The sequence below is a fragment of the Lathamus discolor genome, chromosome 1 (genome assembly GCF_037157495.1).
Source record: "Lathamus discolor isolate bLatDis1 chromosome 1, bLatDis1.hap1, whole genome shotgun sequence".
NCBI lineage: Eukaryota > Metazoa > Chordata > Aves > Psittaciformes > Psittacidae > Lathamus > Lathamus discolor.
The window spans coordinates 27,416,620-27,538,515 of NC_088884.1; the positions used below are offsets into that span (position 1 = coordinate 27,416,620).

The 121,896-nt window shown below is 43.9% G+C and overlaps 2 protein-coding genes across 3 annotated transcripts; one reads left to right on the forward strand and one right to left on the reverse strand.

Moving 5' to 3' along the window:
• Positions 1-16,655: 16,655 nt before the first annotated feature.
• On the reverse strand, positions 16,656-94,057 carry GRAMD4 (GRAM domain containing 4). Of its 2 annotated transcripts, none has more exons than XM_065665370.1 (19): positions 93,894-94,057; positions 67,987-68,197; positions 59,334-59,454; positions 47,229-47,349; positions 40,628-40,689; positions 38,616-38,748; positions 38,111-38,136; positions 36,394-36,485; positions 34,759-34,850; positions 33,725-33,773; positions 31,164-31,235; positions 29,782-29,825; positions 29,566-29,675; positions 28,176-28,330; positions 24,435-24,582; positions 23,908-24,001; positions 22,067-22,151; positions 20,858-20,926; positions 16,656-20,579 (listed from the first exon to the last, which is right to left on the reverse strand). In XM_065665370.1, exons 1-19 carry the CDS (start codon positions 93,920-93,922, stop codon positions 20,478-20,480), a joined length of 1,815 nt encoding a protein of 604 aa, XP_065521442.1. In that variant the 5' UTR covers positions 93,923-94,057; the 3' UTR covers positions 16,656-20,477. The 2 variants fall into 2 exon arrangements, with proteins under 2 accessions (XP_065521442.1, XP_065521450.1); XM_065665378.1 differs by lacking the exon at positions 93,894-94,057 and adding an exon at positions 78,433-78,506.
• Positions 94,058-94,286: 229 nt separating this feature from the next.
• LOC136007536 (histone H2B 5-like) lies at positions 94,287-112,817 on the forward strand. The gene is made up of 2 exons (XM_065665390.1): positions 94,287-94,426; positions 107,804-112,817. Exon 2 carries the CDS (start codon positions 107,833-107,835, stop codon positions 108,211-108,213), a length of 381 nt encoding a protein of 126 aa, XP_065521462.1. The 5' UTR covers positions 94,287-94,426; positions 107,804-107,832; the 3' UTR covers positions 108,214-112,817.
• Positions 112,818-121,896: the final 9,079 nt, after the last annotated feature.

Consider the following 121,896-nt stretch of genomic DNA (forward strand, 5'->3'; position numbering starts at 1 on the left):
TGCTTCAACTAAACCTTAAAAAAAATCTTTTCCTCTTGATCATTGTTTCGAATTTTGTGTTTCTTGCAGAGTGGAGTTTCAGGGAGGTTCAATATAATTTACTTTGGGGTTTGACTGATTCCAAATCCATGTGGGTTTACGCCCTCCAAATGATTCAAACAGTGATGGCAGGGGAATGCAGATCTATCCTAATAACAAAAATTCCGTCCTGAAAACTTCCACCCTCACCTAACACAAAACACCCAAAACACAAAAACCTCAGACAGGTCTTTGCTGAGAACCTCTATAGGAGACCTGAACCCTGGGGAGCAAACTGTAGGTTTTTAATCCTCAGCAGAAAACAAAACAATTTATCACTGGATTTTATTTTATTTAAATTACCTCTTTCTATGGCTTTAGAAATATCACAGATACATAAAACAAATGGCTTGAGGTTTGCAATTTGTGGGGGTAGGAGGGAGGTATGCTATCGGTCTCTTTGTTTAAACAAAAGGTAGAGTCTGATCTTATGGCTGGTTCCACCAGCAGCTTTTCTACCCTCATAGGCCCATGTGTGCTTAAAGGATTCTCTTAAGCCTGGCCCCCAGATTGTCCTGAACGGAAGTATGATCCGAATGAGCTTTGATACTGCTCTGACCACAGCTCTAATTGGAAAACTGATTATTTATGCCTATTTAAAAATGTTAGAAAGAATATGTAACACGGTGAATGCTGAGATTGCAGCTGGACCACAGGAAATGGGTTTGCTTTTGAAGGGGCAGGGGAAAAGTGGATTTGGTTTTTTTCTCACAAGTGTGTGTAAAATTGGACAAAGAGAGATCCCTTTGCCTTTTCTGGTCAGTGATATCTTTACAAGACAGTTCGATATGCCTTCTTCCAAAGTTTCATCTAACCTGTTCCCAGATGCCTTCACTGCTGGTGTCTCAGCTCCCTGTTTCACCATGGCTTAGTCCTAGCTTTGTCACAGTATGCAGCCTGAATGTTTTCATGCTTAGCTGCTTCTCCTACAGTCTCTGAAGGATCCTTGACCTTATACGCCTGCTGACATGAAAGTATTTACAGGCTATGGGCTATCCCATTGATGTCCCTTCCTATACTGCATTGCACTGTGTTTCTTGAGGAGCCTCTCCTCACGCTACCCAGATTTTTAATTGTCTTTGGTTTGTGCTTTTCCTATACTTTTAGAAACTTGGTGAATCACATCAATTCCCCTCTCTGCATTTTTAATTTTGTTTCTGGATCTGAAATGATTGTTGGCAGGCAAACACGTGGTGGATGCTCCATAGCCTTGGCAGACCTGGGCATTAAAACAAGTGGAGGAAAGGAAAAGAAAACTTGCCTTGACTTTAACCATGAAGAACGTTTACCTTCTTCCTGTGTGATAATACCCAGAGATCTCTTTAGTCATTTCATGGTGCCTGATTAGACATGAATCCTGCCAAACCTAAAAATATTAATTAGGCCCTATGTAATGTAACAGCAATCTGGGAGCCAAGACAGCTCCTAAAGTTAACGGAGCGCAGGTAAATTCATCACACAGAAATGCAGTGGCTTGCATGAGTCTCCTTTTCCAAGCTGGGAATTCGGTGCCGTTACCAAACAAGTTGATAAAGCTCTCCAGGAGCTTCTATTAAAAGGATTTTTTGATTCAGCATGATCATAGGCAAGTGATGGGAAATGTCAGTTCACCAAGAGAGGAACCTCAAGCCCTCAGCCCTTCATATGTTCTCAGGAGGCTGACAAGGACCCACAGAGATAAATGAGAGAAAGCAAAGTAGGTTGCTGTCTGATTGGCATTCCTTCCCCAGGACTTTTGGCTATGAAGTAGCAAAGCCAGAAGACTAATGCCAAATGGGAAAATGGGAGCAAAGAGGATATAAACTCCTACCCCCATGGACTGCAGCTTTAGGACCACAGCTTGAAGCAAAAACATCACGTTTCCAAATAAGATGGTGGGATTTGGGCAGTTTGTTTAGATTTCTATGTGCGCTCACATGAATATTCCTGCCTGCATCAAGACTAAACCACAAATGTTGAAGAACTCATTTTTCCTCTGGGATGGAAAACCTAATTTCTACTTGGTTGCAGCAAATAAACAATCCATAGTAGCTTAGAGGCTTAATTAAAAGCAGACTATACCTGTGGTAAGAACTGGCAAACAGCGACTTTTTAATGGCTTCTGTGAGCAATCAAAAAACCCCAAACCTACTTGACTGTGCAGTGTAAGGAGAAAAGGAATTCTGAAGAGGAGGCGGGCTTTGGGACCCCAACTTTTGCTGACGCTATCCTTGGAGATAAACAAGCACTTGAGTGAGGCACAGGATGGAAAATACTACCTTAACGAGACGCATTTTACAAAGCTGCACGTTTCTAGTATCAGGGCACAATTAAGACCTAATGAAAAACAGAAAAAGAAGTGGTTTTGAGATGGTGGAAACAAAGTCTATTGCCACCACCTGCTGAACAGCAAAGGGATCTGAGCTGGTGTCCCGGCACTGGCTGCGCTGGAAGCAATGCAGCCAGCCACCTTGTGGAAAACACAGCAACACTCAGCAGAGACTGCGCCGGCTGGATTGCAAAGAAATTACTCTAAAAACTGCACAGTTTGATGTTATTTTAAAGGGCTGTTTACTCTGAACCTTCTCAGAAGGAGCCTCTCTTGCTCTAAGGGCTGGCTCACAAGTAAACACAAAGCCATCATCGCAGAGCTGAATAGGAGTCAGCTGTCCTTAATACACATTCCGATAAGGAGTAATTAATAGCCTTTAACAGGATAGCAGATGAACAGAAAACAGTTCCTATCAAACTCTCATCCTTGCTGCTACTCTAAAGTACACTCCAAGACTCATCCCATTTGTGTGAATGGTTTCTAAATGGCCCATTTGTTTGAAAGTCCCTTATTTTGCTGTGTTGAATCTCCCTCCTAGAAAGAGAGACACATTTCACATCAATGGTAGTGCCGCAGCTAGCAGACCCCCTGCAAGCAGAGCGCTCACTGCTGCTGCCTTCACTGGCTTGCGATGAAATTCGTTCCACATTGATTCATTATCAGGGAGAAGATGCAATAGCAAATTCTTTCCGTCTTGCTGTCTTGTTCATCAAATAAACAGAGGCGGAACCGGGTTAATCTGGTAACAAGAAGTCTTTCCTTATTGAAACATCGCGGGCAATAAATAACCATTCAGGGGGAGTTTGTTTGTTCTCTTGATTATTCCATGTCTGTAACAAAGAAAATTCATTTGTTGTTATGTTTAAATGAAGGAATATATATATATATATATATATAGTCATTTGTACCGAAGTCTTATGGGGGATATAGAAGGTGTTTGCAAAGAAAGATTATAATGGAAAATAAACCACACACAATTTACAACCGACTTTAATCCTTTTTCTTCTTTCTTTTAGACAAGCTCATTACAGAAGGAGAACTGAGTTTCTGCAGTAGCTCCTTTTGCTCACAGGCCTCTGATGAGCAATTGGCTCTGTGCACTGAAGCGTGAACTTGCTATGTGCACAGAAATTCACAGTTCAACAAATTCCCCAGATCAGCCTGGAGATGGAATAACAACAGAATTAGATGTGTTATTACAGATAGTGACCCAACACCTTCATCCTTCATCTTTCACTTACCTTTTCCTTCGCCTGCATCCAAAATGTCGAGCTGGATCTGCCTTTGCTCAGTCTCTTCTGTGATGAAGCATTTGATGCAATTTCTGCAGGCTCCTGTTTTATTTAATTTTTTTTTTCTTTTATTTACTTTCCTTATTTTTTTCTTTTTGATTTTAATGTTGTTTTTCTTCACATACAAACCACATATGGGTGGAAGAGATAAAGAAGATGTCACACTGTACAGGCTTTGAATTAAAATGAAGTTCCTGCATCCCAGTTTTTCTCACGTAGGAAAGCACGTGAAAGATCCTGCATTTCTTTCGCTTTTCCAAGGGGAATCTCCAGGTGTTTTATCTTTGCCACTGAAAGCAGCAGCAATTTCGGACTGCAACAGGTAGGATAACTTTAGCATCTCCTGTCTACGGTGCAAACTCCTCATCCAAACACACCTCCTCCCTGAAAGCCTGCCACCGTGTCCCTGGTCACTGTACTCTCCAAACAGCACCTCCAGCTCCTCTGTGTTGCACAAGCCACAGCAACGGGCATCTTGGTGACACCAATACGGAGCCAAAACACCAGTGTCCCTGGGCTGCCTCAGCACCTGCAGCCAGCACAGAAGACAGCAGACTGGTTTCTGTTGGGGTGGTCAGCACTCTGCTGGGGTAGGCAGATACTGGTATTAAATTAGAAGGATTTATTAGGTCCAGCACTTTTACTGTATCTTGGCTTCAAACTAGTCTGCAAGGCTTGAGGAGACATTAACTTCTTTCTGAGGCACACCAGTGCTTTTAGGGTTGTGGAAAGTGAACCTGAAATCCACAGAAGCCTTATTGACAAGATCCATTCATTTAATAGCATTTAATAGCAAAGTATACTTCACATACATATATATATGTATGTAAAGTATATAAGAAAGAATATATATTCTGAATATATATATTACACATATATAAATATATATATGAAAGCATATATATATTCTGAGGCAAAGTAAGGAGCAGGTGGCACTCTCGATTTTGGATTTACTAAAGCACTTCAAGCATCCCTGCTACAGAAGACGGACCAGGAACAAGCCTTGCATTAGCGCAGCATTGCTGGGCCACCATGATACCAGAGGGATTTTCAGGGCTGTGCTGCCCAGCGGCAGCCTTTCAGAGCCTGTTTTCTGGTGTGGGACATCCCACTACACATCACATGCTGCCAACCAGGCTGTCAGCAATATGTATCCATGAACAACTGACACATTTACGCACAGGTAAAGGGAGGGGAAAAAACATAAAACACACACAAAAATATCAATATCTAGCTTTTTTTTCCTCTTCACCCCATTTATTACAGCTGGAACCAGAGGTAGACAGACCCTAAAGCCGGGTGCTGGGACAAAAGCATTTCCAGTCGTGCTTCTTGCCATGCAGAGGCTGCTGCAGCAGATGTAAGCAGCAGCCTCTTGCCTCTGAAATTAGTTTCCTCACTTGTTGGGTGACTCAGAATAGAACAAAATCCCCATTTACAGAAGCAGGAAAGAATGTGGCCTGGAATAGCAGGTGATATTTTTACATTTCAGTTCAACCTTTTTTTCTTAACAGGCAATTGAGAGGGGCTTTTAGATTTCAGGCACTTCATAAAACCAGCCATAGTAACTTTAATATCCCCCATCTGTCATATCTGGGACTTCAGACTCCTCTCACCTCATACGATTCTTAAACCAAAGTAATATCAGTGACATCAGCAGCACAGTCTGCCACTTCATCTTTTTTATCTTGCTCTGTTACCTTAACTGTTCCCTTCCTCCCGACCCCCATTTAATCAACACTTTCAGGATTTTTGGTCGCTAAAACCTCTTTCATGTAATACATATTGCATTAAACAAGAGGGTTGGAGCCACATCTTTGATGTGTGAGCTTAGTCAGGATGAATTTGTAATGGACACAGTTTGTAGGGAGCTGGAACTGCAGGGTGCACCCGTCCCTGGGCAACACCTGCTCTCACATCCCACTTGCTGCTGCCTGTGTAAACCACATCTCACTGGTACAACATCCAGTATCATCCATCCCCATACAAGGCCTGTCAGCAGGGTGGGAGCATCCTTCCAAATGCTGGAGGGCATCACAGCACCTTCTGGCATCAATAACTGCCCTGTGCAATAATTCTTATTGTTAAGAAACACACGTACTTTACTCGCTACAGGGATAAACACATTGTCATACTTTGAAACAGTCCCCAAAAGGCTCAGAGAAGTGCAGGTGTGTCTGGACAGCACCAGCTTCCCCCTCTGGTGCTGCTCAAAGGCTCTTTTCCTGCTCCTGCCCCAGGCACCTGCCCAGTGGGTTATCCTCAGACATCAGCCCTGTGACACTCACCAGGCACTTCACACACCAGCATTAGTGATGCCTTTCATCCATTTAAAGTCCTCTAGCAAAGCCGCATGTCCTGACAGGCAAGAGGTGTCCTATGGTGAGTGCCGGGCTTTTCTCCGCATCTGTTCCCTTTCAATCCCTGCAGTTGAGTTCTCCTTCAGCCCTGCTTCAGGTTAGCTTTCTACTTCAAAGCTCCTGCCCACAAGCCCACAAGCACAGCACCAGTTCTTCAGTGCAAGTGCTGAGGGCAGTGAAACATGGAGTCCCACTGTCCAGCTTTATGGCTATGGGGACTTGATATTCCAAACAGTGCAGGAAGCAGGTTAACATCTTCAGACCTTTCCACTCCTTGGTACCACCACAGTGGGGACAGAATCCTCACAGAGTACATGCCAGTGATGGAGGATTTCCCTGGAGGCATTTTAGTTACTTCAAGCTAGCTTATTCTTCCATGGGGGATCACAGAGCTCTGAGCTGACACATTTGATAGCAGCCTGCAACAGATATGTTTGCCATTAAATAATTAGCAGTCCATAAACAATGAAAATAAATCAGGCTACTATTTACCAGACTTTGGCCATTTCCTAATCTCATGAAACACGAGAATAGCTATGCTAATGACACTGTTATGAATCCACTTTTCTTGCTCATCATTACCATTTTTAAAGTGGCTTAAATGAGCTAGTATCACCATAGCAACTGCACTGGGTTTGAGTAGCAAGGTTGTGGCTGCAGGGGTGGCTTCTGTGAGAAGCTGCTAGGGAAGCTTCCCCCATGTCCAACACAGCCAACGCCAGCAGCTCCAAGATGGACCTACCACCGGTCAAAGCTGAGCCCATCGGCAATGGTGGTAGCCCCTCTGCGATAACATGGTTAAGGGGGGAAAAATACTATGTAATAGCAGCTGGAGAGAGGAGTAAGAATATATGAGAGAAACACCCCTGCAGACACCCAGTCAGTGCAGAAGGAGGGCAGGAGGTGCTGCAGGCACCGGAGCAGAGATTCCCCTGCAGCCCGTGGTACAGCCCATGGTGAGGCAGCTGTGCCCCTGCAGCCCACGGAGGCCCATGGTGGAGCAGATTCCACCTGCAGTCTGTTCCTGAAGGGCTGCACCCCACGGAAGGGACCCCCGCTGGAGCAGTTCATGAAGAACTGCAGCCCATGGGAAGGACTCAGGTTGGAGTTCATGCAGGACTGCACCCTGCGGGAGGAACCCCACACTGGAGCAGGGGAAGAGCGTGAAGAGTCCTCCCCTGGAGAGGGAGAACTGACATCAACCCGCATTCCCCATCGCGCTGTGCCACTGTTGGGGAGGAGGTAGAGAAATCAGGAGTAAAGTTAAACCTGGGAAGAAGTGGGGGTGGCGAAAGGTGCTTTTAAGATTTGGTTTCATTACCCTGATTTGATTTGTAATAAACTCCTTTCCCCAAGTCAAGCCTGTTTTGACAGTGGCAGTGACTGGTGAGTGATCTCTCCCTGCCCTCATCTCAACCCACAAGCCTTTCATTATATTTTCTCTCTCCTGTCCAGCTGAGGAGAGTGATGGAGCAGCTTTGGTGGGCATCTGCTGTTCAGCCAGGGTCAATCCACCACAGCAACAAAGCAGTAGTCAGGAGGACTGTCAAGAGAACTTAGTGTCTTAAAAGGGAATGTGGCTTTTCATATCCTGTCAGTGAAACTTGGGTTTCTTCTGATTTTGAGCCTGTTAACAATGAAACAGGGAGGAAATAAGAACATTCTCATAAAAGCATAGAATATCCCTAAACCTACACTTTGTATTTGTTGATGCGAAGCTTAGAGGACATAAATAGAGAAGCAAGTAGGAATGGGTACATCAGGAAGGATCTAAGTATGCGTTGGGGTATATAATGTGTTCCAGTGATGAGAGTGAGTGATATCGGAGATGAGATATAAAAATTAAAACAAAAAGTGTGTGTTACTGCCTGCCTTACAAAGTTTAGATCTGTCTACAGAAAGTAATTACATTGAAACAGCTATCGCTGCCTTGTTCCTTCCTTCCCTGTTTCTGGAAGAGTTCATAGGTCTCAGGAAGCAGCAAATTGTGTCAAAGGGATGTAACAAAACCGTTTACAACCTTTTTTCATTATTTCATGTTGGCTTCTATCTGCACGTGTGCCCAACAGACTGTGCAGGAAGTCCTCCTGCGACAGCCGAGGCAGCCGCAGCTGAGGTCAGAGCGCTGCGGTGCTCCTCCGCCACGAGCCCTTCCGCAGCACAGGGCAGCAGGGCTGGTGGCTCTGCATCCCAGGCTGAGAAGCAGTAGGAGCCAGAAGCCAGTTTCGCACTGGCCAGGTCCTACCCCTTCTCACAGCAGAGCTCTGGGATTCCTTAGAAGGTAGCTTGCTCTTCCTCCCCAGAATGACAGCAGCTGCTCCATTTAGGTACTAAATAGGCAAAATAGACAGCAGACACAGCAAGGCACCTTCCTGCATGCAGCACCATTTAGCAGCCTTAGAGGACAGGGTTTTGCACTGCAGTCCCTTCCAGCCATATAAAAAGTCAGTGAGAGTGTTCTCTGCTCTGGAGGGGCTGCACCCCAGTGCATGGTACCACAGAGCACAGGGCCTGTGTCCTCACAGCCTAGGCATGAGGCAGGTGACCCTGTGGGGTTTGGAGCCAAGGAGGGAGCTACAGGCAGAGGATGGGCTGCAGGAGCAGTAGACAGCTAGCCCCAGCCACGCTGGCCAGCCCTGGGCTACTTAAGCTACTGATTAAACACAACAGACTTTGCACCCTCCAAGGCAAGAACCTCTTCCCAGCCAGTGACAGTCTGTTTGCCTTGCTGGAGCCCAAGGAAGCTGCGTACATCCTGCCGGAGATGAGCCCTCTGCATCCCTCCCCACTCCACCTACAGCTGCCAGGCTTCTGCATCAGGAGGTATGAGAAATTATATTGCTTCAGCCTTTAGCCTCCGCCTCGGCACAAAACCATTTCAGTACTACAGAGCACTTGGATTAACTGCATTGCTTCTCTTCTTGGAGCACACATCGTTTTCTTCTTATAAGGGCTTGGGTGCACATCAAGAACTTGCATCCCGGTGACACTGTAATCACCAGGTATGGAGACCTTTTCCAAGAACTGCACACTGAGCTGCAGCCAGATGCTATTTTCACCTCAGTGCAGATGAGCGTGTAGAAACTGCCAATGAGCAAATCTAAAGCAGTGCGCTTCTTCCTAGCTCCTTTCCTTCATTATTAAATACCAGCAGATGGACTCAGCTTCAGGTTGTTCCCAGCCATGCCCAGGGCTCGGGGGGGATGTGGAGCATCTTTAACTGTGAGCTGAATGCAGCAGGACCCACCACCCAAGAGCTCACAGAAAACACACTGATTAAAAAAGCCACTCAGAGGTGTCCAGCTGAGCAATGCTCGGGGTGATGGAGACTTCCACCTCCAGCGCAGTAATCCTTGTGCCTCATGGGGACGAGCAGCTCTTATTCACCCTTTGTGCAGGAGCACATCACCCTCACAGCTCAAGAGGCTCCTGCTCATCACCCACTGCAGCAGCCGATAGCCAAGCACTGGTGAGGAAGGTGCCAGCTGCTCATTAAAAACATATAAAACTAGATGGACTACAGTGTAGCTCTTCCTGAAGAGAGCATCAAAACCAACCTGTGGTAAATGCACTTCCACTTCATCCCCTGCCAGTGCTTCCCTTCCAATTTGTTAAAAACCCATCAACTGCATTTCAGCAACAAATTAACAGAGAGAAAGGGGTTTAGGTCACATCAGCCACATCAATAGAAAAACGAAATGGGGACCAAGGGTCCCTGAGCCCAGGCTGGCCTGACACCGCACAGTGTCCTCTGGCTCTGCTGGCAGCACTTCTGATCTGCAGGCTTACCCTCCAAAAAGGAAACACAGAGCAGTTCCTGCACTTCAGGAACTACACAACACAGTATGAAACCAGACAGAAACAGTTCCCCTAATAATAGAGGATAAACGAGACAGGACAGGCAAGACTCTATAACAGTGCCCCTTTCTGCTCATTACTTGGCACAAGGCACAGTGTGAGCGGCACAGTCATTCCCATGCAGAGCTAGCTGATTAAAAACACAATGGACAAGATAAAATGTGGAACAACAGGGTGGAAATGAGGGGAACGGCCTAAACAAGGACTCTGTTTTGCTAAGAGAACAGCGCAGGTTTGGCTTAACCCTGCCTGGCTGCAGCCGTGGGAGAGAAGGGCAGGACCCCTCCTGCCTCTGCCCCACAGCCAGTGCCTTGGGGACGGCGCTGGTCCAGCGTGGCAGTTGCCAGAGGTGCAGAGCCTGGGTGTTTCTGTCGCTTGTCCCAGACAGCCGATGCTCTCAAAAAGCAAGGGAGCAAAACTTTTAAGGCAGGTGAATGCACCGAGCATTGGAACTGCCGGCACCAGTGCAAGGATGTGGATCTGGGTGTGTTCAACAGCGAGACAGTGTTGTCTTCTCACCCTAAGGGCAGGAGAGCCCAACAGGAGCAGGACACATCCCACCCAGGAATGCCAGTTACTCCTATCTAGGTTTTAAAAGGATCAAGTGTTAGAACTGGGTATGCCTGAGGAACGTTCTCATGCAGCATGTGCCGGCGGGGATCTGGGAAGCCTGAGCTTTATCCCAGCAGCTGCTGCTGCTGTACAACCAGCAATGTATTTGCACACAGCTTGCAAGTCAAGGATGAGATATTTGCAAAGGTTCTGGACACCAGCACCACCAGCAGCTTCCTTTTCGCACAGGCTCACAGCCCAGCCCGGTATCTACCTCCATTTTATACCCACACATGTAGGATCCTCTGAAGCTGGGTCAAGCGTAGGTCTGCCCAAGCTGCTCCCTAAAACAATGATGAGTGTGACTCTTCGTCAGGGACTGTAGTGACAGGACAAGGGGTAAAGGGTTAAAACTTAAACAGGGGAAGTTTAGATTGGATGTAAGAAAGAAACTCTTCACTGTGAGGGTGGTGAGGCACTGGGATGGGTTGCCCAGGGAGGTTGTGAGTGCTCCATCCCTGGCAGTGTCAAGGCCACGTTGAACAAAGCCTGGGGTGGGATGGTTTAGTGTGAGGTGTCCCTGCCCATGGCAGGGGGGTTGGAACTGGATGATCTTAAGGTCCTTTCCAACCCAAACGGTTCCATGATTCCATGATGAGCGTTGGGCAGAGGGGAAAAATAGGGAGAGCACTGTGCTTCCCTGGGGAAGCTGCAAAAACCAAGATAAAACCATTTCTGTCAGTTTGGTTTGCTGCAGGAGACACCACAGCTTCCTTCTGACAGGAACTCATTCCAGCCCGATTTCCCAGATTTGACCAAAAGGAGCCAAAGGCTTGGAAAAATAAGGTCTAACATGCAAACCCATCTGCTGTGCACTGAAAGGTAAGTTTCTGGGCCATCTGTCCATGCAGACAGCTAGATGCCCAGGGGCACACATGCAGAAAGAAGGTAAAACCAAAGAGTTATACGGGTTAAAGAAAAAAAAAATTTTTATTTAACACCACCCAAGATCCTTATCCATGATTTTTAGGATGAGAATGCATTACCCCACAGATAACAAGTCTTCTGCTTCTTCTGCATGGGGGCTCTGAGACAGCCACCCTCAATTCCCTCTCCAGCATCCAATAGGGATGAGCTCACTCAGCGCAGCCCCTGCGATTGTAACGTACTCCAGTGGAAAGCCCCCAGCCTCTCCCGGCCATGCTTCCTGGCTTCCCTCCCATCCCTGCTCTGAGGGTGGTGGCCCCCAAAGACAGCTGAGCATCCTCCTTGCCTTCTGTTTGACAGCTCTTTTTAGAGAAGGAGCAGGGGAGAAGTCAGTGCTGGAAGGAAGCGGATTCTGAGATGACCTCTAGCAGCACACCAGCTCTTCAACGATTGGCATGACCAGGTTTCGTGAGTTAACTTGCACACACAGACACTGTTTTTAGCTCACTTTCTTTGCATTATTATTTAATATTGTAAACTCAGGACCAGCCTTTAACCTTTATCCAACTTCTATTCAACATTTACCTCTGAAACCTGGTGTGCGTTACAAAACTGAAAAGGGGGAACACGGAGGCAGTGGTGTATGTCAGCTCTGTTACTGTCCCCACAACCACACCTGGGGCTGCAGATCCAAGGGCAGCTAAGCCAGCCTGGGAAGGGAGACATACACTGCTCTTCCCACTCCCCTCATGTCCTCTGCTAGGTTCCTGCCACTTTAGGAAGGTCTGGTGAGCCCCAGTGCTGGCATAAGGTAAGGCAGCAGGAGGCAGGGAGCTGTTTGGCGTGGAACCACAGTCAGATTGAAATGCTTGCTTGCGTGGAGGCCAGAGTTCGGGGTTTTCAAGGTATTTACCCAGTTGGACCTGGAGCCTGGCACACCTGCAGAAGGAGGCTCCTGTCACGTACGAGTCAGGAGGAAGCTGTATGGTGCACACTAAGTCTTCACTTGGCAGTCTGCGTTGTCAGGAATATAAAAGAGTAAAACTACTTGAATAGCAGGAATAAATCTTAAGCGTGAGTCAATAGAGCAGTAAGCCCAGACTGCTTGCTGAGGCCATATATGATTTTTTGGTGTGTTTATTTTCCCCCAAAGTCAACAAATACAACTGGTGTTTGCCACACAGCGACCTCGCATGAAGGCTGTATTTGTAAATAGCTGTATCGGGGCAATCCAGTAAATCCACATTTTTCAAATAAACATTCTTCATACATTTTCTGGTATATCTAAAAGCAGAGTCTCAACATATTTACACATCTTTGAAGACAGCATCTCCCTTCCTTTTCCAAACGTCCTTCTGAGCTCTGCTCAGCTACAGATGGTGTGGGGAGCACCCACAGCCATCACAAGGCCAGTTTTGGACTCAAAACTGCCTGTCCCCCGCATCCCATCTGTCCTCCCTTCCAGCTGACACCATTTCAGTCCTGCACCACCTAGAACAAGGGCAGGGCTTAACTCCCCTCCACTGTGCTCTGCTTTCCTTGGAAAGTGCCTAGAGCCACTCACCCTGCAGAAGGATGGGAGTGCAGACACATCCACCACCGCTTTGTGAGCTTATTTTGGCAAGTCACAGTGCTAACGCACCATAAGAAACAACATGGAGCTACATCTATGAGCAAGAAGATGGCTTTCTAAGGCATCTCCTTGACAGGTGAGCACTGAGAGCAATAATGACAACCTGTGTAGCTTTGGAAGCTTTCCTAAAGCCTTTCCAGTAACCGACCCCATTCATACATTTCCTGCAAATATCCAAAACACAGGGTACTGCAGGGAAAACCCATCCGAACACAAGAAAGCCTTGAATTAATGTAACAACCCCCAACCCCTAAGAACAATGGCAGATGATACCATTATATATGTGTGTGTATACATATATATGTATACATGCTCCGTAACAAAATGTCCAGCGGAGGTTGCTGCTAGTTCACACTCCTGGACCCACCCCCAGATTTTCCACAAATAGCACCTAGATTTAATCCTTTTCACTGACCTTTTTATAGTCCCAAACGCTTCTCATGCAGAGCCCAGTTTTGCACATTTATAGCCTTTCATGGCGTTTTTAAGGACTGTTGGGTTTACAGAGAGCTCATTTGACTCTTATTCTTGTTGTGTGGGTGGCTGACATTAGTGAGTGGCTAATGGCATTTCTGGTTGGAGGAGATGACTGCTCAAAGCTGCTTCACAGACTTTCCACTAGGAGAGTCCTTCCCAAATAGCTACCTGACCTAAAGAAATGAAGGAGAGGATTTTCGGAAGTTCTTACTGACTTAGCTGTGAGAGGTTAAACCCTCACACCGTGTGCTCAAGAGACTAGCATAGAGATTCCTAAGCAACTACTAGCTTAGGTTCAGTCTTTTTCAAACACCGTTTTGCAGCAGGCACTTACTTCTACATTTATTCTCCTGCAGACATGTATTTTGCTTGACATAAGCTTGCACCAGTAATATTGGCTTTGTCAAGAAGAGATTTTCTGCTCTGAAGAGCTCGTTCAGCAGTTTCAAGAACCATCTTCTCCCTCAGTCATGCAGATTATCAGGAGCAAAGAATCACACATCAGCATGGGGAAATACAAGCCACTGGGTAATCCAAACCAGCAGAGAGAGTAATTTAGCTCCAATTTACACAGAATGAAAGATGTAACATGTGGAGGCAGCTTCAGTGAACCTGTGACATGTTCATGAGGACATGGTCAGTCAGTGTTTCTAAATAATCAGGACTGAAAGTATGAGGCTGTTCTTTACACAGAGGAAGAAAACTGGAACGCTGAACCATAAAAACCCAGGTAAGAGGAAACAGAGGAAAACCTCTCAGTTCAAAACTTGAGTACTCGGAGACAGCAAACCTGAAATGTGGGCAATATAGGAAAGAAAAAAGAACAACTTCTCTTTGACATAATACAGTCTGAAAAGTTCAAGCTGTAAGGTTGAAGACAGCCACAAATTACTAAATGAAGTGAGGATGAAGAGAAATTCCTGGTCTAGGCATGATTGTGCTAGTAGGATTTTATCCGTTCACACAAGACCATCCGGAGGTGAAATACAGAGCAGGGGATAAAGGGATGCAGTAGGCGAAATGGGCCAAGAGGTTTTGGAGGAAAGTTTGCATATCTACATGAGGAGAAGTGAGGTAAAAAAAGGAAAACATATCTAGAGAATTAGGGGAAAGTGAAACATGCTACAGAAGCTATAGAACAAACAAATTTCACATTTCATGAAATCTGAAATTTCCTTCATGACTAAGGAAGACAAGGAAATCATTCTCCACACACAACTATTTCCCATGGAAACTAGCAACAATGGAGCTTCAGTAGAGGATGCAAAAGCAGATTTTCCTTAATTCACATCTCAAATAGGTTGTGAAGCTCACAAGATGCAGAGAAGTGGCAGCTATTTAAACACAGAAACAGGTGTTTCTCTTCCCCTCATGTTTTTTCTCAGTCTCCCAACCAAATTCAACCTGGCCAAATACAGCATCAGTTCAGGCTAAATAACATGTCAAAGACACGTTCACAAATACATGCTTGAGGCACTGCATTAAGCCCACTTAACTTCTAGAGCACCCACAGCCCAGTGAGGTCACTACTGCTGAAAGGGATTGACCCCTTGCCCATGCCCCAGCTTCTCTAAGACAGAAAATTAAGCCCTCACATCTTCAGTATTTTTTATTCATGATGCAGGAAAAAAAACATTTCAAGGTCTGAGATGAGTCAGTAACTTGCGGGTAAAACATTCAGCTGTGTGGAAAACTGGCTGAACGGGAATTTAGTGAGTCCAGGGATCCAGAAGAGGAACTCAGATTTAACGTAAAGATTAGTTAAAGTAACAGCAAACAACCCTTTAGCTTCTCCAAGCTGAATGTTGCAGCTGTCCTTTACTGTTAATCCAGGTACTGCACAAGACCATGCTTTTATCTGCTCTTCTGCATTAAGAAAGCATGTGCTGGTGACACTGCAGACCACCGCCAGCACGTCTCCTTTCCTTGCATAAGTGCTGCAGTTGCATGGAGAGCAAGTAAAGAGCTCATTCAATTCAATTCTATTGCTAAAGCCAGCTAGAGAAACCAAGGGCCATTCTCAGGAAGCCTGTCCCTTCCTCCCAAGGGCCAAGCAGTCTATGGCCAAAATGAGACTTCTAGGCTTCACACTCACCTTCCGCTATCACCTTCCATTCAGGCTGGCGGGGCTGGATCCATCTCTGCGAGTACTGCTGCAGATGTAACTCATCTTGTACAAATATTTAAAGAAAAATGCATTATAGAACAAGAGGGAAGATAAGCATTCTCAAAAGAAGTCAAGATTTGTCAGAACACAGATAACACCAGCTAAAGAGCACCATTAAAGCACCAGATGCATTGCTGCCATCATGAGAAAACTAAATACCAAAATAAATGGCACAGCACACATTCACAACGGCAAGATCTGTCCCAAACTGATCTATTTCAGCTGAGCAAAACACAAAGGAGTATTGTACAGGCAAACAAACAGGTCTGTATTAGACGACCAGCAGCTCACTCCTCATATCACATTTCTAACTGCAGACAAAGGTTTGTGTCCCCATGTGGAAGCCAGTGCTGGGCAGTGAGCCTCCCTGGCATACACCATGGAGAAAGCAGCCCTGCCATTTATCCCCAGCAGGGTTACAGGTTACACAGCAGCAGAGCCAAAGGCTAAGCAATGCAGTGCATGTTGGTTTGACCAATGAGCTGAAGTGACTGCAGATTCTGCAGGAGAACAGCTGCCTCTGGATCTGGAATGATGCTGCTGAACATGTCAGCTGCAAACCCCTGGCACGGAAAAGGGCTTCTGGTGCTCACCTGCAACAGCCTGCAGCTATTTGTTTCAAGGAGGAGCTCCGGCAGGTGTGAGCCTGTACTCCTACAGCCTCATCCCACCCATACCCTCTTGCAGTGGCAGCGTCTTAGAAATTACTGGTTGCTTTTTCAGCCCTTAAATTAACCGTATGATTACAAAGAGACAGATGCACTTACAGACAAAGATCCAACCAAACATACACATCCATTCTCCAATACATTAACTGGATTATTTAGAATAAAAGCATGCTCTTCGGGCTTCAAAATTGGCAAGAAATAAAAGCCACCCACCTTCCCCCCAGTGAGGGACTTGTGGTGGTTTATGAATCTACCAAACCCCACTAACTCACCTCGTTCCAAGAGATCAGGTGTAGTTTAGATGGATAAATTACAGAACCTTGTAAAAAGCATTAGCACAAAGCATTTTTAGGTTTATTTAAATAAAAATTATAATTTATACAAGACTTTTTAAACAAACAAGATTTTCTTAAAAAATGTACAGGGCAAATAATTTCATTATTTCAATTCTTCATACAGTATAAGTCTTTTGTCAAACAAAAGTTACACTGATAATGAATTATTTACAACTTCAAAATATAGACTCGAACTTCAGACATAAAAATTTTAACATCCATTCTATTTCAATGATTAGTAGAAATTAAACATCTGCCAAAATGTACAGAATTCAATAAAAACTACCAGTGGTTTTAATACAAGTGTAAGTAGCTGAAAAAAAAAGTACATCCTTTCATCTCCTCATGATTGGGTAAAATCTCTTTTCTCTTTTTCTGCAGGAACAAGGGTAGGGTTTTCTGCTGGCATCCTGTGTGATGTTGCTACTAAATAAATAGCTTGTTTCATTCAATCTTGCCTCACAAAAGCTACAGCGTACAGAAAGGCATGATTTCATATTTCAGCTGTGTGTGACTTTTGAATTTAAGTGGTCACCCATAAAGAATTAAAGCAGTCAGTTTTCATCTCCCTTTTTTCTCCTCTTCTCTTTAAAAGGGACTCAAACTAACGCACTTCTAAATAAGTTAAATCCAATTAGGTGTGAATGATTCAGCAATGAACCACAGGCATCAACAGAACTGCAAATATAAACAGCAAACAGACAGACAGTGACAAGGACACCACTTTCTGCTATTAGAAGCACTTTACATTAAGTGGTAGGACCCAGCCTGTTACTGAAGTACACCAGGCTGGCTATACTGCAAAACTATGCAGGAAGATTGGAATTTGAGGTGACAGCTTCAGTGTAATTATACAAGTCAAGTAGATATTTACTCACTGCTCACTCCTGCCTGCCCTCCAAGCCTGGGAGGGCTTAGCAGGGAGAAAAGCATGAGTAAACACACTGAGGTTACCTTCTAGTCTCTGAATCATGTATGCCACAGGAGCGGTTACGGAGCAGGAAGCTGGACAGCCCAGTGTGAAATGAACATTGCAAAATATGTACATTGATGTTTGTCAGTTATATTACAACTTCCATTAAAAAACAAAAAATCCAGTCTCTTTTCTATAGATTAGAATGAAACAACGTTGCATTGCAGTTTGCACTACGTTTACTGCTTTGAGAATCACCAACTTTTAAGTTCACACTGCTGATGTGCGGATTAATTTCAAACATCAACACATCAGATTTCATCAGAAGTTCCTAATTACTTTGCCTAGGAAAAAAAAAAACCATTTAAGAGCATATTGTACACGAGGCATTCCAGTCTGGGAAAAGCATCATTATTTTTTCCCTCCCCCTCTGAAGCCTGGGTACGGTTGATTGTCCTGGCACCATCAGCACAGGACCTATAGCTCCTCCGGGAACCAGAATCTAGGACAACCCTGTACACTAGGGTCAACCAGTGAAGGGTGGGAGGGGGAGGAGGTAATAAGTGCAAGCCCACTGATTTCCTACTGAAACTACTGTTATGATCAGAGTGAAGGTAGAAATTACACTTGAAAAATGATATAAAAATAAGAAAAAGAGCATGCTCTCTGTAAAAAATATAGTTTTCTGTTTCTTCAAAAAAAAGGACAACCTTGAACACACCCAAGGGATTTTTTTCTTAAGACAAAATGAATGAATCTGATTAAGATTTATAAAACATTAAGCGATTTTAATGCCTATTTGTTAGCCACACCTACTATTCAAGGAAGCTTTTAGAAAGGAAAGTCAAATCGTAATACACAGCAATTATGAAAAGAGATTAACTGATTTTAAAGTAGGTTTGATAAGAAAAAAAATTAAGATCAAGAATTTTTACTTAAACATAAAATCTGAATGTGTAAAGTGAATAAACCATAAACTGTCATGCTACATCCATATTATATGGTGGCAAAATGGATTCCCCACCAGCTTCACTAATATTTTGTTTTCAAGCCCTAAGTTACACCATACCTGAGGAGGTGTTAGAAATGCACCCCTTTTTCAGGACATGTAAAGACATCTTCAAGTGCTACTCTAAAGGGAGAACTCAAAAATAGACATCATGGTGGATTCTCACCCATTCTTGTCCACGTTTCCACCCAGGGCAGTTTCACCCACCAGTGTTTCACTTTACCCAACCAAATCACAACATTCAACAATATTTATTCACATCAAGTTCATATTAAGTTCTTCATATCACACCTCTCCATGGCCAGACTGAAATAAGGTTTGTGCAGTTTGACTGCCACCTTCATTGCTGCTGCATTTGTTGAAAGACTTTAATTAGAAACTGTGCTAAGAGTTGAACACCCTTTGGTGTTTGCCTTCCCTCTCCCTCCTTCATTTGACCCCTTTCCCTATAAAGAAAGAAAATCCCCATTTGAAGGAAAAACAAAAAAGGAAAAAAAGAGAGAAAAAAAATCCATGAAAGTAAGTCCCATTTTTCACTTAAGAATTTGCATCTCCATTGCTTTTCTGGGGACATTCATATAATGCCTGAAGGCATCCATACCACTCAACTCAAACAACACAGCAAAGGAAAAGACATACGGGAAGGCTTGGCATAACTCCTACTGTGCTTTCGTGAAAATGCTAATAAAATTCTAAACCTCTCAGATGGGTGCTATTATATAGAGTATAAAAGCTTTCTAATATTAAAGACAAAGGTCAATGTGTGCTTTGCTGCTAGACAGGCCTGAGAGAGTTTGGAGAAGCACAGCCTTCGCGTTTTACCTTGCAGTTGGCTTTAATTGTTATGGAAATCTAATTCTGCAAGGGGAAAGATGGCAACATAGCAGTGCCCCTAAAATTACGCTTTGAAAAGGAATTAATGCTTTCAGCTGCTATATAATAGTGGGGGTTTTATTACAAGCTAACTCCAGAGAAAAGCTAAATTAAAAGTCATGTCTCTTAATTATTCCCACCTCCCCCACCACAAAAACTCTGCAAGTCTTCAATGCATTAACATACAAACACCTTGTACATACAACATGTACAATAGTTGAGCCCTTCTATGACAAGTATCTACAGAAATACAAATATACGATGCCTAACATTTTAGGAACAACATTTTGGTGCCCTCTTTTATAAAAAGTATCTGCCTGCCTTCCTTCCCCTTACTTTGGTTAACTAGGAAAGGAAGATATAGTCACAAACTTTCTCCTCCAATTCACTTTACAAGCAATTCAAACTTCTGTGTGTAGGAAAAACTGAACCTAACCAAATCAGTAAAATATCTGTGATGTGAGAATTAGCAAGAAGGGGTTATTTCAAACACAGTTATAAATACAGAAATACTAAGAAGCTAATACTTCCTTGGTGTTGCTCTCAGTTTTAGTATGTACTCAACTGAAAACTCTTGATTCGAAAAAGCAGACTTCAGGCTGCTGCAGTCATTATTCTCACATCTCAGGTTAAAAATAATTAGGATAAAGGGACAAATATTTCCCTAGGGATATGAGTGGAGTTAAAGGGATCAATCTGCTTCATTTTGTTATCTAGTCATTTCTCCATGCATTTTCCCAGCTTTTAATGTCAGTAAATAAACATTAAAAGTGCTTAATGTGCAAGGCTAATAGTGATGATAGCACTTCCACTGTTTTGTTTCATTTTGTTTTTTGTTCCTTTTTTTACAAAAACCTTAAAAACAAACATGAAGGCATATATAAAATACACTTGATTTATGTAACAGATAGAATATAAACGACCAGACAAGAAAAATTATTGCAAAATAGATGAGGATGTTCATTTTTTTCACTACGAAGTTGTAAAATAAGAAAGTTTCCTTTAAATCTTCTAAGATAAGATACTAGCTTTCGCTGCTTGATGATGCAGAGGTTATTTTCACATATTGGTTGAAAATTGTCTCAAATGCTTCATCTCTGTGTACCATGGCACCAAACACCAAAGGCTAAATGACAGAACAAAGAAAAGATTTTATCAGTCCAGAAAACAAAACTCTTCCTCTAGGTATAGCAACAGGAGATGAACTGTACTCGAAGTACATTAATAAGGACATAAGAATCCTTTTCTCTACTAGAATCTGGGATATATGGCAGGGTTTTTAACATTTTTCATTTGTCCATCTTCTTCCTAAACCAACCATGGCATAAAATGTGTCTGCACAGAGTTTATGAGCAAAGGACCATGAAGTCAAACACAGCAATAAAGATACAGCCAGCTACTTACTTTTTGTGTAGACGGTGTTGATACAGCAATACCCATCCCTGATCCCGGAAGAACAGAGAGAACTTTATACTAAAAATAAAAACAAAATAGGTGAAGATATCTTACATCCTGAATAACTGCATTACGCGCTGAGGAGGTTACACAACTCATCACCGCTATGTCCTCCCAGCCACAACCAACAGACCTCTATTAAAAACAAGAAGAGGACAGACGCTGCTCTCCGACCCCAGAGTCACTGGATACAGTGAGCACCTGCCTCTCCTCTTCCTCCTCCCATGTGCTGTGGCAGCACCCAGCCTGCCTGCCAGAACCAGTCCTGGCCCCAAACTGAGCACCCTGGTACCCCTTGCACTTGGGAGCTAGCCCAGCCACGATGCCAGGCACCACTTGTCTATGGAATTAATAATTGATACTGGTGGATTGTAAGCATCATTCTTGAAGTAATGCTGGCTCATTGTTTAGTAGTTCTTTACTGCCATGAAGTAGTTCTTTACTGCTTTTTCATCTGTATAGGTTTTTTAATGAAGATGAGACAGGGATCACGAAGCCAGGCATAAAAATGTACTGTGCCTGATTTCAGTTTGGGAGTAAGAAACAGGGGTTGAGAAGGCCAGGCTGGGTGGAGCCTTGAGCATCCTGGTTTAGCGGAAGGCATCCCTGCCCATGGCAAGGGGTTTAGACTAGATGATCTTTAAGGTCCCTTCAAACCCAAATCATTCTATCATTCTATGAAAATTTGGAGGTAATTCAGCAGTAGACACCGGGCTGCCCAGCATGATTTAATCTGTGGCACTCATGGCCACAGGATGCAGTAGTAGGGGTGTCTGTGTTTAAGAGTACGCCAGGTTCAGAGAAGGTAACAAAAAGTGACATTAAACACCATACAGATTGATGCAAGGCACCAATAAAGCCATCGGTGACTGCAGGCTGACAAAACTCAACCAGATGAAGAACAATAATGTACTTACTCTAATTCCAGCTATTCACTTCTTGCCTCTGTTAGTGTTGGGAACCCAACTATACAAAATTCCAGCCCAATCCGATCTGGCTATTCTAATGATTTAACTTTCCCCACTAACAATAATCCCTCTTCATTCCAAGGAACCTACTATTAAGATGGTGCATCTACGAATATCAACACCTCAAACTGAAGTTAGCATGACATAATTCCTGCTACCAATAGAACAGACATACACAAAACACACATACCTTCTGAATATCTGTTATATCCGTTAGCTTTATAACTTTATTTCTCTTAGATGAGCCAGATTTGGAGCTTTCAAAGCACAAGTAACTGAAGACAACGAAAGAAAATGTTCATTTTGATACAGTATTCTAAAATAAAGCTCCAAATATCCCTGCCATCACTTCCTGAAGTTTTTGTTCACAGCTACAGATTGGGCAGAGAAGAGATTCTGAGTGGCTCTGCAGAGAAGGACTTGGGGGTGCTGGTCGATGAGAAAATGAACATGAGCCAGCTTCAGTGTGCACTCGCAGCCCAGAAAGCCAACCGTATCCTGGGCTGTATCAAAAGCAGCGTGACCAGCAGGGCAAAAGAGGTGATCCTGCCCCTCTACTCTGCTCTTGTGAGACCTCACCTGGAGTATTGTGTGCAGTTCTGGTGTCCTCAACATAAAAAGGACATGGAACTGCTGGAACAAGTCCAGAGGAGGGCCACGAGGATGATCAGGGGACTGGAGCACCTCCCATATGAAGACAGGCTGAGGAAGTTGGGGCTGTTCAGCCTGGGGAAGAGAAGGCTGCGTGGAGACCTCATAGCAGCCTTCCAGTACCTGAAGGGGGCCTATAGGGATGCTGGGGAGGGACTCTTCATCAGGGACTGTAGTGACAGGACAAGGGGTAACAGGTTCAAACTTAAACAGGGGAAGTTTAGATTGGAGATAAGGAGGAAATTTCCTGTTAGGGTGGTGAGGCACTGGAATTGGTTGCCCAGGGAGGTTGTGAGTGCTCCATCCCTGGTGGTGTTCAAGGCCAGGCTGGATGAAGCCTTGGGTGGGATGGTTTAGTGTGAGGTGTCCCTGCCCATGGCAGGGGGTTTGGAACTAGACAATCTTAAGGTCCTTTCCAACCCTAACTATTCTATGATTCTAAATATCACAGGTTAAAATCAGCTTCAAAAAAAGAGAAAGAGGCACACAATATGCAATTCAGTCCTGGCTTCTAATTTAGAGCAAACATTTGTAAATTCTCGTAAGCTGTCTGAAAGCCCACAGCATACGGCAGGCACACAACACAGAAAAATCTTGTATTTGTATTACTGCCCTGAATGGTTAAACCTGACAAGTGTTTTAAAGACACCAGAAATGCATATATTCTTAAGCCATAGAAATACCAAATCTCAAAAGGCTTATAAGTCTTTTACCATCCCAAAAGAAGATTAATGAAAAACACTGTGTTAAGTTTCATGTTATTGTGATGCAGACAAAAGCTCAGATTTCTAAATGCTGGAGAGTGCTCTCCATCACTAGGTGACACTGCATACAGATGAGCCTTACTTCCATTCATTACACTCCAAAGGAATCTCAGTGCAACACCCAAAGAGTAGTGAACTAGTTTTAAAACCAAGGATTAAATTTCTATTTGCTTTTTGCTGCACATTGTTTCAAGGAAGCTAGGCACTGAATTTGCTTCAAAGACAGAAACTAAGAGTATTAGCCAAATTAAGTTGATCACAACTTATCAAAGTACACTTAGCTTTTAGGTTTCTTTTTTAGTGTGTATATACATATATATATATATATATATAGTTAGCATGTTACCCACATCAAGAACTGAGCTACTGACGACTAACTATTTAGAGCTACTCTCCATTCCTATGCAAGACTCTGCAAGGCAAAATCACATTTGTTAAGCATTACAACACCCCAGATTCAGCTCTCCCTCTCCTATGGTGCTTTCTTGAGGTCATGAAACACCATGAGAAGGCATTTTTGTTTCAAAACATTGTTAAAGGATTACTTTTGGATTCAAGTATTTTTAATGTCTGATGCATTTCCTTCCTAACAAATGTGTCAAGTGCAATGACTCACTTTTCTGTGACATAAAGAACTCCATTCCTGATGTAATCTGTAGGCATCTTCCTATCTCTGTTAATCAAGCAACAGCGCCAGCCGTTTTCACACACTGAAAAATTCATAATAAGAAATACTACTTTAAAAAAAAGACATGCATTATCCCCAACAATTTCCTTATAAGACATCAGAAGCCACTGACAATTAAACATTAGATACCTAAAACTAGAAGCATTTATAAAAGAAAAGCCTAAATAAGATGTTTTTAGACATCATAACACTGGTTTTAAAAAACCGAAACCAAAACCACCCACACAATTATTCCCTTTGTTGATGCCTTTTGCATTATCACAAAAGGCACACCAGGCTGTGCATTCTTCCACAGAACTGCAGGGATGTGGAAATTAAAGAAACCGTCTCATTCATCCTAATCTAGAGCAAGTCTTTTTAATCAAAAGCTTATACCTGTACAGTGCACAGCAAGGGAATTCAACTTGGCTTGTTAAAAAATGCTCTACTAATGTAGCCTTCCTGTTGTGTAATACCTGCCAAAGGACGCTCATTTTCCGACAGGTTAAAAACTTCATGGAAATTCCCCCTCTTGGTGGTATGGAAACGACTCGTGTCTTCATCTTTGCTTATTCCAGTTGGGGCACTTGAGCCCACATAACTTCTGGAAGCTGCTGTTTGAAGCTGCAGAAAAACAAACATGATTCCAAACTTTAAATAGCAACACTTAAGCTGTGCTCTTAAAAATAATCTGGCTAACTACCCTTCCTAAAATACACAGAGCAATTGATGTTGTAATGCAGTAATTTTCACTAACTACCTCAATAAATTAAACTTTGGACTATACTACTGCTATAGCACAAAACTCAAAACATACTATCTGAACATAGCCTTTTAAAGTGCTGCCCTTCAATGGATGCCTTTGCAGGGGTGAAAGCACATGGTTCTAAATGCACCTACCTTAAACTACCATTCTTCAACAGGAAGCGTATCTGATTACAGACAGCTAGGTCATTGCATACAGATCCAATTATTATACTAGTGGGACTACTGACAGTTAATATATCAGTACTTGGTCTGTCTTCAAGAGCCAGAACAAGCACAAAATATTATTGCACAAAGTAAGCTCAAAAAGAAAAAAAGAGCAAAGAAAGGGAAAGCCACATAAAACTGCGTAAGTTCATTATGAATACAAAAGCTGAAATTGATAGGAAGTTTTCCACACTACGATCCGTACCTTTTCATGCCCTGACAGCTAGCAGGAAAAGAAACAAACAACACAAATATGACAGTGAGAAAAGAAAAAAAAGTGAGTCTATTTAACAGCATAAACACACAGAATAAAACATGAACTGAGTGGCACTGCAAGATCTGGCTCACAAACCAAGAGACTACACACAGTGAATGCAATTAAAAAAAGAAGAGTTATCAGTGGTTAGAGCACACCAGTTCAATTTATTCAGGTTGTGCTAGAGCCATTGATCTTTCCTTTGCTTTGAAGTTGCACCGAACTTTTGAGAGTGTTGACATGTGAAATAAAATCAGAATGGTTGTCAGTGTCTTGGGGGGAAGGTAGCATGGAGTTTTCAAATCAAAGCACTTGAGTAAAGTCTACTTTTAAACAGAGCTCCTGAACCACTGGAGACTGCCCTAGCAAATAAGCCTTGCTTCTGGAAGGACGGCAGGCAGTTTCTTTTGAGAAGTTTGCCTGCGTTTGCTTTTTCATCTTGGTAGGGCACCACATGATTCCAAAGGCTGGCTTTTGTCACTGAAGCATTAACAGCTCCATTCTTAGTCCTACCATAACCATGCAGTTAAACAACTGGCAAACTGACAACATGCAAGCTTGCGACTAAGCCCTTCTTCTGTAAAGGCCTGATGCCATCGGAGGCCAACCAGCCTCTGCTCCTTTTCTTTTTTGCACATAAGCTGGCAGCACTCCATGCTTTGCAGGACTTTGTGCTCACAAAAGAAATGCAAAGCTGAGGAAAAAATGATCACTGCAATTGCTGACTAGAAACCAGGCTGACAAAACAGGCACAGCAGAGGTATTTACCATCCAGTTTTTAGGGTAACCATGATACAATGATGCCTTAATGGAAAAGAACAAAGAAAGTTGACACGGAAAGCAAATGGTTGCTGATTACTGTACTATTGCTTCAGTTTCTGCCCTTCTGCAGAGCCCTTAACAATGACTGAGCCCCTGGAACCAAGGAAAGTAATAATAGTCTGTGTGCTAGTAAAGATCAAGTAAATTTTTTTAAGGCTTTCTTGGACAAGTTACTTGGCTCAATGTGCATTTAACCAGGTGAAGCTCCATGGACCAAAACATAAAAAACATTAGGGCAAGAGGTCTAATGATTTTTGCACTGGAATGAAATTTATTTCTGCTCTCTGCTAAACTGCTTCCTACTTACCCATTATATAAAGATTAAAAAAGGTGTTTAAACTTCAGGACCATATCCCATTCAGTGGCTGAAAACATGAGAAAGTTCTGCCCTTGCTCTAGTCCTCCCTAACACAGGCAAATGTTTCCTCCACCCTTAAAGGAAGCAGCTAATTATCCATGACCACCCAGGCCTGAGACTACCTATGGCTGATTACTAAAAGAAAAACATTGCATCTGATTTTGATACGCCTTAAATCTAACTGGAAGTGTTTGGATTTGTAATGCTGGAAGCATCCTGACTGTCAAAAAAAGTCACCAACAACCTTGAAGTAGGAATACCTGGAAATATTCCTGTTTACTTGATCTGTCATCAGCTTCTGACATACAAACTTTCCCCATCAGATACTGCTGTCAGTATTGTTCTCTAAGGACAGGAGGTCAGAGTCACGGTATAGATAATGAATATTGCATTGTGTCGAGGTATATGATACCTTGTATGCTGTTTAATGACAAGAAACCAAAGCACATATGCTGGCACGACATGCTTTTGGGCTCTGCCTTTTCTATGAAAAACTGAAAAACCTATTTGGTTTTTAACTTTTTGTACTAAACTATTTTTTATACTACAAGGTCCCCTGAAATCTCTCAAGGGATAAGACAGTTTGTCTAAAATTACTGAAACCAAGTTAATGTTTTCAAAGACATCTGGAAACAGAAAACACAAGCAAGAGCAATATAGGCTATGGACAGCTCTGTCCAAGTGCTCATTCACCTTCCTCCTCCCTTGGAATATAGGAGCAAAAGATCCACTTTGCGTCACAGACTATCTTCCTCTTCTACTTCCTTCTGAAATACTCAGATTATGCTGCAGCTGTTTTACCACCAACTGCTCCATCACCCCCTGAACCCCATATTTCTTCTTTTCAACAGCTTAACAACCAAAGGATCATGTGTTTATTCCTTTTGCTCCTAGTTGTGTAGCCTGACTGAATTATTGCTAAGCGCTGCACATTTTAGTCAGAGAGCTTATGACAGTACTCAGATACCCCATGAATGGAATTAGATAATGTGATTACAGGCATTAAGGAAATGCTAAAATGGGATTAGACCAAAGTTTTACTACAACTATTTTTATTTTTAAACTAACAAACATTGACAAATTCAGGGATATGGAAAAGCATGACTTGCTTTTCAGTTAACGTGTCAGCTCCCAAAACAATTTACAAAGATACACAAGACAACACTTAGATTTAACCACGAGACTTGAACAAAAGAAAAATTCACTGTTGGAGTACCAACATGGTGAAAAGTCATTTACCACCACTACGCTAAAAGGTCACCTAATAGAAATAACCCTAAGACATAATGCCTAAATCTGTAAATTACTTTATTACCTCTTTTAACACTTACTCCTTTAAGTAAACCACATATTACAGTCAAGCCTTTTTAATCTATTTTTTTTTTTACCTAACTGTTCTTCCATCTACACAAATAGCTGGATTGCCACTGAAAAAGAAAGTCTGAGAGCAAAGAAGGGGAATACAGAAAGACTAAACTTTGACAGTAAAATCACACAGAATGTATGCTACAGAAATTGATATTATTATGGATGGTGGTGTATTTGTGTGTTCAGCTTGATACGATTTCCAGTATATATATATTTATATATACACTTTGAGAATAGATTCCTTTCATACAAGAAATAGAATCCATGTTATAACTCTGTGGATCTTGAAAACAATAAAAAAATAGAACTAACATTGCCTGTTGGAATTTAATTAGCCTTCCCTTTAATGTGCTCTAGTCACTGGGGAAAAGGTAAAGGGAGAAAGGAATCTGATTTTTCAGTTGTTGGGAACTGAGGGACAGAAAGACTTATTACCCTTACCCGTCTTGATACTGTAGCATTTGATCTTTCTTTGAGCTGAGGATCTGTTGGGAGACTTGTCCAGATGATATAAGGAGTATCATACTTTGCTCTTAGTCTGGGGCATCGTTTGAAGATAAAATCAATGAGGAAAAACTTGATTCCAGCATAGAGTCCTAAAAAAAAAAAAATCCAAAAAAGACACTTCAGTACACATGTTGAAGGGGCATTAAGAACATCACTGTTTTGATCAGGTTTTAACAAGTCCATGAGTGAAACAAAGTTCTGTATCTTCATTCATAGTGCTAAACCATTCTCTTGACTTTAATATTTCAATTCTTCTTCTAATCCTCAGTTATTTTAAAACACCTAGGTTGATTCTTATTACACAGAAGAACTTCAAAATACTTCAAACACGCATTCCTTATTACCAGAAGCCCTTCAAAACCACAATATATTTCCAAAACAGAAAACACACCAGAGCATCCATCTCTGCAGCTCCTTGCAAGAATTTAAATAGCAACAGAGGGCTCTCATGTACTACATTAAACTCTATCTTCCAGTCCTGTATAGACTCTTATCTTATTATACAAGTTATTTCCTTGATTCTGCCAGACTAAAAAGGGCTTGAAATACTCTCCCAAAGCTTTATGAATGCAATTCAGGTCTCCTTCTAAGAGTCAGAGTATAATAATAATACCTCATATATCTAATTCAACTGTCATGTCAAGCAGACCTATGTTTATGCTCAAGCTAACGCAATTTGAAATTCACTGCCATGAAAAGTAACAATCATTTAATTATATCATTAAGGGAAAAAAAATGAAAATTCTTAGTTCACAGGATATGCTTTTTATCTTAGAAAATAGATACTCTCATGCTGTAGTGAAAACCCCCTTTTCCCAATTCCCATTTCAGACTTTAAGTACACGCAACTTCACCCTCAGTAATCTGTTCATTTTTGTCAGGGCATCATCCAAATGCTGCAACTAGTCCCACCAAGTCTTTCTTTTTTTTCCCCCAACCCTGTAATCTTTGTGCCTTCTGTGTGGTCCCACATATTTCATTTGTGAGGATATAGGAGTGAAAAAAATTCCCAAAATATAGGACTTCCCAGAAGTCTTACAGCTGACAGACTGAAGAGCTCTGCTAACAACTCATCATGAACTTCCCCTCTTCAAGAAGCAAATGCATTATCCAGTCTTTTTCTATTATGCTATATATCCTGAGATGGTTTTCGAAATGCACATGACAAACAATGCCAAGCACAAGGAAAATACTTTCAAACACTGCATTATTTATTAAAGTAAGGTTTTCTTTCTTAAACTCTAAAATTCCCCCTCTAAAGATCATGGTAAGTTTTAACGCATTAAGTCTAGACTGTAGCAGGTCAATTATTTATTGTGTTTACCCATTGAGAGCCCAATAATCCTGTAGGGCAAAAAGCAGGATGCAATAAAAGCTGCCCATAGAGTAATGTAGAGTTTCTGTGTTATTTCTGGCTGGACCCACATGAACAAGCTGAAAACAAAAAAAGAAACACAATTTTATTACTAATGTTTCAGGCACTGGTCATGTCTTGTTGCAAGGGGGAAAAAAAAGACTCATGTCAGATAGATAAACTTACTTTTTGATTTTTTCCAGTATGTCTGCCATCTTGCCAAAAAGGTTCTGCATAAGAAGCAAGAGAATTAAAACAAAGTCCTGCATTATCTTGGGTTGTTTTGGTCTACATAATAGAAACCAACAGTTATCTTACTCTGTTGGCAATAAGCAATTCCCAGAGGTGATTTTTTAACCTAATTTTTAGCCATTTATATACTTCACAATTACACAAATACAGAACAGAACAGCCATACACAATGACTTCTCACTTAATACTTTGTTCTGTAACTCAAGATGGATTTTCAGAAGTAAAGAAGCTATCTGACACCACTGTCATGACTGCAAAGTGTTTACATCACTGCAAATATTTTATATTAAGCTGTCAGTCTTACAGTTAAGAACTTTTGTCATGAGGCGACACAACAGGAAGTTTCTTCACACATTTTGAGCACTGAAATTTGAGGAAGTGGCTACTGAGTTCATCAAACGTTGGACCGTTAGCTTCTCTAGAAACCCACTGCTATCAGGTTTTTATAATACACCCTTGGAGTTACTAGATTCCATGTACTTGCAACAACTTTTCATGCAAACTGACCCCTGATGAGGATTAAGAACGTTATTCAGACATCTTCTCTGACCAATCCTTGCTGTCAGAGCACCTGTAAATTTAATGTTCCCAATAAACTTCCAAAGATGTTCATATAAACACATGCATCGCCACCAGCAGAAGGAAGGAGATGAGCACATACAGTTGGCAAGAGAAAGATAAGCTACTTTCAGCAGCAGCACATTGTTAGACATGGCACAAGACGGTGGGGTCACTCAGCTGCTAGGTTAGCTCATCAAACTGAGAGCTAGAAGAAAACCTCCCTTCACCCTCTCCCATGAGAAGCAGATTTCAGGGGTCAGGGGAGCACGGTGGTGTTTAAAACAGGCTATTTCAGAGATGCTGTTCAAACTGTTGAATTAACACAGCTAAACAGACAACAGCCTTCAGCTAAATCTTGAAGGAAGAGGGTGTCCTACGCCAGCTTTGCGACTAGCAGATTTGGGACATGGACCCACACTCCAATACACTGGTAAGATTTGCCACCTCATCTACATTACCAGAAGCTCATATACATAAATTAGGGGGAACACTGTCAGAAGAAGCTGCTTCTGTTCCCCTCCAGACCTCACTCAGAGTTGTGACCACAGAACCTCAACCAGTTGTCTGAAGCATTGTGCCATTTTAAAAGCTCCAGGAATCTTTCTGAGGTCTCTATTGCTTGTAGTCAAGAAAAGTATTGTTTCTTTGAGTGTTTGTTTTCACATGCTGCCTAACAACGTCCTTTGACCACTTGGGACTACGAACGTCCTTGTTTCTAGGGAACCAGTTGGACAGGTCCGAGAGCAGCACAGTACCTGCGCCTTCTGAGCCACATCTAGAACAAGCTGAAACTTTTCAGACACGGTCAGGTCCTCTTTTGGGGGTTCCTTGGGCGAGAAAGAGACAATCCATTAATTTTAACCTCATCTGAAACTGGTATTTTACAAAACTCCTCATGAAAAGAAACCCCTCAACATTCTTGGCAATAGTCTTCTCACTTTAAACAGTCTCCCTTGTTTCAAATCTACTGTTTATGTCTTTCACTCCTGGTTCTATCTTCAGTTCTCAATGCTTTTCCTCCATAGTACATGCAAACATATTAATAGAAGGCTGTGAGACAGAGTAAGTCTTTCAAGCAGCACTGTTACAATGGCATTCAGTCTATGACCACAGACTTATAGGCCCATTAGCATGACCAGAGAAGGCTATGGATCCTCTTGAGTTCTAACACACTTGGGGATAACCAGGTTATCAGGCCCAGTCAGCACAGGTTTATGAAAGGCAGGTCCTGCTTGACTAACCTCATCTTCTTCTGTGACAAGATGACCTGCTTAGTAGATGAGGGAAGGCTGTGGATGTTGTTTACTAGGTTTAGTAAAGCCTTTGACATCATTTCCCACAGCATTCCCCTGGAAAAACTGGCTGCTCATGGCTTGGACAGTCATATTTTTTGCTGGGTGGATGGCCAAAGCCCAGCATGGTGGTGAATGGTAGTGGATGGTCACAAGTGGTGTTCCCCAGGGATCAGTACTGGGGTTAATTCTGTTTAATATCCGTATCAGTGATCTGGATGAGAGGATCAAGTGCACCCTCAGTATATTTGCAGATGACACCGAGCTGGATGGGAGTGTTAATCTGCTGGTGGATAGGAAGGCTCTAGGGAGGGATCCGGACAAGCTGGATCAATGGGCCGAGGCCAGTTGTATGAGGTTTAACAAGGCAAAGTGCTGGGTCCTGCATTTGGGCCCCAACAATCCCATGCAATGCAACAGGCTTGGGGAAGAGCGACTGGAAAGCTGCTCGGCAAAAAGGACCTGGGGGTGTTGGTCAACATAAACATGAGCCAGCTTGTGCCCAGGTGGGCAACATGGTTTTTATCAGCAATAGTGTGGCAGCAGGACCAGTGCAGTGATCATCTCCCTGTACTCAGCGCTGGTGAGGCCACACCTCGAATCCTGTGCTCAGTTCTGGGCCCCTTACTACAGACAAGACATTGAGGTGCTGGAGCGAGTCCAGAGAAGGGCAACGAAGCAGGTGAAGGGTCTGGAGCACAAGTGTGATGAGGAATGGCTGAGGGAACTGGGGCTGTTTAATCTGGAGAAGAGAAGGGACCCTATCCCTGTCTACAACTACCTAAAATAAGATTGTAGTAAGGTGAGGGTCAGTCTCTTCTCCAAGTAACAAGTGACAGAACAAGAGGAAATGGCTTCAAGTTGCACCAGGTGAGGTTTAGACTGAATATCAGGAAAAATTTCTTCACAGAAAGGGTTGTCAAGCACTGGAAACTGCCCATGGAAGCGGGTGATTTGCCATCCCTCAAGGTATTTAAAAACTGTGTAGATGTGGCATTGCAATCCCAGGCACAGCTGCAGGTTGGGCAGAGAAGAGATTCAGAGCGGCCCTGCAGAGAAGGACTTGGGGGTGTTGGTCGATGAGAAAACGAACATGAGCCGGCTTCAGTGTGTGCTCGCAGCCCAGAAAGCCAGCCGTATCCTGGGCTGCATCAAAAGGAGCGTGACCAGCAAGTCGAAGGAGGTGATCCTGCCCCTCTACTCTGCTCTTGTGAGACCTCATCTGGAGTACTGTGTGCAGTTCTGGTGTCCTCAACATAAAAAGAACATGGAACTGCTGGAACAAGTCCAGAGGAGGGCCACGAGGATGATCAGGGGACTGGAGCACCTCCCGTATGAAGACAGGCTGAGAAAGTTGGGGCTGTTCAGCCTGGAGAAGAGAAGGCTGCGTGGAGACCTCATAGCAGCCTTCCAGTACCTGAAGGGGGCCTATAGGATGCTGGAGAGGGACTCTTCGTCAGGGACTGTAGTGACAGGACAAGGGGTAACGGGTTCAAACTTAAACAGGGGAAGTTTAGATTGGAGATAAGGAGGAAATTTCCTGTTAGGGTGGTGAGACACTGGAATCAGTTGCCCAGGGAGGTTGTGAGTGCTCCATCCCTGGCAGTGTTCAAGTCCAGGCTGGATGAAGCCTTGGGTGGGATGGTTTAGTGTGAGGTGTCCCTGCCCATGGCAGGGGGGTTGGAACTAGATGATCTTGAGGTACTTTCCAACCCTAACTATTCTATGATTCTATGATTCTAAGGAGAATGCTAGGCTTCTTGAAGATCCCACAGGATCTAACTTGTCCCAGGCTGGTATATTAACATTGATTCCAGAAATGTGTTTCAAGTTCAGTGTGAAACACCCAAACCTAAGAGTACCGTTAGTTAAGATTTCTAAATTGCACGAGAAAGAAAAAGAATACAATGTCTTTGTTTGCACCTCGCTCTTTCCTTTCGTAGCTTCCCGCATAAACACAGAGAAAGGTCTTAAAGGTGCATCTTTTAACACAGACATATAGGACACGCTGATCAAATACCTACCATAGGTTCAGAAACTTCAGGCACAATGCTCCACTGTATTCTCCAACCCCTAGAAGTTATGGAAATAGTTAAAGAAAGCAAGTACTCCTCCACCTGCCAACACGGATTATTCATAAGAGGTTAAAAAGTAGTTTTCTGCAATAAGTACTTATGACTGAAAAAAAATAAGCAAATAATCCCCAAATTAATGAAGAACCAACAACATAACCAAAGCAAAACTGGCCAACCACATACAGCTTTAAAGGTGTACACATTAAAGAAAAGAATTAGCTAGGTAGACACTACACAGAGTCACCACTTGTGGGTATTATAACAGAAGTTAATGGTGTGCAGACAGTAATTAATCATTAATGTTTTTTCTTTTTGTGTAAAACTACATCAACTTATTCAGGACCTATCTGCTATCAGCAATTTTCAGAGAATAGTGTGTCATAGAGTAAGTATCAATTAAGAAGTCAGCAAGTTATTCAAAACATGCACATTAAGGTCCTCTTCATCATTAAGGGGAAAAACACCACCAGCCTAAACAGCATTTTAAAGAGATCCTCTCAGTACAGAAAACATACATTTTAAAATAAAGTCTTAATGTTTAATAGAGACTGAATTCACAAATGGAAGATGCTTTGAATAAAGTATGCCAAGATCGACTAAAAAAGGCAGAACTGCTATTTTAGGCCCAGATGAAAATTCTCTCCATGAAAAAGCAGCAGGCTTCAATAATTTAGGTGATATTCTCCAACTACTCTGAATGTTGCAAAATCTTATTTTAGAGCTTTAGCGTGCTGAGGGATTTGTTTGAGAACATGCAGCATCATTTATGATGACCCAAGTACAGAGGATACGAAAATAATTCCTTTTAAAAGTCAAAAGTTACAGAAATTGAGCAATGAAATTAAGGATATTAGAGTCTGAATTTTACTTGGTTAGACTTAACTCACGTTAGAAAAGCTAACAGTTCACAACTCAATGGAAGAACAATGAAACATCTTTCAAGCAAAGCATTACAGACAATAATCTAGTACTTAAGTAAATACCTGGCTATGAGGTAATTTAGGGACAACCTCAAAATTGCTAAAAATAAGAACATAGGAATGGCCCAGCCATGCCATACAGCATTCATGTAAATCTGCAGATTAAGAAATAAATAAAAAAAAAAAAAGAACATAGAGAAACATAGATTACAAACTGGTGCACAGTCAGTTGCATGAAATACCATTCCCCAATGGACTGCTGGGTTCAGAATCACACAATTCAAATCACAAAAATTAATACATTTTGGCCACCCCATGACTGACAACAGCACTGCATTTGTGTAAAGTCAAAACCCAGATCTCCAGAGATGACACTTAACTAGTTCTCAGCTGCTTGAGAGAAGTACTGAATACTTCCAACACTACAAATACATGAAGCGATAAGGGAAAAAAAGTAAACCTTAAAGTCTGTGAGCCTGCTACGTAACCACAACATGGTCTAACCTCACCTATGGCAGCTGAAGCAATGGAATAGAAGAAGGGCTATAGCAGCTAGCCCCATAAACGCTCACTCTATTATTTCAGGTCAACTAAATCCCAAACTTTTTAACAAGCTTAGAAAGACTGCAGGAAAATAGGCTTTGTTTTACCTGACAAGTACAAACACAAAGTGCCTCAAAAGGCATTCTGGTCCCTTCCTGGCTTCTGAAAATACAGAGACTACAGCCTCCCTGCTGAGACTGTTTTTACTGATAACCCCAATGTGAAGCATTGCCCTGGCCCCAACATCCCAGAACTTTCCAAACAGCAGCTGAAGTTCCTTCTTTCAGCTTCTATTTGAAGAATGGGTTTGTCAGGAGAGGTGAGAAACCCCAGTAGATTAGGAGAAGGGACAGACAAAGGGCACCAGGAGGGAGAAGTCTCCTCCTCAATATTCCTTCAGCTGCGCTGTGCAAAGTAGCATTGAATAAGGGTCTGTAACTTACACGGAGGGATCATTTAATAAAAAGGTGTGTGCCATTTTCACCAGACAGGTTCATTCAACTGCAATTACTGGTAATTCCTTTGGTATCAAAATGTTTCATATACACCATGACCAAAATAATTTAGATCATTAATTAACAGTTAGAATAAAAACAAATTTAAACTCCACTAAATAGTTACATCACTGTGGCCCACAAACCTCCTTAAGCAGCATGGGAATGCTTGAACTTAGCTCACAGACCTGATGTTTGCACATTAAATGATCCTCCAATCAACGCATTTTGTCTGTCATTAGTATGATCCTAATGAATGGCAAAGAGCACTGATGGAAAATGGCAGCTTATCATCAAACATTGCCACTATCAGCATTTCAGCCCTAGACAGCAAGAAATTTGGCAAAGGCGGAAGTAACCATCAAATTACAGGACTGGGAGACAGGAAACAAGAAATGAGAGAACAATGCCCAGATGATTCTGAGTTATTTTAACAGTTACAAAACTATGCTACAATAAACCCCAAATCCACAATTTAAGCGTCTTTGAAACATAAATGAAATGACAACTGCTGGCACTTTGTACACGAATGAAAATACACTACTTGATTTGCCTTTAAACTGTAGCACAACCCCTAGTCAGATATGGCACTTTCAATGAATTTCAGTAAATGATACATGTAAGAAGTTCTTACTACTCCTGGAGGAATAGGATAACTTACAATAAAGGCAATAGCAGAAGTGTAGATAGAATACCAGTCTGATAAGGCAGAAAGATTCTTCACAAAATTAGTAACAGGTTTGGCACCTCTCTCTAAACAGAAGCGGAGAAAAACCACAACTGTTAGAATTAGCTGGTAGCGGTTAAATCACTTGTAAATGACAAACAGACAACTTAGAAAATTAATTGGCATAGTCAACATATGTAATGATAAAAAGGCTTATCCAAATTAAGAAAAATGAAACCCAAGAAACCTTTGCTCTCACCATCACTGCATGAGAGATGCATCACTCCCACACACAGATGCACACAACCAGCCAGTGACAGCAAGAGGAGCTATTCCTCAGCTCCCTCAAAGCCACCTGTCCTTCCTATACTCTATTCCTCTAAGCTCTTTCACAACTTGGGCAAACTGGCTAGGGGACACATGAAAAACAGGAGGACAGTGCTGCATGAAGACCTTTGCTTTCTCTGCTGGAATACACTGGTTTTGCCTTCCCTGCTGAGAAGAGAGACAACTCCTCTTGCACAGGGATTCCCAGAAGTACCCACCCTCATTTGCAGTACGGCTCATAGCTTTGAAAAGCTTTCCTAGAGAAAGCCTGTGACTTGCTGTCCTAACTTGTTTGGCTTGAAATTCAGCTATCCTCAATACACTTCCTATAGGAAGTAATTAAACAACTAGGACTAGATTTCCTTGAGCATCATCAGCACAACCAAAGCAGCAGATGAAGTAAGTGGAAAGGGCATGCCCAAAGCACTGGAGGAGGTCACAGACTCAAGCCCTGCTTCCACCTCCTCTGCTCCACCACCCAAAACTGAACCTGCAGGGAAGGTCCCAATCAACACTTGGAAACTGCTAGTGACAACAAGGTTCTTGAGAGCTCAGGGTGGTTGTCAGGCACCGATGGAGAACAGGGATCTAGAATTTGCAGTTCACCTACAGGAAGTTAAGAACCACTCAAAGCTAAGCTTAATAGTGCTTTTTATAAAGCTATTCTTAAGGCAATACATGTGCACCACAGAAAAGAGGTCAGACGTTCTACCCCAAATGAAACTAGAAGGAATACCAGTATTAGAATAAGGAGAACAAAACTGACCTTACATGGAGATTACAGACCCTTATTTCAACTTTACCCTTCCCCCTACATTAATTTAACAATTTGTAGCACAAATCAGCCACATAGATTTTTTTTCAGGCTAGCAATTCTTTGCTGAACAGAACTTCTGGAGGGCTTAACTGCTTTCTTTAACCTGCCATCTCGCATCCTCCACTTTGTAATTTATCAGCTATCCAAGAGACAGAAATGCAAGACACATTCATGGTATGCATCATCCAACCCTTCATCTTTGAAAGCATAAGCTCATAGACTAGCAAGTGAACTACAACCACCTAGGGCATAAGCATACGCACACTATTACTCTTGGAATAATATGTCACGGAAAAATACCCCATCCTCATACATTACATTTTAACTAACCTTACAATTTTTAGTTCAGAGATACCCTATGTAATTCAAGATTAAAGGCAAGCTTCTACCACTGCTCCTCTAAGTTATTTTGCACTCCAAACACTGTATCAGGTTTCAGAATCATTTTTGCTTATTAACTGGCAGAAGTATTTGAAAATGCTGTATTTTAAAATGTAGCAATCTTCCCAATAGGGTTAGTAACAACTATTTTCACTTCCAGAAAATAAAATATTGCTAAGTACTTACTTAACCTTCTCATATTTTCAGTCAACCTGAAAAATAACGGATAAAAGCAATTTGTTAAATAGGCAAGTACTGCACAGTTGTGTACATTTGGTATATTGAAATACTGCTTACAGTTATAAATAAGATGTTTGTGCATAAAGTTTCATTCTTGCCTGTTATGAAATGTGTTTTTAGTAACTAACACAGCCTATCTTGCACCAGACCAAAACTTGAAATGTGAAAGCTCTTCAGCCTAACTAAGGCTTTGCCCACAGCTTGAGAGTCATGAGACAGAATCTGGTAAATAATGTAACTCTTACCCTACCTCAGGCAGCAAACAAACATTAGATTTCGTAGTGTGACCAAAGCATTCACAAACCTTCTGAGATGGTTCTAAACTTTCAGTTTTATTGCCATGTTCAAACCACATAAAGGGTTGTGAAACAAAAAAAAAAAAAAAAAAAGAGGTAAAAAAAGCAAGTTGTAAAGAAGCCAATAATTTCTCGCAATCACATTAAAGATTTACCTTCTAGCACTAAGAGGCTCTTCTGTTTCCACTGTATTCTCTTCTGGCTGAAATCTGAAGTCCTCAACATACTCCCCAAATTTGTCACAAAACCACTTCTGGAGTCTCGAACAGACTGTGTGACTACGCTTATCTGTCAGGAAGAAGCACTGAGTATCAGGATAATATCTTCAGACAACATCTGCATCCAAAGCTTGCCCCTGTTCCCACACACCATGCTTCAGTGGGAAGCAGACTTTGTACAGCTTTCCTGCCCTTCACCAACACTCTTCATGGAAACTCACTGTGCAATTTACTTCTGCCATTGCACAGGAACCCTGACTGCACAAAGCTGGTAAAATAAGACTAAATGTGACTCCTGCTTTGCTCTAAGCCCAGCACATGGAGGCATCACATTACCACAAGTAGAGAGATTACTTAACCCAACAAACGAGAATTTTTAGCAAAACCTGTAAAAACAGTTTCTGGTTAAGAGGTTGCTATAAACAAAAGACTGACATAAATGTCAGCACTCCTATTGTGCTGAAGGGTCACCTTGAAGAAAGCAATGTAAAGCAAAACATTCCTGAGCAGAGAGCAGGGCACCCACCCTGCAGCCACATGAACTTGACAGGAACGGGAAGTGGAACTTAAGCACAATTCTGTAAAAGACTTTTTTATTACCACTTTCCTACCATTTATAGGCTGTAAAGATTGTGTATGTGTGTATACACAGAGATATACATGCATCTCTAGATAATGTATATGCCACTTGCTATATGTGGAATATATAGTCATGATACTGCCTGGAAAGTCGTATATGGCAAAGTAATGAACTGATCTACACTTTCTGTATGTTAGTTTCAGTGGAAAAATACAACATAAGTATATGGATACAATGTAAGGGCAAAAGCCTTAAGACAGCACAAATGAGCACAAAACTTTAAACTTTACCTGTAACTCAGAAAATCATTGCCTAGAGGGAACAGAGAGACTGTTCTTTGGCAACGTAAGTCAATACAGCAATGTCAGGAGGAGGACACTGGTCACAACTATTTAAGGATCAAAGTTTGCATAGAACTCAGTAAGTTTAAGACATGATTAAACAGGCATGAAGATTAATCAGACAACTATAACAGCCAAAATGAGGCTTTTATGCATGTGGGGGAAAAGAACTGGTGCTCAGAAAACAGAATCAAACTATTGCAGTGATATCTAGAATACCAAGGAATTTAGTGAGAGTTTACAGCTGAGACAACACTTCAATTTGAAACAAAAAACCTGTGAAGTAGCTTCCCAAATGCTAATACTTCCAAATGTACTAAGGAAGAAATTGAGTGTACAAGACAGAAAAAAATGGTAGGTTGTAGTTCACATAACAAAGTACTGATGTTATGGGAATTCAGGAGGAGCAACTCCAAATTTAATCTGCAGATTTAAAAGCTCAATGAATAGGTGTGGGGAGGAAAGATCAAGTGTACCAAAGTGAGACCTGTTGCCTCAGCTCTTTCACAAATCACCGTATCATTGAATTCATAAGCAGCAGCTTAAGAAATGTAGATGACAGCGTAGGCGTCCAAAAAAATAGCAATTCTTAAGCTTATTCCTTTCCAGAATGTCTTGCCTTTTAGAAATAGGAAGCGCTAATACAGTTAATAGCATAAAAGAGCTTTTGCAGCTGAGACCAAAATAGAACATTTTTTTCTATGTATTACACCTGTTTTCCGGTACCTGAAGGATTAGCAAATCATGCAAGAGTGATGAAACCAGGCAACAGGTTTCATTAGATTCCTAAAGGCTTTACAATACTGAATGAAGTCCTTGCTCACGCGTGCAAAGTCAAGAAGTAAATGCAGAATCACATACAGGGAGATAAGAAGCTACTAAAATGGCCTTTCACATCTGGCTTCTTCAGAAGCCTGCTTAAAGACCCAGCACATTTTTCATCAAGGTTTGATCTTCTAAGGATCAAAAGAAAGAGGCAAAAAAAAACAACTGAATTAAACTGCTAGTAGAGATCTGATGAAGATTACCTGTTCCATTGGCTTGCGTCTGTGGCTTTGCAGGTTGCTGAGCTGCTGGCACCTCTTCTGTCCTGAAGTAAAACCAGAAACAATGTGAAGTGCTATAGATGAAGATGATTTTGGTTTACCTTTTAGGTAAAGGGAGCACTGGAACCTCCAGGGTATCCATAGCTGAGATAATATAACCATGACAAGATAAATCCAAGATTCAAAATATCCATGGCACATTGCACTTAAGATCCATGGCAATACCATCCACTGGAAGGAGAGGTGTGGTTTAGCCATTTCCTGTCACTGACAGCTCAATTCCATCTTACAACTTCTAAATAATTCATTATCAAGTTTGTTGCATTACCCATGCCTCTGTGCTGTATTGTGTATATTGCAATGCCTGCCAGGAAAACTCTTCAGAGCCCTGACTTTTCCCACAGTAATAAAGGAAAAGGGATTCTGTATCACAAGCTGATAATCACAGTACTAGAACAAAACCATTTAAAACCTTTCAAAATGAGTCAAGAAAAATATTCTCATCCATTAGAAGTAAACAGATTTTGGAAACCAAATGCTTTTGACATTCTGCACATGTGCACAGCTTCAAATGACATTTGCACTATCCACAGCCTACAGCTGCCGACCTGTCTTGAGAATACTTCAGGCTTCAGTCCAAAAGTCTTCAGCCATTCACATAGATATCCTACAGAAAGATTTTTCTAACGAAGCAGCAGCTTTGACAACATAACACCAGCTGCAGCAGGCTCTACTTGACAGGGAGTTGTATGATTGAAAAGATTACTGCTTGAAATAGTGAATTACCATGCAAATTCATTATCACTCATTTATCAGGCAATACAGATGCTTTCAAACGTTCCCTTCATCTTTTGCTCCTCAGGAAGGGAACCAAGTGGGATGCAGGTCAGCAAATGGAGAGTGAGAAGAGGGATTCCACTGTATTGGGCAGACTGCATCAATACAGACAGATATATAGTTCTCTCTCCTGCTGTTCCTCTAGAAAGTACATTAGGGAAAGATCTTGCTATACCATCTGCATACAGAAAAGACCGTTGCTAATGTGTGACATCTCGACACCAACATACATCAATAAGTATGATGGAGAAACTACAGAACTAATTATCTCCCTTCCTAAGCACTCCCCATATTTAATGAGCTTTCCACGTCTTTGCTCATTTCTAAAAGAAACAGAAATAATTTACCAATTTATAAATTATAACTGGACATCTACAAGTGTGGATAAGCTGAATTCAATGGTTCCTGCTTTCAAAGCCATTTGTTCTCATGCCTCTTTGGAACTTTTCCGCAGAGCTTCTGTGTTTGCAGCAATTCTTCTTTTCAAAAGCCATCTCAAATTCCACCAGTTTATGTTTTCTAGCTAAATATTAACTTCTGTCTCTGTGACATTTTTCCCCAGTTTCTATGCAAGCCATGGGTTCCTCACCTAAAACCTCCTCCTCTCCTTGCTCTTTCCTCCACACCCTTGCATCTCCTCCATTTCCAGCTCTGTCTCTCTCAAGACAGACAGCAATCAGTTATAAAATTTGCACAAACTATTACACAGCAGTGCCTTGTTTTCCTCTATCAGCACATCAGGTGGTTACACCACATAGGCAGGCATTTTCATCTGCAATCTGTCGCTGTGTTTCATTGAGGCTGAAGACACATGTAGGCAGAGAGGAGGCAGTTATTCACAAGCAGGTTCACATAGGCAGGAGCCAGTGACTCAATCCACTCCAGCCGTGCGAAGGCACTGGGGCGATCTCACACCTGAATGGTTCCAGTGATGGAGCCAATATGGAATCCCACCACCACCAGTCATCAGAGCCTGCAGCCTGGATCTTCCTTTGACATGCTGGGGTATATTTTCAGAAGCAGCACAGCGTCATTACTTCCCACGTTTCTCATCAATAAAGAGTTGTGGATAGCAGCCTTACTGGGCTCCGTCAGGAGCACATGATGGCTTGGCTTTGGCCCTTCTTGGTGCTTTTTTGTTTCATTTTTTTGGCAGTGTCTTACTTGCCATCTGCCTGTTACTCCTTCCCCATGAAGAACCTGACCTTTACGAATCATCAGGTTAATGACAGCTCATTACTGCACCTGTGACCCAGGTTATAATTAGCCACTTCAGACAAATTTGGGCCAGGAAGCTCAGAATTCATAGTCTAGGCTTGAGCACCCACTGGGAAGCTCAGTCCCAAAACCAGGTCATGTTGAACCAGCCAGTACCTCAAGACCACTGACAGAGGGGAGGAATTATCTTTCCTACAGTTTACAAACCACTTTTGATGCCAGTTAAAGGGCTGGAAAACACAGATGGTCCCCAAAACAATAGAAAAAGCTGTGTTCCTATGCAGGCTTCCTAATCACAGCCTGCATCAAAAAAAAACCAAGCTGCAATAATTCCTCTGGGACCACGCTTTCCACCCAGAGAAAAGGTGTGATTGGTAATGCCAAGAGATCCCCAACCTGTGGCTAGATTGTGTTTATGCAACTAGAGATTGCGCCTGTTTAAAAGAACAGGCTGACTAAAATAGGTAAGAGCAACCACAGCCAGTGGAGAAGACAAACACTTTCCTGAATCTGGGATGCATTTCATCCCCTTAAAAACAGTTCACAAAGTCACTAAGAACAAGGTTTGCATAAGTCACAGCTAGCTGTGGGTGCTGTTGCAAAACTTTTTTGTTGGGTTTTTTTTCTTCCCTGTTCATAATTTGTAAAATAAGGCAGCAACAGCCCATGATCCACATAAACAAGCATTGCTCACACAGGCTATTCTAAATCATTGATGTGTTGCTCCACTGGCAAAATGTCATATGCTCCAGCTGTCGTAACAAATGCTGGGATGTCCTGAAGTGTGTCTATGGAAAACTCCAGCTGAAGCCATCGCATTTCTGCATACTCGGACATACAGACAGTAAACACCATGACAAACAAAACCACTAAAAACCCTCTTCTTCCTCTCCTCCCTGTGTACAACTCTATGAAAGAAGCCTATGTACTTCCCTAAAAAAATAACTATTAACAATTCCAGATTATTAGCTCATTGTTTTCTCCTTGCTGAACACTTTGCAGCATGTATTTATACAGCTACATACACTGACAAACTTCAAATATTTCTGAATACCGCAACTATTAAAACAATTCTTCCTTCTTACACCATAGCATGGTTTGGTGTTCCCCAGTTCACTTTGGTAAGCAGAAGAGTACATGCAAACATGTTATATCCATATCTATTTAAAGATCATATGAAAACTCACCTAATTCAAAAGCAGGGTGGATTTGGTTTTGTTGACATAAGCAGAGACTATTTTCTGTTGTTACTTTGCTTAATAAAATGAAGTTTCCATCAGGTGTAAGTTTGGCCGATTATGTATTTGACTGTGTGAGCAAACACTTTGCCTGTATGTCCTAACAGAAGTATTTTTGAATGCCTACAGTGAAGTGCAAAAAGATATACAGCAGGGAAGAAGAATTTCACACAATGGAGCATAAGTTAAGGGAAAACCACAGTGGTTTTTCTTCTGGGTAGAAACTAGAAATTTTTCAAAGTCTTATTTCTGTTGTCATCTTACATATACTTGCCTGTCCCCAGAAGGCTGGAATATTAGTAAGAATACTTAGAAAAAGACTTGGGAAAGGGGAAAATTTGCTGTAATCCCCATGTGCAATACCCAACAGGGCTAACAGGGCTAGTGTAACCCTTAGGATATCTAAATGGGAACACAGCATTGATGTGGACAAGTCATCCCACCTTAATTTAGCAGTAGCATGCCTGTTAGAGATTTGCTGTTGCCCACAATCCAACAAGGCACAGATATTGACACCAACATTGATAAACTAAGACCTTCAAACTCCTTTCTCTGTAAAATGCATACAACTCACAAGGTGCAGTGAGCCATATCAGACCCTGGGCCATCCTCATTACTCTGACACAGGGCAGAATGAGGGGTACCTCCCTGCAGAGGAAGACAGCTCCTCATCCTTCTCCCGGATGCCAGAAATTATGGGATCATTGTCACCCTTCTCTGTAGGTGACCTAGAGCCCAGGCATACCTGCTCCTGGGAGAAAGCCTTTAGCTCTAGTGGAATTTGCATCTCAAGCAACTTCTTCAAGGCAGCAAGTCACAGACAAAAAGTGACCATGAAACATCAGTTTTATCTACCAACAGCAGAAAACAATACTCATTGTTCTGTACTGCTGACATCAAGCTAACTGATACTCTCAGCTTGAGGATGGGTCCAAGTTTGTCCTCTTCCACTGTCCCCAGCAGCCCACTCAACTAGGCAACACCAGTTTAGACACAAAATGGAAGTTATGTGTGCATACAGCCAAGTCAACCAGCATAGGCAGTAAAGATGCACTCCCACGTCTCAGCTGTAAGAGTAACTGTAAAATGTCACATGCCAAAAAAAAAACTCAAACCCCAGATGAGAACAGTCCAGATCACCTTCCCAGTGCATGGTCACGGGGCTGGCTTGGGAACGAGAGGACATTGCAGAGACCCTTCTAAGCATGCAACTTGGCAGCTCAGGTGAAGCCTGCACACAGACTGACCTTGCAGAGAACCACCGATTTTGGAAAAACATCAGTGTGAAACATTAGGTAAAAAAATCCCACTGTACTAGTACTGAGGGTAAGAAGGAAGACCTAATTTATCTCCTGTCTAAAGCCTTGTAAACCCACACTCAATACTGAACAAACTCAGCCTCTTCATCTTAAGACAAAACAGTCAAAGAATGGCAGCTGGATTGATGAAAGGGATGGCATACTCTATCAGGAGACACTGGAAAAGCTGAAACTCTTCAGTCTGGAGAGGAGAAGAGTTAAAAACCCACTAAGGGTGGTAAACAAGCTGAATGCTGAACCAAATTTCATAATTCTGTAACTGTGAGGTACTTCTTGAAACCACTGAGAAATCTGTTAGAAAGGAAGAAAATAAACTGCTGCACTAGAGTGAAGGGTGGGCTTCTGAAACATTGCCTCCATAGCTACCAGATAGCTCCTGCACTTTCAAGAGGAGGTTAAGTAAATTCACGGATAGGAGGTGTGCAAACAGGTATTGAAGTGTAAAGGCAGAAATGCACTGATACCTCTAAATACAGTGTTTGTGGATGCTTGTAAGGAGTGGCTGGGGGAACTGGGGTTGTTTGGCCTGAAGAAAAGGAAGCTTGAGGGAGACTTTATGGCTCCTATAGGAGCCTAGCTGGATGTTGGTCACTTCCCCCAAGTAACAAGCAACAGGACAAGAGGAAATGACTTAAAGTTGCACCAAGAGGAGGTTTAGATTAAATATTACGGAAAATTTCTTCACAGAAGGAGTTGTCAAGCAGTGCAACAGGCTGCCCAGGGAAGCGGTTGAGTTGCCATCCCTGAAGGTATTTAAAAGACATGTAGTGTGGCACTTAGGGACAGGGTTTAGTGATGGACTTGGCAGTTTCAGTTAACGGTTGGACTCAATATTTGTAAAGGTCTTTTACAACCTAAACAATTCTATGGCTCTATAGTAGTAGGAGGTAAACAGAACACAGAAAGCAACTAGGCTCATATTTGCTATAACTAGTTCCTATTTCAATTGCTACAGAATACCAGTGAACACAGACTGCTAGTCTGACCAGAAAGGCATTTTTAACCGAGGATGAGTACAGAAGGAAGCAGCAGGCTGGGAAGAGTTTGTATGGCACTGGGATAACTTTTCTTTCTAAGCAGAAAGTTTTGCCTGTTTGTTCTCGCTTGTCACGTCTAAGTAACTGGCAGTGCTTATCACACGCGATTACCAACTCAGCCTGCACTATCTCCTGACGACAGCAGTTGATGGTGAACCACAGATCTTACTGCTCAGCCAACTAATCTCAGCTACTGCTGAGGAAGATAACACAGGCAGCTATGTATGCAAGTGGTGTAAGACCAACGAGGCTGTCAAGCAGCTGCTATAGTCTTAAGATCTAAAGCCCATGAAGGTAGGCAGACTAAGGAGATACAACTTCAAATGTTATGCTCTGCATCATCAAGGTGGGTGTCCTCAAGGCTGAAAGGCCTTTGGGGTTTGGGGAGGCATGTTTCCATTTGTCTTTGCATTGGCAAGGAAAGCTCAAACTCAAGTCACTCCCACACTTTTAGGGTTGGGCTGTGATACTGGGATGTCCTTGCTGCTGCTAGAACAGGACTAACAAGGCCTGGGTAGTCTAGAGATGACACGGGTTTGAAAAGAAAAAGCATAAGCAATGACATTCAGTAGCACACAGATATTGCTGATAGCTCCAGGTAGGTGAGATCCCAAACAGAAGACTTCAGAAAAGGTGAAATGAAGAATATCCCCACTACAAGAGTGACAGAACACTTCTGTATTTATGGCAGTATGCATGGTGCAGTAACTCAGGTACATGGATGGGCAAGATGTACTTCTACAGTAAAACATGGACAGATTCTGCCTGCGTGAGCTACTTATTTTTGAGAGAGCCTAGACTGGAAACAGATGCTTTCATCAGAACCCCTCAGAGGCAGTCAGATATCTCAAGTGTCTTTCAGCTGTAGGGTGAAGATATTTCTCTTACCTTGCTTCATACATTTCTCTTACCTTGCTTCATACATTTCTCTTACCTTGCTTTAAGTACTTCATTGACTTTTTGTTCTAGTTCTAATCTCCTCTGCCGTTCCTTTTCTAGCTCCTGCCTTAACATTTCAGCGTTTGTTTCTTCTCTCAGCTTCCTGAGCTCCTCCTCTGTTAATTAAAGGGGAAGAAAAAGATTTAGTTACCCTGAAGTATTTCTGTAAGAAAATTAAAATCTAATTGTGACAGCTTAGGTGGGTTTTTTCATCTGTGCTATACCAAATATGTTCACCAGAAAAAACAAGTATTCCAGGGCTAAAAAGGACTTCATAAAAAACACAGCTGTATCATGTACAAAATGTTTAGTTACAACTGTTAAGCACAGAGAAAAACAACTTTGAAGCTTGCCTTTCAATATGCAATGTATCAAAAATTAGCCCTTGAGTAAAAGCTACCTTTTATCTAAACACAGTGTGACATACCCTTCATTCTCCAAAGAAACAAATGGCAGGAACACTGTCTACTGCTAAATCCTGTGGTCCTAACATGGAAAAAAAGAGTATCTGTTTTCTTTCCAGTGTCTACAAGTCGGAAAAAACCAAACCATATATTCACATAAAGTTATAAGATGCCATACAACAGACCAGTTTCTGGCACCCCTGTATTTTTATGTAAGTACGTAATATACATACATACACACACACATATACACATACATACACATACATGCTCTCACAATTTTTTTTTCATAAGTTAGTCTTTATGTATAAGGCTTTTTGTGGTTAATTAGCTTTGCTTTTTGTCACTCAAGGTATCCTTGTTCATTGTATTTTACTCTACAGCTACAACAGGGTCACCATTACTGATTACTTTTCCCAGATACGCATACAAGAGACAAGACAAAAAGATTGTGACTCTCTTTTTTCTTTAAACAAAAGCACTGCTCTACATTCTGGTCCCTGGGCTGGTTTTTAAGATCAAGCTCAACAGCAAATACTAGAACAGCAAGTGTATTTCAAGCTTACAGCAAACCAGAACAGAAAATACTCGCTAATTCCAGTATCACCACAGACACAGGGGTTTAGGCTTTACACCGTTTCACAAGGTTTGTGTATTATGTTATACCCTCCAGCAACCTCTTCTGTTTCTTTTCACATATGACCTTGTAAATCTTTGATAATCAGTTGATTTTGATATCTGAGCCTCTCTGGCTCCAATCATATGCATTGCGAGAAGGTCTGAAGCCCTAGAGGAGCTGATAAACTCTCCCTGCTCTGCAGGAAGCCCTTGTGCAGTATCTCTGATCATTTTATCCACTGCGCGAGTTAGGAGTTGATCGTCTGTATTCCTGCAGCACCAAGAGGTTTAAAGTGCAGAATTAGGAGAGATGAGAAAAAGATACACAAAGTGATAGGACAACATCACAGTTTCCACCATGAGGGTACAGGCTGAACTCTACCAGACAGAAAATAGTGCTGTCATCTCCCCACTGCTTTGTTAGTAACCCCAGAAAGAAGAGCTGGAGCTCAGAAATCCAAGTTATCCTCCTGCAACTGAACCTAAAATTCATTCCCAAAGGTAGGGTAGGGAACTTTCACTGTTGCAGCAGGTTTGTCTCTCCTGTAAATAAGTGGAAAGATATGAACATAAGGGCATACCTATATATGGAGCTGTTCCTAATTACGTGTCCACAAGGAATTTTTAATCCAACAAGAAAACTACTTTTATGAGTAGCTTACCCTACTTTCAAGGGCTCGTCTTGTTCTAGAACAAGAGCATGCACACAGCTGAGGGGAAACATCTGTTGCACTTCAAATGCACTGGCGCTTGTGCAATATGAAGATACCACAGAAAGTTCTGAAGCTTGAAGAGATGTTATCTTCTCAAGACCGTTAAAGGAAAAAATTCTCCATTAAGCACTCTTTTTACTTTTACAAGGAAGTGACTATGCATTTTGTGTACATAAGAAAACCACAAGTAGTATAAATTAACCTCAATGCCCCTGAAAGTTTACTCAGACCTTCCAGCTTCCTTAATTCCAGTTGCTCTGATTGCGCTACATCTTGTTCTACTAAAACCAAAATAAAACCCCAGAAACTTGTCCACTAGGACAAGCAGTCCAGAGATTCTTTATGGAAAGAGGCAGAGCTAAAGGGTACACAATGAATGAGGCAGAATTCCTACAAATCAAAACAAGAACCGCAGCACCTCATCATTAAGGATTGTTACAGCTTCACATTTCATAGCATTTCCAAGCTCTCACAGACATGATGGCATTCAAATTCACCCCCCTACAACTGCTCTGGCCCCTCCAACTCCTTAAGGCAGTATTTGTTGCCACTCTGGCAGCAGTGTGGTCTGGCACTGTAAAACCTCAGGGTTTGGTTAAATACTCTGAAATTTGCCAAGCAACAGAAACCATGGAGGGGTGGGAGTTCTTCCCTGCTTCCTTGCTCTCTCCCTCGAAATAATCTACAATTTCACCAAGCTGAACTGAACTTCCAGAGGATATTTCTCCAGCCCTGAGGGGTCCTTCTGCAGAACAAGTGAAGCTGGCCACAAAGAGCAGAGGTCATGAACCCCTGAGAAGAACCCATAAGAATATTTCACCATGGTATCTATCTGCTGAGCTTTACAGGTGAGTATCTTCCTTGATGATGAGAACAGAGCGCTCTTGGATTTCATCTTGAAACAGTCCAAATTCAAACATCCTCCCCCCTCCACACACACAAAAGGGTAAAACATAAAAGGTTAAGCTTCAGCTCCAAGATCTCCATAATTTCCCTCCCAGAAGTATCAATCACAGCTCCCTATCTCCTGCTGGGCAAGAAACAGTAAAATATTGTGAGGCTCGGTACATGTCTTAACTGGACATGCAGCTGGTGTGAGCAGACATAAAGGGCACCTGGTTAGAAGGGGAAAACTACTAACAGAAGAAAATGTCTGCTGAAATACTGACAGAGAAAATCCCTGCCAGCCTGGTAATTAGGTCTGGGAACTAGAAGTATCCTTGAGATGTGCAGCACACAGCTGGATACCTAGAAACTGGAGACATGCTGAGATACCACTGATAAGCACAAACCCAAGGAACTGCAACAGCAACTTATCAACTGAAAAGGTGAAAAATAGTCTGGAAAAAGGAGAAAACATACTCAGAAAGTAAGAACTGGTGACTGCCACTGGCTGTCTGCAACAACAGGAAAACAGTCTGGAAAAATGAAAACTGGCCTGAAAGAACAGAAAACAGTTCACAGCATCTACTGGCTGCTGAAGTGATGTCCTACAGCTCCTTAATCCTCAGTCAAACACAGATATAAAAATTACTTCATTTGTATCCAAAATGAAGCTTCTTTCTCAGAGAATTTCCTGTGATGCACGTACTTCTCCTTTCCTAAGCAGGCTGAACTGTCAGCACAAACTTCCTAAGAGATCTTGGACCCTCACTGGGGAGGGTTTGGTTTGTCCTCCCATTTTTGGGACGGTTTGTCCCGTTCTGAGACATGTCCAGTAAGCTTGATACTGATATTATTGTAAACATATGCATATGTGCATATAAGTAATTTATCACAGTTACATCTGCTGCTATATTATTGGTACATTTACTTCACTAAAGATAAGCTTGCAGCAACCTGTAATACTATACCTACTTGGTTGCTGACATACTATTGATAGCTGCCAATAATTTGTAGCAGCTTTGTGTATAGACATATATTTTTATTTTCCACTCATATATATTCACTTTATCCATCATACATATAATTGTTAGTGGTGATTTTTGTGGCACTTGCAGCAATCTGTAATAAAGTAGAAAATTTTAGAGTAAAAAACCTTCCCTGTCCTTGCGTATTACAGAATCCTATTAACCCAGAGTCACGATCTCCACATACCTGCAGGCTGGTAACCCTTTAGGTCATGACAGCAGTTGTGACCCTGCAAAAATGCTCTAAAATCTCTCTAGTAAAGTCAACTTGTGTAGAGAAGCAGGAAAATACCTGGATGCTACTGCATTTCTTAAAATGAACTTCAGAAGTCAGTAACACAAAGCAATAACAGTGTTTCAACTACATTAATCTGCCTAGTATTGATTGCCCTGTAAACCCTGGGAGAACTGACCTCATAGGTAACACCATCATCAGCAATGCATCCCACACCTTACCAAAAAAATGTATTCTACAGTTTTTCTACAGCATTTTCTCCTCTATTAGGTGTAACATAACTGTCACACCTGAACTAAGGATTTAACCATTTAAAGATCTGACATTTCAAGAAGTTTAGCTGCTATCATGTAGTTGCTAAAAGACAAGCTACCGAGCATTCCTTTGCACAACGATACAGCATCAGCCACTACAGCAACTGAAACATTTCAGTTTGCTCCTCAGAACACACAAGCTTGTAAGAAATGTTTTGATAAAAAGCTTTTAAACAGCAAAGTATTTAGTTCAGGTGAGACAGAACAGAACCTGAGTAATATTTAGAAAAGAAAGATGATACATGAGGTTGGGAAGACATGACAGCAGGTTGGATTTCTAATTCAATACTGCATGTGCAGTAAAGCGGATGTTTCCTTTAATGCAGGGATTGGAGGTGGATTAGGGAGTCTCCTAGTAGCTGTTTTACATAATAGCATTCCTTTGTAGGCCTACAGGTATGCTGCAAGATCCCCTCTCTGCGACAAAGTGACCAAAAATTTCCTTCAAAGCATAGCTAGGGACCGCAAAACACTGTTTCTAGACACTAAACCACTTCAGTGCTAAATCTAAGGAGACCAAATTAAAAACTAGAAATGCCAAAAAGCATACATGCATGCTGTCATGTCTACATGGGGAAACACCAGTACTTAACAAGACAGAAATAACTCTTCTACGTCTATGTTAATTATGGCAAATCTCCTTACAACCCTTTGAACATTATCAGAGTTCAAGCATGTTGTTTAATTGGTACTAAACACACTAAATCCCAGCCACACACCATCAAACTGGATCTCACCCACCATGATGACAGAGCCAGACACTGGGAGTTTTCTCTGCCAGGCAGGCAACTTCTATCCTTGCCAGACTCCCAACTCCTGCAGAAAGCTAGTATTTTAACTTTGTCCCATGTAACCCAACACTGACATTAAGAATAAGATACTGGGAATCTGAAAATGTTGTCTATTTTCATCACCAAAGACACTGGAGAGCTTCAATCTTTACCTCAAGCACCAGCAGCAAATGGCAGTGCTGTGAAGGACATGGGACAGCTCCACCACTAGTGGTTCAACAGAGACACACTAAGAGCGCTGTCTGACCAACAAGCAGTGATGAAGGAAGGACCCACAACAGAAATCCCCAACTTGTTTTTTTCCAGTTACTCAGTAATTCATGTACTCCTCTGGAGACAAGTTCACAATCCACAGCTATAACTGGATACAGCTTAATTGTGTACTATTTGTTACCTGCTGTTCTTCTAATCTGTGACTCTCCTTCCCCATGGCTTATGTCCTTTGAACCACTGTCTTGACAAGAAATAAACCAACTCTGATCCAGAAGCAGTAGAGGGAAAGCTGAGTCTGAACCATCATCCTGCCTTCTCAGTGCAATTAACATTCCGCTGGTACTACTGCCCCCACCTCAATAGCAGAGTCCCATGTGAAATGTTCTTCTATTTCATGCGATGATGGAGACTGTTACAAAGCACATCATATCTGACATGGTCATCTTCCTCTGTGCAAGCTGGTCTAGTCCCTCTTCCAGCAGGAAGAAGGGGAGGTTAGAAAGAATTAAAATGTCATTATTATGGTATGTACAAAATAGTTATGCTAACAACCAACTAGTAACTTCACATTTACATACTATTTTCAGTTGGGCTTTACTGTGTTATAACAGGCACAGGATCACTTCCTCTTCATTACAGAAGGATTTTAAATTGTTGATACGTGAAATACCTTAAAATATGTGAAATATCTTAAAAATCAATAGCTTACAGAGACAGATTCTCTTCTCAGAACATCAAGTGGGAAGTTTTCTATTGCTAGATACACTTCTGTCAGCTTAAAAGTCATGAAAAGTACTGCTGCTCTATAAAGTTTCAGAAATTTCAGAGACTAAAAACACCAGAAGAGTTGCGAATCCATCCGAAATGAAGGGAGTTGCAAAAATTTTGTCATTATTGAAGGAACTGTTTTCACTCCCTGGTTTTGGCAGAAGCAAAACAGGCTATAAATGCTGAAATAGCGTCTGGCTTGTGAATAGCAGCAGGCTCTTCCAAGGCTTTTGTGCTACTAAACTGAGCAGGGAAGGGCAGGTTCCACATGGGGCTCCTGAAATCTCCAGCTCAGTTACGCAAAAGGAACGGGCACAGCAGTGCTGACCACTGCCCTGCCTGAGCTTTCTCACCCACTCTGCAATTCATGAAGCCAAGTCGGGCATGCAGAAAAGGCAGAAGCAAGAGCACCCCCCACCTACGTAACACAACGCATAGGCTGCATTGAGCTGGCAGAGGAGCTGTAACAATACATCTCCGTCAGTGCAGTGCGGTGCTTTGGTTAATTGGTCCCACAAAAAGAGGTGCGACAGCACGTGATCCTCCTGGGTTGGGCCCTCAGGCATTCTGGCATATTCGTGCCACCAACATTTACATGCCAGTGATGAGGGCAGATGGCAAAAGCCCACAGCAAAGACCAGTGCAAGACTCCAGCCTGCTGCTGTTCTGTGCTCATCACATCCTTTCACTCTCCCCTGGCCTTGGGAAGATTGCGCTCTTGGAAGTTGAGAGTGAGCAAGAGCACAACCCATGTCCTACCCCAGTTAGAGCAGAGTCTTTGCAGATGAAGAATGAAGGTCTGAATCCTTGGTCTGTGCTGAGGCCTTTTAAGTCCCACACAGCTGTTCTAGCCTGCTCATGATTACCTTTTCCAACAATGCCCCCAGGAAAATGAAGAGAGTTTTGGAAGGGCTTTTTGTCCAGGAAGGATAAACATGAAGTCAGTACACATGGTGTACCATGTAAGCACCTCTGAGTATAAGCAAAACCTTTCCTAAACATCTTAAGAAATTTTCTGTAGTTTTTGAGAAGTCAGACCTAGAAAAACTTAGAGAGATTATTAGTATAAAGCAAGCAAAAGCATCTCTGGTGAACACACAGCTCTGGTGAACAGACAGCTCTCAGCAAAGCCTGGGTTCAGCTCTTCTTACTGGAGCATCTCTAGGTGCCCAAGGAAAATATTCAACAAGATTCCATCAGTCAGCATACACAAACCAGAGTCCTCATCAGAGGAACTCCACATGCTCAAGGGATGTGTGCAGATCTTTCAGGGACCCTGTTCGTGCCTGAGAGTCCACGATTTTAAGCTGAAAGAAAGGAAACTTAGGAGGAGGAGTAAAGGGTGTGAAAAAGCAAGAGTAAGTTCCACTACCACAGCAGCCTCATGTTCACCAGCGTCACCATGCTTTATTTAGGATCCTGTGCAGCAGCATCAGGATCCCTCGGCCAGGGCTGACCATCTAGCAAGGAATGGCTACTATGGCTCACAGCTGGTATCTGGGTACCTCACATAAACACAACTACTTACTCTCTCAGTAGGGTCTTCACCTGCTATATAAATCAGCTCTGTATTCTGCTTCAAGATTTCTGAGCCAAAGGTGACAAAGGCTGCCAGGTCAGTAACAAGACAGCAACACCGATGCAGTGAGTCTGTTCCTCTGCGCCCCCCCACCCCCCCACCCCCCCGCTCTGCTCCTGCAGCAAGCGTCTGACCCTCATGTCAGGAGAAAGCACACCAAGGGTGTTGTGACACAGTTGGTAATTAGACCCTGACTCACCTTCACAGTCAATTTACTACACACAATTATTGTGACTGTTCAAGGAGGTATTGACATTTCTGTACAGAACAGAACTCTCTAATACAGGTCTTTTGCTGATCACAACCACCACCACACAGTTCACCTCTAAGGTTTACCACTTTCTAGCATCCCAGATCTGCCCAAGGACCATGTATAGTTTTCTAGAGCTCTGCTTCCATGAGCTGTATTCTGCTAGGTCACTCTTCTTACAAAGAATCAGTCATTGATACCACACACTTAGTTTAAAAAGACATACAAGAACGGAAAGTGTGGGAGCAGAAATTTCAATGGGAAGAAGCATAATCCCAACTTCTCTTGCAGTGCTGGTATAAAAATCATAACCAAACCCAACAGTTTTGTAAACCCCTCGAGATTCCTGCCATAGCCTGCCATACAGAACGGAATGCAAAACCCTTGTGGGAGGCGCCTTTATTTCCTCCTAAAGCTATTCATCCTCAAGCAGCCTTTCTTCGATTTACCAGTTCATGACTAACCTTCTCTAAGTCACCTAGTTTGTTTACTATTAGCTGCTGTTACAACCAACTCCTCTTCCCTGAACTGCTAAAACTAGCACTGAAAAAGGCTTGAAAACCTTGAATGAGAATTACCTAATAGTTCATGTAAACCACAGGATGTACACCTACTTACAAAGCATCATTTTTCCTGTTAGGGTGGTGAGACACTGGAATCGGTTGTTCAGGGAGGTTGTGAGTGCTCCATCCCTGGCAATGGTCAAGGCCAGGTTGGACGAAGCCTTGGGTGCCATGGTTTAGTGTGAGGTGTCCCTGCCCATGGCAGGGGGGTTGGAACTAGATGATCTTGAGGTCCTTTCCAACCCTAACTATTCTATGATTCTATGATTCTAAGACCAGAGTGCTGATATCTGCAAAACTGCCCTCCATAAGCAAGCACGGGAAGTAACGTGAAGAAAACCAGGTTGTTTACCTCAACAAGGTGCAAACCCAGAAAGATATTGCCTATTGTTTTGTTTTTCAAATGCAAAAGCAGCAAACAAACTTTTGTTTCTTGTTTAGATACAACTAGGTTTTGAAGCACTAAAACCACTACTAACCCTAGCTGCCCTTGTTCAGTAATTGCCTTCACAACCTAAACCCTGACCAAGGCAGTATGCATGTGCGTTAAAAACAAGCTTATGGTAATAGACAAAGTCCTTCAGAAATGGACAACTCTGATAGCAACAGCTCCAAGACAGAGCATTTTTTGCCCACATACATTCAGAGGTCCAGTAGACCAAGCCCTGTGCACTTTCCATGCAGCAGGTGTTCAAGTCTCGTGCTGCAGGAACCCACCCCAATATCGCAGTCTCACCAGATCTATAGCATTCTCGTAATGAGGCTCAGAAGGAATCATTAGATCACAGAGATCAAGACCATTCGCACAGGCAGGAAAAGCAACTTCAGACCTTTTGGCTGGAAGAGTCTGATGATCCCTCTCTTGCTTAAGACATCATTATCCAAGATCCCTTCCTCCATGTGCCTCATCCTCCTGACAGTCTGCAGCTTAAACCCCTCACATTTCCAGTTGCATTCTATTTGCATTTACTGCTATTCAACACATTAAGCTATTCCTCTGCATCTTCACTCCTCTGGGTGTTTAGATTATCTTTGCTAAAGAAGAGATTCATCTAGCATCTCAAATGAGGATATTTTCACTTTACTGGAGACAACCTGTTTTTCTCCAGTCACTATTTGCTCCAGATCTCCTCTGCAGCTTGTAGGGGCTACAGCTAGGCCTAGGATGTGTTTCACTGAAAATACTACTCAGCCAAACTGCACCTTTTACTTGTGCCTGCTAATGGCTGAAGGGAGATTAGAGAAGCTAGCAGTTCGTTCTTCCTTTAGCCACACACTAGCAACTACAGACCCACACTGACTTGTAGCTGCATTGTGTATGTGTACATTATACATAATGTACACCTGTGAGGAAATCTCTCCTCCTTAAGCCTCCTGGATAATAAGACACCAATACAAATAAGAGGTATAGAAAAGGCAAAAATAAAGTCAGGATCAGGCTGATAATTATTAGAAACTTAACACCTTACAAAGTGAATGCATGGACCTTTAAATATTGTCTCCACATACCAGCAGTTGCTCTGATTTTTTGCACACCTAGCTGGAGGAAATGGAGTAAGAGGAAGTGGCAAACGGTTTATGCAAAAATGCAGTTACAGCAAGGTGTCCTTAAGGAATTCCATAATTAAAAATAGCATGCAAATACAGCTGAGTGACCAGCCTTCTTAAACACACCTACTACAGCAATTGGATTTAAATATAATGATCAGGCTTTTCTCCAAGGCAAATTAAACAAATTGCAAGTTTCAAGAACGTTTTTCTGCTTGCCATCAGCTCACTTTTTGGGGAAAAAAACCCCAAACAAACCAACCAAGCATTGCTAGCATTAAAGCAAAACACCACCCCCACCCCCCCCCAACATTAATTCAAAGAGAAGAAGGAAGAAAATAGAACACAGGAAGCATATCCAAAAGGTGAGCTCCCACTTCACTCCAACTGACAAACACAGTTACGTATTTCAGCCCAAAATTTTGAATGCAGTGCAGGGGAACACGGATAAGCTTTACTGCACTTACTTCTCTACCAGTTTATCATTCTTTCTTGTTTTTTTGCATATAGAACTACAACTGACTTGTCAGAACATCTCTGTAATTGCAGCTACAGCAAACCTCAAGTTTAGTGAGGAGCACTGGATGTAGCGGTAAGGACTGACCCATGCAACCCAGCTGAATGACCCCACTGGCCCGAATCTCCAACCATCTGCTCAAAGTTCATGTGAAACGGTGAGCTTCATTACCCTTTATCTCACAGGTTGCTACAAAGGCCTGTGCAAAGGAATAAGATTCAGCTAAAAATGGTACCAGCTGATCAGGTTTCTCAAACTACAGTAAAAACCTGAAGACTAAAAGTATTCACAAAAATGTGCCCATGCAGTTCCTCTGAAGATATACTAAGGACTGAGAATGGGCTCACCAACCACAGGAGTGTTTGGGAACCCTATCATGTTTTTATAGCAAAAAGCACATCCTAGTTCAAACCAGAATTCAGTTCTGGGAAGTCTTACTGTTCCTGTTACGTATCATATTATACCAGGAAACCACAAATGTCCCACCTTGCTTGAAAAACAATTTGATAACAGGAGCTTAAGCAGTATGTCTTTGGGGATGGAAGTAGTACGTGGTAACTCTGTACTGCACAGTTAAATTAGAATTCATACAAATCACTGAAAACAAGGCAAGTGAAGGCAAGAGCCTTCAGTTTTTGCTTGATATTCCAATCATGGTACCTCTTCCAGTTATCAGTGGAAGCTGATAGCAGCTCACTATAAATTCTTGCCCAGTTTCCTTTATCAGACCTCCCTCTCATACACACAGGGGAAAAAACAGTCAAAATAATACTGCCAAATGACAAACAAGTCACAGAAAATTAATTCCAAATCCTTGAGAATATGCTGAAGATAAACAAGTCTTCTTGTTACACTGTAATCTCAAAATTAAATAGTATCTATAGCCTTGTTATTTCTATCCCTTAGAAAACATCTGACAAGCTTTGAACATAATAAAAACAACTCCCATATTCTGCAGTTCAAAAATAAGCCATTAAAATTACAATTTTGGGAAGCAACTGAGCAAGAATTCTCACTGATTTATTGCAGAGATCTCTACTTCTATCAAGTTAATGTTTGCCTTCAATGTTTCTGGTTTCAACTATCCTGTCTTACAAGTCAGCAGCTCAGATCTGCAGAGATAAAATCCCGAAAGTCCCGCAGGTGCCTCAAGCTGTGAATGACAATTTTGATTCTTAGATACACACACACATACACACACGTAAACCCAAACACTTGAAATCTACAGATACTCTTCTCTGTATTTCTTACACCACTTAGCAGTAATTCATATACTGGTAAGAGACGTGTTTTAAGACATTTTACTGCTGAAATATGCTGCCATGGAAAAGCATTGGCCGCCCCTTCACAAATATCTTCCTAAAATTACTACACCTATTGCAACCACACTGAGTTAATTCTAAGACTATGCGCAGATGTCAACATCAAGACTTCAACTAAGCAACTTTCGTCACGTAGTGAGGTACATTGTGAAGAATGCGATGAGGAAAAATAATATCCGAGTGACCCAGAAACCCTGGGAATGCTTTTAAGTTCCTCACAGGGAAGCATCAGCCCATGTGCTTTCCACACATCAGCACAACTCAAGACTCTGATGTCAACTTCTGCAATTTAAAGAATCCTTATTTCAGCAGCCTTAAGCCATTCCTTTCCACAGAGTGTTAATTTCATACTTACGTAAAAAGTGCTTTTCCAGTAAGGCTATTTCCAGGTGACCTTTGATCTCATTCAGTCTGTCAGACTCCGTTCTGTTAAAATCTTGGACTCCTGAAGCCATGATGATGGTCCCTGGACCAGCCTATAAGAAAGCCAGAACACACAGCTCAGAGGTACATTGTTTTGTCATTCAAATACATCTTCCGGGACAGTAAAGAAACAGGCACATGAGAAGCGTGTAAGCGTCAACAACTTTTCAGGCCTCTTCTTCAGCATTAAACCACCTAATAAATGAGTGAAAGCTAATCAAATGCACAGCATCCCTCCCATGTGAGTTTACAGAATGCACTTCTGCAGGCCTCAGGGAGTTATAGAAAAGTATTTTTCCCCCTTTACCAGTTCTGCTGCCTCACCATTTAGATTTTCTTCCGCTGATTTAAAAGGCATACTTATACTATCACTCTCTCCTCTTCCCATTAATGAATGGTCAACACAACATACTCTACACATAAAATTGTGAAGCTAGCAAAGTAATACTTTCCTAGATATTTACAGAGCTATTAGAAACCCCATACTGTACATTTTAAAACCCGTTTATGGAATTTGTAATTCTGAACACCACAGTCTCTCAGCAAAGAATGGGTCTCCCTACTCCCCTACCTCCAGCACAGCCCAGTTACTGCTGAAGGATGTCACTGGTGCCCAAAGGCTGATCCTGACAGGCCAGGAGTAAGAGGAGTCAGGAAACTGTGTGGACAGATTTACCAGCACTCCTTGAATGAATTCAGCACTGGAAATATTGCAGAATGCAGGAACTGAAGAGCAATTTGATTTGTTAGGAAGAGCAGTGACAAGCACTACCTTCACGAAGTGAGCACAGAAAAACTCCCAGTCCCACATGGCAGAAGGCAGGGAATGCTATCTCTCTCTCATAAAGTGGGCATTTTCAGACAGCAGGGGAAATGGTGGGTGAAGGCATCTCCTGGGTAATGGTTGTTCAGGCGCTGCATGCAGTCCCCACCAGGTATTAAAGTCTGCCAACATGAATTACAGGAGCTTCTCCGGCACCTTATGCTGAAAATCAAAGTGCTAGATTACAGAACTTATCTCAAGACAAAAAGGGATTTATTTACCATTCCCCCATCCCCTGTTTGAGCCCTGGAAACATACAGGAACTATATTGCTTTCAAAACTCAGCCTGCATACATTCAACCGTGACAGCTTAAATTACACACACACATAAACTCAACTAATCTACAAAACAGTTAATTAAGAGACATTTCCTACATTTTAAAAAAGAGGTGCAAAAAGCTCACTGAAAGCAACGTATTTACACTGTTGGGAAGTACTTTCACTGCTGGGAATGATTTGTACTTTTAAGGTAAACCAGTATGGAAATACCTAATAAACATCTGTTTTCTTGCTTGAGCTGAACAGATGCTGAGTTTAAGCCTCAGAATTTGTCTACACAGGCAAATTAGCACTCTGCAGTCAAGTACTGCACAGCATTTACCTGGCATCAACTCCCCACCTAGGCTTGCTCAATACAGTGCCAAGAAGAGATGCTATTTCCAGTCCCAAAAGCAACACACACCCACACAGCACTCTGCCAACACTGCTGGCCCCAATGAGGAGCAGAAGCTGTTAGCTTAGCAGCAATCCCGATTCCCACTTTGGAGCCGGCACAACCCATGCCATAGCAGAGACAAACAGCTCACACAGGGAGCTGTAGCATCCTCCTTCCCATGCTCCAGATTTCCCGTTCACACCTGCCTATAGCCAGAGAGGTGCAGCAACACATGCCATTTGCAACCACTCCAGCCACTGCTGACAAGTAACTGTAGCTGCCTGTTTCCAGATGAGCATGGGACTGCAATTAACCTCTGTGCTGATTTCTTATCTATAGAGTTGGGTCGTGTTTATTTACGCTGCAAGATTTAGTGTTACCCCTTGCCAGACACTTGGAAATCCCAAGGGGGATGGTGTGGCTCAAGTCAAACAGCAGCACCCTTACAGCACACTCTTATCAGCAGGCACAAGGGAAGTGTTATTGAAATATAGGTTGCTGCCAAGGCGTTAAAGCATGGCTTTCTATATTGTATATCCATACCTGGTACAAAGGGACAATCTCTGCTTCCTGCATAAAGGATTTCATAAGGAGCTGTCTAAAGAAACAGTGCCACAGCTTAAAAATAAATAAATCAATCAGTAAAATCACATACAGGTCAAAGAGTAAGCTGCTACACTCATCAGGAATGCACTTGAGCTCTGCACATCAGCCCAGTGCTTAGACAGCACCTGGCTCCTGCCCAACCAGACCCTGGTCTCCAACCCCAGGCACTGCAGAGGTGACAGCAGCACAGAGGTGAGGGAGGGGACGAAGAGAGAGGGCAGCAAACATCTAAGTATATACAAGTTTTACCCTCATTGAAGGTGCTCAAGATACTTAACCCAGAGATGAGTTACATTTCAGAAACCCATCTAAAAAACAGATCTGCTTTTGCTCCTTCTGAGATGTTAAGTCATTTACTAAAACCCAGGATACCTTGACTATGCTTCTTACGAAGAAGGAAAAAGCAAGAGGTGCATAGTACTGGGGACAGTGATACGAATTAACCACTCATGGTGCGGCTGACACTCTAGAGGGAAGGGATGCCATCCAGAGGGGCCTTGACAGGTTCAAGAGGTGGGCCCATGCAAACCTCATGAAGCTCCAAAAGGCCAAATGCAAGGTCCTGCACATGGATCAGGGCAATCCCAAGCACAAATACAGGCTAGGAGAAGGATGGATTGAGAGCAGCTCTGAGGAGAAGGCCTTGAGGGTGTTGGTTGATTAGAAGCTCAACATGAGCTGGCAGTGTGCACCTACAGCCCAGAAAGCCAACTATATCCTGGGCTGCATCAAAGCAGTATGGTCAGCAGGTCAAGGGAGGTGATTCTCTCCCTCTACTCTCTTGTGAAACCCCACCAGCAGTACTGCGTCTAGTTCTGGAGCCCCAACATAAGAAGGATAGGGACTTGTTGGAGTAAGTCCAGAGGAGGCCACAAAGATGATCAAAGTGATGGAGCACCTCTCAGAGAGACTAAGTTGGGCTGGTTCAGGCTGGAGAAGAGAAGGCTCAGGGGAGACCTTATAGCCTACCAGTACGAAAAGGGGCGACAAGAAAGCTGAAGAGGGATGTTTTACAAGGGCATATAGGGATAGAACAAGGGGGAAATGGTTTTAATCTGAAAGAGGGTAGATTTAGATCAAATATAAGGAAGAAGTTCTTCCCTGTGAGGGTGGTGAGGCCCTGGCACAGGCTGCTCAAAGAAGCTGTGGCTGCCCCATCCCTGGCAATGTTCAAGGCCAGGTTGGACAGGGCTTTGAGCAACCTGCTCTAGTGGAAGGTGTCCGTGCCCACAGCAGGGGATTGAAACTGAATTATCTCTACAGTGCCTTCCAACCCAACCAGTCTGCGATTCTGTGACTCATTCTGGAAGTTTCCAAATGTGTATATCTGCTGAAGTGCTGGATCCAAGAGGTCTGACATCAGTTGATGGGTTAAAAATCAGGAAACATGCATCATTAAACTAACCACAAAGGGTTACAATGACTTAAAAAAAAAAAATCCACTAAGTTAAAATATAAAGCTGCTTATTAAGAACACAGGAAAAGTGACATGGTTTAATCAGAGTAGTAAGATACAGAGCGATACAAGTTTGGTGGAAAATAAAGCACCCAAGTTCCAAAAACAGTGACACCATAACATATTAATGAATACAGCTTAGAAATGTTCAGAAAACTGAGCATGGCCAGGGCAGTGGTATGGGAGACATTTAAGCAGATGGCTCTGATGTCCCTGAAGTTTTTTCCCCAAACCAACACACCTCATTCTGTCAAGAGGTGTTAATCGGCTAAAAAGATGAGAAATAAGGTCTATAAATTTGCTGGAGGTCAACTGCCTGCCTCTGAATTAAAAAAAGTACTTCTCTCTGAAGTTAGCAGTGTTAACTGGGTAAAGGTTTCTCCTTTCTGCTGCCTCTGTAGGCTAGTGCTGGGACTCAGGCCGAATTAACTACACCATACCGTACAGATGCCCTTTCTTGCATCTGACTCACAGCAGAAGCCTTGAAGGCTTCCACTGATTTCTGCTTTTCCTTCTGCCTCTCTAACTTGGACAGTATTTGACACAGAGCCCTTTTAAAATGTTGGCTATTAATTAGCAAAGCCTGCTCACAAGGCTTGGTGGTACCTAGGAAGCCACCGAAATGCCAGAGTAGAGCATGGGTTCCGAGACAGAGGGGTTAAAGGGAGATTTCCGCTGACGACAGATTGCCTCTAACCCACTATCAGAGTTCAGAGTTGCACTCCCAAGCCACATCCAGCTCCGGATATGAAAAAACACAGCTCCCCACAATGTGTTTTCAAGCTCTGGCTTTCTGGCAGCACCTCCCAACCTGACAGTTCTCTGCCTTCCCTCCCTCCTCTTACCAAGCTGTCCTCATCCTGCGAACCCTAGCCTAGAGAGGGTGAAGCCTCATGGGTTTCTCAACTGACACTTCATGTGCATTTTTTTACCTCCAATTACAAAACGGTTCCCCGTGGCTGCTGCACTTACCTGCAGTAAGGAAAGGGAAAACCCAGCAACACTACTCAAGAACAGAAAGCATCTGCATGAATAGTTAATCCTTAGTAGCTATTCTTGAAAGCATACCCATATTGGCAAGCTCCTGAAAACACAGCTATATTTTACATAAATTACAAAAACCCAACAAAACCAAGACTAGTGCTAGCCAGGATTAGAGACTTTATTATCTTAATTGTAATGTTTGTACAGCGCTTTATACTTTCCTAAGCATCATACTTTATACTTTCCAATCACTGTAAATGAGGTGACCAATACAGAAGCATTTAATGTTTTAAGTGATGAGTTTCAGGAAAAGCCACACTGTATTGGAATAGCAAGTAAATTAGTGTTTTCTGTACCACAGTAACTCAGATTTAATCCTAGCACACTGGCAGGGAACTTGCATAAGCAGATTAGGCTGGTTCAGCACAACATGTCAGCTACGAGAGCCCTTCAACAGTGATTCTTACTGCTAGGTTAGTGAAGAACCTTCGTGGGTTTAAACATGAATTTATTCTTTCCCCCCTCTGCCGAAGGGGACATGATCCTCCTCTGCACTGCACTCATTCAGTACAGAACACTTTCTCCCCTTTTATAGAAACAGGACATTTGTCACATTGGGAGCACATAAATTCATCTATAGCACAAAACGACAAAAGTTAAAATTAGGCAAATCAAGCCAGAACTGGCAAATCTAAGGGAGGGCTATGATTTTCAGGGCACAGTTCCCCTCCCTGAACACTTGCAAACATTTGCATCTTAGCAAATCAAGTTGCCAAAGCAGTATTTTAAAGCTGTTTTAGGCACAGAACTGTGATTTAGCAGGAAGGAACCCATGCTGCAGCATATTCAGAACAGGAAACTATGATGGCACTGAATAAAGGAGACTTTAATTACCAAGCAAGCAACATTACCTGAATTTCCAATGTCACAACAGGCCAAATGCTAATACATTCACAATTAGGAAGTAGGAATGGACCAGATTACCCCCTCTACCTATTCAGTGACTGTGGTATTTTTACGTAACAATGCAGAAATAAACGCTGCATGCAGTGCTGAACATCCTTGCTTTAAAAACGACCACCTATGGTAAAGAGAAAAGGGAAGAAGAAATCTGGGAAGCCATTCAGGAACTGAAAGAGATGCTTAACGAAGAGTTAATTTGCTAATCAACACGGCTGTCTTGGCAACGATCTGATCACAGTGCCCAGGGACCCACAGAGACCTAAGAAAGCACCTGCTACCCAAGACATACCTGGGTAGTCAGAACACTTCAACAAGAGCGGGCGAAAGTGCCCGTACAAGCAAACAGCCAGCCTGTAAGTTGAGACCAGCTAGTGCAAATCAACAGTAAGACACCTTTTGAACAAAGAACCACTGAGGAAAATTCGAAGGAAAATAACAAATCCTTCCAACCCCAGGGCCCTCCTACCAGGAGCTAGCTGTGTGCTTTACCCAAACGTGAGTCAGGATGCATATTATTGAACTAAACAGGTAAAGCTCATGGTTTCAAGGTAAAGAATATAAGATGACCTCATCTCAATGTCCTTTCTGTCCTTCCACTGGGTGTAAATTTTGCACCTGCTGCTTCAATAAGACATGTGAAGTGCTGGGACAAAGTCCCACTGCTGTATCTGTGGCCCAGGACTGAATGTGCACTGCTGGAGTTGCACAGCAAAGAATGCTGCTCTTTGCAGGGCTCAGCAATCACAAGTTTTATGACAAGGCTTTTTATTATAAAACCTCCATTTGTAGCAAGTTTTTGCATATGCTTGTCAAGTTCAGACACAGACATGAAGAAGAGGCACCTAATGTGCACATTTCTAAGTTCACTATGTACTCTTGCAGCACAGTACAGAAGGACCTTTCATTCATGACACTGCTGTACTGTTCTAATAGATGGAGATCTTTCCTTAATGGCTCTGTAATGAATAATACACCAGAGTGAAGAGTAGGGGGGAAGAAGCAGAGAGGGGCAGAGATGAAGCCTTTGTCAAGGGAATGGCTGACAATGGAGTCAGATATCTACATATTGAAGATAAGGGGGCCAGCACTCAAATTTTGTATGCCTATGATCAGTTCCAAGCCACCAATCTTGCTCTTTGAAGCCCATGAGCTCTGTACTCATTTTAATAGAATCAGTGAAGCGACAGAAGTGGAAGCACAGTACAGCTCATATCTATCTGAAAGGACAAGCAGCATATCTTCAATTCATGCACAAGACTTGCACTGACTTTTTTATGCTTTCAACAGTTTCCCTAAGGTATTAAACACAAAGATATCAACAAGACTTGGTCTTCTCATGATCAGTGTACTAGAAGAGTAATACTAAGATGCTTAGAGAGAAAATAACCCTGTATAAACAATTTAAGATTCCAGTTTTAGTCACTGAATTAAAAGAATTCAAGCACAATTCAAATATGTGATCTCAATAAGAAATAGAGACATAATTCAGAATTGCCCTGTTCACAGAACCTCAGCCACTGTTTTAATATGAATTATACAAGCATTACTTTCTTTACTCCTGCCACCTCTGCAGCATAAGGGATTATCTCCCTTCTTGCCCTAGGCAGGCAGCAATTTGAGAAAATAGAGACCATCACTGCAGACATGCAACCATAAAAGCTTTATAACTAGTCAAAACTGTCCCCTCAACCATACCATCCTGGAGCTACTATCCTCTTAAAGAAATACAGAAAATAGTACATAGGGTTCAAGACAGATCTCTTTGTAGCCTCTTGGTCTGCGATCCAGATCCTTCTGATTGGACACAATGGTATGGATGGAATGATAGATAGATATTTATGTGTGCTCTCCACACACAGATATAATGACTTCGGTTTAATGAAAACAAGCCAGTATCTACAAAAAAAACTTCAGAAAACATCATGTCGCAAGGGCAGCAGCACAGATTAGTCCCAGTATACACAGTCTGTACATCTTAACAAATGGCAGATGTCTTCAGAAGAGCAGAGGAAAGGCATACAACAGACTTCCTCATCCAAGGAGCTTGACAATTTGCATACAATAGACTTTTTGTGAATGAAAAATGCTGTCATTACCACTTGTTTGTTCCATGATCACAGGGAAAAAAATTCTCACAAAAGAGCTCCATAAGCAGGACTGTACATGGCATTATACAAACACACTTAAATTTAAAAATCCTAATAGCTGCAGAACAGGATCCAAGCTGCCAACCCCAAAGGGGATGCTTAAGCATATACAGTTTGAACTCTTTTCGTTTAGAACTTCTGGTGAGCAAACTCTGTGCTTCTAGAAATGAGCTTTCAGACAACAGCCTGACTACATTTTGAGGATAAGAACTGCACAGTGAGTTTCCAAATAGGGCAGTACAAATTCTAACTTCCAAGTCACATTCTACAATACAGTTACATGGACAAACCTTAATTTAGATTGTAGCACTCCGAGCGCAAGAATCCACAGCCATCTTTTAACATTTAAAGCAGGATTTAATTTATTTATTTTTTACCCAATATTTAACTTCACCTGAAACAGGGTGTTTTTAAAAGGTAAGTCTGTTCGGGTGCTTCTGCTCACAAGCACCAAAAAATTTTAGCACCTCCTGCATAAGTTTAAACCTGTTCCATAGCATGGAAGCATTACTGGATATAACACTGAGTGAAGAGCAAGGTGGTTTGACCCTCTAGCTCTAATGAAGCCACCAGAAGTCTTATCCCTGCAGACCTAGCAAGTGCCATTAGAGCAATCTGTGTTCCTCAGACTGAAAACAAGTCCTTCCTTCAGACGTGTTCATTAGTAATTCAACAAAACACAAACCAGACAGCATTCAGAAGCACATCCAAGTTTAACAAACCTGTCAACCCACAACACCTACAATCAATAGCAGGGACAGGGAACCCTAATACTAAGAAACTAATTGATCTTTCCAGAAAATGGAAGCCTATTACTAGAAGCTTACTTCTTAGTCCACAAATCTTCAAATGTTAAATCCAAAATACAGGGACAAAGAATTATTAATTCCTGTTATCTTTTCTGCTTGACAACTATATAACAATATAATAACATTTCAACCAAGTACTTACAGGGTCTCTCAGCTCTTCATTGTCTCGAGTTGACGTTCGAGGTATTTTCACTGGGATTTCATCTCCACATTCAGTGTCAGAAGCATTTGGAGACTCTGCTAAATCAAGGAACTCATCTCTCTTGTGACCTCTGAACCTTATTTTGTCCAACTTCTTTAGCATGTTCAGCACTGCACTTTTCTGCTTTACCTTAACATGACGGTTGGAGTCTCTGCAAGAAACAAGACATCAAGAGGATGTTAGAAAGTTTGCACTACACCTAAACACACACATTCTAACTACTAACTACTTCAAACCATCTTTTCAGGGGCCTTCTTGCCACTGGAGGGAAAACATGCTGCAGCTTAGCTTTTTAACAGGCACTTTTTCTCCACAGTGCAACAGACGCACAGTTTGTTTTTCAGTAGTTGATGATTTACCATCTTCCCACACGTAATAGGGAAATGGCCTCTTTCTCACGGCTATTTTTAAAGCAAGTGTAAAGCTAACAACCTGCAGGCCAAAGAAAGATTAGGAAGTCAGTTCCTAACAGGTTACCTGAAACAAAAAACACTTCATCTTACAAGTCCACATTCCTCATCTTGCTGGTGCTTCTAATCAAAGAAATGAAAACCCACTCAGCTTCACAACCAACCTTTAAATTCCCAGGGGAAAAAAAAAATGAGGAAAAGAGTAAGGATGCTATCTCACCTCCCTACCGCTTCAGGCTAAGAAGAGAGAAAGTACCAAGTGTTTACTGAAGGAAGCCAACAGACAGACCCATGCAGAAATTCCCACCAAAAACTAGAGATCATAAAAGCCACATTCAAATGTACTGCCAAAATCCTTCAAGTTACCACTGCTGATAACCTTGTATACCCTTTGCCAGATTTCTGTTACTCCCTCTAAGATGCAAACGAGAATCACTTTATCAGAGGTGCTTTCACACTGCTATAAAACCAGCATGGCCAAAACTTCACTGCAAGAGAAACGTCGGAGTATTTCTGCAGAACATGCAGGTGCCACCACACACAGAGAAATGAGAAATGCCCAGGACATTCCACTTCCACAGACAGTGTTTGACAAGAGCAATACTGAAATTCTAAATCATAAATCATACTGGGAGAAGCATTTGGCCTGTTAAGAGACAACAGAGGAAAGCTTAATTAATGTACATGAATTCACTGTAATGGTAGCTTTCCAAGACTGTGTAAGTTCCGATTTAAAGAAGACCTGACAAATCCATCCAATTCAATGCTCTACGTGTATCATTCTGTTCCTCAGCTCAGAGTGTTCCATTTTGAAGGTACCACAATGTTCTCCCAAATGGCCTTTGCAGTGCTAAGAATTTATTTTGAGGCACTTGTTACTGTTACTATCCTTGCTTCCCTATGGTCAGCACTGCCACGCTCTTCATTAGAGAGCATTCTTAGCTTCACGGCACATCACCCTAGGCGCTGGTGTGAGATGAAAAAGCAAAAGCAGAGCTAGACATGGGTCACTCCAGAAGTATAAATAAAGAGCAAGAAGAGCCTTTTGCTACTGGCTCCCACAGCCTTGACAGTTGAAGCAATTCTCACCTCCCAGCACAAACCGCTTTTCAACAGAGCTCTTCGTCTTTCCCTGCAGACTCTCTGCTTACCCTAACACTTTGGCAGTGACTATTCACACAAAGTTCAAACCAGATCGCTCCCCCCAAAAATCTGCCTGACTTTGCACCTCTGCCAAGGTTTCTCACCACCCTTCACTTAAACACTGAAGTCGGAAACTAATATAAATACCCTATAGCGTAGCTAGCAGAAAACCCCACTTCGAGAGACACTTCAAGCTACAGTCATGTGTTTAATCTTTCACTTACAGAGAATCACTTGCAGTAACTCACAGCAAAGTTATTTTCTACGAACAACTTTTGTTTGAAGTTCTATTACTTGTTAAAGCTAAGTTTAAAATAGAAACACTTCTTGCTCATTCATTGACTGTTTGATGAAGAAACTTGTCAGCTATCACATCCAGAAATATCTTTAGGCCCTACTATTAATAGCGCCTAGAGAACAAATGCTATCAGGGACGTTTAAACCTCTGATAAGCACTGGCACAACTTTATCACGCTCCCTCCCATCTCAAAGATTTCCATCTGCGTTCAACCAGTTTGACTTACATACCACGTAAGTCAGACCTACAGACAAGTAGTTATAAAACAAGTTGTTTGTTTGGCATTTCTGCTTACACTGCTAATGATACAGCTGCACAAAGAAATCATAAGGATGCTAAAAAGTCTTCACTATGAGGGTAGTGATACACTGGCACAGGTTGCCCAGAAAAGCTGTGGCTGCCCCATCCCTGTCAGTGCTCAAGGCCAGGCTGGACAGGGCTTTGAGCAACCTCTTCTAGTGGAAGATGTCCCTACCCACGGCAGGGGGTTGGAAGATGATCTTTAAGGTCCCTTCAATCCAAGATATTCTATGATTCTGTGGTAGAGTGCTATCCCTTTTCTGGTAAGCACTCATTGGCCCCTACCAGTGGAGGACAAGTATGCATCCCAGGCCACCTTCATCCCTCTTATAGGTGAAACAGTCAAATCAAGGCTGCAGATAAGGATTGTGGCCCTGGGCAGCATCAGGAGGCCTCATCATTCTCCAGTTACAGCCACATTTATCTACTGCTCTCCAAAGATCAGGGGTGGATCTGGACCTCTTTTTATAGTATGGCATATACAGCACTTCAGTGCACATTTCAAGACCTGAATTCAGTTTTCCCCTTAAAGTGGGTTCATATTCACTTATACAAAAGAAGTTACAGGCAACAAAACATCCTGAGACAGAGCAATCTCCACCCCTTCTCTTCAAGATTTGCCTTCAGGCCGTGAAGGAAGAAACACCCAGGAGGCCAGTGAAAGGGTCCAGCGGTGCAACTGCCTGAGTCGGACACTGGGAACACGAAGACCTGAAATCTCGCAGCCCAGAAAGCCAACCGTATCCTGGGCTGCATCAAAAGGAGCGTGACCAGCAGGTCGAAGGAGCTGATCCTGCCCCTCTACTCTGCTCTTGTGAGACCTCACCTGGAGTACTGTGTGCAGTTCTGGTGTCCTCAACATAAAAAGGACATAGAACTGTTGGAACAAGTCCAGAGGAGGGCCACGAGGATGATCAGGGGACTGGAGCACCTCCCGTATGAAGATAGGTTGAGAAAGTTGGGGCTGTTCAGCCTGGAGAAGAGAAGGCTGCATGGAGACCTCGTAGCAGCCTTCCAGTATCTGAAGGGGGCCTATAGGGATGCTGGGGAGGGACTCTTTGTCAGGGACTGTAGTGACAGGACAAGGGGTAATGGGTTAAAACTTAAACAGGGGAAGTTTAGATTGGATATAAGGAAGAAGTTCTTCCCTGTTAGGGTGGTGAGACACTGGAATCGGTTGCCCAGGGAGGTTGCGGATGCTCCATCCCTGGCAGTGTTCAAGGCCAGGTTGGATGAAGCCTTGTGTGGGATGGTTTAGTGTGAGGTGTCCCTGCCCATGGCAGGGGGGTTGGAACTAGATGATCTTGAGGTCCTTTCCAACCCTAACTATTCTATGATTCTATGATTGTAAATCCAGCCTCCTCCTAGGATGGTTCAGGCATTTCAGCCTAGGTCACAGATTATAACCTGGCCAACAAATGTACCTATGAATATACTAGTAAAACTGATGTACCTAACCTTAAGTGTGTTACCACCTGGTCTTTTAAAAATGCAAACCTTTCTTTAAAGCACTAACAGATCACTCCACTGAAGACAGTCTGCTTAAACTCTGTAACACAGAGGCTATCAAAAGAGAGATGACATCAGTGTCAGTATTTTAAAGGATTATTCAGTAGGTTGACCATTAAAATAGTAAAGAATCATGTTCCAAGGCATTTTAATTGTCCTAAGTACGAGAAGCTGTTATATAAAAAAAGATAAGATCATTTTGTCTAAAAATTGTTTTGGATGTACCAGGCTTCCATATTACTTGCAGTTACATTAGATTAACCTAAGCAAAAACCTAAGCTTGCCAACAAACTCCTATAGAAACTCATTATCTGGCCTCCAGCCAAACGCGCGATCCAAGACAAGCTTTTTATGTCAGCAGCCTGTCCTTGCAGCTACCAACTTCTTTTTTAGATAAAGTCAATAAATATGGCGACATTTCAGCAGTTTTAGCTCACTAGGAAAAAAGCTTCTTGGAGATTCTGTATTCCAAGTGACTTGGGTCAAATTCAGATAAGCTCGAGGAAGCTTTCCTAAGACCAGCACCTGATCTAGAATGAGATTTACTGTAAAATACAGTAACTAAATATCAAAACACTTGCTTTGCCATTGCAGCTATTCATCCCCTCACCCTCTCCCAACTACCCATCCACATGCTGGACTCAGCCAGTCCAGCAATAATTTTCAGGCTGCTTCCAGTAACTCCCCATACCAGGAACATCAAAACCAGTATGTAGTTTTGCACATGCAGAGCTCAGAGTGTGAATGCAGACCCACACCTCCCTCCGTTTCAAACACAGATACTGTGTAATCACAATAAAAACACAAATATTTTAACCCCGTGTGTTAGAAACATTCTCATTTCCCAACAGTGTCATACATGTGACAACTGTTCTCACTACCATACAACAAACAAGCTTTAAATGAGAATTAAGACCAATATCATGCTTGCAAACAACTATTTTGAACAAAATAAAAAACAAAGCCACCCTCCCCAATCAAGTTTATTTCTGCAAAGACCCCACCATTAGCCTGAGCAATTGGAGATCTTTCACAAATGCTATCACAGAAAGTGCTGCACAGGAAGGCAGATGCTGACTCTGCAAGACTGATTTAGGTGCTACTTTGTTGCACCTCGACCAGATTTATTACTACTAGGAGGACCTCTGTTGTAATATAGTAAGGATATCTTACATTAACATGCTCACAAACAAGGCTATTCAGGTACCCAGGTTATTAACAGGTGCCTTTTATTTCTCTTGTTACAGCAGCAGAGGTCAAACCAGCAAAATTAAACAGCAGCCTGTAAAAATTATCCTGAAGACCCAAGCTACCCAGTAAGAAACTAGGCAAGAGTTTGTGTATAAAGGGCTTGATTAGTTAAAATGGTCCTTTTTAGACTTAGGAAAGAAACCAAACTAAAATAATCTTTAAAGGTGCTTTAGTTAATTACCATTTGTTTCTAGTTGCTAAAGCAAATCCCTCAAGGCTGAGGTTTTATTCCTTTTACAGAGGGCCAGAGAAGAGACAACTTTATTTGGACCCAACATGAAAACCCTCAATTAACCCCCAAATAATTGCCAGATGTTCAGTTTAAACTATTATACGATGACCCAAAACCCCAAACAAACATAAGCACACATTCCAAGCTTATTCTGAGTAGAAAAAAAATCACATTTTCCTGAACTTTCACATAAAAATCACAAGCAGCTCTAGCACAGCTTTTCCTGCCTGTGTTTGTAAGAGGTTTCAGCAAGGAGACACGCAGCTGCTGGGGAACAGGCCTGCCTGGCACAGTCTGGAGAGACCCAGTTACGGGGCTTGCTTCTATGGGCACCCCCCCATCCCTTCGTGCCACTGCCCCTGCCATGCTCTGTTCCTGCACACCTGTGGAAGAGGTTGGGATGCAGAAGCGAGAAGGGAACTCAGGGAAGGGCAGCACTCAGTGCAGCACTGCTATCCCAAATCCACCTTAACTTGCTCTGGAGTTGGCACAAGTGGCTTACAGGTTTTGGTCTTCTGTGGGTGCACTTAGCTTTTAGACAAGAATATGCTGAATCGGAGTACATGGCCTGGTAGACCATGTGGATTGAACACCCAAACCTTCTTGTGGCTCGTTGGAGAGGGTCCAGAGTAGGGCCACAAAAATGATCAGAGGGATGGAGCACCTCTCCTATGAGGGAAGGCTGAGAGAGTTGGGGCTGTTCAGCCTGGAAAAGACAAGGCTCTAGGGAGACCTTATTGTGTGGCCTTTCAGTTCTTAAAAGGGGCCTATAAGAAAGATGGGAAGAGACTTTTCAGCTGATCCTGTTGTGACAGGACAAGGGGCGATGGTTTTAAACTAAAGGAGGGAGACTCACACTAGATGTGAGGAGAGAATTTTTTACAACCAGGGTGGTGAAATACTAGAACAGGTTGTCCAGAGAGGTGGTGGATGCGCCATCCCTGGAGACATTCAAGGCCTGGCTGGACGTGCTTCTGGGCAACCTGATCCAGTTGAAGATGTCCCTGCTCATTGCAGGGTGGTTGGACAAGATGAGCTTTGAAGGTCCCTTCCAACCCAAACTATTCTATGGTTCCATGGTTCCAATTTTTTCAGAGAAAGGACTGTGCTTTGCAACATGACAAATCAGTTTTCCTTAGCTGTTAGCAAAACACAGCCTGTTACACAAAGTCAAACAGCATCACCTAAGCAAGTGTTCATCTGGAGCCTGGCGTGAGAGAAACAACAAAAAACCTACTAAAATATCATGGATGAATGGCGTCTCAGGCCAAAAAGGCCATATAAGACTATGACAGCAAAGTAACCTTCAAAGCACCTGTGTTCCTTTTGCTGGAAACATGGCGTTTCAGAAAGCTGAAGATGACACTGGAGTGTAAGCAAATCTCTCATACCCTTACTTCTCACATTTACACCCTATTCCCTTGTCACCGTTCTTTCAATCTCAAAATGTCTTTCTGCAGAAGTCTGAGGTAAGAGCTCTGGCATCCAAGAAAAGCCAGGCTCTATGTGGATGGATAAATGCAGACACGGTGTCAACACCAGGATGTTTTCGTCTTATCAGGGGGAAGGGGCATGCAAATTGAGGGAGTGGAAAGTTTCAGGATTATGTTGGGTATTTATTACTTCTTCACTGAAATACTCTGTGTATTGTCCTAAAAGAGTCGACAGGAGAGCAGGAACACAAGATACACACAGGCCATTGACTTACCAAATGATCCTAAACACAAAGCTTGGTGTGCTTTTTTCCGGACACGTCAAACTAAAACTGGAAACCTCAGCGAGTACATCTAAGCCTACAACAGATTCACAGCCCAGCTCTATATACTGCTCTGTTCCCTCTTGCTACATGATTCCCTCATTTCTCATTTTAATGGACAGAATCTCATCTGAAGTCACTGTCTGAACATCTTGTACTTATTAATATTTAAGAAACTAACCATGAAAAAGATCAACTGACTGCACTTGGGAGCTCCCAGTCTGCTCAGCTTTCTTCCCCCATGCACACACTTCTCCCAGTTGCTCTCCAGAAGATTCGCATCTGTGAAGAAAGCCAAACCTTACCCACAGCGTCTCTTATTGAGCAACAGGGAGTGGTTTTCCAGAGATGAAGTTGCCATCTTTCAACGAACTTTACTCAACAAGATTCTTAAGCACACAGACTCACACACACAGATGGGACACAAACCTCACTCAACGCGACCTGTTCATGAACAGTGGCTGTGCAAGACTTCCGTCACCCCGGAATGTGAAATGTGTTATCTGTATAGAATGATGTCATCATTTCTCATTGGAAACCATGAAACAGCAATACTTTGGGCCAGATATCCAGCTGGACTGGCCAAGGGCAGTTTACAAACACTCTCCAGGAGTTACAAGCACTGCAGAAGCACCCTCAGTTTCCGGCACGCAGGGCTTGACCTTCAAAGCTGAGCTCTCCCCATGCTCAACCCACCACAGGTTCATCCTGAAATTAGTCACCACCTTAGCATCACCATTTGGTAAAGTCTTCCTCCAATTACATCACCCTTGGCCCCAGGGTCATAACATGTTGTAACGCACATTCGCAGCAAATTGCTTTCGGGTTTTGAGTAACACCTATTAAAACCTCCCAACCCTTTCAGGGTCAGGAACCCCTAAAACTTAGGCTAGACTAGATAGGGATAGGCTAGGGGGATAGAGTTCGTTGGGGATTTTTGCGTGCCAGATTATCAGTTAGGCTGCTTATGGTGTGGAGAAATATTACGCTTCGTAATTCATGTTTATTTTTCTGTTGAGTTTAAAAGGAGATGAATAAAGAAACTGCCACTAGAATCACCTCCTCTGCATTCTGGACTGCTGGCAGAAGCAACACTCGATTAACACAGGTCGGAAATGACCAGGAAGTTGTGCTTCGGTGTTGCAGGTTTAATTAGATGCAGCTATTCATTAAGCATCAACTCTGAAACAATTTAAATTGTCCACTGGCTGGGGGGACGAGGGGAGGGAAGGAAAAAGTGGAAAGCTGTGTAACATGCACTAATGTACAACATGGAGACTGGAGACAGAAGTTCAACGTACCAATCTCGGCTGCCAGCGGTGAGGTTGTCACAGCAACCATAACACACCGTCATGAATATGCATTAGATTAAAACCTACTTCTTTCCCCCAAAAGAGACTAACGTGTCATTCAGCTCACAACACGAAGCTGCCTGGGAGACAAGTCAGGGTTGTACAATAAATGTGACCGGCCTTCAAAACCTTCGGTTCAGCTGTTGTAGACAGGAGGGTTTCGAGACATAGAAAGTGGTATCATGGGGATACAGGACTCTCTTCTGTACCTGCCTCAGCCAGAAGGTACTTGAGACGTATTTGGCAAACATTCTAAGGCAGAGGTTCCCCAAACAAGCTGCTCAGTCCACAAGGTTTCAGATCTGTGCAAGGAATCAGGCTAAAGCCCTCAAGCACCTGAGGATAGGCCCTTCAGCAAACCGGAGAATGTGGCACTGCCAGCGACCCTCCACAAAGGACAGAAAATGGGCAGCTCCTGCTCCCACTGCCATGGACAGTGCCCAAGCCAGCTGAAACTGGGGAGACTTGGCTTCATTATCATTGGAAAACTGTGAGTGGAGTAGTTCACAGAAAAACCCACCCCAAATCACACACAGGTACACCTATCCATACAGGTCACACACCAGTGTGCCAAGGAAGAAACAGAGGGTATCAACTGTTTGAGCTGAGCAGATGTGCAAGTTGAATTTTGTACTTAATGCCCCACTTAACATTACTCTGGAAATATCACACCTCCAAAACCACACCTTTCCAAAGACACACTGACACCATGCACACCTCTATCTCTCTTTCATTATGAAACCTAAAATGAGCATGCTTTGTTAAATTAATTCCTCTGCAAACTAGTAAACTGGCAAATTTTAACTCCCAAAACAGGAAGATAAAGCTCATTTTTCGGCAAGATACTTGTGTGAGGAAAAAAAACCACAGTGAAACATTTACTATGCCATTGGAAGAGTGGCACCTGAAGTCCTGCATGAAAATGACAATGCTTGCAGAGAGGAGCTCAAGCAGCACACAGAGATTGGAGGAGCCACCAGCTCAAGCCATGGGGCAGCAAGCAGTTGCCCAGCACTGGTGTTTTCCGGCTACTCTGCTTGGCTGATATCCTGTGAAAGGGGTAGCATGTCGTGACAGTAATAAGATCATATCACACTCCAGGTGAACCCCTCCCTTCCCTGCTGCACACCCACCCTGCTCCCAGCCAAACCTGAAGACCACTTACTCACAGGCTGACACCAAAGGGAGCAACCCCGCCAATTTCTGCCATGGCCTTTATATGTCACTTGACCATTCATGCAGTTTATCAGCTTGCTGTTGATGCAACTGATTGTTGTTTTTGTTTTCTGGCAAGGTCAGTCTAATCAGAGCATGCAGTTACACAGCCTCACTCGGGCTTGCACAAGCTATTAGAGCTGTTGTGCCTCCCACACAGAAAATGTATGTGGTCATGGGCAGAGGGAGAAAGCATCCTTTTACAGCAGGCACCTGCACTTAAATCAGGTTAAGCAACTGCAAAGGCTCACCCTAAAGAGTGTTCGTTGCTGGTGAAGCTGCCATGAGGCACATTTCAGAAATCAGTCCCACGCCAGAGCTTCAGCCCTTCCTCTGGAGGATGTGGGAATAGCTTGTCACAGCTTGGCACTGGCAAAAGGCTTTTCTCTGCTTCCTCACTCTGAATTTTGTCTACTAGTTAGGGGAGCTGAGGGCGAAGACAGGAAAATGAGCATCACCAGCACAGCAAGAGCCTCCACGTACAACGCAGCTCAGTCTGGCTAGGCTTCAACCAAGTAAGAAGCCAGGGCACAGGGGAAGCATTGGCATAAGCAAGCACCACAACTGCCTATAAAAACAGAAACATGGATGTGATGGGTGGGGGGAAAGGATGGGACACAACTAACACAGAGTAAGATCAGGCTATCACTACATATATCTCCTCTTCCACTGCCCAAATGTAAGAAGCCTAGCTTGCTATATCACTCAGAATGAAGTTGGCCTCTTACAATCTGCTTTAAAGCAGGCATTTAAGGTCCGAAGTACACACGCTAGTGTGGAACATCTTACTCAGATTATTAAGTTTATTATGGGAGGTGATCAGTATTTAGAAAGTGTGAGCCCTTCCAGCCTGAAGAAGAATTTTAATTCTATCCCTTTGAGTAAACAAAGAGAAAGTTATTGAGCCAATGTAGCTGTACCTGGGTTAGATGGTTTTCATAATCTCAAGTGCATGTTCATCATCTTCGGATGATGAATACAGGGTGACCTCTCGTAGCTCACCCACCAACCTTCAGAAACAGAACAAAGGTATATAACACGGTCTAGTTTTGAAGAATGATTACGTATTCCTTTTTATAACTAAGAGATACACATTTAAAGTAGGAAACAGCTCACAGCTAACAACTGTGCTGACTTCTGTGAAGTGCATGTGCCTCCACTAAGCACAGCAGAGAGCATGCAACCCATTGCTAAAAAGAAGCCTGCCCCAGCCCTTACCAACTAACATATGCAGCACCACGCATAGTCAACTTGCATGTTTGAGCAACATTTCACATGTGCCACAGTGCCAAATTATGCACTGTGCCTATGCACTATGGTTTTACTTACGGCAAGACCATACAGAAGGAATTACTAAAGCTATCAGGCAAATGACTGCAGACCCACAGCTGCTTTGATACAATCATAAAATGAACTCCCCTACCTTTCTGTTCACAAAGCAATGGCAGGGCCACATTTACACACCCCATATCATTCAGTTACCAGGCCACCTCTCTAAGAACAAGGCCAAGGGCCATAGTACACCAAGACGGTCTATTTTGAGGAGCTTCCCTCAATTTAGGGGGACAATTCTGCAGAAGCCAACACTACCACATCTTTGTAAGTGAGTAAGAAGTTACCATGAACCATCCAGATGCAAGCTTCAGTAGAAGATTCCCAGGATGGCTTGATTTTGCGCACAACACTTTGCAACTTGCTTCTGCAAGCTTCAACTATTCTACTGCTGATCTGAGAACTCATTAAGCCTCCGAAATATCTAAGCTGCAAAAATAAAACACATCAAAAACACATTTCAGATATGCTGACTACAGAAATTGATGACGGACACAGCCAAGGGAAGGAACTGAACCTTCATCAAGCACCAGAAGCTCTCCAACCACCATATAGTTATAAAAATAATCTTAGTTCACTAAAGGTTTTTAACTTTTGCCCATACAGGTAAATAAGTTTAACATTGATGGTGCATGAAGAACCACAAAGATACAGCTAGCACATGCCCATTACAACCACCACAATGATTAAGAACCTTTAATTTCCTTCCTATATACTGCTCTTGGGCTTACAAAGAACGTATATAATCCCCAAATCCCAGACATTTCCATACAAGAGCAGTGCTGCTGCTCATTCTGTTCCTTCTCATGTCTTCCCAACAAAAAACCTGAAAATGCTCCTGAAGTTGGTGCTATAGGCACAGAAAATATAGGACAAAGGAAAAAAATAAAAACATTATGTGGATTATGCAAGTCTGTAGTGTTGTAATTCCTCATCGTGTCAACTTCCAAATGAAGGGGCATGAAGTACTGTGTAAAAACTTGCATCAATAACACGTAAAAGGACACTATGTGAAAGACTGCTATGCTGCATGACACATGAAGAAGGGATTTATCCAAGTAAGTCAAATGAAGAAGCAACAGAGAAACAGCAAGTTTCATGCAGTAAATCTGGCTCCAGGCATCAGCTTCATTCCTGGCGCTGTTTTACACAGCTGCCTGTAAAAGCTGTGTAAGCTATTCCTTGAAATCATGTCACCCAGTAAAAAACTCAAGGTCAAGCTCCCACCAGGCCAACGGAAACACAAACAGCGGCTCTGCTGGAAAGAAGCACTGTGGAAAACAGCCTCCTTCATCCCACCCACACAGCCTGTCGAAAAAGGAGAGGGAGATTTTTCTCCACGTAGCAGAGTCTGGAAATAGCAGAGGAAGTTGTGTGACACAGGAAAGCACCAAACTCATCCTCCAGGTATCGCAGATCCCTCCTGCATGTCTTCAGTGCAGCCCTTTGCATAAATCACCTGTGCTGTTGGCACATTTGCTCTAGACAGAACTGCATTACTGTACTTGAAAGACAGTTCTGATTTCCTTACTGGAATTACTTGTTAAATAACTTGGCTATTTAACTGACTTCTAACACAGTGATGCAGCAGGCTCAAGGTTGAAAGGCACTGCTGTTCAAGGTAATCTCCATTACAGGGGCAAACCTCTATCCTCTCACATTTCAAGCTGCTTCGTTCCCTCAGTAGGCAGGACATCTGCTCTTTCTCTCCATACTTACAAACAGTAACCCTGAATTAAAATATAAAAGCAAAAAAAAAAAAAAAATCCACAGCCAAAACCCAAGCTGGTATAGCTACACCAGGCAGCAGAGCATCCAGCCCTATGAGAAACGAGAGGGGGCCATAATGAATATAATAACAGTCCTGCAAGTTAGCTCTTTTGTTTAGTAAACTACTTGAGTATTCTGCCATTACTGCAGATCTTGCATTTCATATGTTGATTTTAACATACTACGGACAGCAGGAAAGAGAGGAAATCTTTGCTATTAAACCTGATGTTTCCAAGAAGCACATATACTCTGGGCTGCTTCTCCATGCTCCTTCCCAATAACCTCTGCACATGGGATCAGCTGCTGCTAAAAAAGGCCATTTTGGTGATACCAGTAACTGCTCTCAGTAGAGGATCAGACAGGACTACCACTCCCGGAAAAGGTTGCCATGGGTGCTTAGCAGTTGTGACAATTAAGGAGGCAACTGGTGGAGAAGCATGAAGGTGAGGTTGAGCACAAGGTGTCCCCTCACCTCACCAGCAGTTAGAGATGGGGGATGACAGCACGGGTTTATGCTGTGAAGTGGAATAACCTCAGAAATAATGATGGAGTCTGTGAGTCAGACACTCGTAGGGAAATACATGGAGGGGAAAGAAAAGAGGGTAAAAAAAAAAAGATAAAAGGCATTACTCCAGTTGAGTTTCCCATGCATTCTTTTCTTTTCTCACAAATCTCATTAGCTCATGAAACTGATTTCATTTTGCAAACAAAACCAAAATAACTCATCACTCAAGACACTCAGCACTGCCGCAGATGAACTCCAGGCAGCAATCCTAACCCACTCATTTCCAGAGACACACAGAGCAGCTTGGCTCTCCACCTTCAGCAGCCGGGCATGCACGGCTGCAGGCGTGACTGACGGAGGAAAGGGAGGAAAGACTGAGATATGCAGCCATATTCTATAAGCAATTTAAGGCTTAAAGCATGCACAGAGTTGAGGAGAACTAAACAAAAAAATCCATAATTTCAAGAAAACAAGGAAGTGACACATTACACAAGATGTAAGGAAGGTACAAAGCCTCTTCCTAACAAGTAAACCAGCCAGCTGAGGCTATTAGCATCAAGGAGCCCAGTTCTTATTAATTTGGCCATATTTGTAGGAAATTGGTATTTTAATGGTGTTTATTATGCCCTATAACTGCAGATGATAAAAAAGAAATACTCAGGAGTTAAGTACATTTTTCAAGCTGCTTGAAACAACTGGAACAAGATATCTTATAGCAAGTCTTTAAATAAACCAGGGCATATCAACATGCATAGCTCCTCTCCTCTTCCGAGGGGGAGCCTGCTGTTGGCAGCATCACCAAAGTATAGTTAAGTGCTAAGTGGCATTTCTCCCAAGAAAAGCCAGCTCCTCTTGATGGAGCCATATTAGTAAGGTTTCCATGATGTTTCAACAAGAGATGTTCTGGACACAAGGAAAAGACAGAAAAATACCTCCTCTGGTTTGTGTTTTTGATCCCAAATGAGGCAGCCTATGAATCCAATGGTGTTTACACATAATGTATCAGCTCTTTGGTTTATTAACCAAGCCTGTACAAGCACTCTGATCTACCATACTTTTTCATGCTCTATTGCAAAACGAAGTATTTTCTTGTCTCAAAATGTCACAAATACACCACCAAGCCTGTCAGGCTGCTAAGATGATACAAACTCAATGACAGTAAATAGCAACCCGGCACATTGCTGAGCCTTCAGACTTGAAATAGATTTAAATTAACACAAAGATAGCAGGATGGCGTGTTTTGTAACAAAGTGAAGAAACCAAGGGAGAAGAAATAAGATTATTTCAGTCATCGTTTCAATCAGACAAAGCAACTTAAAAGCCAGCTACAGGATGGCATTTATATCTGCCTCTAAGACTGGGACAAGGGCCAGAATTGCACTACTTGAGCTGACACATTTATGCCACGACAACAGTTCAGTTACCAGTGATAAAGGTCCAAAGGTCAAAGTACTTGAAGAAGAAGAACCATATCCACACAGTGTATCTTCCTGAGCAGTTACGGTTGGGGTGAGGAAGGAACAGGAAGGGAATATTATTCCTTGCATGCACCCACCTGCCCCACAAGCCACATTAAACCACATCAGCTCTGCCCATTTCAAAGCTTCCTAAGTTCACAAAGGAGATTTCTGTAGAGATCCCTCCCAGCTTTCTGAGTCCATCCTCTCCTAAGAAATGGTTTGTTTTCCAAGTCAAAGTCAGAGGGAAACTGGCGACGTCTCACGGCAAAAATGAGAGGCAATGTCACCAGCTGAAGGCCAGAGACCATCCACAGACCTCCAAAAGACTTCCCAAAAACTCCCTGGAAAATCACGGGAAGGAGTAGAAACAAAGGCAGAAAGCAGCATCTTTGACATTTCTGTCAGTCTCTTAACCAGGACTTCTGCCAGCTCTAACTGATTCCCTATTCTTCATCAATATTCACATATTTGGACCTTGGTATTTTAGAAGCTAAACTATGGGGTTTACTTTTCAAGAAGGATCCTAAAAGTTTAATTATCAATCAGGCTCAAATTCCAGTTTGGGGATATCAAGCCTTTTGCTTACACTGCACAAATGTTTTAACAGATACAGTCTCTCCAAGTCATGGAAACTTGGGATTCTAAGACTTTTTGCATTAATGACAGAAGCATGGTAAAGACTGCAGGACATGACTGAACCACCAGCTAGCACTGAACTCCCATTTAACTCTGATTTGCTTATATAATTGCCATTGTTAAATGCTAACATGTTCAAAAACTTAACACAAAAACCAATTATATCATATTATTCTTGAACATTTTAGGAATTCCAAGAGGCTCCACCTGTGCCCAAAAGCAAGCTATAGAGCATCAGATTTGCTGAATGGAAAAAAAAAATGAAAAAAGAAAGAAAAAGAAAGATGACATCTTTGGATTTCCTTGTTATAGGCATCTGGGACCTTCATCCAGCTGCAGGATCTAGCTACGCTGACTAAACTTGATTAGGGACTTGGACGGCTGTAAATGGGAGTCTGCTCAAAGCAAGACCTCAGTCATGGAAGACAGGATGACAAGAAACAGGGACATGCTGTCTTTAGGGTGAAAAGAAAAGCTGCAAACGCACAATGAAGGGGTAGTTCATACCCTATTGATACTCCTGCCAAACCCTTCTATTTATAGGACAGTACAAAATCCTCAGAATCTAAACAGCAGTTTTAATCAAGGACTGTTCTGGGGGTTTATTGCTGCGCTGAGCTTTGATGGCACACAGCACACCAGAGGTGTCAGCCCTCCAACAGCTGTACTGCTACAAGCAGAATAAAAGCACACCCCGCTACACATCCTCTCCATCAGAGGAGGCAGCCACACAACCCACAGCACGTGAATGCCAGCTTTTCTGAACTAGAAGACTGTTTTCCAGTAAGAGGAAAGATTTATGGCTGCCTGGGAATCATGACAGATGGCAAAATCAGGAAGCTGAGTCCAATTTGTGTATAACCAGCCCTAAGACCTTCCATACACATACAGAAAAAAGCCTTTGGATTTGGTATCTCAGTTAATGCTACAGAAGAGGTCAGACCACTGCATACTGGCATTCCTACATGAGGATGCATACAGGAGCACATGGGGGATGGACGAAGCCATCTCCCTTCAGGAATGTCAGGACTACTGAACCTCACGTAACTGCATACTTTTAGATAAAGGAGTCTTCTTTAACAGACCGGAGCTTTCCTGGCTCCACCTTGCCCAGCAGAGCACTCTGCTCTCCCCCACAGCCCAGTGACAATAGCCACAACTGCATTTTGCTAAAAGGAGCTGAATCTACTGGTTAATCTTTACTTTAAAAGTATTATCAGCTTCCAAGAAAGAAACCGACATGCTTGTAGCTAAGCTAATTCAAGACCTGGTGCCGGGCACTTCCTCCATGGTGTGGAAACACCAGTGATGTATCTGCTTCCTAAACACGGTTTCTCTTCTGTTTCCAATAACGAGCAATCTGTGGTCAGTCAGTCAGCTTCAAGGTCCAACCCATTCTTGGCATTTCCAGTCAGTATATACATCTTTACCCACTCTTCTCCTGACTTTTACAGGATTAACTTCGTAGCGATTAAATGGCTGAATGAAGAAAAGCTCTAGAAAATACCAGCCTATTTAACTACCAACACTTGGCTTGGTTAGAGCTTTTGAAAAGGGAGGAGAAAGTAAAAAAAGCAAACCGCCACCTTTAAAGCAAACAGACTCTTTGCTTTTTGTGTCAGTCCTGTCGTGTTTCCAAAACTCACCTAACACAATTGTTCAACAGTTAAATACACACATGAAGTCTTCTGAGCACTGAGTGAGGTATGCTGTACTTTCCTACTAGCTGTCAGATATTATGATGAACTTTTAGCCAGCTGAGAAGAAAGCCTCCTTCAGGGTAAAATAAACAGATGTAGCTTGCTTCAGACAATAAGGAATCCGAACTGCATGGAAAGATTTTCCATGATTTAACAAAGGCAATAAATTGTCACCAACAGTAGACTAATGAGTCACAGACAAGAGCTTAATATTTAAAGCTTATCTCTAAAGAAAAGAAAATATTTATGCAATTTCAAAGTATTACCAACAAAAAAGAAAATGAGCTTTTCATAGATCCCAGTCTCCAACCAGGACAGCTGTATACATCCAAGTGAAATCCAAAGTGGACACTGCACACAGCCAGGCTTGCATTCCACCAGGAAAACTGGACTGAAAATGCTGTTCATTGTCTCTTTTTCAAAAGGCACATTCTGTCCCTGCTCTGCTTTAATAGGGGACTGCCGAGGGCCAGAGAGCATCACCAGGCAAATTCAAACGGCTAAGCAAAGCACAATCCCCATTCCTCCTGTAAAATATACCAAGAGATGTCATTTGTGCCTCACTTGTTTTCAATGTGTTGCTGCAGAGGGTTAAGTGATCCAGTGTTAGAGGAAACTGTCCTTGGCAGAGCCCTCGAAGTGGGGAAAGGTTACTATTGGAAGAAACAGGAAAGAAGCAGAAGTAGCTCGAGAAAAGTGTATTTGCTGTAAAAATGTTTTCGGGGGGAAGCCAGAACTATCCCACTTCGGCTGGATATTCCAATAGCTGAAAGTAAAAACAAGAGCTGTTGAATGTGCATACATCCACCAGTCCCACAAGCAACTCCACTGAGGAGGGCAGGCAAAATCCTTCAAAACAGGCCCAGACCCTTTCATAAGCATCAAAAGCTTTATATTCAGAATGCTTCTCTGACACAAACCTGGGCTGTTTCTGTAGTGTTTTGCAAACTCTTGGCATCAGTTTTAATTACTGCAAGTTTCCAGGAAGCTCTTACATCTCAAGAAAATCCTGGGAGCACAGCACCCCATAGCAGCTGGCAGCTCCCTCAAAGGATCAACATGTCCTTGTAGCTCCATGACTTACAGGGAAGGACATTCCTCATTGCACAATCCCAGGTGATCCCACAGAGCTGAGACCATGCAGGGTTTTACACAAAACCAAGCCACACTGCACATACATACAAAAGGTGTTCTCAAGACACTTTGTGACATCTTTTGGGTTGCTTTGTAGATCAGGCTTTAAGAGGAGCATGCAGACCTTGGATAAAAGCACTGCAGAAGTATGAAGGATTAGAAAGTTAATGAAACCAGAATAATGCCTAAAGGTGGCTTAATGCTTTGAAAACTCAGACTACAAAAAGAACATACTTATACAGACTCCACTCATTGTTACTTTTTCTGATGACATAACCCTTGCAAGTGGATGTAAACCACTGCAGTCTACAAAGCTGTGTTTTACTATTATCGGATGATCGCAGTCCAAAGTCACCCTAATTGTAGTCACACGAGGATGCTTTGGATGTTTTGCTGCTCTCAGGGTTCCATGCTTCACAGCTGCCTTTGCTCCACACAAACAGGATGGCAGCTGCTGGGAACTGAACCTCTCAACTACACGCAGCAAGGCGAAGCAACCGGGACCTTCAAGCATGGATCGAAGGTTGGCATTACTCCGTCTCACAAAGGAAAAGGTGAGCAAGAGATAGAATGAAGAAAGTCCCATCCCAAAAGTGAGTTCAGAGATAGGATTCTGGACTATAGGTCACCTGGACTACAGGTCACCTTGCAGCTTCATGGTCATCTTGCAGCTTCATAGCCAAAGTCGTATTTATTGAGGGCCATGCAAGTACAAGGAACACCACACTGAAGATACACAGCATTTCATCTTTGGGTGCTCAACATGCTATTTTTTCCCTTGTTGCAATAGTTGTGCATCTTACAAAATGCCCAGAGCCAGGCTACTGCTCCCTTTACTCCCAGAGTGGGGTTATGGATATTTTCAGACTGGTCCCTGCTGCTCAGGTCTGTAAGGCTCAAACTGGGCATGCCAGTCCCTCCAGCCAACCCAGAAAGCATGAAGTCACCCAGTTTCTGGCAGTGTGCTGTCCTGGAACAAAATCTACTACTGGTAGTAGTCCCACTAATATCAGAGTGTCTGCAGGAAGGAAGAGGAAGCAGCTTATGCCCGAAGCACACAACTGTACAGCTCCCTAGATGCAAATCTGTAGTAAGGTACAGTAAATTACAGGGTTTAGACACCTATATCAGTCCTAATATAACTAGAAGGGACCCTGAAGCTGTACAGCTACACACATCGCCAACTCTACCAAAAGCAAGATGGAAAAAAAGATACCCTTGTGCTCAGAAAGTAGCATTGTGGACTATGCATGGCCTTCAAACTACATTTTAGGAGATCCTTCTCTAGAAGCTTCAGTTTTCCCATCCCTATGGCTGTTGACACTACTTAAATACTGCTGATGGTTATACATCCACATGCCTCTCTGTAGCCCTGCTACATCACCGCAGGAATTACAACATGCTGTCAACCTTGAAAAGCGCAGCAAGCTGTTTTAAAATGCAGTTACTGTGCACACCTGGGAATGCAGAGAGGAGATCCAGAGGGCGGGGAAGAAAAACACACAAACCATTTCCTGAACGCAGAAGGAACGTGGAGCTTCAGGTAGTAAAACCCACAGCGAGAGGCTCGACGACACTTTTCTGAAGTTGGCTCTAGAGCTAAAACTCTGGAAAAAGTTCCCTTTTGCATGCACATTTCTAATTTGAAGAAGACACTTCCCAAAATTTAAGCTAATGGTAAACTTCAGGTTATGAAATAAACCCCATTTGAACATCTAAAGATGCTTCTGTATCCTTCATTGAAAAACCTGGTACCAATTTTCAGCCTCTGAAAACTGGCTGGTTTCCAGACCAGTGAGTTTGAAGTGTTCTGTATGTAAGTAACCTGATACCCAAAATGAATATTGAAGGAACAAGTTGCTTTTACAACATGGTAAAAAATGCCAAGCATTAGTAATGCCAGATATTAATACGAACTGCTGACAGCCCTATCGAGAGCTCTGATAAGACAGTTTTAGCGCCTGGAAACTAATTTCACCCAGTCACTAATTGCATACATCAGGCCAGCATGGAGAGCATGGCTTTGTTCTCTTTAATTAAGTATAGATCTCTCATGTTGTGCAGTTACTTTCAGGGGAGAACTATGGAAATTTAAAATGTGCCTATTAACCACTGTATTTGGACACAGAGAAGGCAAGTAACTGCTAACTCTTTTTCCCACATAATTTTGCCATACCTTTAAGAACCTTAAACAAAATATTAACCAACTACACACACCTAGATACACAGGTAGGGACACTCTATGGTCAAGAAATGAGTGCTCCCTCCCACAGCGTTTGATGAGAATCTCAAGGATAAACTGATAATTTTGTGCTTTATGCCTTTTTCGCAGAATCCCAGACTGGTTTGGGTTGGAAGGGACCTTAAAGATCATCCAGTTCCAATCCTACTGCCACAGGCAGGGACACCTTCCACAGACCAGGTTGCTCCAAGCAACATCTAACCTGGCCTTGAACACTGCCAGGGATGGGGCAGCCACAGCTTCTCTGGGCAACCTGTGCCAGTGTCTCACCACCCTCATAGGGAAGAACTTCCTTCTAAGAGCTCATCTAAATCTATCCTCTTTCAGTTTAAAGCCATCCCCCCCTTGTCCTATTTTCTTTTTCTTCCCCCCTCCTGTTCATGAGCAGTGTTACCACCTATACCACTAACAGTTTTATTCTGCACCTGGAATGTTGATCTAAAAATAAAAACCCTGTTTACATATTCTATATTTAATGTCAAGTTACTCATATAAGCATACAAATCAGCCATAGTAGAGTACGAAATCATCCAAACTTCACTTGATTTAGTTTATAGACAGATGCTCAACCTCAGGCATGTCACAGGGGAAATGCAGTAATGTAGAGAGTGCCCATGGAGTAGGCAGGTCAGCCCCGATGGACTACAGTGCAGCATGGGATGGATGCTGGAGAACTAAACTAGCTCACAGCAAGGATGTGCCCTCACAAACGTAAACAAGCATTCACTCAAAAGTGAAATAAACTCTGTTTCAGATAGAAGTCTGTATGAACACACTCCAAGAAACACACGTACACATGTGACTCAGCACCTAATGATTACACGTAAGAGGCATGTGTAAGCAGCAAACCTAGTCATACATCCCCTTAATCACAGGTCAAAAGAGTTGTCAAAACCTGCACTGATCAAGAAAATGCTGAGCATGTGGGTTTTTTAACCAGGAACATCAGCTCCTGCAGAAGAGCAACAAGCACTTGGAGAAGCTGCATCAGTGACTGAAGGCACCAAGCTGACCTCTCAGACCTGCATCCTAAAAGGATATGCTCAAAATTTACTTTGGAAGTTCCTTATTTTTACAGCATACTGGGAAATGTGAGACCTGTAGTACTGTATCCAGCTCTGAGGGTGCCAGTACAAGACAGACATGGACATACTGGGGAAAGCCCAGTAAAGGGCCATGAAGATGATGAAGGCGCTCGATCATCTCTCCTGTGAGGAAAGGCTCAGAGAGCTGAGGCTGTTCAGCCTGGAGAAGAGAAGGCTTCAGCAGGCGATCTTATCGATGTATACAGATACCTGAAGGACACAGATATATAGATAACTATATATAGAGATATACAGGATATATAGATGGCAGAGTCAGGCTTTTTTCAGTGGTGCCCAGTGACAGGACCAGAGGCAACGGGCACAAGGCTGAAACATAGGAGGTTCCCTCTGAGTATCAGGAAACACCTTTTCACTGTGAGGGTGACCAAACACCAGCACAGGTTGCCCAGAGAGGCTGTGGAGTCTCCATCCTTGGAAGTATACAAAAGCCATCTGGCCATGGGCCTGGGCAAACAGCTCTAGGTGTCCCTGCTTCTGCAGGGGGTTGGACAGATGACCTCCAGAGGTCCCTTCCAACCTCAACCCTTCTGTGAAATAAAAAAGACTAGTTCTCTTCAGTCACCCATGAGACACCTTGAAGTCTTTCAGTAAGTCTGATGCACTCTTTTAATGTGTACTAGAACAGATGATATGTTCATCACAGACCATTACAAAGAACTTTCTGCATTAACTTGGGATTTGCAAGAAGCAGCAACCAAGTGGAATTTCAGTTCCATTAAGATGCATATGCAGCTTTTAAACTACAAGAGACAATATTAAGTATTCTCAAGGCATGCTTAGAAAATTCTGCCAGAGTTGGGTTTTTTCCTCATTAACACAGGCAAGTATTAAACACATATGGTGACCCAAGATGCAAATAGAAATGATTTTCCAAACACAACTGAACATGTTGGGAATCTTTACCTTCCACTATTCTCAGAAGCAAAAAAAAAAAAAAAAAAAAAAATGCATCTTCCATCATTTAAGCACCCCTAAAGGTCTGGTTTTGTAAGTCATGGAATTAAATTTGTTGTTACCAGAGAGTGCACCAAGAGAAAGGACTGGGTATTAAAGGTAAGAGGGGAAAACCTAACCACACAGTATTTTTGGTTTGCATCCAGTAACTGCTCTTTCAGCTTAGCCAAGGCAAGAAGATTTATTGTGCAAAAGAAACTGTACTATTAAGGTGAAGAAAAAACATCCAGAATTTATTCTCTGTGAAGACTGCAGAGCCTGTTAATATTTATGAAGCCTGAAGTGGCTTCAAAGACTCCTTACTTCATTTTCTTATGTCATGACAACAAGCAGCACTAACTCATTAAATTTTAAGGTGAGTTCGCCCTAAACTCTAACTGTTCTAATAAATTCTGAATAATAAAATAAACTCCTAGGAAAAGGCCTAACTTCCCTCTTTCATGTGTGTGTGTGTGTGTGTGCGTGTGTCCCATACCAATGACAATGGCCAGGAGATTAAAAAAACCTGCATTTGTCCAGAAACTTGAAAGATGAAAACACATAAACCTTAGAGGCATCCAGCATTATGACCCCAAAACTGCATTCAATAGCTGTATTTCTCTGCACATATTATTTCATGGATTAACCTGCCACTTTGCAAGGTCAGGGGCAGTGGGCAGAGAGAGAATCCCTTTTGGAAGACCTTGATTAAGTATTTACTGTCAAAAGTTCTCCCTCTGATAAAACTGTGTCATAAAAACAACATATTAGAGGAAGTCATCTCTCCTCCTAGCATAGATGCTGTCATGCAGATATCATTTAACTGAGAAAAATCTACCTAGGAAAGAAAAGGAAGCACGTTACAGGATAAAGCTAGAAAACTGTGTACTTTATTTGGGCCTGACACAGTCGTTTTTGGACAAGAGAGCCTCCAGTTCACAATGGCAGATTTTTCCGCACATAATCCTGGAGCATTCTGGCAGCATCCAGGGCTTTAGGGACTTCAAAGTTAAAGAGTATCATTGCTAAGCCTGATAAACACTGGGGTTAAAGAGAGGGAGGAAGAGACCAGGACAAGCCACTGAATAGCTACATAGCTTTAACTCCAAAAATTCAGCAAGGTATGTGTTGCAATTGCCTCAGTCATTCCTGAACAGTGTTTTATTTTCCAGACCTGTAAGAAACAAAACATCAGGAAGTGTGATCCATTACTTAAAAAGATATTATTCACCATGAAACTGTTAATGGGACCATATGGTACACAGTCTTGAGATGGATTCTTGTCTCAAGAATCCCTATGGATTTGGTGGTGACTGAGTCAAAAAAGCATGACTTTCAAAGCAGACAAAATGTCAAATTGGGTCTTTGTTAATTTTCCAACAGATCTGTCATTGCTTTGGGGGTTAAACAGGTAGTGCTCCTCCTTAGCTTTGAAGTCTCTGTATTAAAGAGTGAATAGTCAATGAGACTGAAGTCACAACACACGTATGTAGTAACACATGCATGCATGTCATATGTACACCTGCCTTTTAACAGCAGCACTAATCACTTCTCAGACACTGCAGAAGTTCCCTTACCAAAACAAAATATTAAACATGTGTTTGGAATTTTTATCCCTAGGTCTCAAAAACCATCAACTCTTTGGCATCCGATACTGCCCCAGATACTCATATAATGAACTTCAGATCCTACAAGCTCTGAGTACCACACACCGGGAACAGAAGAAGGTTTAGGGCCAGGGAACAGCTTCTGCACTGGCTACCTGCTGTAAACCATCGGGAATTAGCTTCCAGGCAGGAAGACAGCGGGTCTGCCTGTCAGCCCAATGATTTTCCCCTCTAACAGTCTCCAAAACAGAGTCCCACCAAAAAGCAGAGCCAGGACAAGTTTTTCCCAGCTGCTGCCCTTAATTCCTCCCTCCGTCACAGGCACTGAGGTCAGGTCCCCAGGGCACAGCAATGCTGGCAAGGCAGCCAGGAGGGAGGTCTAAGCCTGGGTGATGCCTTCACCCATAGCAGAAGTGGTACCATGCCAAGGAGGGGCACATGTGTATTCAAGCAGCAGCAGCCTCCCCCATGCCACTCAACAGCCACCCCCTTACTGAAGACACACAGACCAGACCAGGTCCCACCAGTGCCACAGTTAAAAGAGGAAATAATAGCAAACCCAAAAGTCTGACGCTTTAGCTCAGGTTAGTTCCGCCTGCCACCAGCCAAAATCACCTCCAAGAGCTTACCTGCAACGCTGGAAGCAAGACATGGCTCATCTTCAGTTCAGTCTGGCATCTCAGCCCAAAGCCACCTTTATTATGACAGAGGGACGAGCCAAACATACTTGTGGCCACCGTATGAAAAACAGTGAAACACAACTCAGGCTTTCACGGATTTTTACATAATTTGGTATTATAGCACCAACAATTAAGTTTATATTTTATCAGTTTCACAGCTAGTAGCTTAAATGTCAGCTTCAGAAGAGCACAGACTAGGACTAAAAAAAAGCCTTCCCTTTCTGAACAACTGATGGCATCTGGTAACTAGATGTGGCATTTAAAAACAAAAAAAAAAAAGGTTCAAGACAGCTGATATCTCTAATTCTGAGGAATGAAACTACTTATCACACGTTAGAAACTAAGGCAGGATGCTGTCAGGTAACACAGAGCACAGGATCCCTGCTTTATTAAATAAAGCAAACCTCACAAGGTCCCCAGGTCTAATTTCCAATTCGGATGCCATCCAGATTCCCCCGCCTGACGGGGGCCGGATGAGGTGAAGCAGGGGTTCGGAGCAGCTCGCCCTGCTCCCCCCACCACGGGAGATCCCTGCCAGCAGCTGTAGGGAATACCACCGCGATCGCAGCCCGCGGAGAGCAGGCAAGGAGCAGGGTCGGCAGCGACAGCGTGCACAGCAAAGGACGACACCGCCTCGGGAGAGCAGCTAGGGCGAGCTGTGCTCACACATGAAGATGTGACCTTTACCGGGATCACCGCCACCCTCCCTACGCTGTGTTTACTACAGCCTGGGACTCCCGGCTCCGCGTTCCACCGGGACGGTGGCGGCGGGGCAGGCGATGCCCGGGACGGCTGCTCCGCGCTGGAGAGGCGCAGAGAACGGAGCAGAGCTGCTCCTCGGCCCCGGGACGGCGGGCGGGGGCAGCCGGACACCCCAGCGCCCACGGGGACGGTCTCCGTTACCCGCACACGGATGAAAAAGGCCCGGAAAGCTGATCCACCGGCACAGCTCCCCGGGGTCTCCTCCCGCAGCCCCCTTCCCTCGCAGCCCCGGCAGACACGAACAAAAGGCGACAGCGAGAATGGAGGAAGCAGCCTCTTCGCTGGTCCCCGGCCCGGGGCGACCAGCTCGGCCCGGCCCTGCCCTGCCCGGCCCGGCGGGAGGCACGCTGCCCTGCACCGGGCTGAGAGGACGCGTCTGTCCCAGCCCGGCGGGTCCCCACCGCCCCGGCCTGAGGAGCTCGGGACCGGGACGGCGATGGAACGGCCCGTACGGGAACAAAACCCCCCGACCGTGATTCATGTTCCTGCCGAAGGCGCCCCGCCAGACACTCACCCTGCTCGGAAATCGGAGCAAACTCTCATTCACTCTCCCCGCGGTGCCCAGGCCCCCGGAGCCAGGCGACGCCCCGAGAGCCGCCGCTCGCCGCGCTGGGCCGGGCCGGGCCGTGCGCCGCTGGGGCCGGGAGCTCCGCTCAGCCCCCGACAAAGTGCGGCGCGGCGCGGCCCGCCTGCCCGCTGCGGGCGAGGGCGGCCGCAGGTGCCCGTCCGCCGCCGCCGCCGAAGCCGTGCCGAGCGCCCTGCGCAGCCGCCGCCGCAGCGCCCCGGCAGCTCGCCCCGCCCCCCGGGACCCCGGGAGCCCGCAGAGGCGGGGCGGGCGGGGCGGCACGCGGGCTGCGAGGCCCGGCCCAGCGCGGCCCGCAGCGGCGCGGAGCGGGGCGGCCCTCGGCCGCGGAGGCGGGCCCCACGGTCCGCCCTGCGCGGAGCGGAGCGGAGCGGCGTCCGCAGGCTGTGCGCGGAGCCGCAGCGAGCAGCCCCCAGCCCCGCCGCCGCGCCCGGCGCCTGCGGAGGAGCCCAGACGCGTAGCAGGCAAGATTCTCCGTACTGCGCTGGCTGGCTGTGGTGCGGGCTGCGGTGCCGCTGCGCGCCGGCACGGTCTGCAGCGGGGTTTGCGCTGTCCAAGTATGCTCTTTGCGGTGCAGCTTGTACCGTAGCGCTGCGCACGGGTAGCGGTGCCTGAGCCCGGCACGGCCAGGGCTTCGTTGTGCTTCGGGCTTGGCAGATACACACACACCGCGTCAGCCTTGCCTGTGCTTTGCTGTCGTTGTGGCAAGCGTAGCGCCGGAGCTAACCGCGCCCCGGTTAACGGGGGGCTGAGGGCGAAGCACATGCCCGGGCCTGGGCAAGGCGGCGGGGGCCGGGGGCTGCAGTTCCGCCGGGGGCGCCGCTGGCCCGGTCGGTGGTGCTGATGGGCTAGGCTGGCTGGCTACAGCCTCACACACGCTGCGGAACCCAGGCCCAATGGGAAGGTGCTGTTCCTGCATACAGACACCTCTATGTCAACACTGTGTATTGTTAATAATTTACTAAGCATATAGGGCTGTACAACATTGCTTGTGCACTGTTTGGTGTGTTTCGCACTGCTTGCTGTTAACCCGGATCTCTTTTTCATAGGTTAAGACATACAGGGTGCATATGCCATGAGATATCCTCTTATTTCTCATTGCTCTCATGTCCCATCCTCAGGGTTTAGTGATGCAGGGACTGCTCCACGGAGTGGCTGCCGTGCAGCGTAAGCAGTGTTACACAATTCTGTAACAGGTTTGTCTACCTCAGCGCCTGTCTCTAGCGCAATGGAGGGGAGCCGTGATGTGCTGCGCGGCATCCCCCAGCACCCCTCGGGACAGTGGCTCTGGCTCTGCTGCCAGACTTGTCCATTTGCAGGGTGATGACCAGTGGCACGTTTTGAACTCACCAACGTCCCATCATATCATGCCCTTTGTATGCCGGCTTTGTAACGCTTCAGTTTTTTGAGATCAAGAATTTATGAATCAAAAGATGGGGGAGTGGAACTATGTGGAGGCTGAGTCAGATCGTGAAAAAGGAAAGCTAAGCGAGAGTGTGCAATTGCATATCGCATTTACAAACATGGTTTCATTCATCTCCATATGTTGCTCCTGTTACTACTAATAAAGCTGTGATTTCTCAGATTGGTGCTGCCCCAGGAACACGGTTTGATCTTCCTGGGGTTTTTCTCTATAGCCTCCATAGTGTTTGTGTTATAGTGTGTTATTTTCCTGATTATGTTTTTATGATGTTGAACACATGTTAACAACAGAATTTGATCCTATGAATGTATGTCCCACACCCTCCTCTCATATTCCTGTTATTCAGTGTGCAAAGGAGTGACAGATTACTTGCCAGTAGCAATTTTTTCTTTATATTGGCAAGATTTCCCAATTATAAAAACAAAAAAAGCTTTTCTTTGAGTGCACGCCCCTGTTTGCTTCCCCTTGCTTTCCTCATCCTGCTAATGATACCCAGCTCCACCATGGTGATTTTGGAGCTGCAGGAAATCCAGCTTTGTCTACTGAAAGTTTCCTACAGAAGCCTCTGTAGGCAAAAGAAGCCAGAGAGCAAGGCCTTCTTCAGGCATAATGGGGTTTTCTTCCCTGGCAGGGAGGTAGAACTGTGAAGTGTACAGTAATTAATTTAATCCAACACTGGGGGAGAAGGAGGAAGAATTATTGTATTGAGAAAAGTAAGTGGGGTTTTTCTTCAGTTTCAGGTGCAATATCTAAGTGGCAATTTCAATGACCTTCATGATTTCTATTTTAGACAGAAGACAGCAACCTAGTACCAGGGTATCATTTGTCTTCTCCTGGCCTCATCCCTTTTTCTCCTTGGGTTTAGCCTGTCACTTCCCAAGGCTTGTCTCTGTCCCTTGTTGGGGCAGCAGCACCTCTCACCCGTGACTCTCAGAAGTGCTGTTCTGGCAGGTGATTTTTTTCCTCCAACTGCTTATATCTCATCTTCTCTGCTGTTCAAGGTCTTTCTTCTTTATGACCCCTCTGAGTGTCTCTTGTCTCTGTCTTATTTATGCTTTGGTATTTCTTTCTTGCCAAGCATTCTGCTGCTTACCTTTCCTCTTCTCCCCGCTTTTTGTCTGCTCATGCCTTTTCTCTCATTTTTGTCCCTATGTCTTCTTCTGTCTTCCTCTACCCCCTTCTTTTTCTGTTTTGATACCCTGTCTTGCTGTCTGTTTTCTGACATCTCAGTTCAGTCCCCTGCCTTACTCTACCTTCCTCTTCGTATTTTTTCTCCACACTGTTCCTTTGGTCACTGTCGTCCTCCATCCTTACCTTTACATATACGTGTGTGTATGCATTTGTCTCTACTCCAGATCTTCCATTCTCCAGCTGACTCAAAGAAATGACACATGCTGGTAGTCAGGTCCTGTTGTGTCCCTTTCTCAGTACCTGAAATACGCTGCTCCTGCCCATCATCAAACACATGTATTGGGTAGACTAAAGAATTAGCTTTGTGGGAAATGTTCCTGAATTCAGAACTGGACTTGTGAGAGCAGCTCAGTCAGGCTGCACTGTGATCAGAGCAGTTATTGTGCTCCCACTGACAGTGCCGGAGGAGGGCTGTAACTCCTGAACTCCAGGACCTAAGGGCATTTTTTTCACATTCCTAAATTTCTGGGGTTTGGTTATGAAAAGTCTGTAACTTTAGGTAGGGGACACTGCAATCTATTTGAATTATCCCTTGAACTGATCCAAAGTAAGACCCTACAAAATGCTTTGTTTCCAATTATTTTGTTTTGTATGTTTGTTAAGCCATTCTTGTGCAGCTATTGGGAGAGAAATAGTTTTCTCATCAGAGCTAAGCTCTGCCTCTGAAAAGGGCTCTGTGTGGGGTGAGACTGGGACCTTGGCTCATCAGCTTCCCTTTTTTCTGGAGCCAGAGGGAGAGGAGAATGCTGTGACTGTAGGATCATGTGCATTGGGTGGGAGATGGAAGAATAGATGCATAACCCAAAAATGCTACGTTAACCTCAGGGCGTAAGAGGTGGAGTTGTTTAATAGTATTTCCCCTTCACTGTGACTACAAACAGCATCACTGGGGATCAAGGGCAAACATTAGATTTTGTTATTTAAATAAGAATATTATCTTTTTTTAAAAAAATCTGATTTAATAATTAAACTTTCCTCTTGTCTTTCAAAAGCGTACTACTAACTGGCGGGAATGAAAACAGCTTCATCCCACGGATTCCACCTGCGCTTTCTGGCAGCTTACCTGACTCATAAAGAGAGTGGGGGGTTTTATATGCCACCTACATCGACTCAACATTTTCCTTTCTGGGGAGAGTTAATCACCACCCTTGTCATACTATTTCACTGGCCCTGTTGAAGATGCGATCTGTCAGTGGGGGACTGTTTGCCTTTCAAACCAGCCTTAAAGCTTCTTATAGAAAAGGAATGGTGTTCTGGGTTTTTTTCTGAATTAGGTGAAAATGCACAGGCAGTCCACTGCTATAAAGTTTTCTGTGTTATTTAACCCAGGATTAAGGAAAAGAGAGTTTCTGTTTGCAGAGGCCTCATGTCTGACGTGACATGTGCCACTCTGGCCACATCTGGATGTGCCACAACTGGAGAGTTGAGGTGCATCAGCTGAAGGTAGAGGACCATCCCCTAGATAATCATTGCAGGTGATGTGCACCGAGGAAGAAACTGAGGGGTTGTAGCCACAGTAACCAAGGATTTAGAGGGCAAAGTTTTGATGGCAGAGGCAATGTTTGTATTGGAGCAACAGAGGAAAATGTACATGCTTTGGGGCACATAAAACCTCTCCTTATAACCTGTTCATATAACCTATGTGATCCTGTCTCTTGTGAGGAGAGAGACTGTCATAGACTGATACTTGTCAAACAGAAAATACTGCATGAAAGAAGAGAGGAAGATAGGAATGAGAACAAAACACGAAAGTGGCAATACAGTGAATTACCCCGGAAAGTGAGAGGGAGCTTGAGCAGAAAAGCATGTGACATTTTTGCAGAAGAAATTATTGACATGAGGTGCAGGGAGGGCAGCTGAGACTGCTCTGGAGCTTGGCACTTAAAGAGAAATCATAGAGTGAGGAAGGGCCAGGGAAAGCATCTGATTCAAGAGTCTCTTCATTTCTCTGTCACAAGGGCAGGCAGAGTCAAGGAATGGGAAGGAAAGGGAAAAACCAAAAACTGAAGTGAACTGCTGGCAAATGTGGATGAAGGAAGGGTAGGGAAGCTGCTGCCATGTTGATGGAATGGGAGAAACCCTCTTTGGATCCTCTGTGGGACATAGAAAATGACCAAGTAAGAAGTGCGGTGCTATAAGACAGGAGGTAGGGAGCATCCCATCAGGAATGAGCTGCTGACTGTACCCAATATAGATAGAGGTTATTTCTATTCTAGATGTGTATAAGCCTTAAAATGCATTGCAGATTCAGTAGCTCTGCCCTGAAGATAAAGATGCTGCAGCTGTCTTGCTCTTCTGTGACACCTTCCTCTTTCTCCCACACCAGAATTAATCCGTACTCTCTCCTCTCCTGCACTATGGGTCCTCAGCCCAGCACTGATCATCCTTCTTATCGATGCACCTGCCCGATAACTGGGGCATGACTCGAGATAAGGGCTCAGGAGTCACTTGCAAAGAAAGATGTGCCTCTTCAAACAGAGGCACTAATGAGCTCTGTGGAGGGTGCATGCTGTGAAAGGCACCAGCAGGGAAAAGAGCAAAGGGTGAGCACTGCGTCTGAGAAAGAAGCAGGTCAGGAGACTGCAGCAGTGGGAAAAACAAAGGTGTGGAAAGAAGCCTCAGGAGGAAAGTGAATGTAGGAGGATGGAGCTGCAGATGGTTAAAAATAACAGTGTGGTACAGATAATGTGGCACTCTGCTGGCGTTTTAAACCTGCTGCCTCTGAAGACCCCTCTGTGTTTTGAAAAGTGAGCCTTACATTTACAGGTGTTCTAATTGCTACTGACCAGCCAGAGCTGCTGGCATTTTGGGGCTGTCACTTTGTCCAGCAACCCCCATTTTCTTCACTGCTGGTCTAGTGGCTGCGACTGAGACTTCAGCAGAGAGTTCTTTGCACCCCTGCCTGACGTAAATATTGACGTAGCCCTAATTATGTTTTGATTTCCCTGGAAGAGAGATGGCCTTTTTTGGCTTCTGACAGTATAGTGACTAGCACACTATGTCCATGTGATGATGATGATGCTATTGCAAATTAGAGCTAAATTAAAACAGCATTCACAGGCAGTTTGTACGATGTGGAATTTGGACATGGTTTCACTTGGCCCAAAAGCCATTTTTTCAGTGTTTCTGGAGAACTGCAAGCTTTTCAACCCCATAGTTGTTCAAAGTAATGTGTTAGTCTCTGTACAAATACCATATGTTGGGCAAGACCTAGCAGCAGCAAACCTGCTGGGGCTTTGAACCTCCTGGCACTTGTAATGGGTGTGAGAGAAAGAAGGAAGGAAGAATAAAGAAAATAATAAAGGAAAGAGAAGTGCAAAGTCAAGGACCTCTGCATTTTGATAACAGATCTTCAGTATCACAACAACATAGAAGAGAAAGACATTATCTGGTAATGTAGAGCTATTTATCTATGAACATTTCAGAATGGTTTATTAGCAGTTCTTGTGCCGGAGTTTATTTTTACTTTCAATAACTCTTGTGTCCTTAGTGCTCACCCCTGTCTATTCTAGAAAGCAGCCAGCTCCCTTCTTCAGAGGAGCTTTGCCGTGCTGTCCTAGCCATGCTTTTCTCCTCTCCTTCCATCTAGCAGGGTCTCCATTTCCCTGCTTCACACAGAAGATGACCTCTAACTCTCAGAGGACTCTCTTCCTGTGGTAATGTGATCTAGTGGCTGCAGCAGAGAAAGGTGTCAGCAGTCCTGGATCGTATTCCCCATCCGGTTATTGGATGATGTGAGCTCAGGGGAAGGACATTTATCTTTGTTTCCCCGCAGGCTCCAGTAATAGTCACACATCTCCATTTTACAGTAAAATTGCTACTACAATGCAAAATTAATAATTAATACACACATTACAGTATTTTCAGTATCCTGTAGCAATAAAATCTGACTCTGCCACTCGCTGCCCTTAGCTTGCGGTGTGGCATGCAGTCATTTTGGATGTACCCCTGTGGTACTCAACAGCTCCTACATTCACACTGCATGTGCTCAGGCAGCCATGCTTTACATCCATGCTAAAGCAGCCTTCGCGTATTCTGGACTTCTTCATTAGCTGCAAGCTTTCCACTAATATTTTTTAATCCTTTTCAGGGCTTGCTGTAATGTGAGTAAAGTAAATGGCAAGTGATGATTGAAGTTAGAGACTCTCATTTAGAAGGGATGTCAGTCATGATTGATAGCTGCACACATCAGACCCTCGCCTGGCTCTTTCTCCTCATATAGAGGGAGAGTTAGTGACACTGCCCAGGTCTGTTGAGTATACGTGCGTTAAACCCGTATACGTTGCATGAAGGTTGTTAGAATATGTTGCTGGGCTTATTTCACCCATGACATTGAGGACTGTAGTATTACTTACGTTGTAACATACCCAGCACATTAAAAGCCTTAATGACCTTGGTCTAATCTTCAGTCTAATTTGGAAACATAGCTTTCCACTTGCATGGTTTTATATCCTTGGGCATTATTCCCAGGCAATGCTGTATGGACAGAGTTAACATTTTGGGGTACAATCCCTGCTTTGATTCTTTATGCTACACAAATTATCTGTAGCACTGGAAAAAGCCATAGAAACCTTCTGAAACCTGGGGATGGGGCATGTGGGAGGAAGAGGTGCCACACGTGTCTGCATTGGTTCCCACATAATTCCTGCCTTAACTCACAAGCAGCCCTCATCTCCTGGGACTGCTGCTTCTCCCTCTCCCACTCACTTTCCCCTTATGGCCCGCAGGTGTTGGGCTGTATCTTCGCTCATATTTTTGGCCATGGCTGAATTAGCACATTTTTTATGGGTGCCTTTTTCAGCACCAATGAGAATACTCTAGAGTTCTGATAATTCCGCATTACTCCATAAAGTCCATAAAAATAGTTTGCTTAAATGCTGTAGCAGTTCTTTAGGCTTATTAATCATTAGTTTAGAGACCATGGCTCCACTGTAGGAGTTATGTAGATACAGCTGACTCAGTGAGCTTCTGCTTTTCCAGGTGAATTGAAATGATGATGTCAAAGATCAAGTGATGTTCAATCTTTATATGGCACAGAGCAATTTATTTTGAATCTGCACGTTTTATTTTGAACAGCATAGGGCATCGTGGAATAAGTAAAGCACCTTTCTGATGCGTAGCAGGTATTACAGACCCCAGTCACCCATGCTTTGTGTTCTTGCTCCCAGTTCCAATAGTCTGCACTTTGCGGGTCACAAATAGTACAGCTTGTGCTGCTGAGTAGCTGAGCTACTGTGATGTCTTGCTTCTCCTGCGCAACAGGATTGCTCCAGGTCAGTTGAAGATCATCTGCCTGGGGGTGGTTAGCAGGCTCTGACTTCTCCCTGCCTTCATAGCAACATTGCTGAGTTAGTCTAAGGACAGGAGCTAGACCCTGCACCAGGACACAGTTGCTGCTGACAGGGTGACCTCAGTGGGTCCAGTTAAGGCGAAATGGGATATGGAAGGGGCAAAAGCCTGTTAACCTGAGGAAAGGATTCATGATAGAAGCAGCAAATCCTGACAACTGAAACCTGGAGAGGAAGCTTGTGCTGAGGTTGTGTTGAGGATTTGACCTATTGATAAAACCCCAGGAAGGGAGTGAGCCTGGCTGTGTTCTCTGTTGGGCTGTGTTAGCACTGGGGGTTCTCCGAGGATGGCTGCAGTAATACAGGTTTCTCTTAAACCCTGGTACTCTGTGGGAAAGCTGACTGGAGTGTAGCTGTAGCAGATGCTGGTGCTGAGTGTACTCTCGTAAACATTTAACAGGTATTGATCTATAGCAAACTTCATTTCTCCTTGTTACATGTTTTAGGTCCTGCTGGCCAAGTGTGTAGATCACAGATACTCCAAAGCAGGTAGATAATGAGTGCTCTCATAAAGAGCAGATAAAAGTCATACTAAAGCATTTTTAAGTACTCATTTATTCACAGTAATAAAACCTTGATAAAATGTGGAGGAGCCTGATTTTTATAAAGTACCAAGCCTCCTGGATTCCAGTGGAAATCAATGTTGGCTGTTGGTGATAACCATCTCTAAGCATCGTATTTGTGGTTTCAGGCCCAGGCTAAATCCCCACTGCCTTCAGGCACTCCTTTAATCAGAATAAGGACAGCAGTATTTAGCCTCCTGGTAGTTACTCTTCTTACAGCACTGTCTGTGCTCTGCTTGACTCACAGGTTAGGTTTTCTTTTCTTTAAAAATTGCATCTATTTTCTCTGCAGAGAGCTCTGATGTAGGGTCCTGCTCCTTACTTTGTACATAAACATCTCTGACTGATACCCCCGCAACCCTGAGATGTGCTTGCAGCCTGGGTAGTAGTACAAGAAATTATAGCTGCTGCTGGTGATGAAAAATGTGTTTTCTAAAATCATAAATGGAAATGCTAGGAATAAAAGTAAAATTAAAGAAAATATTACTGTAGGGAGTATCCTGTACTGAGCTCACAGGCAATGTGCTAGCACAAGCAATGATAAGGATCAGTCAAAAAGCTACGTACCAGTGTATCTCAGTGCTCTGTTCTGCTTGTGTTTAATTTTGAACACAGTGTATCTGTATCAGGGAGTAAGTTTGTATGTTAAGGAGGAGGGGGCATCTTCAGTTTTAACATATTTTTATGGTTCAAGATGCGAGCATTGATCTTTTCACTAGAAGGATTGTGTGTGTGTATCCAAGGTTAAAAGTCAGCCATTTAAATGATAACTTCACAGGAGCAATCATATAAAACACAGCAGAGTGTGTGGGATTGGGGATGGGGCCTTATTATGGATACTGGATTACCTGGGAGGAGACCAGAGATACCAAAACTGATCTCTGTGCCCATCCACCACTGGAAGAAATCAGGCATTTCAGACTAGTTTACCTTATTCTAGGAAATTCTCTTCCTCATTACTTCAAAGCAAATACTACCTCATCATCACATGCTAGACAACATGCCAAGAGAAGAACTCTTTCCAGTCCAAAATGTGACTGTCACTTTTTGCACATGAGGCAGCATCACTGATGTCTCACAGTGACTCATCCCGTTTCTGATCTGCTTTACTTCCTAACACAGAGCTTGCTATCAAGTAACCATAAAAAACCCCACAGCTTGTTATCTCACCTATTGCTAATTAATATCACCTGTTGGATGAGCTTTATTATTCTTGTATAAGAACTTCCAGGTTGATGTCTGTACATCATAAAAGGGAGGGGATTTGCAGTTTGCAGAAATAACGCTGTTCCAACAAGAGTCATTTGCTGACATCTGGTAATTTGTAACTGTATTTACCAGATCTGCTGTCTGTGCTCTTACGAGCGTTTCAGAGCACATGAAGCCATTAAAAAGCCTTTTTGTTTCAGTGGAAACATTCCCTAATATGTTACCATTCTTTGTGTTTCATAGAGAGTGAACTGAAAAGCAGCAGCAAATTTTCCCTTTACGTTTCTTCATGTGTACAATTAAAACCAGGTTAATTTTATACAGCAAGAGAAACTAAGGAAAGGGACAATAAGTAGATAGAACTAACAGGACATGGCTATTTAAGGAGCAGAATAAACACAAATTGCCTGTTGGCTCTCATTTGCTCTAGCAAGGATTGAAACAGATTATCTGAAGATTAGCAAATATCAGATTATCAGATGCCTGAAGATAAGAGCTTGAGGTTTTCCTACAAATGTTTTATTATTCACATTAACCTCTTACGAACAAAGTGCTGATTCTAGAAACCAACTTTTGTGTTTGATTAGGAAGTTACAGCATGGGAGCAACCCAGTGGACATAGGGATTTACAGTGGGGGCCACAGAGCTCATCACAGCAAGGACAGCTTTTAATAGGAAAAAGAAGGAAAAAAATCAGGGTGCTATTTCCACCACCGATTAAGGGGAGATCCAAAAGGCTGGCTGCACTCGTGGTCATCCCTGCTGGCATCAACTTGGCACTGGCCCTGCAGACTCAGCAGCAAGGCTAAAAATGAACAAAAATGGTGTGGGAGCTTCCTGGCCTGTCTCTCTCTCCATCAATATATCAGGCCTGGGGAAAACAGAGACAGCATCAGGCTGCTCATGGGATTTCTCAGCAGGGCTCCTCTCCCAGCTCAGATCTGAGAGACTGCGGTGATTTGTATCTTTGAATATGTTTTCAGTTCATTTTCCTTTTAATGATGCTGAAGAAAGGGGTGTCAACACAAAGGAAGATGTATCTGTCACTCTGCGCTGCTCTGGTTTCTAGTGGCAGGCAGGCTGCTGCTTGGAGCTGGCTAGGAAGAAATGCTGTGGTTTGTTTTGTTGTTGGTTTTCTGAGGAAGGAAAATGTGCCAGCACTGATAACGGGTTGACTCACAGCATACAAACCATAAAGGGAAAAATGTGCTCAAAGATTTTCCTCAAAATATCCAAAACCTTCCAAATATTACTGTGATGCTTCCAAGTGCCTCCTCTTGCATGGCCATACCCTGTGTCCCAGGGACCTCACTGGCTTTCACCTGGAGATCATAGAATCATAGAATCACAGAATGGTTTGGGTTGCAAAGGACCTTAAGATCATCCAGTTCCAAACCTCCTGCTATGGGCAGGGACACCTTCCACTAGACCAGGTTGCTCAAAGCCCCATCCAACCTGGCCTTGAAGAGGAGGAGATGAGCACCATCTTCCCTCCTTAGGGGTCCCTGTGGGAGTCTCTGGTTGCAGTGTCATGTAGTAAATGTCCATCAGAGGAATGCAGCTCTTAAAGCATGTTTAGGTGCGAAGTGCCCAGCTTCAGTCACCAAGGGTCACTGAGTGGCTGAAGGTGGAGGTACCTCTGGACAACATCTAGTCTAGCCCATACTCATAGCAGGGTTGGGTTGCTGAGAGCCACATCCAGGTGGGTTTTGAGTATCTCCGAGGATGGAGACCCTGCAACCTCTCTGAGCATCCTGTGCCATTGCTGGGTCACCCTCACAGTAGAGAAGTCAGTCGTGATGGCAACACTTCAAACACAAATCTAGTAATTATTAACCTCTCCATATCTTCACACCAGGGCAGCAGCTGCCTATGGATTGTGCTGCGCTGTTGACAGAAGGGTTGGTGATACTGTGGACCATTATTAACATTATTTATTTAGTGCCTGGCAAATGCAGTCAGGCTCTTTGTGCTAGGCACTGCCCAAACAACCTGGAAGGAAGACAGCCTGTTCCCAAAGAAGGTGTTATTTACCTGTTTAACGGTAGGCTGCAAAGAAATGGATGGAGGGAAGCAAGGGCACTGAAGCTTTTGTGCTAATCTCTGAACTTTAGCATCATCGCTTCCCTCATCCTGGCTGTGCATGGGAAAAGAGTGAGATCCTGGCTGCCCTGCCTGGCATTAGCCAGTCAAATGGATGGAGATGTCCTGTAGTGGGACATTTTCTGGAGACGTATGAAATCACTCTGGGGCCTGTTAGGCACTGTATCCATTCTTCAAAAGCTGCAGTACAAATGTACTTAATACACTTTTTAGAAGGACAGACTTTTCAAAAACCCCAAGAAACAGTAAAGTTTTGGTGTTTTTCAGTCAGGAAATTAACTGAAGTGAAAAAGAAACAAGTGCTCAGTTACTTCTTCTCTTGGAAAAATGTCTTTCCATTGAAAAGACATAGTTTTGAGTCTGCATACAAGAGGGATAGAGAATTTCTTTCCCCAGTGTTTCTTCCCAAGTAGAGGAAGAAAGGGAGAAAAATCGTGGTTTCACCAGAGAAAGAAAATGTGGTGTTTCAGGTGCCAGAGTTTTGAAGGGCGTCCAGGACTTTGCGGCAGTCCAGCACTTGCCTTTCCAAACGCCTCCAATGAGAAGAACTCCTGGGAAAATTAAGACGGGATGAGGTGGCTGTGTCACGGTTTGATTGGCAGATGCAGGCAACAGTGGAGAAACAAGGCCAAGAGAGAGGCCGGCATCTCATTCCTTACCAAGGAGGAGAGGCAGGGCTGAGCATGCAGCTATTGCTTTGGCACAGGCACTGTTTAGGTCCCTCTCTGATGCTCTGTGTGTACAGACCATATGTTATATCCCAGCTTTCTCCCCCCAGTTTACTTCTGTTTTCCCACGTGCTATCAGCCCTGAAGCTGTTTTTTCTCCTCTAGCCTGTCTTGGCCACCAGACTAATTCCTAGGTCATCTTCAAAGGAGGTGCAGAGCAGTAAAAGCCTAAGCCCTGAGGTGCTGCTGGAAGCTGATCCTCCAGCAAAGCCTGGAGAAACCTTGCCTTTCAAAGGAGCATTCAAGGTGTCCTCTGAAACACAAAACCATTTACCAGGTTCTGACACAGTTATTCCTTTGACCCACATAGTAAAGCACATGTAAATCTGGGGAGTGGGAGGGGGGGCACCCAGCATTGTGACAGGTTTACATACTGTCCTGTTACTGCACTTCTGGGTGACAGCAGTCGGCTGTACATCAGGGCTCTGCAGGTTGTGGCCTAATGAAATAAAATTCAGAGAGAGGATGAAGCATCTTTGAAGTAAACTAGTCAGCAGAGGCCCAGTCCTTCAAAAGCAGAAAGCATGGAAGAGCAGGAAACAATTCCAGTCCATGTAGCTTTTCTCCATCAACAAATAGCCCAGAAGCGCTTTGATTTTTGACTCCTATCCACATTCCTGTTCCTCTGCCAGGTGAATCCTGCCATCTCTGAGCTTTTCTGCTCTGTGGTATTTTTGGTAACTAATGTGAACACTGAGAGAGATTCCTGGAGCTCAGTTAGCTAACTTAAAACTGTATGATTTTTATATACACTAGAATACATGGTATAAAACAACAGCCACAGGAATGCAAGCACCCTCAAAATAAGCTTTTACCTACATGCAAAGAAAAAAAAGGTCTATTGGAGATTGTAATAACCATATAAAATAACCGGTCTTATATAAAGGTGATATCTTACAACATTCTCCAGCCCATTCCAGCAAGACTTAGTTTAACCCATGCTGCAGCTAGTGTTTTGTTTGGAACTGCAGTGATGTTCTCAGAAATATGTTCACCCTCCAGCCCATACTTACCAAGTAGATGCCAACTAGGCCTGGGTTCAGCGGTGTTTACAAGGCCAGTGTTATGGGGATTTAAACTGAAAACAACAGAAAACCATGCACAAACCAGAGCAGCTGTCATTGGCAGTTCAGAAATGGTTGCACAGGGTCATGGGGTGCTTATCTCAATTCAGAGCCATCTCTTGTCTCTGACTCAGACTCTCTCATCTCTCAGTAAAGCTATATTGTAGAAGAATAAAAAACGATTTTATTTTCTTGGTGTTCTTTCCAAGCAGCTCCAAGACCCAGAGAAAGAGCTGTCAGGATGCCAGAGCCAGCAAAGTCCACCTCTGCCCCCAAAAAGGGCTCCAAGAAAGCCGTGACAAAGACCCAGAAGAAGGGTGATAAGAAGCGGCATAAGAGCAGGAAAGAGAGCTACTCTATCTATGTCTACAAGGTGCTGAAGCAGGTCCACCCCGACACTGGCATCTCCTCCAAGGCGATGGGCATCATGAACTCCTTCGTTAATGACATTTTTGAGCGCATCGCTGGAGAAGCGTCCCGCCTGGCCCATTACAACAAGCGCTCCACCATCACCTCCCGGGAGATCCAGACGGCAGTGCGCCTGCTGCTCCCAGGAGAGCTGGCCAAGCACGCTGTCTCAGAGGGCACCAAGGCTGTCACCAAGTACACGAGCTCCAAGTAGCCGGATGTCACCTCCCCAATGGGACCATCAACCACCGGACCCTCCGCGCAAGCACAGGCAGGCAGCCACAGTCCAGATAAACATCGCGGCTATTATCCACAGCAATTTACAGCCTTGGGGTGCGCATGAGAAGCTGCCCGGTGGAAGAGGAGACAGTGATCTGGATGGTGGCTGATTTTCACAGTCTGTTTGGGACACGCAGCAGGTTCGGTGAGGCTGATGGAGGAGGCCCCTGCTTTCACATCTCATCCAAAGGACTGGCCAACTGTAGTATACCCAAACTCTCCTCTGTGCTTGGCAACATGCATGCTTGGCACTGGCTGGGGAGGCAGGCAGTGGCAACACAGAGATGCCATCTCTTTAAGTCTTCCTGTTTGGCTGCTTTCTCACAGTCATCCCAGATGGGCACTGAAGAGTCAGCGCTGGTACCCATCCTCTCCCTCTTAGCCCAGATCCATCCCTGTGTACAGTGGCACAGCCCACCCCATGCCAGCAGAAGTGTCATTGACAACTACCAGGCACAGGCTATAGAATAAAATCCATATTGATTCAACAGCTATCTGTGCTTGACAGCCTATTTAAAGAGCAAGCCTGGCGGGCAGATGCTGGGATGAAACCAAGCACTATTCCTCCTCATTGCTGCCAGTGGATGAGCCATTAAGCAGGCTGAGGGTGCCAGTGCTGGAGCTGCCCACTGCCTCCTCCCTTGTGCCAACGTGGACAGACGGACAAGGGGGGATGTTGGGGCTGGGACACTTCCTTCCCTGGCTGCTGCTTTAGGACTTGCTTTGTGTGCAAGACATTGCTAAATCTGCTGCTTTTCAGAGATTTTTCCTGCTCAACACTGCCTCTGTGCTCCCTGCCACCGTACACGTGAGTGAGATGGGGTGGTGCTTAGAGTACCATCTCTTGTGAGCACTGGGGTGATGCAGGACAAGCAGCACAGAGGCGTGGGGAGGGGACTGAGGACTTGGGAAGGGGTCTGGAATGGGAACAGAGGTGGTTAATGCAGGCTGGGGGAGAGGCAGGCTCCCCGCACTGTGGCAGTTCACCTGGCACTGTCTTCCCTGCTTTGTTCATTGGTTAGAACAACCAGTGAAGCAAAACTGGAGCTGAGTGGATATACAGGGACGCTTCCTTGTATCCCAGTGACGTTTTAAAGACTAAATAAGTTTAAACTGCTTCAGATAGTCCCCATGTCTTCTCAAAGTCCACAGTAAGGTGAGCAATAATAAAAGCCATAGAGGTTAGTGGAGGAATGTCTTGGTTGCAGGTTGTCTTGCCCAGACTGTTGGATAGCAGGAGAGCATGTGTGGAACTGGTGTGGAGTTGAAGCTTCCTACTCAAAACACAAAATTAGCCATCATTTAAAAAAAAAAAAAAAAGAAAACCCAACTCTCTGGTAGGCAGTAGCACGCAGACAGAAAATATTCAGGTCTAAAATAACAACTGCTTTCTGCAGCTTGTTCTGTAAATAAAAAGGGCAGCAAAAACCCAGGAACTAAGTGCAGGTTCTCCCCAAACTCCAAGACCTTGCTTTTAATTGAAAGGCAAGTTCATACCCTGAAATACCAACCCTGCAGTACATCTCTCACTCTCCCCTACGTTTATCCTGTTTCTTTACAACTAGAGAGTGATGGGGACACTTGACAAGTTTATTATCACTTTTGGAGCTGTAGGACTCTGCAGGTCCTGAAGATTCAGTTATTTCTGGTTTTTATAGCAGTGTTGCAGTCATTTTCCTGGTGGTCTGAGGAAAGGACCACACTGACCTGCTCAACCAAGAGCACCTCAGAAACCCCAGAGCAGCGCAGGGTCTCATGGTCTCTGTGCAAGACTGAAGGTCAAGTTGCTTTTGGGCTGCTCCCATCTCCCTGCTTTGGGTTTGAACATCCCATACCCAAAAAGGGGCTTTCCTGCCCTACTTGGGTCAGTGACAGCACACAGCCGTGTTTCATCCCAGCAGGAATCCCTGGTGATACCTTCCAGAAGGAGCAAAACCTGCTTTCCAGGTGTCAGCTCCCACAGTGCAGTTAGCTCAGTGGTACGCACTGGTGCTGGTAACCTGGACCACGTGGCCGGGACACTTTGGATGTGACAGCTTAGCACTTCTTTTGTTTTCCATTCAAAGAGTTGGAATTGGATGCCAGAGATGAAAATGTACCTGCAGTGGGCCTAGAGCCACCGGCTTTGGCCTCTCTCCCACCAGAAACTGGGAAGCAGATAGTGCAGAAGGGGAATATCAGGAGTGAAGGGCTGGCTGGCAGTGCTGGAGCTGTGAGTACCACTCGCTGGAGTTGTGAGTGGAATAAATCTGCTCCAGTCCAAGCAGTGTGTGCGAGCCGGGACACACATCATCCGGGGTTAACTGTCACCGCCTCTAAATCCTCATTCTTTTAAGCAGTCCTTCTGCTAGAAGTCAGGAAAGAAAACACAGCATTGACCCTCCAGGGTCTCCTGGACAGCTCAGGGAGCTGAGGACAAGGCTGGGCACTTGAACAAGAGCTGCTGTGCATGCACATATGTATGTACAGCGTACATATGTGTACATACAATATGTTGTCCCCATACACATACAGTACCAGTCTCATTTTCCTGTGCCACTGTTGCCACTCTCCATTTTTGGAGGTTGTTTCAGAGAGAGAAGCAGTTACTTAAGGCTAGAAAAATACTTGACAGCTTAAAGAGGATCTTTTATATTGTCTAAAGTCAAGTGACAGAGACTGGTTATGTCCATCCAGTTATAGTTCAGGCTGTCATTTCACACATCATTTGCTTTTCACTCTTCCTTTGTATCATTTCTTTACTTGATGTTTTACTTTACTCCTGATAATGTGGAGCACAGGATTGAGGAACTGATCCAGGTTAAAATTAACCTCTTTTTTTGTTTGTTTGGGGTTTTTTGGGGGGTTTTTTGGTTGGGGTTTTTTTTTTGGTGGTTTTGGTGGGGTTTTGTTGTTGTTTTTTGTTGTTGTTTTTGTTTGCGTTGTTTGTTTTTTTCGGTATCCTTTCAGGTTTTGTTTGAATACAGTCCTGGTGGCTCTGATCCGTCACTGTTTTACAGACACTTGTGCCAGCTAAGGGAAGGGCTGATCCAGGAAAGGCAAGGCTGGCATAAGCTAGGGCTGCCGCAGAAAGCAGTTGGGAATTAATGGCCTTAGTGAAGAAAGGAAATCTGTTTCTCCTGTGGTGGTCCAGTTCATAGCAACGATATGGCTTTTAGATGCATCACTAGGAGTGTTACCTTTGCAGTGTCCCACAAGCAGTTTCTCTGATGTTGGAATCAGACGTATCCCATTTCCACAGGCCCCAGAGGACTCCAGTGTTACACCACGGGAAGGGAGCAGCTTGGGAAGGGCATTCTGCTCCCATGCAGCCACCCAACTGCAGCAGTTGGAGGTTCCTTGTTCAGCACACAGCAGCATGTGAGGCAGCCTGCCCTTCCCATAGCTGCCTGCTGCTGCATGGGAGCATGCTCACACGACTGCAAGAGGAATCACTTTGTGATGAGCTTGGACTGAGCCTTAGCAGTGGAGGCAATAGAAGATGGTCTAAAAGTTCAAGTGTAGATTGGCCACTCAGTAATCTGAATTGTGACATATTCCACCATTCCCTGGTAAGGGGATTGCCTGCAAAAGAGGAGTTCTGCATTCTGGGCTCTGTGCTTTTAAAAAATATGTATTTCCAGCTCTGAAATTGATAAAATGTTTTAATGATTAAGATAATATCCCAAGCCCCACTGTCCCTGCCTGATTCCTATTGCAATACTGGGCCGTTCCTGTGTTTGGAAAGGGAAGCTGGAAAAGTAACACAGCCTCAATATTAACCTCATATTAACCCAGTGGACATCACTGCACTGAGTTATTTGTTTCCATGTGCAGTTCAAGAGGTAAAATAAGCTACTATAGATCTACTCCTGATTTTCCACCTAGAAAGGTCTGAAAGTCCACCCTGCCTTCACAGCTGAGCTCAACCTAGAGGAGAACTGAGCAGCCACATGCACGGAGGTTTGCTCCTACTCAGGACGGAAAGGTCTTTGGTCAAGCATGGGGAAAATGAGTAAAAACAAGTGTGGAGGATGAGTGCCTGTGCTGGGCACTGCTGCGTGTCCTGGGAAGGGATGCTTGAGCTGCGACTGCTGAAGAGCCCTGCCCAAAGGAGCTGTGTGCCCATCTGCCCTGGTGACAGGCAGCCATGCGGATGTAGCCCCAAGACCTGGCCACCTCTGGAGTTAAGCTTGGCATGGCCTCTGCATAGCCGTGAGCGTTTGTCCCATCATAGCGTTTCCTGACAGTTTACATCCAGAACAATTGTTTACAGGGAAAGGAGGAATGTGAACTAAATGGTAAAATTCACTTGCTGACAGAATGTCGAGAGCTCCCTGGGACAGCACCTGGGGAGCGATCTCATGCTTACTCCATGCATGGTATCTTTCAGGCTTATGTACAGAGTTTTCCTGACAGTAAGTGTTACATCAGGTATGATCTATGTTATATTACTGCTGGTTCATGACCTGTCTTACTGCTGAGTACCTGTTTTCTGTTAAATGTATAAATAAAATGTAAATGCCAATCTGTTGAAAATCAGGCAAGACCTAGCTCTCAGGATGTCTTTGCTTCTGTATCACTGTGGTCCCCCCAAGCCCTACCTTTCTCCATCATCCAGAGCCGGGGTGACAGCAGCCACCCTTCCAGCATAGATGGAGCCCAGCTGGTCCTGGCAGAGGGTCAGTACAAAACCAGAGCAGCCCCACACTGGGATGTCACAGGCCACTGCTGTGACTCCTCGTGGGTGTCACTCGCCCCAAACGTGGGCGCAGCATGAGCGTGTGTACGTGTTTTCAAGCCCTTCCAGCGAGCTTGACCTGTGCAGAGCTGAGCCTGCAACATGTCCTTGCCACACTCCTGCTTGGGTGTGCTCTGCCCAGCACCCATCGCTCAACCCTCAAGGGACAACAGTTCTGACTCGCACAGACTGAGGACTGTGACATTCTGTGGCTGAAAAAGTGGTTTGTGCACATTCAGAGTTTCTGTTTATTTCTGTTCATCTGAATTAATGGTTGCTGCCACTAGAAACATCTTTCCTTGCACTATGAGAAGTTTGTAGGCAACAGTGTAAGATGTAGCATCTGAAAAGCCTAGGAAGAAAAAAGTCTTCCTTTTAAAGAATTATTGGTAAATATGCGCAAGTAAAACACATACCTGCTGGACATCAGCGCCATAATTCACTCGCTGGAGTGGAAAATGCATGTGCCATGCTAGATGTGTGCTGGAGAAACAAGCTAATATATGGCAAGTAGCAGAAATCAGAGCTAAAAAGATTCAGAGTCTTTCTAAAGACAGACTCAGAAACTTAATATTGGGAAAAAGGAGTATTTGGAGAAAAAAAGTCCCTTACAACTAACTGATCTGAAGTATTTCTTTCCAAATAAACATACTACGCTACTTCTAATGCTGATTCCCATTTTGATAACCCTTTGCAGAGCAGCAGAATGCACTTTCATAACAGAGCTGACACCTGGGTCTCTGGAAGACCCAAACCAGGTTACAAAAGGTAGATCATAACCCATGGGTGGTGGGAGATAACTGTTGGGGCTTTTTAGTTATTCATTTATTACTTAGTCATTATTGACTGGTTATTCAAAGACCATTAGTTGGACTCAGGTGCCACATGGACTCACATTTTGGCAAAACCAGATAGAAAAACTCAGGAGCATCAAAAGAAACTATGCAAGAACAAGGTTTGAAACAAGTAAGGTGGAGCAGAGAGCTTTGCATCTTATTTTCCTATGGGGCTCCTGCGCTTGCACGGGTGGTTATGTATGTGGACTGTGTTAGCCTGGATTAAGTGGAAGATGTAAAGAATGTTTTGTTTCTAAAATAGTCAGAGTTAATAAACACAGATGGTGTGAGAAAGAGAGAGGAATGGAGCTTCTGCTTTCTCATATAAAGGAAAGCTGTTCTCAAAAACATTTATTTTCTCCCTTGAAGCAGCTGATTTAAAAAGAATTATACACAATTTCCTGCCTTTTAATGTCCATAATGCTAATTCCCCCCCACAAAAACATCTCTTACAGAATTCATTCAGAAAAAAATTCTTACAGATTTACGTGTCTTCTAAAGACAGAACAAGATTGTAATAGTAATAGAGATAGGAAGGTTGGTAAGAACGGGGAAGGAATGGTAATGGCTGGGTGTGAGGCACTAGAAGGGACCAAATGCAGGAGTCCGTGAGTAAATGCTGTAAGGATGGCAGGAGCTGATGGGACCTTGATGAGGTGCCCGCTAAGATGCCAGCACACACAACAGAGCATGCAGTTGTGTGGGACACAGTCAGGAAACAAAGGGCAGGGAATAAATCCTAGTAACTCGCAGAGGTGCAGCAGGATGGACAGTGTAGTTGCTGCCAGCAGCTAGAAGGTATAAAAGGCCCATCCAGAGCCAGCACACAGTCACCAGCCTAAGAGGAGCACCTAAGAAATTTGATTAGGATATAATGGGACCATCCCTCATCTGAAAGTCATTGCGGAGATGGACGCACGCATCCTGTGTCTGCATGCTGGTCAAATGGCTTGGATAAACCCCTTGCATGAGTAGGTGGGTACAAGAACATGAGATTGACTGAGTCAAATCAGTACTGCTTTAAAATAAATTCTCCTGCCTGTAAGGTGATAACGTCACCCTCCTACGGGGACTTGTGTTAGGTATGATACATCGTGGCTGCTCATCAATTCATGTACATCCAGCGTCAGGGCAGGAGGTGTCTCATGTCCTGTGCACCTCTCCTGCCTGGTTGCCCGGTGAACCTCCTCCTGTGCAGGTGTGGACAACATCCTCTATAGGAAATACATTCATATTTGCCAACAATGGAAACAGTGTCCCCCACAAATTTTTGAATAAACCAGAAGATGCTCCTGACCTAACCTGCCCCATGGGCTAGCACATACCTGTGTGAGTACCAGGCTGCCTCTGAAAACCATAGCTCCAGATGGCAGAGCCGTGAGTGCTGTCAATACAAGCACTCAGTGTCCTCTCTTCACCTGAGACAGTCTGGGAAGACCAACAGAAAGAGGGAACATAAGTGCACCACATCCAATTTCACTGAAATGAAGAAAATGATGATGCTATTGCCACTCACTGTTTCCTTTTTTAGGCTTTCAGTTTATTTGGAGTGCTGCAGCATCCGAGGGCTCCCAGGAAGCCTGGTCTTGCAGGCACTAATGGAAACAGGCTATTGAACTGCTCCGTCCCAGTAAAACCTGCCCTTGCAGGAAGCTTTCTGGGGCATGGCTCAGTTCTATCAAAATTGGAAGCTTGCAATGGCCGGGGCTGCCTGAGCACATTGAGAGGTAGATGGTTGCTGTTGTTGAGAGGTTGCTTTTTAAGCAGGAACATTTATCCCACAGCTACTTCCTTCTTTCATCAAGGTAATGAAAAGTCACATCTGAGCGCTGACTTTAGAGGTGCAACATCCCCACCTCCCTTCTACAAGCACCCTGCAATGCCACGTCCACACTAAGTCTACACCGCTCCAATGCTGACTTGCACTCTGGCTCAGGTCTAGAGCAAACCAACTGCAGCTCAGCAGAAAACAGAGGGAGAGCGAAAGAAGAAACTTCATATTCACTCCAAGCCCCTTTTGCAGTTTGTGGTATAGCAAAAGGACCCAGACACGTCTCCCTGCTGCTGATCTCGGATAACAAAAGCTGTCTCCGTGGGGTCTACCAGCAGCCTCTGGCCACTTAGTAAGAAAGAGCCAGAGCTCTTTTTAGCCCAGATGATTCAGCACAAAGAAGCCTTTACAGCTCAGCAACAGGCATCTTGCACCTCTTCTCATCACGCCTCTTCTCAAGTTTTAAATACAAGGGGACCAAATTTCTTACAAACTCCTGATTCTCTCAGTTCTCTCAGCATATGCCTGCAGTGCTGTTTCTGGCATTTAAGTACCTTTAAATGGAAAAGATAGAGCTCTCAGGAATCACAGGGCACCGCCTGCACCATCTCTGTTTCAGAGCCAGCATTGTCCCTGGCATTAGCTAACCCCCACTTGTGGTATTTTGTGTTTGTAGGGCAGCATGCTGAACAACACTGAGCAGCAGCAGCAGAAAGGTTGATGCCAGCAGCCACATGCCACTGAGGATGAGGTCCTCCATCTCATAGGGTGTCACAGCAACTGAGAGCTCAGCCATGTTTTAAAGGGATTAGAAGTGTATAGGTGGCAAGAAGAATTTTAGTAATAAAAGACTAAACAGATGCAAGTTTGCAAGCAATGGTAGCCTTCTGCTTTATAGGCAAGTTACACTGGGTACAAAGGAACAGCAGGAAGAGGTCTTATCCCACTCTGCTAGCTGCTGTGCTTTTTGCAGCATAGAATCACAGAATCACAGAATAGTTAGGTTTGGAAAGGACCTCAAGATCATCTAGTTCCAAACCCCCAGCCATGAGCAGGGACACCTCACACTAAACCATCCCACACAAGGCTCTGTCCAACCTGGCCTTGAACACTGCCAGGGGCGGAGCATTCACAGGTTCCCTGGGCATTCCCATTCCTCACCACCCTTACAGTAAAGAATTTCCTCCTTATATCCTATCTAAACTTCCCCTGTTTAAGTTTGAACCCGTTACCCCTTGTCCTGTCACTACAGTCCCTGATGAAGAGTCCCTCCCCAGCATTCCTATAGGCCCCCTTCAGATACTGGAAGGCTGCTATGAGGTCCCCACGCAGCCTTCTCTTCTCCAGGCTGAACAGCCCCAGCTTCCTCAGCCTGTCTTCATACAGGAGGTGCTCCAGTCCCGTGAGCATCCTCGTCCTCAGAAACAGCCCATAGCTGCTGGCTCTGGTAAGCAGCCTCCACAAGATAGGTGCAGAATAGAAATTCATGCCCTAAGTGCCCAATTCAGGTGAATTAATATTGAGTTCAGAGTTCAGAAAGGAATACTAAGCTTTTGGGAGTTTTCCCTCCCGATATTTATTTGTAATTTACCATTTGGTTCACATTTTTCATGTTTTCCTCAGGGCTTGGCCTGGCTCTGGATAACTGACACTCAGCTACACACCTGCCAAGGCCTGAGTGGGCAACAGCTCTGGAAGTGACCTGAAAACATGTGAAGTCAACCCAAATACCTGCAGCCTGGCTTTTGGGCACAAAGATGCCAAAACATCTGTGCCTACACAAGGCTGAGCAACTTTGTGCTGACACTTAATGATGTTCTTCCAATCTCTCTCCATCGAACTGTCTTACGAAAAGCAAGAGCATGGAGCCACTCCTTGTTTACTTAACGCTATGGGATCATAGAATCCTAAAATAGTAAGGGTTGGAAGGGACCTTAAGATCATCTGGTTCCCTTGGTACTATTTCAGCACTGATAATGGTGTCCTCTCCATATCTTAGTTAGGCAACGTTCCTGCAGTTTTCAGAGGATGACCCAGATGAGGTAAAAGCAATATCAAGATTCCCATCCCCAAGAGTCAGCCAGGTATAACGTTTGCCTGGGTACTATAGAAGATTTATGGGAAGATGTGATTGAGCTGACATCTCTGATCGTTAGTGGGATTTCACAGCACAGCACACATCAGGTTATGCAGGGCTGCTGTCCTCCTGTACTGGCATCTCCCTGGCTTTGTCACAACTGAGATTTAAGGTGTGGATGTGCATAGTCTAAACCATACGATGTGTTATATCCTGAGTGTCTTGCTAGAGGCCCAGTCGCTGTGCTCAGTAAGCTCCAGGATGAGATCCTACTTAGATTCTCAGTTCATAATTAAGTGAGATTTCACTAAGAATTGAACTTATTTTTAGCAAGGTGGAAAAGGTCCTTTTTCATCTTCTGAGACTCATTTCCCTCCTTCGAGTCTGCCACCTAAGACACCTCCACCACGGTGCTGAGTCACACAACCCTTGGTAGCACCTTGTCCTTACAGAAATAGGTGTGATATCATCTGGGGTTCGAACCCTGAGCTGAAGCAGTGCCTGTGCTGTACTGACGTGAGTCACTGACATGGCCACAGGGAGAGAGGCCTTGGGCACAGCACATACACCCACCTGCAATCCAGTCCAAAGCCCTGACCCTGAGGGACAACACGGCTCCTTCCAGCAGCTCCTGTATGAGCTGGCTTAAACCTGCTGTTGACAGTTATTTTCACTCTTATAATAAAGATAAGCCGTGGATGTAGCAGAGCAGTATTTGGTATAAATCAGTCCACTGAAACCCAACTCGTATCCGGGCTGAAATAATCCTGAAATAAGCTATCCATCCCCGTTATTTCATTTTTATTTCAGCAGTGCTAAAACAACTCAAACGGGAGCAGGTCCCGACAGCAAAGCAAACTGCTCCTGTGCCAGGGAGCTGCTCACAGGCAGGGGGACAGGCTGGCAGGGCACGGCGAGGAGGAGCCATGCCAGGCTCCAGGGCAGCAGAAGGCGAGTGCCTGCCCCTGGCTCCACCAGCCTGCCCCTGACTGACAACGCGCTCAGTGCGGCAGCTCCAGAGGTGCCCCGCTGGTGAGGTACAGCACACGTGGGCACCGGGCTCCTGGTGCGAGCTGTGACACCTCTGTGTGCGGCTGTTTCTGGGGACATTGGATAGGGGACACTTGTGCCTGATGCTTTGGACTGCTCAGCATAGAAAATGGCTGTATTCTGGGCAAAACGAGCCCTATAGGGTGTTGTCCATGACCTCAGCTCCCGTATTTCAAGGTCTGCAAGAGCAGTAGGCTGCAGGCAGGGCCCAGCAGGCAGGGAGGGTGCTTACACTAAAGCCAAGGGAAGTGTGGTGCTAAACCTGGCCATCTCCAGCTTAGACTTTGCAGATCACAGAATCACAGAACAGCTAGGGTTGGAAAGCACCTTAAGATCATCCAGTTCCAACCCCCCTGCTATGGGCAGGGACACCTCACACTAAACCATCCCACCCAAGGCTCTGTCCAACCTGGCCCTGAACACTGCCAGGGATGGAGCATTCACAGCTTCCTTGGGCAACCCATCCCAGTGCCTCACCACCCTTACAGTAAAGAACTTCTTCCTCATATCCAATCTAAACTTCCCCTGTGTAAGTTTGAACCCGTTACCCCTTGTCCTGTCGCAACAGTCCCTAATGAAGATCCTCCTCTCTGATTCAGCACTGACAATCCCAGCATGTTAAGGCAGTTTTCACACAAGATATCCTGGTGACTGCCTCCGTTCTGTTTTCTGCAGGTCTCTCATTGCTCCCAGACACGTGCACAGCACCCATTGTTGCAGCCTGTTCAGTCAACATGCTACCATGGTGCCAATATCTGCTTATATCCTACCTCCTTCCCCACAGCTTTCAAGCTTCCCCAGCCAAGCCTTGTCAGCTCTCTGCCAGGCTCAAAAGCCTTTCTGCAAAGTTTCCTTAAGCCTCCCCCTCTTTCTTCTGCTCCTCACTACAGGTGGCTTTAGCCAGCTCTTCCCTAAGACCCAAGGAGGAACCATTTCCCCCTCTCTGAGCCCTTGTCTCCACAACTGGATTAGACTTGAAGAAATGAGGGGTTTTATCTGTCTCAAAGGTCCCACCACCAATCACAGGTGGAAAGGCCTCAGAGGAGTGCCCCCACAATGGAGGAGGCTACGTGCTTACAGTGCAGCTGAAAGGGGAGCTGCAGTCCCCACACACACCGGTAGCTGCAGGAGCGCTGTTGGAGTAACATCACTTTGCTTTACCTCGCTGCGCCTGGATGACTAGTGCGGGTGCTGGTACCTCTTGTCACTGGCGCTCAGAGCAATTGCCACGCTGCGAGCCCCTGCCCTGTGCTAGGAGGAAATGACCTGCACCCCAGGAGTTCTCATTTCTCTCATTTTACAGTGGGGGGTAGTCTGAAAACCTCCCTTGAGGACAAACATCTGAAATTATGCATGTTTGCAGTGGGTAGGATGTGGCAGCTGGGAGCACAGACCCACAAAGGCGCCCCATGCAGCAGCGCCTGGTGGCTGTGCATCCCCTGAATATCACATCCCTGACCCTCCCACCAGCAGCTGTATGTAGTCTGTGAACTGTGTGCCATGGCAAGCTGCTGTGCTGTGAGATGCTGCATCACAACTGGTCCTAGCACAACAGCGTGCTAGTGGCTGGCACAAACATCTCATCTTCACTGACCCAGTGCTTGCCAGAACCTGGGACATATCCCAGCCAAAAGCCCTTCCAGAGCTACAGCCCTTCTGGGCCTTCCTTTACTATCTTTGTGTATTTTAAGGCAGAAACTCTGCTAGAGCCACTTCTCAGCAGGGTTCATCCGAAAGCAGCACATCAGTGACTCATGTCACAGCCCCTTGGGCAGTGGAGAGCCCCTTGAGAAGGCTATGCCTGTGGCTCTGCTCTTACCTGCTCAGCCAGCAGAGCCGCCTTGCCTTCCCTGCGGGAAGCCTTCCTGGAAGGAAAACTCAGCGCTTGTTTCTGAATCCCACAAGCAGGACAAATCCACCTGCAGGAAAGAAAGAAGGAACAGAGCATGCAGACTTTGCAGGCAGCTTTCACAGGCACCTCACATCAGGTGCGCACCTCTGTCCTGCCTGCAGCCGCTGCCAAAAGTTACCTGCCCTTCCCAAATCTGTGCAGGAAGAGATTGTCTCTGTGCTGGTCTGAGCTCTTGGTCACGGGCAGGAGCATGAGAACAGCCTTGGACTGCAGGCGCTTCAACTTTACCTGCATGCAGCAGAGTGTTGACACAAAAAGGACATCTGTAAGCCACCTGCATGTCCTCTTGCATAGAGCCATGGCAGGAGCAGCATGAAGCTGGGCAAATTCAGCCAACAGCTTCTTAGGGACCCAGTTCATGCCTAGTGCCAGTGGTCACGGGGTGGCCCACACACAACCTTTCATCTGCTGGTTAGAAATAAGCCAGGGAAATTATCCTTCTTCCCACCCTGTGTCCCGTAAGAAAAGCAATGAGGAAAGCACAGATCCCTGGAGCTTGTGGAGGGTGATTAAATCTTGTCCCACACTGATCCAACATCGTATTCAGCCATCCACACTCTCCCTCCAGTGTTTCTTCTGCCCAACAGCACTGGTCGAACCCACAGTACTAATGTGGGCATACTCCCATAGGTGTATTCTGCAGCAGAGTTGTGATTCCATTGCAAGGGGGGTGTTCACTTCACCCAGCATCATTTTGAAGGCAGAAGTACAGGTTCTCTCCTCTGCTGCTGTGTCAGAGCTGCCCTGAGGCAGACAAATCTGTGCTTGCAAAGAGTCAGCGTGAGGATTAGGGACAGTTATTTGAAGCCTGCATCACTTCTGCTCATGCTAAAGGGCTTACTCCCGTTGCACCAGTGTGACGGGGGAGAAGACGGCTCCATTTGAGTTTGGCTGCCCTCATTTAGAAGCGCATGGTGTTTTCCTCAGGCAGCAGAGCAGGCTGTGTTTAGACCCCTGAGATTTGGGTTTCCTTGAATCTTCTTGCAAGTCATATCCCTTATTTCATAAGGTACTTGTGGAAACAGAATCCGACATGCCGCATCTCTCGCTAAAACTGACAAGATCCTAGTATAGTGGGAGTTTGGGGAATTAGTAGCACTGAGTTACACAGTGCTTTAAGTAGTATGAATCTTTCTCATATGCAGGGTGGAAGAGTCACAAGCTAGTGACAAATATTTGTTCTCTTTAATTATGTGTAGCAAGGGAGGACAACCAGCTCCATCCAGCTTTCCTCCTCCATCGCTCTGACAGC

Bases quoted from the DNA above. Each gene is read 5' to 3' on its own strand.
- GRAMD4 (XM_065665370.1), bottom strand. From the start codon at position 93,922: ATGAGAGTTTGCTCCGATTTCCGAGCAGG. The intron at 38,137-38,615 runs GTAAATCTTTAA...GTTATTTTTCAG, and splicing joins GAGCCTCTTAGTGCTAGAAG to GTTGACTGAAAATATGAGAA. The intron at 34,851-36,393 runs GTAAGTTATCCT...CTTAATCTGCAG, and splicing joins CTTCTGCTATTGCCTTTATT to ATTTACATGAATGCTGTATG.
- LOC136007536 (XM_065665390.1), top strand. From the start codon at position 107,833: ATGCCAGAGCCAGCAAAGTCCACCTCTGCCCCCAAAAAGGGCTCCAAG.